Source organism: Indicator indicator, chromosome 16 (assembly GCF_027791375.1).
Source record: "Indicator indicator isolate 239-I01 chromosome 16, UM_Iind_1.1, whole genome shotgun sequence".
NCBI classification, from domain to species: domain Eukaryota; kingdom Metazoa; phylum Chordata; class Aves; order Piciformes; family Indicatoridae; genus Indicator; species Indicator indicator.
Genome location: NC_072025.1, coordinates 3,265,355 through 3,401,560, shown reverse-complemented (window position 1 = coordinate 3,401,560; position 136,206 = coordinate 3,265,355). Strand labels below are relative to the sequence as shown.

The 136,206-nt window shown below is 54.4% G+C and overlaps 9 protein-coding genes across 10 annotated transcripts; 5 read left to right on the top strand and 4 right to left on the bottom strand.

The window, feature by feature from the left end:
- Nucleotides 1-28,079: 28,079 nt before the first annotated feature.
- Nucleotides 28,080-47,770, bottom strand: PPCDC (phosphopantothenoylcysteine decarboxylase). The gene is made up of 6 exons (XM_054388064.1): nt 47,741-47,770; nt 45,528-45,694; nt 38,666-38,761; nt 35,640-35,768; nt 33,558-33,726; nt 28,080-28,218 (listed from the first exon to the last, which is right to left on the bottom strand). Exons 2-6 carry the CDS (start codon nt 45,678-45,680, stop codon nt 28,133-28,135), a joined length of 633 nt encoding a protein of 210 aa, XP_054244039.1. The 5' UTR covers nt 45,681-45,694; nt 47,741-47,770; the 3' UTR covers nt 28,080-28,132.
- Nucleotides 47,771-50,983: 3,213 nt separating this feature from the next.
- Nucleotides 50,984-58,636, bottom strand: SCAMP5 (secretory carrier membrane protein 5). The gene is made up of 7 exons (XM_054387859.1): nt 58,598-58,636; nt 56,798-56,874; nt 56,355-56,483; nt 52,745-52,901; nt 51,691-51,792; nt 51,353-51,470; nt 50,984-51,213 (listed from the first exon to the last, which is right to left on the bottom strand). Exons 2-7 carry the CDS (start codon nt 56,802-56,804, stop codon nt 51,019-51,021), a joined length of 708 nt encoding a protein of 235 aa, XP_054243834.1. The 5' UTR covers nt 56,805-56,874; nt 58,598-58,636; the 3' UTR covers nt 50,984-51,018.
- Nucleotides 58,637-65,454: 6,818 nt separating this feature from the next.
- RPP25 (ribonuclease P and MRP subunit p25) lies at nt 65,455-66,105 on the top strand. Its single transcript, XM_054388127.1, has one exon. It carries the CDS (start codon nt 65,455-65,457, stop codon nt 66,103-66,105), a length of 651 nt encoding a protein of 216 aa, XP_054244102.1.
- Nucleotides 66,106-69,167: 3,062 nt separating this feature from the next.
- On the top strand, nt 69,168-76,920 carry LOC128972186 (cytochrome c oxidase subunit 5A, mitochondrial). Its single transcript, XM_054388050.1, has 5 exons — nt 69,168-69,252; nt 73,261-73,377; nt 74,254-74,375; nt 75,679-75,801; nt 76,755-76,920. Exons 1-4 carry the CDS (start codon nt 69,168-69,170, stop codon nt 75,790-75,792), a joined length of 438 nt encoding a protein of 145 aa, XP_054244025.1. The 3' UTR covers nt 75,793-75,801; nt 76,755-76,920.
- Nucleotides 76,921-77,670: 750 nt separating this feature from the next.
- On the top strand, nt 77,671-83,631 carry FAM219B (family with sequence similarity 219 member B). The gene is made up of 6 exons (XM_054388210.1): nt 77,671-77,793; nt 80,991-81,093; nt 81,354-81,444; nt 82,662-82,739; nt 83,024-83,072; nt 83,419-83,631. Exons 1-6 carry the CDS (start codon nt 77,671-77,673, stop codon nt 83,575-83,577), a joined length of 603 nt encoding a protein of 200 aa, XP_054244185.1. The 3' UTR covers nt 83,578-83,631.
- Nucleotides 83,632-85,455: 1,824 nt separating this feature from the next.
- MPI (mannose phosphate isomerase) lies at nt 85,456-87,914 on the bottom strand. Of its 2 annotated transcripts, XM_054388039.1 has the most exons (7): nt 87,860-87,914; nt 87,379-87,579; nt 87,152-87,293; nt 86,801-86,983; nt 86,507-86,680; nt 86,154-86,362; nt 85,456-85,674 (listed from the first exon to the last, which is right to left on the bottom strand). In XM_054388039.1, the coding sequence occupies exons 2-7, from the start codon at nt 87,571-87,573 to the stop codon at nt 85,456-85,458; spliced, it is 1,122 nt and encodes a 373-aa protein (XP_054244014.1). In that variant the 5' UTR covers nt 87,574-87,579; nt 87,860-87,914. The 2 variants fall into 2 exon arrangements, with proteins under 2 accessions (XP_054244014.1, XP_054244015.1); XM_054388040.1 differs by lacking the exon at nt 86,801-86,983.
- Nucleotides 87,915-89,089: 1,175 nt separating this feature from the next.
- Nucleotides 89,090-109,118, top strand: SCAMP2 (secretory carrier membrane protein 2). The gene is made up of 9 exons (XM_054387761.1): nt 89,090-89,146; nt 96,173-96,253; nt 97,637-97,726; nt 98,601-98,718; nt 99,215-99,343; nt 100,798-100,957; nt 101,452-101,553; nt 106,171-106,288; nt 108,972-109,118. The coding sequence occupies exons 1-9, from the start codon at nt 89,090-89,092 to the stop codon at nt 109,116-109,118; spliced, it is 1,002 nt and encodes a 333-aa protein (XP_054243736.1).
- Nucleotides 109,119-110,845: 1,727 nt separating this feature from the next.
- ULK3 (unc-51 like kinase 3) lies at nt 110,846-115,073 on the top strand. Its single transcript, XM_054388052.1, has 16 exons — nt 110,846-110,947; nt 111,458-111,598; nt 111,788-111,908; nt 112,219-112,323; nt 112,415-112,558; nt 112,654-112,736; nt 112,839-112,994; nt 113,071-113,176; nt 113,308-113,348; nt 113,471-113,573; nt 113,695-113,759; nt 113,881-113,959; nt 114,045-114,085; nt 114,635-114,682; nt 114,760-114,814; nt 115,042-115,073. The coding sequence occupies exons 1-16, from the start codon at nt 110,846-110,848 to the stop codon at nt 115,056-115,058; spliced, it is 1,407 nt and encodes a 468-aa protein (XP_054244027.1). The 3' UTR covers nt 115,059-115,073.
- Nucleotides 115,074-122,143: 7,070 nt separating this feature from the next.
- Nucleotides 122,144-124,274, bottom strand: CPLX3 (complexin 3). The gene is made up of 3 exons (XM_054388193.1): nt 124,114-124,274; nt 123,722-123,809; nt 122,144-122,368 (listed from the first exon to the last, which is right to left on the bottom strand). The coding sequence occupies exons 1-3, from the start codon at nt 124,272-124,274 to the stop codon at nt 122,144-122,146; spliced, it is 474 nt and encodes a 157-aa protein (XP_054244168.1).
- Between the last annotated feature and the right edge of the window lie 11,932 nt (nt 124,275-136,206).

Here is a 136,206-nt window from a genome sequence, read left to right as displayed (position 1 = left end):
CACCACCCTTCAAAGTCACTAACTCCCTATGATCAAGTTTGTGATGTCCTTTTCCTCCTCAAAAGACTTCTCAATGCTGTGATGTGTGGCACGAAGGGTTCACAGCAGCCTCCTCTGATTTCTAGGGGATGTTTTTTGCTTTTGCCATGACTTGTTCCAAAACATTTTAGGAACATTATTATTTCCCACACATTCTCCTCTTGAAATAGCTCAGAGTCTAGAGCAGAGAGGAGGGGGAGCTTCTACCTATCCCCTTCTCAAATACCTGCTCTGTTTTCTTCTCTTTCTGCTGTGAGTTTCCTTCTCTCTGTCGACTTCCTGTGTGATTCATCTCTTCATTAGCAACTTAAATTGGCTGAACTGCAACTAACCTGCTCCTTGCTGAGCACAGTAGAGAGCAGCCTTAAATGACACCACTCTTCTGCTTGTCCTTATTATTATTATTATTATTATTATTATTATTATTATTATTATTATTATTATTATTATTGTTTTGAACTTTTTAACATTTTGTTAGACTTAAACACTTGAGGAAATGGCATCTGGGGAAAGGCAGCCCAGAAAGCCAATTGTATCCTGGGTTGCATCAAGAGAAGTGTGGCCAGCAGGGTGAGGGAGATGATTCTTCCCCTCTGCTCCACTCTGCTGAGACCCCACCTGGAGCACTGTGTCCAGTTCTGGAGCTTCTGTTACAGGAAAGATCTAGAAATGATGGAAAATGTCCAGAGAAGGGCCACAAGGATGATCAGAGGGATGGAGCTACTCTGCTATGGAGACAGACTGAGTTGGGGCTGTTCAGTCTGGAGAAGAGAAGGCTCTGAGGAGACCTTCTTGTAGCCTTCCAGAATCTGAAGAGGGCTACAAGAAAGCTGGGGAAGGACTTTTTAGGGTGCCAGGAAGTGATTGGACTCAGGAGGAATGGATCCAAGCTAGAGGAGGGGAGATTAAGATTAGAGGTTAGGAAGAAGTTCTTCCCCATGAGGGTGGTGAGAGACTGGAACAGGTTGCCCAGGGAGGTGGTGGAAGCCTCATCCCTGGAAGATTTAAGGTCAGGCTGGATGTGGCTCTGGGCAACCTACTCTAGTGTGAAGTGTCCCTGCCTATGGGAGGGGGGTTGGAACTGGCTGATCCTTGAGGTCCCTTCCAGCCCTGGAAATTCTGTGATTCCCAGCTCCGATGCACCCAGGGCATGGATGAAGCTCTTTGTCCCTCCAACCACCAGCACCCTCCATGGTGGGCGAGCATATGGTGGAAAGCCAAGGACCTGGCTGATGGGGAGCAGCACCTGCAGCCTTGTGGGGTTGATGTGAGCCCAGGGTAAGTGATGGTTTGAACCAGTCACATTTTGGCCCTGTGGTTTTCCATTTTCTAGCTGAGGCTTCTCAGCCTCGGCAGCGACGGTGTCTATCTTTGGGTTCATCGCCTGGGCGATTCGATCTGTGGTTTGCCAGGCTTGGGCTTCCTCCCAGCACTCAGGAAACCTGCTGGCTTCAGATTGCTGCTGCCTCCAGCCCAGACACGTCCCCAGATGCCTGTGGGTCTCCCACTCCTGGAGTTCATCTCTTGCAGGCACAGGGATGAGGGTGCTCAGGGTGGGAGCTTGGCCATCAGACTCTCCCCTCCAGGCAGTGTTTGGAGTTCAAGTCATTGCTGCTCCCCAGAAAAGGGTCACTTCTTGTCTCAGCCTGAGCTCCCCAATTTGTCTTGGTGCTATTTGTGCCCCTCAGGAGGAGTGAAGTCCCTTTAGGAGTGCAGGATCCAGAATGATGCAGGCCAAGTGATGGGGAAGGGTGGATGGGGGCTGGCTCTGGGGTACCCAGATCCCTAACACAGCATGGGACAGATCCTTGCCTGCCTCCTCTTCCCACGGCACAGTGGTCCAGGGGCATCCTTTTCCATCTTCTTTTTTTTTGTCTCCCAGAATGCTCTGCTCTAGCATCTGGAGAGCTCTTGGTGACAAGGAGGTGAGATTTAAAGGCCATCCACTGCCCACAAAGACCACAGCTCTCAAGTTTCTAAATCCATCATCCTTCTGACAAGGCCTCAGGCTTGCTCCTTGTACCTGGGCAGGCTTTAGAGTGGGATCAGCTGCTTATGTGGTGATGAGAAAATCCCTCCCAACCCCCAAATTCTCCAAACCAAGCTCAAGAGGAGAAGAAAAGATGCCTGCTGGATCAGATGCTTTCATGAGGGGCACGAGGAAGCTCTAAAATCCAACTGGAAGCACCAACTCCATCTCCTGGGGAAGCTCTCTGGGCAGCTGAGGTCTCAGCTTTTCCAGGGGGATGGTGAGGAGGACAAACCCCCTGCTCTGTCCCTGCTGTGTGGTGTGGAATTCTCATCCCCCTCCCCAGTGAGGTACAAAATCAGGGCACTATTTATACCTCCTTATCTCCTGCTGTGCAAAGCATGTGGTTGGGGCTGTGGTCAAGCCCTGGTTCCTTGTGGTCAAACTGTTCTTTATCACTTGCACAGAACATTCCTCAGCCTTGGTGCAGCTCCTCTGGTCAGCAGTCTTGGGGTGATAAGTGGAAGAGCAGCACCTCACGACCTCGACCCCCATTCCTCACCAGGGCCATGGCAATGCAGACCACTGGACCTCCACTCAGCCTCCGTGCCTGCTCTGGTCACCAGGTGCTTATCAGCAATCTGGAGCTCTGTGCTTTTCCACTGTTTTGTGCCTCCAACACCAGGAAGCAGCTGTGGTGGGGGCTGCAGAGGAGCTCTCCACCCTTTTAGGGCCTCAGCAGCCCTTGTCCCTGGTTTCTTCAAGAGCTGGAGGAGGTTTCCAGGAAATTTCTTTGATTTCTGCCTGGTGTCAACAGAAGCAAGCGTGAGAAGGTGGTTTGCACCCAGCTGGGGTCTCTGCCACCAGCAGCTCACCATTGCCCAGGGACAGCCTTCCTTCCTGCCAGGAGCAGAGCTGTGGCAGAGATGGTGAGATTTGGGGTCGTGCAGCTGCACAGCCTCTCCCACTTTGGAGATGGCTTTTGGCTCTTACCATGAGGGTGGTGGAGCACTGGAACAGGTTGCCCAGGGAGGTAGTTTGGGCCCAATCCCTGGGGGTATTCAAGGTGAGGCTTGCCAGGGGCAAACTGATCTAGTTGAGGATGTCTCTGCTGACTGCAGGGTGGGGTTGGCTGGATGACCTCTGGAGGTCCCTTCCAAGCCAAACCATCCTATGATTCTATACTTGGGGGAAGGGGAGGGGGGGAGTGGATGATGGGATCCTGTTCTTCATCTGCAGAACATCCTGTATGGGATGAAGGTCAATCCCCTGGGTACTGCAGGGAATCTGGGATGCTGTCACCCATCACTTTGTCCATGAGGACAAGAGGTGGCTTTAAACCCATCCCACCACACCCGGGGCTCCCAACGGGGACTTCCCAGCCTCGTTAGCAGCTCTCGCCTTGGAGACATCCTTGGAGACAGCAATGTCCTTGATGAGGCTCTAATTATTGAGATAATTGGAGTAAGAGAGCTGTACAGACCTTCTTAATTTCCACTTTGGCTGTTCCCCACGCTGGGCCCAGCTGGAGGAGAGGGGCTGAGTCTCACATCACACTGGTGAGCAACAGAAAACAGGGGTGAAGGGATAGAGGAGAGCCAGAGGAAGGAGGGTGAAGGGCCATGAGGGAGGGCCCCCAACAGCTTCCAGAGGACTTGAGATTAAAATATACTCACTGAGATGAGAGCGGTCAGGGATTCCTCCTCCTCCACATTTCTTTCAGGGCCAAGAGGAAGCTGAAGGTTTGAGAGCTGCCAGCTCCCTCCAAGCCCCTGGCAGTGCAGAAGGGAGACAGGAGCATCCTCTGAGGCACCCAGTCCCAAGTCTATCCCAGTCCTGGAAGTCAGAGGGCTGAGTTTTGTCAGGGAATATCCTGGGGTGAGGGTTAGTTGGTGGCAGGGAAGAGCTTTACAGCTTCTCCCAACTCTCCTTGCTCTTCTACTCAGGGTGAGATGACCTTTTTAGGATGAATTAGTAGAAAATAAGGCAGCAGCAGGCACGTCTGGTTGCACACCCGACATCACATCAGCTTCGTCTTTGATTCACACCACAGCAGGACCTACAGTTATTAGTAAACAAATAAAACCCCCCAACCTGCACAACTCACTGCCCCAGGAAAGCAATACAGATGAGAGATCTCATTAGCTCTAGATAATTACCTGGAGATAATGAGATACCCAACCCTCAGCACCAGCAGAGTTGCCTTCCCAAGGGAGATCAAACCTCACCTTCCCACCCCAACCATGGGCAGCACCTAGGTGAGGGCAGTGTGGAAGTGCCTTTGCTGCTCTGCTCCAGGCAGGGTGGCCAAAAGGCTTTTTCTCTGCTGAACCAACTCCTCAGGAGGCTGCTCTCAAAGGGACATTGAAAAGCAAACAGATCCTGTGGATGAATGAGCAGCACAAAGCCAACAGCCGAGGCTCAGCTAGAGTCTGGGAGCTGAAAGCTCTCCATGTTCCTGCTTGAATTATTGCTTCTGCACTCACACACTGTTCCTCCACTTAGGGAAAGGGAAGAAAAAAAGAAAAAGAAAAAGCCTTGGTGTTCCTTTTCTCTTTTGTTTCCCAGGAAGGCAGCTCCTGCAGGAGGCTTTGCCCTGCAAAACCCTGGGAGGGAGTACAGGGAGGGCAAAGCTGAGCAGCTCCCAGGGCTCCCGGTCCTGCTGCTGCCACCTTTCCCTGGGTGATGGAGTTTGCAGTGGGGTTGGTTTAGAATCCTGCAAAACACAACCCCTGCCTTTCTTTACTCCTTTCTTTGCCGAGTGCAAAACCAAAGCCACCATTTGGCAGTTGGGGAGGCTGTGAGTTAGGGCTCCTGACAGGTCCCTGCACCCTCGGTGGAGGGGAGGCTTCCTGGAGCGGGGCTGGCAGGAACCCAGCTGCATCCGTGATGGGGTGAGGGTGCCAAGTGCCCTGATTTGAGGCCGTGCTCCAAATTGTCCCACTGGGATATTCCCAGGCAAGTCCCAGGAGGTGGCTGGAGCAGCTGAGCCACCACTCAGCTCTTGGAGTGGCTCATAGGCTGATGAAACCCAACCCAAGGCAAGGAAAACTGCTCTTGCATCATGCTGTGGGCTTGAAAGGCTGTGGCTGTGGTGCTGAAATCCAGCAGCTGGACTCACACAGTCCCAGGGTGTTTGGATGCTCCCAGCACGGGAAGTCCCAGGGCTGGGGCAGCCTCAGGGATGCTCCAGACACACTCCCTGTCCTTGGGGTGGGCAGGAGATGGGCACTGGGGGGAGGGGAACTCATCCACTCCCTGCTTGTGGGAAGGAGACAACTGCTGTGGAGGATCTATGAGGTGCTGTGGGGGCTTGTGGGGGGCTGTGGAGGATCTATGGGGTGCTGTGGGATGCTGTGGGGGATCTATAGGGTGCTGTGGGATCTATGAGGTGCTGTGGAGCATCTGCGTGGTGCTGTGAAGGATCTGTGGGGTGCTGTGGAGTCTGTGGGGTGTTGTGGAGGATCTGTGGGATGCTGTGGAGTGCTGTGAAGGATCTGTGGGGTGCTGTGGGGTCTGTGAGGTGCTGTGCAGGATCTGTGGGGTGCTGTGGAGTCTGTGGGGTGCTGTGGAGGATCTGTGGGCTGCTGTGGAGTGCTGTGCAGGATCTCTGGGGTGCTATGGGGTCTGTGAGGTGCTGTGCAGGATCTGTGGGGTGCTGTGGAGTCTGTGGGATGTTGTGGAGGATCTGTGGGCTGCTGTGGAGTGCTGTGCAGGATCTCTGGGGTGCTGTGGGGACTGTGAGGTGCTATGCAGGATCTGTGGGGTGCTGTGCATACAGAGGTGCCAGGGATCAGGTGAGGAGCAGTGCCCATGGGATGCCCTGCATAAGCTGGTTGGGCTGCAGCCCCCTGGGCAGGGGCTGGGCTGGGGGGTCCCAGGAGGGTGCTTCTGGAGCCAGCTGTCTCCTGGGCTATGGGCTCCTGCTGACAGTGCCTAATGAGCACCATGATGTAACTCTGGGCAAGCCTTGCAGGAGAGCAGCCTGAGGAAGCTGCAGTTCCTTTCTTTCTCAGCTTTTGTTTATCTCTGGTTTGTTTGGTTTTGGTTTTTTGGTGTTTTTTTTTTTTTCCCCTCTCTTTTTCCACTCTGGTTGAGGTCAGTTCTGTTTGAACCTCAGCAACACGTGGACCTTCCTGCCCTTCTCCTCCCACCCATGGCTGTGGTGTGCCTGCCTGGCTCTCTCCCAGAGAGAAACTGTTGGCCTCTCAAGAGCATCTGGGGGTTGCAGTTCTTGCTAAACTTGTGGCTTGGCTTCCTGGGAAGTGCCACAGCTCAGCTGGATGCCATGACTAAGGGGACAGCTCTGCCTTGCATGGGCCTTGGGCTTTCTGGGCTGTCAAAGGAGCTGGGAGGGGATGGGTGGACCAAGGGCCTGGCCTCTCCGTGGAGCTGCTGGAGCTGAGCCTCTGCCCTTTACCTGGACCAGACCCTGAGGCAGTGGCACAAAATGTCCTCACCAGGAAGCAAGGCTCCATTGTCCCAGGAAGGACTCCTGCCTGGTGCAAGCAGAAATGAGTTCACCAAGCTCCACAACAGGCAGCTGGTTGCTCTCTCCATGGGCTCCTAAGACTCTGCACAACTGAGGTGGCCTCTACCAGCCAGCATGGAGGTTCTCCATCTCCTCAGCTGCCTTCAGGGCGCTGGGGATGGTGATAGCTCTTCTGGGAAGGCAGCACACCAAGATGGGTGAAGGTTTTCTAGAGAAAGAGCCAAGCCTGGCTGCTGTTAGCAGCACCAAGCCACAGGTCTGGAGGCATGCTGAGAGCTGCTGTAAAAGCCCTGAGGACCAGGATGGAAAGTGTCAGAGTGCCCACGGCTATGATGGTGGCCACCAGATCCCCAGAGCACAAAGGCTTTTGCTGTGCTAGCAGAAAGGTCTCTCTCTTGTGGAGATCCTCTCTTTTTCTTCCTCCTGGCTGGTGCTGAGTATCTCAGCTGGGCTCTTACCAGTTTGCTCTGTTCCCTTCCATGCCACAGAGCATTGGTGCCACGGAGTGACCAGACCTGAGTGTCACAGAGGTGATAAAGCCACCAGAAGTGGTGAGAGAAGGCTGCCTTTCTGGTGGGACACCTTCAAGGTGCTCCAGGCAGGAGGGGATATCAACGGAGACTAACTGGAGCTGCCTCTCCTGGGTGGTTTGGCTCCAGGGAGAGAGGAGAGAGCAAGACCATCCCCTTTATCTGCTGGGGTGGATTAGGGCTGCTCTCCTCCAGCCTGCAGCTCAACTGCTGAGGTGGGACCAGGAAGAGTTCTCTGTTTGCTCACATAGTTTCAAGGTGAATAACGCAGAGGCAGCCTGGCCCTGGCTTGACTTCGGTGGGGCCATCAGCAAGGGAGACCTCCCCCTCCTGGCTCACCCAGCCCTGGGGTTGACAGGATGAGCAGAAGCTCTTCACTGGAAGGATATGAGGCTTTCAACTCCCTTCTGCACCATCCCAGCTAGGGGCTGGTGGCCACAAACCCCTCCTTGCCCAGCACAGCAGCTCTTTGTCTTCCCCTCCTCCCCCTCCATTCTGGCACACATCTGAGCTGCTTTGATGCCCTCACAAGACAGATTCTCCACTGATAACTGATCCTTGGGGTTGCTCCTGTGACTGAGTCATTCCTCCACCAAGGTGAAGTCCTGGTGGTTCCAGCTCCCTCTGGCCACCTTGGGAAGGGGGAAATCCTCTTTCCCTCATCTCCATCAGCAGAAAATGACCCAGCCCTGCTCCCAGCCCTGCTCAGGGCTGCAAGACCTGACCCAGAGCTTAGCCCACTTTTGGCCAGCGTGTCCCCAGGGACTAACTGGGATCAGCATGAGTGGGCAGCTGTGCCACCCACCTCACCAGTGGCTTTTCTTGCTTCCCAACTGTCAGCTAGAGCAGATGACAAGAGAAAACCTAAGAGTTCAGCAAACAGAAGTCACAGAAGCACAGAATGTTAGGGGCTGGAAGGGACCTCAAAAGATCATCCAGGCCAACTCCCTGCCAGAGCAGGATCACCTAGAGCAGGTCACCCAGGAATGCATCCAGGTGAGTTTTGAGTATCTCTACAGAGGGAGACTCCACAGCCCCCCTGGGCAGCCTGTGCCAGTGTTCTGTCACCCTCACAGGGTATTTTTTTTTTCCTCATGTTTCCATGGATCTTTGTATGCCTCAGCTGCCCCCATTGCCCCTTGTGCTGGCATTGGGCAGAGCCTGGCTCCAGCCTCTGGGCACTCACTCTGCACATCCTTATCAACATGAATGAGGTCACCCCACAGGCTCCTCTCCAATTTAAAGAGCCCTCAGCTCCCTCATTCTCTCCTCATAAGGAAGATATCCCACCCCCCCTAATCATCTTTGTAGCTCTGTGCTGGACTCTCTCAAGCAGTTCCCTGAGGTTCTTCTTGAAATGAGGGGCTCAGAACTGGACACAATACTCCAGATGCAAATTCACACTCTGCACACATCAGAGTGAACTGGTGATGCTCCTTGTGTCATGGGTGGCTTCCTCTTCCAGGAAGTGCTTTTTGAAGCCACCCTCAGCCCTCTGTGTCATGCTGTCCTATGGCAAAGGGCTCTGCAGCTTAATCACATGGAGCAGCATCTCATCCTCAGAGTGGCTTTGACCTCTCCAGCTGCTGGGTGCATTTCTTTTGACACAAGAGGCACTGAGTAATCACCTCCTCATTTACCTTCTCTGGCCTCATTGTGATATCACAGACTCAGGTCCCATCTGCCTGTTTCCCAACCTGTTTCATCACCCCTTGCACAGGAGCCCAAAATTCCATGGAGCTGGGTAGAGGACAGCAGCTCTCCAAGGGTGTTTGCTAGGGGAAGGATGTTGAGGGGATTGGGGAAGCCTCTCTTGTTTGCCAGGACCATGCAGGGTGTGGGGAGGCTTGACTGGGAACATCTCATGATCTTCAGCTGCTGGCAAGGGGAGGTGGGGATGGCTGTGCCCTACCAGCAAGGTAAGCTGGATTAGTGTGGGGTGGTTGGGAAATGGTCTGAACCCTCTTCAGGCATGGGAACAGGTTGCCCAGGGAGGTGGTGGAGTCACCATCCCTGGAGGTGATCAAGAAAGATGAGGCCATGGCACTTTGGGACATGCTTTAATGGCCACAGTGGTGGTAGGTTGTTGGTTGGACTCAATGACCTTAAAGATCTCTTCCAACTGAAACAATTCTTTGATTCTATAATTAGTGCCCAGGCTGGGACCACATTGCAGCAGCAGCAGCAGAGCCTTGGGGGGGACAATTACCACCCTGGTGTGCTGGAGCCTCAATGGCCCTCATAAACCCCTCCTTTCACTCATGGGCCTAATGGGTTGGGGTTTTATTCAGGCTAGTGCAATTAGAGGCTCATAAAGGGACTCACCCCCTCCCTCCCACCACCACATCCCTGCTGTCCCCAGGCCCTTTGCCCTCCCCACGGCCTTGGCTGTGAGCAGAGCCATGTTTCTCCTTCTCCTCCCCAAGCCATTTGCTCTGCAGTGAGAATGAAGAACAAACCCACCCAAACTCCACCAAAAGGCCATTTTTTCCCCCCCCCTCTGCTTTTCATCTCATGAACCCATGGGCCACAGGGAGCTGTTGGAGCAGCAGCACTCGGGGGCTTGGCACCACAGCTGCTCTGCAGAGCCCAGCTGGCTCGTCCCAGATAGAGCGGAGGGGGTGCCGCAGGATCCGGCCCCAGGGAGCCCGCAGCCCACGGGGAGCCGAGGCAGCTGCCAAGCTGCTGGGGAGCTGGAGATGAACCTGAAGCTGTTCCTTCACTTGGGAGCTGGCCAAGATGTATTGGCCAAGTGTCTTCTTTATTCCCTTCCAGGCTTTTTCCGTGCCTGGGTGTTATTTCCACAGCAGGGAGTCGGGTGGAAAATTACTGCTGATGCTCCAGCGCCAGGTCCCTGCCTGCCCCCGGGGCGAGGCGAGCTGAGGCTGCGCCTTCGGCTGGGCACCTCCTCACCAGGGGATGCTGCCAGGCCTGCAAAGCCTGGAGGGAGCAGCTCAGACCATTCAGGAAAAGAAAGAGAAAGTGATTAACCCCCAGATATATCCATTTGAGGCCCAGAGTTGCTTCTCTAGAGAGATCTGTAGGGCACAGCCCATGGGAGAGGGCAGCGCAGCTGCTGCCTGGGCTTTGGTCCTCAGAAGTGTCATGAGAAACAAAACATCATAGAATCACAGAATGGGTTGGGTTGGAAGGGACCTTAAAGATCATCCAGCTCCAACCCCCTGCCATGGGCAGGGACACCTCCCACTAGAGGTCCCACCCAGCCTGGAGCACCTCCAGGGAGGGGGCATTCACAGCCTCCCTGGGCAACCTGTTCCAGTGTCTCCCCCCACTCACTGGAAAGAATTTCTTCCTAACCTCCAGTCTCAATCTGCCCTGCTCCATACATCCCAAATGCATTGCTAACACATCCCAAAGGACACAAAGAAGCAGATAACCCAAGGGAAGGATGGATGGATGGATGGATGGATGGATGGATGGATGGATGGATGGACGGATGGATGGGTGGAAGGACGGATGGGTGGAAGGACGGATGGGTGGGTGGGTGGAAGGATGGGTGGAAGGATGGGTGGAAGGATGGGTGGGTGGGTGGATGGGTGGAAGGATGGGTGGGTGGAAGGATGGGTGGGTGGAAGGATGGGTGGGTGGGTGGAAGGATGGGTGGGTGGGTGGAAGGATGGGTGGGTGGGTGGGTGGGTGGGTGGACGGGTGGACGGGTGGACGGAGGGATGGACGGAGGGATGGACGGGTGGAAGGACGGGTGGAAGGACGGGTGGGTGGGTGGATGGATGGGTGGGTGGATGGGTGGAAGGATGGGTGGAAGGATGGGTGGGTGGGTGGAAGGATGGGTGGAAGGATGGGTGGGTGGGTGGATGGGTGGGTGGATGGGTGGGTGGATGGATGGACGGGTGGGTGGGTGGATGGATGGAGGGATGGATGGAGGGATGGATGGGTGGAAGGATGGGTGGGTGGATGGATGGGTGGGTGGGTGGATGGGTGGATGGGTGGAGGGATGGGTGGAGGGATGGGTGGATGGGTGGGTGGGTGGAGGGATGGGTGGATGGGTGGGTGGGTGGGGGGATGGGTGGAGGGATGGGTGGATGGGTGGGTGGGTGGTTAGAGGAGCAGGCATCAAGCCCTGAAGATCCTTCTGGTAACCAGAATCTGGTGACTCACAGAGCACAAGGCCAGCCAGCTGAGATGCTGCTCCCCACAGAAAGGAACATTCCAATCCTCCTGTTATGGGAACCCCCTAATTTCCACATACAGATCAGGAAGCCAAGTCCTGGGTGCTGCTCTCAGCTTGGTGCAGCATCAGTGCAGCATCCCCACAACCTGGGATCACCCATCCCAGTGTGGTTCCCCACAGGACTTGTACCTGTGTCCTTTGATGCCTCCCAAAGCTTCTCTGTGGGCATTTCCTTCATTAGAGGAAGGTGGGGAACCCCCCTGGGCTCTTTGTGAGGGCTGAGAAGATGCCTCCAGGCATAGGGATGCTCGCTTGACCTGGTTCCCATGCCACAGGGTTCCAGGGTGGCTGAGCCAGGACCAGTGGGAAGGATGGAGCATGTCCTGTTAGTATGCAGGTCACTGGAAAACCCCCTTGGCTGGGGAAGGAGCTCCACACAGACATCACACACCTGGGAAGGCCAAGCTTGGCCTCTGCCCTCCACTCTCAGGGCTCTGCATCTCCAGCCTTCCTGGTTTTGTGATGAAATCACCAGTTTTGCCAGTCTGGGGGAATTTTGCTCTTCCAGGCAGGAAGGACAAGGCCAAGTGTTTGGTGCCCATAAAAAGAAAGCATCTCTTTGGCAAACCACAGCCAACCCATGCACCACCTCCAAATTCCCTTCTTCCCACACAGCAATTCTCAATGCCTGGAAAGATAAAAAAAAAAAAAAAAAAAAAATTAATAAATGAGTGAAGTTCTTTGCTGTGCCCATCATGGGCTTTCTGGAAGCAGGCCTGAAGCTGAAGCTGTGAGACCTTCTCTACCCTGCTATGGGAGAGGAGGTTCCACCAGCCAACTGTTTTGAAGTTCAAGCTCTCCTTTTGCATCCCTCTGTTACTGGGATGGGGACTTTGGGGCTCACCTCCTGGTCCCCAGGCTCTCCCAGCAGAGCTTTTGTTGAGAAGACCCTCAGTGAAGATGGCTGGAAATGAGGTATTGCTGGGATAATCCCCACTCCTGCTGCCAGGGTGGCTTTTACCACCCTAGGAAGAGAGAGATGGCTGCTCAGGGATGATATGATCCTCTGTCCTGCATCTCCCCCTCCCAGTTTCCATGTCCTCCTCATCTTACAGGTCATGGACACCTGCCACAAGGAGGCTTACTCCTGGCTGAGCCCTTCCTTGGGGATAGCTGCTACCATCTGACCCCCAGCAGCTGGATCAGCCCTTCCCACCCCATGCCTTCAGGGAATCACAGCTTGGCCCTGGCTCAGCATCTGCCCCTGGGCTGAGGGACTCCCCAGCCCTGGCTGGCAGCTGACCTCGATGCCACCAGTCCCCAGGGTCTTCCCAGGGCTAGCCTGGCTGCACCCAACCCCACCAGAGACACAGAGGCTTGGAGAAGCTGCCATGATGGCACCCAATTATCTCCTCTTCATCCTTTTGTTTCCTCATGAGCTGTTCCTGCTTTGCCTGTTCTCCTCAGCCACATCCAGCAGCATGGAGACCATCCCACAGGGGCCTCGGAGGGGCAGCTGAGTCAGCCCTGCAGCAGGGCAAGGGAGGTGATTGCACCTGTGAGAGCTGGAACCTGCTGTGGTGTTCCCACCACCAAGGGGAGCTTCACATGCCCAAAGCACTCAAGGACCCCTGATCACTTCCCCTCCCTGTTCATTGTCTCTCTGTGCCGTTGTGCATCCCCTGCAGAGACCTTTCCTTTGAGCCTCCTTGTGCTGCAAACCTACCTGCTTGAGATTTTCTTGGACAGGCACTTTGACTGCACCACCCCCAACGACTCTGGGCACAGAGAAGCTGCTGGAGAGATGTCCTGGAGAAGGCAAGCTTTGAACAACCCTAGTCTCACTCTTTATTGCTGCCATTATATTCCTGCCGTGCTGCTGGGGTGCTCAAGTGACCCTGTGGAGGCATCCACATGCTGATCACCCATCCCCATGTCCCCACCACACAAAGCAGGCAGGAGGTCTGCACTGGAATGGAGGAGCCTCGTGCAGGTATTGGCAAGATGTCACCTAAGGCCACACCACACAGGACCATGGTTGGCTGGGAGGGCCACGAGGGTCTGGGGCATGTCATGGGCACCCCAGCAAGCACCCAGGCAAAGCTGTGGGAGATGAACCAAGCTCTGGCAATCCCATGGCCAATAGACAGCAGCTATTGACACCAGGAGCTTCATCTATGTCACCCCTGGGGACTTGGTCAGCTGGCTGAGGGTTTGGAAGGTGCTGGGGCACACTGAGGTGCCTTTGCCTGAAGAAATCAGGTGAAAAGCCTTGGAGAGATGGTGAACAGCCAGGCCCTGGTCTCTGGCTGCTAGAACATAAAGCAGAAGCCCTCTCTTGACACCAGAAGGACACCAGGTCTCCCTGGGGCACTCTCGGGTGCCAGCTGGGATGGGGTCCTGCATGGAGCAGATGTTAACAAAACCCAAATGCCCAAGTTTTGTCCTCAGGCAGGCAGTGGGCTGAGCTTTGCTTATGCCACTTGGAAGAGCCTGGTGCCAGACACAGCAGGTCCTAGGTTTTCCAGACCCTTCATCAGTTGGCCACTGGCTCAGATTAATTCCAGCCCAGAGAAATGCTGGGTGAGCTCTCCCTGTTCTCCATGGCCACAAAACCCAGCACTGCCCCTTCAAAGCTCAGCACTAGCAGAAGAGCTATGGTCAGTGCACGGTCCCATCTGCTCTCCAGAAGGTGATTTCCATCTCAGGAGCCCACCTTGGGCTCCATGGGACCTTATAACTCCCCTAGGTGATTCTGCTTTGGGCAGGGGGGCTGGACTCAATGATGTCTGGAGGCCCCTTCCAACCTCTAGCATTCTGTGATCTTGTGATATTTTGGGAGAAGGTTCCACTGCCCAGCCCAGCAGTGGCCACCCCACCACCACAGAAAGTGATACACTTTTTCCACAACACCCTTCAGCATGAGGACAAAATCCCCCACAGCCTTTGGTCCTCACATCCTACCTCAGGGCAGCACAACCTCAGAGGCTTCCTGGATGGCCAGTCTGACCTCCTCATTGCTCCTCTCCACAAGCCAAGTGGGTCAGTGGGTGGCCTGGGGCTGGGTCATCATGGTCCTGCTGGCTTTGCCTCTGAGGGATTGAGAGCAGGCTGGGGAGGCAGCACAGGATGCCCCAGAGCCCATCTCCTGGACCAAAGTATGGAGACACCATCACAGCCTCCATTCTAGGCATGGGATGATCTATAAGATGGTGCCATCCCAAATATCCTCATCATCTTCCTCCCCTCAAAAAAACCCCATGGGCAGCACCTGGGGAGGTTCCTCCTCCATGTCACCTGGAAACACATTTTGGTACCAGTGGTGAGAAGCAGTTCAGAAGTCCAGGAGGAGAAAGCAATCCCAGGGGATAAAGTGCTCCCAAACACCTTGTTGAGGCAGCCTTTGCTGAGAAGAAGGTGAGAAGAAGAGCTGACCACGTGTGGTTGATGAGGCTGGAGGAGCTCTGATGGTTGAGCAATGCACGTCAGGCTCCAGTGGATTGTAGGGAGCCAAGATCGAGCAAGGGATTGATTGCACAAAGCAGACATTACAGTTGTGACCCAAACCCCATGGAAAGCCCCCCAAAGCCCCCCATTCCTGCAGTGACACCAGTCACCTCCTCCCAACCACCTGTGACACGGGTTCAGTGAACATGAGCAGCTCAAGCTAGCAGAGGGGAGGACCAGCCACCCGCGGGGAGATGGCCATCAGCCACAGGAGCTGGGAGGTTCTTTGGAGTGAACCTGCCTTGGGAACACACTCCTTGGCCTTCCTAAATTGGAGCAGCTCCTGCCAAAGCCAGCTCATCTTGGGTGTGATCCCCCCACGTTATCTGTGGCTTCCCCATCACCCCGAGGCCACTGCTTCCCAGCAGCTGGGTGGCTGCTCCTTATCGGCAGGGGCAGGGAGCATCGCTTCCCTTCTCCCCTCCAGGGAGATGGGAGATAAGGATCCCCTGGCTCCAGCAGGGGAAGAAGAGAGGCTCCTCCTGAATCATGTGAGAGCTCCTCAAGGCCGCGGTGGAGGAGAGCAGCAGCCCTGGGACGGCCGCTGTGCCAAGCAGCCCGAGGACACCTCGCAGCGCAGCCCTCCTCCTACGCGGCTGTCAGGCGCCTGCTGGCTGGGCATGCCCGTGAAGGCAGGAGCCGCGGCTCAGGGGAGGGCAAAAATTAACAGCAAGTGAGATAAAAGCAGGAGAGGAGGTGCAGGAGAAGCCCTGCACTTCACCAGCTGGTTTCAAAGCCCTTTTCTTCAGAGCTGCAAGAGAAGAAAAGTGATTTTGCTCCAAAGCTTCGTGCAGATTGAGACCAGTGGAGATCTGAGATCACACCATGCCCTTGGGAGAAACCAAACCTATACCCAGGAGCTTTTGCTCCTCCTCCTCTGCTGGGCCTGGCAGGGTGATAGGTAGAGGGGAAGCCCCAAAGCCCAGCATCCATCTCCACCACCACCCTGCTCCTGTTTTCCATCAGCCTGCTCATAAAGGAAGGGGAGATGGTTGGAGGGATGGACCTTCATCCAGACCATCCCACCTGTGAAGGAGGAAGGGGAGATGGTTGGAGGGGTGGACCTTCATCCAGACCATCCCACCTGTGAGGGAGGAAGGGGAGATGGTTGGAGGGGTGGACCTTCACCCAGATCATCCCACCTGTGAGGGAGGAAGGGGAGATGGTTGGAGGGATGGACCTTCATCCAGACCATCCCACCTGTGAGGGAGGAAGTGGAGATGGTTGGAGGGATGGACCTTCATCCAGTCCATCCCACCTGTGAGGGAGGAAGGGGAGATGGTTGGAGGGATGGACCTTCATCCAGCCCATCCCACCTGTGAGGGAGGAAGGGGAGATGGTTGGAGGGATGGACCTTCATCCAGACCATCCCACCTGTGAGGGAGGAAGGGGAGATGGTTGGAGGGATGGACCTTCATCCAGACCATCCCACCTGTGAGGGAGGAAGGGGAGATGGTTGGAGGGGTGGACCTTCACCCAGATCATTCCACCTGTGAGGGAGGAAGGGGAGATGGTTGGAGGGGTGGACCTTCATCCAGACCATCCCACCTGTGAGGGTCTGGTGGGATGCTGGCCTGGGAGGCTTTGGTGATGGCTGCAGAGCAGGGCTGGGAAGGTGTGGTGGGGAAGCAGCGGGTGAGGGCAGGAGCTGGAGCCCGGCGGCAGCTGTCCCCGGCAGGCCGGCCAGGCTGGGACGCGTCCGGCCAGGCTTGTCAGCAGCTGAGTGAGCCAGCAGGGCAAACAACAGCAAAGAGCTCCCGAGTCGTGTCAACAACCAACCAATTAAGAGATGAAATAAATCTCCCAGGTACATAAACCTCTCTGTTTAAACATTGGCCAGGCCTGGAAGAGCTCCAGAGCTGCTGACCCAGTGACACCTCCGATCTATCTGCCCAGCTCCTGCAGGGTGAAAGTGGCTGAGGTTCAGGGAGTGGCTTTAACTCTTCTGCCTTTCCCCCCACCCCTCACCCCCACCCTGCCGGTTATATTTCTCTGTTTCTTGTTGTGGTTTAACTCAGAGGGAAAGCCCCCAGCCCCTTCCCTTCTCCATCCTCTTCTCTGCAGGGAGCAGGGTCTGGCAAGTCTCTGCCTCCCTCCCTGTCTCAGATCCTCAGCCTCTGGAATAGGACTGACTGTGCTGACCTGCTAATTATGGGATCTAAGGCTGGGAAGTGGGAAGTGTAGAGGGCAAAATGAACCCAGGAGGAGCAGGAAGAGAAAAGCAAGGCTGGAAATGAGGAGCAGACATCCCTGGGGAGGTTTTGTGGGGATGAGAATGTTCCATCCATGGCAGGACAAGATCCAGGCCTTCAGAAATCCTGAAGCAAGTTAAAACCAATGGGTATGTGTGGGAAGAATGCTGCTGGTTTGTTCCCAAGCCCTGTGTTTTGGGAATGCTTATCTTTGCCTTGCAGATTCAGGGTGGTTTGGCCTTTGTGTCCTACACTAGCAAGACAGAGCAAGCAAGGAGCCCTTGTGTACCACAGGAGCCAGGAGAGACACCAAGGAAAAGGTTGGCATTTGGCAAACCTCACCTGTAGGCAGGGCAAGGTGGGCACACAGCTTCACAGCTCAGCCATCCTGGACCATCTCTCCCCATCACCATGTCTCCCACTACAAGGACAGGGCTGGTGTGAGCATCCTGCAGGCAGCTCTCATCTCATCTCATCTCATCTCATCTCATCTCATCTCATCTCATCTCTTCTCATATCTCACCATTTATCCGGCTGGTAGCCAAAGGTGATACTTGGTAGCCACATGGTGGGAGATGAGGGGTAGGGTCCAGGCTCAGGGCATCTGATCCGCTCCAGGGTGCTTGTCCTGATGCCTGTGGGAGTAATTAATCAGCAATATGCAATAATTCCCCAGCAGGCAGGAGAGCAAACAACCCCAGTCATCTGGAGAGCTGCATCCTCAGCACTGAGGACTGGGTTCAGCCCCCTGTGAGGGATGACACCACCCTGAAGATTCACCCTGCAGCTTTCCCCACAGTTTCTGTCTCTTACAGCTCAGCTGATGGACGTGGCTGGGCACTGACCCCCCCTCCCAGCTCCCTCCTTTCAGTACCCACCACTGTGCTCCCCTTGTGCTGCCAGCCCCCTTGTTCACTCTCACTCGTCCCCACGCAGCAGCTCTGCTGATTCAGGGCTCTCCTCAGCTGGCTTCAGCACAGCCTCTAATCCCAGGCTTAACTTTAAGCCCGGGTTTGGGTCCCACAGAGGACAGCAGGGCAGAAAGCAGTCAGACACCACAGATGAGGTCACGGCCGAGGCACACCAACCCTTTCCAGGGCTGGTGGAGGAGGGGAATGCAACTGTTTTAATTAGGGTTGCTAAATGGGCTTAAATCCAACCACCTGTGGGCTTTCCTTGCCCAAAACAAGGAGTGAAGGCTGCAGTGAGGAGGACAGCTAAGGGGGAGCTGGGGACATCACTGCTTGTCACGGCTGAATGCTTACTTTGCACCCCAGCATGATGCCAGAGCTTCTCCACAGCGCCAGCAGGTCAGGATCTGGCCATGCCTCACCTCCTTTTATTGTAGGAGAAAGAGAACTCTTGCTTGACACCAGGCTGGAAGCTCTCCCAACCCTCAGTGCTGGCACATCTGCATCAGTGGCAGGGAGTGGGTAACCTTTAAACCCCTCCACTGCAAGGATGTTTGGTGGTCCCTAGCTTTGGTCCACTCCGAGCCCCCACAGCAGATGGGACACCCACCCCTAGTGACACCAACCCCACCCAGTCCAGGGGAGAATGCATGAGCAGAGACAGGGGAGGAGGAGAACCAGCCCCAAGCCCAGCAAACCTGCCCAGACAGGGAAGTGAGAGCCCCCAAGTTAGAGCTCCCACTACTCCTCAGCAGGGCTCTCAGTAATCACAGCTGCTTTCACTTCTCCTTCTCCCCCCAGCCTGTTCCGCCCCTGGTGGGTTTTAGTTCCCCTTGGCTCCTTGTCCACCTTCCCCCTTTCGAGGCTGAGCCTTCAAACCACTTCAGCTTTTATTTCCAGTTTCTAAATCACAGGGGTGCTGCTGGATCCCATGTCCACGCTGCTCACTGCCCAGCTCCTGAGCCATGCTCCCCTCCAAGGAGCTGGGGTCGCAGTGGGGATGGAGGGATGATGCTGTGGGATGCTGGTGGGGAGGATGGATGCTGGGTGAGGGGAGGAAGATGGGGGTCAGAAACAAGAAGCAGAGCAGAAGGTGGAGCTTGCTTTCTCCCTGACTATTCCCAGCTCTTTGTCTTCCAACAAAGTCCCAATAAATACAACTCTTTGGTTCTGATCTGGGGTGAAGGAATGGGTGGCTGAGGCTGGTGCTGGAGGGGAGCATGGGGCTGGTTCTGCTGTCGGTGCCCTCGGTACCCTTGCATGCCAGGCTGGCCAAGGGTCAATATTGACTCTGCTGGAGCCACACTGCCAGGCTTCATTGACTGCAGACCCAAGGGAGCCCCAGCCCTGCCAGCTCCCTGAGGGCCACATCCTGCCCATGCGCCTGCCCATACCCTGTCTGTGCCCTGCCCATACCCTGTGCCCTGCCCACACTCTGCCTGTGCCCCTGCTCATACCCTGCCTGTATCTTGCCCATATCCTGCCTGTATCCTGCCCATACCCTGCCTGCTTCCTGCCCATAACCTGCCCATACCCAGCTGGCATCCTGCCCATACCCTGTCTGTACCTTGTCCATAGCCTGGCTGCAGCCTGCCTGTGACTTGCCCATACCCTGCCTGCACCCTGCCCACACCCTGCCTGCACCCTGCCCACACCCTGCCCATACTCTGCTTACACCCTGCCAGCACACTGCTCATACCCTGTGTTCTGCCCGTGCCTTGCCCACATTCTGCCTGCACTCTGCTCATCGCCTGCCCACTCCTTACTTTTCCCTGCACATATCCTGTCTGCACCCTGCCCACACCCTGCCTGCACCCTGCCCACACCCTGCCCATACTCTGCTTACACCCTGCCAGCACACTGCTCATACCCTATGTTCTGCCCGTGCCTTGCCCACACTCTGCCCACATTCTGCCTGCACTCTGCTCATCGCCTGCCCACTCCTTGCTTTTTCCTGCACATACTCTGCCTGCACCTTGCCTGTGTCCTGGCAGCACACTGCCCAAATCCTGCCTGCACCCTGCTTGTGTGCTGCCCACACAGCACAGGGTGAAAATCCTTCCAGCTGAGAGCAATTTCCTATCGCTGTAAAAATGCTGCTGTGAGTAACACCTCCCCAAGGGCACCTGGCAGCTGAACATGCCCTGGGGGTGTGCAGGACACAGGGGTTCCCCAGGGATGCTGCCAGACAGGAGCTTGAGTATTGGCAGGAGGTTATCCCTGAGTAGAGCAAGGGGCAGAGCTCTGCCTGCACCCAGCACCCCCCTCCTGGAGCCAAAGGTCACTCTGCTAGCCCAGGGTTTGCCCTCATAGCCGAATTTTGCTGCCTTTATAAAGGGGCCAGGTTTGCCAGGTCGAGCTGTGTTTGTGCAGGGGTCAATGGATGTGAGGGTAGCTGCTGGGTCAGGGCTTTCCCCACCAGCCTCAGTGCCTAATGAAGCCTTGGCACAGCATCAGCTTTCCCCATCCACACATCCAGCAGGCTCATGGCACTGCCTGGCAGAGTGAGGGGACGAAGGGATGATGCCTCCCTCACTCATCACTCATGCAAGATGTGGCAGCCATTGGGAGCTGCTCCCCCACGGGCTGGAATTGCTCTCAGACCCCATGCCACGTGGTGGTCTGGGGGGTGGCTACAGCCCCAGGAGGGTCTGGGGAGCACAGTCAGCACTGGGCAAACACAACAGTTTGGGTTGTAAACCATAGAATCACCGAAGGGGTTGGGTTGGAAGGGACCTTAAAGATCAGGCAGTTCCAACCCCCCTGCCATGGGCAGGGACACCTCCCAACAGCCCAGGTTGCTCAAGGCCTCATCCAACCTGGCCTTCAAACACCTCCAGAGAGGGGGCAGGCACAACCTCCCTGAGCTACCTGTTCCAGTGCCACACCACCCTCACTGTCAAGAATTTCTTCCTCATTTCCAGTCTCAACTTGCCTTCTTCCAGCTCAAAGCCATTGCCCCTCATCCTGGCACTCCCAGCCCTTCTCAAAATGATTTCCAGTTACAGAGCTCAGCTGACCTGGAGTGTGCCTGGAGCCATCCCATGGCTCAGGGCTTCAGATGTGGGGGAGAGCCCAGGCAAAGCTTTCCCATAGCATGGATGGCAGTTTCCAGCTGCTTTTTCAGACTTATGTTCCCATTTTGCCCCTTTTCAGGCCTGATCCACCCTCCTGAGGCTTTTGCCAGCCCCAAGCTGGGCTCTCCACCGGCCACATTCCTTCAGCTTGACGTGGCTTTGCTTTCTTCCCCCATCCTTATCACACTCCACTTCATGAATCATATTTCTCTCAAGCTATAAACCACCCAAGTGACCCACATAAATCAAGTGACACTAGGAGGCAGAGCCAGGCAGGGGGACTTGGACTGCTCCAGCCGGGTACAGCTCCCCTGGGGAAAGCCTTTCCTTGCATGGCAAAGTCAAAAAAGGAGCCAAAAAAATACCCAACCAAACCCAAACCCTTCTTTAAATCCCTTTTATGGCTGTGCTTCCCCCTCCCAAGGCCATGAATTCTGCTCTCTCTTGTTTCAGGAGGGGGAAGAAGAGGCAGGAGGCAGCCTGTCCAGGCACGCTCACCTGCTGTGCCAGCCGTGCTGGAGGGAGGGAGGGAGGAAAGGAGGGAGGATGCTGGGGGGAGGGAGAATGCTGGGGCCGGGGGGGGGGAGGATTTTCTGGCTTCCTCTGCTGTCAGCATGCCTGGTGCCAAGGAGCTGAGCAGGTCCTTGAGATGCCCATCCCTCCACAGCCAGGAGCAGGCAGCCTGGAGCTGGCACTAGCTGGGGGTACAGGTCATGGGGCTGGGGGCCAGGAGCTCCCCAGCCTTCAGACTGAGCTGGCTTTGCAACTACACTTGGTGGAGCCTGATCTTGAGTCTCCACAGCACAGCCCATCTCCCTGTGCTCCCTCCAGAGAGCCCAAGGGCCTGCAGGCAGGAGCAGATTGATTTTATCTTAGTGGTGATGACTACACACCACAAAGTCACCTTTATTCTCCATCCCCCTGGCCAGGGTGAAGGCTTCCTGCTGGTTTTGTCCCCTCGATCCCCTTTTCACCCCAGCGAGTCAGGAAAGTGAGGTACAGCACCAAAGCCAAGGGATTCCCAGAGATACAAACCTCCACCTGAAGGCCAACAGAACATCCCACGAGCAAAAACCCAACAAGGATTTGAGACCTAGCAGGGAACTGCCCTGACTGGAATACTTCCTTCCCTGCTCCAAGCATCTTCGGTTTGTGATTCCCAAACCAAGTAGAGAAAACCCCTGAGTGGCACAGCCCCAGGGAATTCAACCTTCTAATTAAGCTCAATTACTCCTGGAAACAATTTTTAACCTCCCCACCAAGGCTGCTGGCCAGGGCAAGAAGACTGCACCTGCAAGTTTTAATTGGAAGGTTGTCACACCACTGAAGCCAAGCTATCGGCCCCCTTGGTGCCAAGCAGTCTGTGCCCAGCCGTGTCGGGTCCCTTGGCACCTGCCTTATCGCAGCCTGGGCTGCTTGCTAACGTCTGCTGGGCTGGACAGGCAGAGACACTGCTGCAGGTGCAAAGCACAACCATGGTGCCCCTGTGCTCAGGGGCACTGCTGAGCACATACCTCCAGCACTCTCTCCACTTTCGGGCATCTCACTCCAAGAAGGACATTGAAGTGCTGGAGAGGGTACCAGGAAAGGGCAACAAAGCTGGAGAGGGGAGTGGAGAACAGGGCTGGTGAGGAGCAGCTCAGGGAGCTGGGAGTGTTTAGGCTGGAGAAGAGGCTGGGGGAGAGCTCATTGCTCTCTGCACCTACCTGGAAGGAGGCTGGAGTGAGGCTGGTGTTGGTCTCTTCTCCCAAGTAACTAACAACAGGACAAGAGGGAATGGCCCCAAGCTGCACCAAGGGAGGTTTAGGTTGGAGATTAGGATTAATTTCTTTCCTGCAGGAGTGGTCAGGCGTTGGGACAGGCTGCCCAGGGAGGTGGTGGAGTCACCATCCCTGGAGGTGTTCAAAACCAAGTAGATGTGGCACTTGGGGACATGGTTTAGTGGTCATGGTGGTGTTGGGTAGAAGGTTGGACTTGATGGTCTTAGAGGTCTTTTCCAGCCTTAGTGATTCTATGAAGGGCAGAGGCTGGCATCCACTCTGATCCCTTTGGATCCCTTCTTCTGGCTCTGCTTGCAGCACAAACACCAATGCCTAAGGGGCAGCAGAGCAGAAGCCTCAATGGAGCCAGCTGGAAAGAGACCAAATCTCGACATCTCAAAGCATCTCTGGGACAGAGTAAGAGCTGAGAGGACACAGAGATAGAGGAGCTCTGATCCTCAGAGATCCTTGGGGATGCTGATGGCACCTGCTGGGCTGTGGGACCTGCTGAATGTGACCAGAGACTCATAGGGAGCTGGATTTGCAGCTACCCCAGGTTTAGTCTAGGAAGAGACTCCCTGATGAGTGGGTTAAAATCAGACAGAAATGATTTTCTTTCTGGGGACCTGCCCCATGCCTGGTGCTCACCCTGCGTCTCTCTCAGCCTCCCCTGGCCCTGCCACAGGGGTAGCTTTGAGAGGACTCACCATGGATGGATAAACCCAAACCCAGCTTTCTACCACACAGTGAGTTACAAGCAGGTGGAGCAGCAGTTCCTTCTCTACCAGCAGCAGTTTGGAGCACAAGGCCCAGGAACCACCTTCCTTTCCCATCACTCAGAGGGAGGGTGGAAGTTGTTGAGGATGAGGAGTTGGGGTGGGGGCTGCAGCAGCTCACAGAATCACAGAATCAAGCAGGTTAGAAGAGACCTCCAAGATCATCAAGTCCAACTGATCACCCAACCCTAATTAATCAACCAGACCATGGCACTAAGTGCCTCATCTTAAACACCTCGAGGGATGCTGACCCCCACCACCTCCCTGGGCAGCACATTCCAAGGGCAATCTCTCTGTCTGTGGAGAACTTCTTGCTAAGATCAAGCCTAAACTTCCCCCTGCACAGCTTGAGACTGTGTCCTCTTGCTCTGTTGTTAGTTGTCTGGGAGAAGAGACCAACCCTCACCTGGGTGCAACCTCCCTTCAGGTAGCTGTAGACAGCAATGAGGTCTCCCCTGAGCCTCCTCTTCTCCAAGCTAAACACCCCCAGCTCCCCCTCCTAGGGCTGTGCTCCAGACCCCTCCCCAGCTTTGCAGGAGCACAACACTAATCCCTCACTGTGCAGGTCTCTGATCCCTCCACCATCACTGGCCAGGCTTGCAGGCACTGTCTGAGCCTTACAGGAGGAAGCTTTGGCTCTCAGGGCTCCATGGGGGTGTTTTTAACACTGCCAGAGCACGGGAAGGCCACCTGTGCAAGCACCATCACCTTCTCACCTCCCACCACCCACTCCACAGCCCCTGGGCAGCTGCCAGCCTCTCCCAGCAGCTGGCCCTGCTGCAGTGGGGAGGCACAAACCGCTTCCTGCTGCCCCAAAGCGGGCAGGGTAGGCAGGGAGGGTGGCAGCACCAAGGAGGTGCCAACCAAACACCCAGCTCACTGCAGGAGGGTGCCAAATCTGGAGCTCTGGGGTGTGAAGCCACCACAGGCAGGCTCTCCAAACCAGGTGTAGAACCAGAGAATCACAGAACGGTTGGGGTTGGGAAAGAGCTGTAAGATCACTCAGACCAACTCCAGCCCCAAGGCTAGGGCTAAACCGTGGCCCTCAGCACCACATCTCTGCAGCTTGAAACACCTCCAAGGATGGGGATTCAACCACCTCCCTAGGCAGCCTGTGCCAGAGTTTGAGAACCCTTTTGAGGAAGGTTTCTTCTAATATCCAACCTAAACCTCCTCTGGGGTAACTTGAGGCTGTTTCCTTTTGTCCCATCCCTTGTTACCCAGAAGAGGAGACCAACCCCCACCTCACTCCAACTTCCTTTCAGGGAGTTACAGAGAGCCCAAATGCCTCCTCCTTTTCTCCAGGCTAAACAACTCCAGTTCCTCAGCCGCCCCTCCCCAGCCCTGTTCTCCAGACCCTTCACCAGCTTCACTGCCCTTCTCTGGACCTGTTCCAGGGCCTCAATGTCCTTCTTGGAGTGAGAGGCAAGTCACAGACCCTGCTTAAAGGCTAAAAGTGAGGAGGTTCTACCACATATTTTTTAATTTATTTCAGTTTTTTTTTCTGTTCGTGGCTCTTGCTTCAGGCTCCCAGGACAACAGTGTGGAACAGGAGAGGCATGTGGGATGATGCATCCCAAGTGACAGCAGAGGGACTTGACACACAAGAAGCCAACTCCTTACCACGGCATGATGCTTGGAGCCAGGCTGTCTAGATGCAGAGTAGCACCATGGCATCTCCAGCCTCCTCCAGCACCCCATGGAGCCAAGCAGCAAGGGGCTCACACCTCCCCTCTGAGGACAGGCTGAGAGAGTTGGGGTTGTTCAGTCTTGGAGAAGAGAAGGCTCTGAGGAGACCTTCTTGTGGCCTTCCAACATCTGAAGGGGGCCTAAAGGAAAGCTGGGGAGGGACTTTTTAGGGTGTCAGGGAGTGACAGGACTGGGGGGAATGCATCCAAGCTAGAGGAGGGGAGATTCAGATTGGATGTTAGGAAGTTCTTCCCCATGAGGGTGGTGAGAGACTGGCAGAGGTTGCCCAGGGAGGTGGTGGAAGCCTCATGCCTGGAGGTTTTTGCAGCCAGGCTGGATGTGGCTGTGAGCAACCTGCTGTAGTGTGAGGTGTCCCTGCCCACGGCAGGGGGGTTGGGACTGGCTGAGCCTTGAGCTCCCTTCCAACCTTGACAATTCTATGATCCAGTTTGGAATGGGGGGAAAGTAGCTGGAGAAATGGATGCTCAGAGTCACGTCTGTGCCCAGGCTTGGACGGAGGGAAGGAGGAGGAGGAGGGCTGCTGCCTTTGGCTGAGCTTTTGTCCCAGCTCTTTATGGCTCCCAAGCCAGTGCTGAGAGAAACAGTTTTAAGTAGCATGAATGAAATCGCAACACAGCAGGTTTCAGGGGCTGCTGCCTCGCTCACCAGAGAGCTGCAGGGGAAAGTGAAACAAAAAGAAGAGCTGAAGGAAAAGAAAAAGCAGGCAGGGCCTCCCCTGCCAGCCTCAAGCACACACACACACAACTGCAAGGCATGGAGATGTCACTCTGTTTGTCTGCCCCCAGGAATCTGGCCCTCTACACCTCTTGGTGACCTCACTGGTTCAGGAGACCTCAGCCTTCCCAGTTTGGTGGTGGCAAAGCTGGCAGTGCCTGTTGTGCCTGAGAAGGCCACCAGCATCCTGGCCTGGATCAGCAATGGTGTGGCCAGCAGGAGTAGGGTAACGATTGACCCCCTGTAGTCAAAACACTGGTGAGGCTCCTCACTCCAAAAAGGACATTGAGGGGGTGAAGTGGGTCCAGAGAAGGACCACAAAGCTGGGGAAGGGTCTGGAGAACAGGGCTGGGGAGGAGCACCTGCTGGGTTGTTCAACCTCAAGAAGAGGAGGCTGAGGGGAGATCTTTGGGGTTGGAACTAGATAACCTCTAAGGTCCCTTCCAACCCAAACCATGCTGTGATTGCATGAACTCCGCAGCCTTAGCCATTTCCTCCTGCCTTATAGACCAGCACCCTGAGTCTGGAGTCAGCTCCACGTGCTCCCAGGCCACCTGGCAGAGGTTCTGGGTCTAAACGTGCCCTGTTCCCCCTTTCAGCTGGATAATCACAGCCTGCACTCCACAGTGCTCCCCAGGCCCCTCCTTGCCCACTCTCTGGTGCCAGGAGGAGCCAGTCAACACCTGCCAGCCTTTCTGGAGCAGCCAAAGCCAACAAAGCAGGCTTGTACCAGAGGAACACTCTTATCAAGGACATGGTGTTTTGACTCGGTATGAGGAACCTCACTGCCTGATTTTCGGGACTGGGAGGGATAAGCAGCTCCAACTGCCCAACATAGACACAACAAAGCCCCAAGGTCGAGTTACAGTTGCAACCACCAGAAGACACATTTCTCTGTGAGGAGAAGAAACAGAGGTCACCACAAAGCTCCTGGAAACCAAGCAGCATCTCTTCTGCTGCCTGCAACCAGAGGAAGAGCCTCTGCCAGGCAGAGAGCTGTCCCCACGCTCACAACAGCAGCCAAGGAGGCAGCTCACCCCACAAAGGCTGGCAGAAGGCAGAGTTCACCACCACAGCACTCCCCTGACTCTTGCTGTGAGCTCACATCAGGATTCTCCCCACCTCATCCCCAGCAGCTCTGAATCTCTGCAGCTCTGCCAGTGGCCAAGGCAAAAATGGGCAGGTTCAGAGGTTTTTATTTGCGTGGAACCCACAAGAAAGCAGAGAGATTCTGATAACCTCTTCCCTTCGTGCACAGCTCTCTGAAGGTTGCCTCCAGGGACTGGCAGGGTGCACTTTCTGTACCCATGGCCTTAAATTTGACTGGGTTACAGTTAAAAATAAACCTTCTGGGTCAGCAGTGCTCTGCTGCAGCACTGTGTTCCACAGCCCCAGTGTGCTCCCATTCCCCTCACGTTTCCAAGGAAAGGCTGGCCTGGCCCTCACAGGGTCACAGGATTTCCCAATTTCATCATGCCAGGTGGTTAATTTTCAAGCTGAAAAGGATTAGGGCAGGCAAAATCCGAGTCCAGTCCCTTTGGGAAACACCCACCCTGGCTTTTCACAAGGGCCCAGCCTGTTCATACCTTGACTGGAGCACCCAGAGGGGCAGGTTTCATTTTGGTTCACAGCTGATGATGTCTGCATCCCCCTCCAGTCAAGGTACAAAAGGCCAAAGGCTAATTTGGGGACTACAGAGCCTCTTTCAGTCATTTTTTCCCCATCCCTGATGAAAACCACATGCAGATACAAGGATTCAGTGATGATGCTAGGTGCAGGCACCCACACCCCCAAGCAGCTCCAGGAGGCAGTTCTCTGGGGGCAGAAGGAAAAGCTCTCAAGTTCCTGGAGCAGAAATGCTTTTCTGGAGAGTGACTCCTGCTGGAAAGGGGAAGCCAGCATAGCCATAGAGCAGGCTTTGGAGAGCAGGGATGGCCCTGGACCTGCTGCCAGGGGTGGGGGGCAGGGAACCACCAGAGCTGAAGTACACTGGTAAGTCTTTCTGCAGCCTCCTCAGAGAGGAGCACCTGGGAAATCCTGGGGGCTGTGCCCCAGGGGAACATTCCTCAGTCTCTGTGAGACACCCCAGAGTTTTCCCACACTAAAGCACCACCTTCTTGGCTTTGGTTTCAGAAAGTCTGCAGTGCTGGACCACATTTCAGTTTGGCACCAGCTGGAAGACAACTGTTGCATTCCTCCAGCTGAGGAGCAGGCTGTAGGTGTGCATGGTATCTCCACCCAGCTTCCTGGTGGGTTTAGCTTCAGCTCTCCAGGGAGGCACACAACCACTTCACAAGTCAGACCATCAGCCCTGGCTTGGCAAATCCCCTTCTGCAAGGATCCTCTTCACGCTCTCCACGATGGTCCACACTTCTGCCATGGCACCTTGGCCTGCAGGGCAAGAACCAAACCCCAGGGGTCAAAGCAGGTCCCACACAGACAGCACAAGGCATGTGCCTCCCCTGGCCCAACACCTCTCTTTAGATGCACCATGGAGGCACAGCAGAGCAAAGCTCTCACCAAATAGTAGTGATAGGACGAGGAGCAATGGTTTCAAACTTTTGGATGTTAGGAGCAGATTGAGATGGGATGTGAGGAACAAGTCCTGCACCATGAGGGTGGTGGAACACTGGAACAGGTTGTCCAGGGAGGTGGTTGAGGTCCCATCCCTGGAGATAGTCAAGGTGAGGCTCAACAGGGCTCTGGACAACCTGATCTAGTGGAGGATGTCCCTGCTGACTGCAGAGGGGGTTGGACTGGGTGACCTTTGGAGGTCCCTTCCAACCCAAACCATTCTAAGAAGCCCCAAAATTGTTTCCTCAGGACTCACCCCCAGAAAGCATCTGTGGAAGCCAGAGGATCTGCTTGGTCTACCTGGTTCTGCAGGGGGTTTGGGGAAGGGTTGAATGCCATCAGGGGAGGAGAGCAAGAAGAGTATTCATAGAATCATAGAATTGTCAGGGTTGGAAGGGACCCCAAGGATCATCTAAGTTCCAACCCCCTGCCAGGGGCAGGGACACCTTACACTAGATGAGGTTGCTCAGAGCCACAGCCAGCACTAACTCAGTGTGCTTCACAACTCTAAGCAGGAACACAAGCTCCTCAGTGAATGGAGAGAGGCAGGAAACCTCAGAAGGCAACAGGGAAGGCACCTCATGCTCTGAATCACCTCCAGAGGAGTCTGCATCAAACCCTTGACCACACAGGGAGTGACTGTCATAGTTCACACTGCTATCAGTCAAGCAGTGTGACTGCAGTCAGTGCACTGCTATGCAGTCAAGCATGCAGAAATACCCCCCCCAAAAGTATTTGGGTCCTAAACCAGCCAATTTCACCCCGTTTCTGCAGTGTAAGCATTGTGTGTGTGCAGCACCTCTTTGAAATGGCTTTTGCCTGTACAAGAGACCTGTCAAGTTCACACCAGTCCCCTGCCTCTGCAGCTTGACCCATATGAGAGAAAAGATTGTTCTGGACTCACAGCAGCCTCAACCTTGGGAGTAATTCTTGTGGAAGACTCAGTGCTGGGCAGAACAAAATGTGAAAGCTTTTCCTTTTGGTTAGCTGCCAGGTGAACCTCCAATCTCCACTGTGCTTGTTGCTTCCCTCTGCCAAGGCTTTGGGAATTTAGGTTCATTAAATCATCTTGTCCAACCTCACATCCTGAACTCAAGACTCACTGCTGTAACATGCTTGGGGCTGAAGAAAGAGATTTTAGAAGATGTGCCTCATGGGTCATTAGAAATTAGTTCTGGGAGGGTTTGTTTTCCTCTTTTCCCTGCTCTGCTTCCCCAGCTTGGGTTAGCAGGCACCCAGGTGAACAGCTGAAGCAGCAGCCTCCACAGAACAGGAGCAACTTGAGGGCAGGCAAGAAGCAGAGGGAGGGGGAAAGGCTCAGCAGGGAGAGCTGCTGTCTTGTGGGCAGAGCACAGCTTCAAACTGGCCTGGACCCTCAGTTTTTCAGGAGAGTTGAGCCACATGAGACTTGGCTGGGAGAGAAGCTTAACTGCATAGAAGTGAGGATCTATGATGAAGAACAATTACTTATGGAAGGTCAAGAAAACTGGGGTTTCCTGCACAGTAAGACTCCTTCTCCACTAGGCCTTTTTTTGAACTCCCAGGAAGTCTGAAGCAAGCCATGGACAAGCTGCAGGCAGATTTGGGCCCTTCTGATGTAACCTCAAGGAGAGAAGTTGTAGCTGCCAGCTCCTGCTAAACAAGACAAATTCCCTGGCTGCTTCTGCATGGTTTGGCAGAGCTACACCCTTTGTGCACATCTCTTTGTCCTCCACCACCCACGTCCTCAGCACCTTTGGCACTTCACAGCTGGATTTTCAGTTCAGCAGAGCAAGATCTTGCTGAGCAGCAGCCTGTCTAGAGCACAGCTCGTGCCTACAGGTAGAAATCTCCCAGTGTGCCAGGCTCTAGAAATCCAGCCAAGGATGATGAAGACACAAGCAGTGTGGAAATGCCTTCTGCAGAGGCAAACTGCTGCAGGCCCATGGGTGGCACAGCACCTTCCAAAGCTCCCTCTTTATACTCAGGCACATGGACAGAATGAAGGTCAACAGCTGGTTGCTTACATTTTAATTATCACAGAATGGTTTGGGTTGGAAGGGACCTTAAAGATCATCCAGTTCCAACTCCCTGCCATGGGCAGGGACACCTCCCTCCTGACCAGGCTGCTCAAGGCCTCACCCAGCTTGGTCTTGAAGACTTCCAAGGATGAGGCAGCCACAGCTTCTCTGGATAACATGTTCTAGTGCCCCACCAGCCTCATGGTAAAGAACTTCTTCCTAATGGCCAATCTAAATCTCCCCTGCTCTAGCTTCAAACCATTGCTCTTTGTCCAATCACCACAGGCCCTTATAAATAGTCCCTCTCCAACTTTCCTTCAGGTACTGGAGGGCTACTTCCAGTCAAGGACTGGAATTGTCAAGTCCATTTAACTTGTTGTTTTTAACTCTCTCTGTCTGAACCCACTGATCCATCAACTAAGTCAAAGTAATGAGGTAGAGCTTGCAATGCAGAGACTGGCTGGCAGCCAGGATGTGGCCCATCTCAGGTGAGACCAGCCAGAGGGTCTCACCTCTGATGATAAAGCTCTCTGACAGCACAGCAAACCACAATGCCAACAGACAAAACTGGTGCAAACTGAATCTCTTTCCTTCTGCACCAGATGGGTGAACTTTGCTACCCGCTCGGGCAAAAGCCCTTTGTAGACGAAACCCACAGAACTGAAATGAACTGTGGAAGAAGAGGCCTGAAAAAGAGAGGGGGAGAGAGGAAAAAGTCAGTGGTGGAGTCTATCTTGAGTCCTCAGAGGCCTGGAATCCATTACTCCTGTGCTGCTTTTGGCTGGGAGAGAGTGAATTTTCTTCCCAGTGTGGGGCCATGTTTTGGCTCTGTGCTGGAAAGAGCACTGACAGCTCAGGGATGTTTTAGCTACTGCTGTGTGCTTGGTGCTCACACAGAGTCAGGGCCTTTTCTGCTCCTCACACCAGCCCAGCAGCGAGCAGGCACGAGAAGCTGGGAGAGATGACACCAAGTGACCAAAGGGATATTCCAGACCAGATGACATCATGCTCAGCAATAAAACTAGGAGAGGGGTTGGCAGGGACTGGCTGGCCGTCGGTCACTCGGTGATGAGCAACTGTTTTCATTGGCATCACTTCTCTGTCTCGTGGCTTATTTCTCTCTCTCTTTGCTATTTGCCTTTTCCTGACCATTTATTATTATTACAATTATTCAAATGTCTTTGTCTCAGCTCAGAGCTTTGTTCACTCTTAAGCCTTCCAATTCTCTCCCCTGCCCCGCCGAGGGGGAGCGAGAGAGCAGCTCAGCTGCATGGTGCTTAGCTGCTGGCTGGGGCAAAGCCACATCTGCTTTGCCATCGTTTTCCTGCCTACTGCCAGGAAAATCCTGGTGTTTGCCAACAGGAAAAGCTTGTTGTGAACTGACTCACAAATAACAAGTGGAGTCAAGTCAGATGTGGCTGTTGCTGCCCCGTCCCTCTCCTACAAGCTCCTTCAGGAGGTTGTTCACAGTGGAGACAGCTGAAGAGAAGATGAAGCAGCTCTGCAGTGACTGCTGGTGGAATGAGGTGGCTCCTGAGCAGTGCTGGTTTGGTTACTCTGCTGTGCTGAGCTACAAACCACAGCAATTCCCAGGCTGCTGCTCCTGTGGCTCACACATCCCTGGTCACAAGGGCAGCAACCCCTAGGGAAGGGGCAGGGCAGGGCAGCAGAAGGTGGAAACCCTGCTCACCATCCAGCCCTAACCCATTTGTGCTCTGGGGAGTCAGCTCACATGGCCCTTTGTGCATCTCAGATCCCCAGGCTGTGAGACAGGGATGACAACACTCAAGGTGCATGAACCTGCAAGAGTAAGGTCCTGAGCCTTCAGGAGGCACTCAGCTGCTCAGCACCACCACAGAGATCCTACACATGTACTAGAAAAAGATAAAGGGGGAAAAACAAAGGATACAGAAGCTATGCCAGATGGCCTTCCCCCTTCTGCCAAAGTCTCTGTGCAGAATGACCTCTTCTGGGCGTCTTCCCTTAACAAGTATGTCAGAAATTGGATGCAATCAGCCTGAAAATCCCAGCAGGAATGTAATGGTCCAGGATACTTCAACTGGTGCCCAAGTTCCTTGACTACATTTGACCCAACTGTAAATATTTCTTAGCCCTCAGCTGCTGAGAAAGACTCTCTAGAAGCACTGCACCTGCCTAAGAGTTCAGAAGCTAAGCCAGCTCCACCATGTATGTAGCCATGAAGAACACTTCAGCTTCCTGCCCTGGCTACAAGCTGTTTGTGGAGCTATCTGGCAGAGCAGTTACAATCCTGCTGGTGCTGGGCTTGTTAAACAAAAGGTAGGAGTATACCACTGTGCAGGCAACAGCACAGTTGGCTGTCCTGGTGAGAACTGAGTGATGTTTCACAGGCAATTTGTCCAGTGAAAAGGTTGATAAAAAAGAGAATCCGTTCATCTCTATTGCTTGTGCAAAAACCCTCCTCAAAATCTCCCCAGGGTCAAAGTGCCTCTGTTTAAAGCAGCTCCTAAAACCACTAAATGAGGACATTTTAGTATCATTGCTTAGCACTGCAAGTTAGGTCTTTGAAACAGAGCATGACAACCTTCCCCTTCTCCCCCCACCTTTCACCTCACAGGTAAGCCTGAGGGCAAAACCCCAAATCCAAGCTCAACTGGGAAGCTGCAAAGTAACCCAGGCAACAAACAGCTACAAATATTACATGTGTGGCCAGCTACACCCTCAGCCCCTGCCTGCAAAGAGTTTATCCTCACTGCTTGCTCTTGGGGAGAAGATATTAGCCTTCTGTTAGAGATGAAGAACTGAGGCATGAGGAGAACAACCCACAGTTCACAGCAGGGGGCAAGATCAGGACACCCAAATCCCAGGCTCACAGCAAATCCTTCCTTCTCTTTGATCTCCCAGCCTCTTGGATGAGTATTTCTGTTAAATATCAGCTAACAGCTCATTCGAAGGCCTGCCTTGGATGGTCTCTTAACACTAAGGAATGAATGAACAATAATCACAGACAGCAGCTAGCACAGGCCTGAGCTTCAGTTTGTACAAAGCCTGGCAGGGAGGGCCTGCTCCCCACAGTTCCAACATCCTGAAAGCCAGCTGGCCAAAGAACATCCAGGGAGAAGGATAAAAGCAGCAGTCCTGTAAGGAAAGAGTCAGAAGACCTGCAAGAGGACTGACCTTCATCTCCACACACCAGTTTTTTCACCACGCAGGGGATCTCTGTGTAGCCAAAAGCCTTCAGCTGCTCCACCTGCTGAGCTGTGATGGGATGCTGCCACATGGCCGTGTTCATGGCTGGGCAGAAGAGCAGAGGTTTGCTCAGGTCCCAGGCACGGATGACACAAGTCTGCAAGAGAAGCCAAGAGGTTCAGCTGGGAGGATGGGCTGCCTGCCCTCACTGCTTTGCTGCACACAAGCTCCTTCCCAGCTCGGGTGTCAGCAGAGGGCCAAAAGCCCCAAGCTGGCACTGCTAACCCAGCAGGGCTGATACCATTTGCAGCACATTCCAGCAAAGCCCTTCTCTGACAGGCAAGAAAGATGAGGCAGGCTACACAGAGGATCCATCCCATCCTGCCAAGCAAGCAGCCCAGCTGCTGGAGCAAACCAAGCTGCAACAGGAGGAACACAGACTGCCAGCTCATGTGGCAGACCGAAAGGAGTGGAGAGGTGGCTCCAGAGAAACCCCCAAGGCAATGCTTCAGGTGAGCCAGCTGGAGAGATAAAGACCAAAAGCTGGCAAGGAACCTTTCTTCAGTGGCCAGACAGGCCAACTGGATCTGTAACTCCTCACAAGGGAAGCACTGCTGCTTCCAGGCTACAGGGAGAAGACAGCAAAAACATCTGGGCTGGGGCAGACAGCAAACAATCCAGCAGCTCTGCTGTGCTACAGAGAATCCTGTCTGAGCCCTCAGTGCTGCACACCTTCCAGATAACCTCATATCACCTCAGACCCTCACAAAGATAAATAACTGCTGCTTGCTCTGTCTGCAATGTCCAGCAGCTTCCCTAGGCCCAGAAGCATTGACACAAAGCAAAAGAAGCTGCCCAGGGAGCACCAGTCCCTGGTGCAGGCTCTCTGCTCAGATCAGAGTCCTCACAAGAACCCTGCCCATCCTTTTTCATGCCCTGTGATTTGAACCCTTCCCAGCACGAGGAAGTCTGATGGAATCTGTTCCAACCTGCCAGCCAAGCACCTCCAGTGCTTGCTTTCCTTTGCACAGGCTACCTCCTCCCTCCACAAAGCTCTCTGAAAAGCCTGGCAGGAGTTGGTGAAGCCACACAGCCCTTTCTGGGCTCTTTCTTCTGCTACCACCATCCCATCCACAGAGACCCAGAAGGACAAGACTTTGCTTGTCCCTCCCACAGCTCCCTGGCTTCTCTCAGATCTTCAGTGATCTGCTCAGAGAGACAGAGGCTGCTGCTCTGGCTGTACTTTGGGCATTTATAGGCATCTCCTCTTACCTGCACAGCTGAGTGGGTCAGGCAGGGCTTTCCATCCCTAGCTTTAGCCTCTCCTTGTGTTGCTGAAGGGTGATGCACCACAGCAACACCTGCAGATCTGCAGCTTCCTGGCAGAACTTCTGGGTACTTAACTCTTAATGACTTTTCCTAACCAAGACCTAACACCTGGACACAAAGCATTCAGCCCTTCTGAAGGTCTCCACTACCCAACAGAGAAGCACACTCTCTTTTAACACACTTTTGGATCAGAGTACTTTGAGCCAGAGCCCTTTGAAGGCCCCAAAAAGCAAGCTTCAACAAGCAAAATCCCTTGTAGCTGAAATGGGAAGGTAAGGAAGTGTGAGCACGTCTGAATTTCTGTGCTAAGCAGCAAGGTGAAGTAGCAGGAAGTCAACACTTTTATCTGATCTCCCAGGTGTCTTTCCAGATTGCATCTCAAAAATGCAGAGAGCAACTCAAAAGTGAGGCCAAGTGTGTATCTGCACGTGTGTGTGTGTGTGCACAGGCACAACAGGGAGAGGGTGGAGGCGGAAAGAGGGAGATACCACCTGCCAAAAAAGCAGGAAAGGCACAAAACAGGGACTGGGAGATAATGGAAGAGGCTGACAGAGCTGAGCTGTGGAAAGGGAAAAAGCTGTTTGAGAAGGAAGGGGGAAACTGTGCTGCAGGAAGAGAGAGGCAAGCAGCTGAAGCGGGAGCAGAAGATGCAAATCAGCGCTGCACAGGAGTTTCCATCAAAGACAGGTCAGTGTGAGAGGGGAGGGGAGAGAAGCCTGCAGCAGAGCCCTGCTTACTCACCAGCAGGTTGTCACAGATGCCACTGGCGAGCTTGGCCAGCGTGTTGGCATCCAGAGGCGCCACCACCATGAGGTCAGCCCATCGCCGGAGCTCGATGTGCAGCACCGGGTCTGAACGGCCTCTCCACAGCTGGGGAGCAGAGCAGATGGACATCAGCCTCCCCTCACCACCACCACCACCACCACCACCACCAAGCACTTCTGCAGTCCCACGTCACCAGCTTCAGGGCAAAGAACGACTCTGCCACCAAGCAGGACCTGCAGCTTGGCAGGGCGCTGGGCCAGCTCATTTCAACTATGTCCTTACCCTGAAAGCTTGGACTAGGTGATCCTTGAGGTCCCTTCCAACCTGGTATTCTAGGAATGATGCCCAATGCCAGCACAAGGGGCACTGGGTGGAAGCTGAGGCATAGGAAGTTCCATGGAAACAGGAGGACTTTTTTTTCCTTGTGAGGGTGACATAAGACCGGTCCAGGCTGCCCAGGGGGGTTGTGGAGTCTCCCTCTCTGGAGATATTCAAGACCTGCCTGGATATGTTCCTGTGTGATCTGCTCCAGGTGATCCTTCTCGGGCAGGGGGTTTGGACTGGATGAGCTTTGGAGGTCCCTTCCAGCCCCTAACATTCTGTGATTCTGTGAATCTATGAGCTGAAAGCATGGGGAACCAGAAATTACTTTGCTGCCCTCCTGTCCTCCACTGAAGGCTGTCTTGCAGCTACCTTTAGGAAGCACAGGATTCACAGATTCATCAGATGGTTTGGGTTGGAAGGGACCTTAAAGATCAGGCAGTTCCAACCCCCCTGCCATGGGCAGGGACACCTCCCACTAACCCAGGCTGCTCAAGGCCTCATCCAACCTGGCCTTGATAACCTCCATGGAGGGGGCATCCATGACCTCCCTAGGTAACCTGTTCCAGTGTCTCACCACCTCCCTGTAAAGAATTTCTTCCTAATCTCCAGTCTCAATCTCCCCTCCTCCAGCTTCAACCCATTCCTTCTCATCCTATCACAACAAGCCCTTGTCAAAAGTCCCTTCCTTGCTTTCAGGTACTGGAATGGCCCTGATGTGCTCAGGGCTCTACAGCTTTCCTTTCCTCACAAAGAACATTCACACACCCAAACCCCACAAATTCCAGCTCAGAGGAAAAGGTTTTCCCTACCCACATCATCCCTTGGCTTCAGAATTGTTCAGAAGATCTCCCTCAACCCTTAGTGTATCTGAGTGGAGAAAAGAGCTCCATCCTGTCAGCCAGCTGACACCAGACAGGACCAAACCAGGGGTGACCCTTCCTGAGGCACCCACATGATTTCTAAGCCTGACATTTCTTTGAAGTGACTATTTCTATTTTCACTAAAGCCCTGAGATGCTCAGGAGAGTCCTGGTCTCTTCTTCAAGAGCACAGTTAACTGGCAAAGTATCAAAAGAAGAAGCAAACAGCACCAGGTGCTTTGGTCCCCAGAGGACACACACAACCACAGAGGTGCACCAGGGCCACAAACTGCTCCTTCTCTGAGTCACTGGAAACCACAACAGAAGGACAGCATCCAGAAAGCTGCTGCTGGCTGACACCTTTCCCACCTCCTCCACTGGCTTCTGCTTCCTCTAGAAGCACCGAAATTTGGTTTGTTCTTGGAGTAAAGCATCTCACAAGCAGATGCTGAGCAGGTTTGTCTCCCACCCTTCTGTCAAAACAACCTGCTCCATGCTTGCTTTCCAGGCCTCAAAGCCTGCCCTGCACCTCTTCTATCACCCTACCATGGGTTCCTTAGAAATAACTGCTGGGAACAGCAGCACCCTGGCACCCTGCAGATCTTCACCAACCTCCCAGAGCAGCCAGAAAGCTTCCTGGCCATCTCTTCTCTCCACATGTGTGGGAATGCTTTGGCAGGAGTACTGGTAAGGAGCAGATAACCTTCTACTCAGATTGGTACTGCAAAGCAGAGAGAAAATGTCTAGAAAATTGCTGACACGATGAAGCTCTTCACAGTCAGGGACTCTCCAAGCATGGCAGCAAGACTGCAGTCAAGACAAAAAGCCATTTTACAGGGTCTACAGATCATGGAATCACAGAATGGTTTTGGTTGGAAGGCATCTTGAAGATGATCCAGTTCAAACCCCACTGCCACGGGCAGGGACACCTTCCACTAGACCAAGTTGCTCAAGGTCTCATCCAACCTGACACTGAACACCTCCAGGGAGGGGGCAGCCACAGCCTCCTGGGCAACCTGTTCCAGTGTCTCCCTATCCTCCCTGGAAAGAATTTCTTTCTAATCTCCAGTCTCAATCTGGCCTCCTTCAGCTCACATCCCTTCCCTCTCATCCTATCACAGCACTGAACACTGAGCTGTCCCTTACTGGAATTGCTCAGGTTGCACAGACGCAAGCCCCACTTCCACCAGGAACTTCCAGCTTCCTGTCACACTTGGTGGCCCCCTCAGCAGGAGGTTCCCAGGCAGCCAGCAGCAGCGTGGGTAGGTCTGTGAACGTCAGAGATGTCTGTAGAAGGGGAGGAGGCAGCATTCAGGAGAATTCATCTGCTGCCTCCGTGACGAGGGTGACTCATGACAGGCACCAAGCAGCCTCACTGCAGCTCTGCAGCAGCTTGCTTGACACTTCCTGACAGTCCTGGCAGAGCTGAGCCCAGGGTGCTGGGAGATCACCTCTAGCCTCATTGCAAGTCTGCTAAGCTGGCACAAAGCCCTCTGGTGCTTCTCTTCCTCATTTACAGCCAGGCTCAACCATGCTCTTTGAAAGCCACGTTCCAAAGCGCACCTTAGTGGAACAAAGCAGTGAGTCTTGGCCCAGGATTCCAAAACAAGTAAGTGTGGCCTCCTGCAAAGAAGCTCAGAGGAATGCTCCTGCCTGCTGTTCAGCACTTGAACAACTCTGATTCTCCCAGGGAACCTGCTTTTTCCTTCCTGAAGCACGACCCATTGGCCTTCTGGAAGCAGAAAGCACGAGTGCATGACACAACCACTTCAATTACAAACCAGGAGCCCTTGCAGCCTCCAGAGGGAGAACAACTCACCTGCCACTCATCTTCATCGCTGTAGAGGGTGACAGGAACCTCCTGGGCACTGTAGAAATGCTTTGCTCTCTCAGTAGTGACCACCTTCACTTCGAGCTAATCAGAAAAGACAAGGCCAAGAGTCAGACTTGAGGACGACCCTGCAAAGCTGAGCAGAGGAGGAAGGCTTGAGCTCCAAAGACTTTGAAAGCTACATGGATTCTGAGAACCTTCCCATGTTCCCAGCTGGAAGGTCAGGCCATGACAGGTACTCATGGGAGCTGAGGACTCACTCCATGCCACTCTACAAGAGGCAAGTGATTTGTCACCCCCTGCCAAATATCCTCAAGGGCCCAGTTCACAGCAGGGACAACAGAGAGGACAGAGAAGGTCAGAAGGAGATGCAGCTCTGCACAGAACTTCAAAGGGACAGGAAGAAGCAGCAAGCCAAAGTGCTGTGAAAGGTGCCCTTTCATCTCAAAACAGGCCTGCCAAAGGGCATAGGGAGAAGCAGCTTGCCTCAGTGGATTCCCTCAACCACAGGCCAGAGAGCTGCCAAGGGCTGGCACGGCCGCAGGGCACTTGCAGGATCACTCTTCCCACACTGCCAGCCAAGAGGAAGCTCTGGCCATGAGAAAGCACAGTGCTGAGTGATCAAAAGAACTGCTGAGGGACAAGCAGGTTTGCTGGGGCTCAGCCCCACCAGCACAAAGCAAATCCACCTTTAACGCTGGGGGAATTTTCCAACCCACCACAGCTGCACAAAGCTTCACAAGAAAGAGTGGCTTTGGACAACAGAGTGCAAGATCTTGGTCAAGTGGACCATGGTGGGCACCTCTCTCTGTCTCTTCCTGCCTCCACCTCTCCCTCTCAATGACCTCTTGATGCCAAAGGTGGGGAGGTACCTACAGACCCCTGGATGCTGCTTTTCAAAGCTGTGGTAATCAGACCTGGGATAAAAATCCCAGAAGCATGTTGGAGTTGTGTCTTCCTGCTCTCCTTCCTGTCAAGGCTGGAAGAGGAAAAGCTCTGTGTAGGCACATTCAGAGCACAGGGATTCTCTGCAGCCAAAGCAACAAACCTGTGGTTCCCAGGAAGGAAAGAGAGGCTGGGTGAAAGTAGAGGAAAGTTGTCTGGAACCTTAGCTAAACCTGCCCTGGTGAAAGCCAGGAGAGCCTCCAGTGCTCTGGGATATACTGGGAAACCCCTCCATGCTGGTGGGTATTTATTTGATGTGCACACCTAGGAGGTGCTAAGGTGCCCTGCATCATCAGATCCTTCCATTCCCTCCTGCAGAAGTCTGAACAAGTGGAAAAAGGCTGTTGGTTTTTTTTTTTCCTCCCCCTGGTTTCTACACGTGCCAAGTGTCACTAAGAGCTGTCTGCCACAGGCAGTGACTCAGAGGTACTCTGCACACCCCAGGGCTGGCTGCAAGGCAGAGCCAGCATGGGAGCAGATCTGCATGTGCTGATCACCCATGCAGGACATGCAACTGCACTGCCATCTGCAATTCCTCCCAAGGAGGTACCTTCAAACCAGGCAACAGATGGGCCAGCACATGGAGGGAGTGCTTCAAGAGGACTGGGAATGTGGAAGGGGCATCTCAGGTCACCATTGATAGGGGAAAATAATCCCTTTCCTTGTTCTGGGCCACCTTTCACCACTCTCTGTGCACAGAATCACAGAACCTTGGTGTTGGAAGGGACCTCAAAAGCTCATCCAGTCCAACCCTCCTGCCAGAGCAGGAGCACCCAGGGCAGGTCCCACAGGAACACATCCAGGTGGGTTTGGAAGGTCTCCAGAGAAGGAGACTCCACAACCTCTCTGGACAGCCTGCTCCAGGCCTCCAGCACCCTCACAGTGACAGCTTTCCCTTCTGTTCCCATGGAACCTCCTCTGCTCCAGCTTGCCCCCACTGCCCCTTGTCCTAATACTGAACATCCCTGAGCAGAGCCTGGCTCCATCCTCCTGACTCTGCCCTGCACATCTTTATCCCCAGCAATGAGGGCAGCCCTCAGGCTGCTCTGCTCCAAGCTCAAGAGCCCCAGATCCCTCAGCCTGGCCTCACAGGGAGATGTTCCACTGCCTGCAGCAGCTTTGTGGCTCTGTGCTGGACTCTTTCAAGCAGTTCCCTGAGGTCCTTCTTGAACTGAGGGCCCCAGAACTGGACACAGCATTCCAGAAGTGGCCTCACCAGGCCAGAGTAGAGGGGGAGGAGAACCTCTCTGAACCTACTAACCACAGCCCTTTTAACCCACCCCAGGATACCACTGTTGGCCTTGGCTACAAGGGCACATTGCTGGCTCACAGTCATCCAGCAGGACCCCCAGGTCACTCTCCTCTGTGCTGCTCTCCAACGAGTCAGTCCCTAACCTATCCTGGTCCACGGGGTTGTTCTTTCCCAGAACACTTGTCCCTGATGCTCCTTCAGGCAGTTCACAGTGCAACCTGCTGCATGGTTCTACCAGGCCAGCAGAGAAATGAGGAGAATCCAGTCTCAGCAGCAACTCCTTCCTGCCAGGAAATTGCAGCCTGAGGTACAAAACTCAAACAGTCTGCTGGAACCCTTCAGCCTCCTCAGTGGCAGCTGCAGTGACAAAACACGTTAAGCTATCTTCCCAAGATGATCTACTCGACTGGGAATGGAGCAGTGGTGGTGAGCTGCACCCTGCATGACTAGAATAACAGCTGGGAGCAGTGGAAAAAAAGATCCCAGTCCTAGTGGCTTGTGGTCTTTGGGAATTTCTCCTCTTTCCTGAAGAAAAAAAAGCAATGAGAAAACAGAGCTGCAGATAACAGCAGTGTTTGGTGCTCTATGTGGTTACTTCTTTGCCTCTACTCAAGTCCTGCTCTTGTTCAGGTGACCTCAGCTTGGAATCCCAGCTGTGTTTCTCATGCTTTCAGGTGTGAAGAGCACACTGACAGCAACCACCACATTAGTTTCCGTATTAACCTCTCCCCTCACCTCACAGGAAGCTGTTTGGAGCCAAGCAGTGACACCCACAAAGGTGCTGACACTGCTGGCTCTGCTCTGGCCTGGCCTTCAGGGAGGTGTTAACCTCCCAGGCTGTGAGGTGCTGTTGATTTGGTGATTTTTAAAGAGCACTGTGCAATTTAATCAGGCAGGGCTGCTCTCCAAACTGGTACCAGCAGGCCAGGTCTGCAGTGGAAGCTGTCAGCAGTAATGTTTGTCAGTGGCACTCTGCTTTTTGTGTTTGGTTGGGGCTTTTTTGCTTGCTTTTAAAAACAGTTTCCTAACCATCTCTGGTCTTAAAAAAACAAAAAAACAAGTCTTTCTGCAAAGCACAAGCCTAGGAAAAGAGCAAAGCTGGCACTCCAGGACTGCATCCAGCCATATCAGAGGGATGTTCAAGGACTCTGAGCACCAGGGACTCCACCAACCCCCTCTAGAAAGCTGCTCTGTTAGTTAAATATTCTCCCTAATTAAGGTTTTCTGCTTGGGGTGGGCTCCCTTGTTCTGAGTAAGTCCTTCAAGCCCCTGCAGCTGTGCTGGAAAGAGATCAGTGTTCTTCAGCTCACTTTAGCCCAGATAGTTTTTTATCTTTCTGTTTACCTGGCACGCCCTCTCTTTGCCCCTGGCTATATCTCTGCTTAAAGGCAGTCTGGCCATGCTCACAACCTCCTGCACTGCAGACAATTCAGACTCTTTAAGGGTTCTTTTCACTTGGACCACTTCACAGCCACCTCTCCAAAAGAAACTTCCCTGCAAAGCTGTGCTCACACAGTATTCACAGAATCACACAGTGCTTTAGGCTGGAGGGGACCTTTAAAGGTCATTGAGTCCAACCCCCCTGCAGTCAGCAGGGACATCTGCAGCTACAGCAGGTTGCTCAGAGCCCCAGCAACCTGACCTGCAATGGTTCCAGGGATGGAGCATCACTGGGAAACCCAGGACAAGGGTCTCACCAACCTTAGGGTAAAACATTGCTTCCTTCCATCTAGTCTGATTCTCCCTCTTTTGGTTCAAACCATCACCCCTTGTCCTGTCACAACCAGCCCTGCTCAAAACTCTGTCCCCAGCTTTCTGATTTGCCCCTTTAAGCACTGAAAGGCCACCAGAAGGTCTCCCTGTAGTGTTCTCCTCTCCAGGCTGAACAACCCCAACTCTCTCAGCCTGGCCTCACAGCAGAGGGCTTCCAGCCCTCCCAGCATTGCTGTGGTCTCCTCTAGCCCAACTCCAACAGGTTCCTGTCTGTGCTGTGATGAGGACTGGCCCCAGCACTGCAGGGGAGGTCCTTAGCAGAGTGGAGCAAAGGGGCAGAATCCCCTCCCTGCCCCTGCTGCTCACATTGCTGGGGATCAGCCCAGGACAGGGCTGGGACTGCACTAAGTGCCAGCACATGTCCAGCTTTTTACCCCCAGGGCCCCAAGTCCTTCTCTGCAGAGCTGCTCCCCAGCCCTTTATCACCCAAACTTTTGATAAAACTGCTGCAGAAGAGAACAAATTGAGATTGTTTAGTCTGCAGAAGAGGAGATTAAGGGAAGGGCCTTCTTGCTCTATACAGCTTCCTGAAAGGAGGATGTAGGAAGTTGGTCTTTTCTTCCAAGTAACCCGTGCCATGATGACAAGAAACTTCCTCAGGTTGCACCAGGGGAGGTTTAGGTTGGAGAGCAGGAAAAATCTCTTTGCTGCAAGAGTGGCCAGGCGTTGGAACAGGCTGCCCAGGGAGGTGGTGGAGTCACCATCCCTGGGGGTGTTCAGAGGCCATGTAGATGTGGCACTTCAGGATGTGGTTTAGTGGGCATGGTTGTATGGGCTTGACAGTTGGACTTGATGATCTTAGAGGCCTTTTCCAACCTTGATGATCCTCTGTTAAATGGCACCTACAAGCTGAGGTGGAGGCTACCTGAGAGGAGCACGATGAAAAGGCATCACCACGCCATTTACACCTCCAAGTCCAGATGACAGCCTGTGGCTTCAGGAGCCACACGTTTCACTCTCAGAAGAGCTGGCCTCTCTTTGTGACTAACCAACTATCCTGCCAGGCCACTCCAAAATTCTAGCCATCAGCCTGAGACAACCTGTGTGGGTAGCACAACCCTAGGAGTCACCCACGGTGTCCTGACCAGACGCTTTGTGCACCAGCTGCAAAGGAAATGAAAGGTGTAAGCGGATGCTGTCTAGATTTCCTAGCCCTTCAAAGGGGTTAAACAAAAGGCAGCAAGATCACATCACATCCAGTATCACCCTGGAGGAGATCTTAACCTTTAATGAGTGCCAAATCACACTGCCAAGTTGTTCACCTATGATCCTTTTAGCCAGAACACCAATTGAAAGGAACCACTCAGGTTGCAAGCCTCTGACCACATCTCTCCTGGTCTCAAAGCCTTCCTCTGTTCTTGCCCTCCTTCCCCTTGATGTCTTTGTAAAGTTCTGTTCCACCAGTGAAGAAACTGAGGCAACAGGCTCCACAGAAATGTCACACTGGCTCAGTGGGCTTTAGACCAGGCCTTGAAATCATAGAATCATAGAACTGTTTGGGCTGGAAAAGCCCTCTGAGATCCTCAGGTCCAACCCTCTAAGGTCCTCAAGTCCAAGCATCAACCTAAGACCACCATGGCCATTAAACCACATCCCCAAGTGCCACATCCTCGTGTTTCTTGAACATCTCCAATCATGTCAGAACTGAGTGAAGAAATTATTTCAGTGAGTAAGTCCCAGAAGCTCCCGGACTGGATGCTTCACTTTTGCTTTTTAAGCCACTGAAGCTTAAAACCAGTGGCCACAAAGCCTGTGACTGATGTCACAGAAGCTACAGGTCCTCAGAGAGAATTCAGGTCCAGCCATCTGTGGTTTTTAATGAAGAAGAGAAGGAACATGCTTGACCTGGATTCCTACAGGAGATCATTTGCATTTCCTCCTGTCTCCTGCAAAGAAGAATGTTCTCAGCACCAAGAGCAGAGGAAAAGAGACAACAGCAAAGCCAATTTGAGAAGCAGGGGACTAGAAGATGCAGATCCCTGGCTCTGGGCACTCCCCTTCCTTGATATCACTTCTCTTTGGTCCTCTTACTTCAGGCCAGGACCTTTGGCCTCACCAATCACCTCAGGTCAAGAAAGAAATTAACTGAGGCTCCCCTTTGCAGCCTACAAGTGGCAGAACCAGTGTCCAGCAGCTGGCCACATCTTCAGTACCTGCTCCAGCCTGGTCAACATCAACCAGACACAAAGGTACTGGGGGACTGCACTTCTTCTGCCTCTGTGTTAAAGTATCTACAAGCTAAACTCTCACAAACCATCCCAAAGAGCTTTCATTAAGCAACTCAACCAATATACCTCTGTATTTAAGTGCACCCTCTTGTTCCTGCCACTCTTTCATTTCACTGCTCCAAAAGATCAGCCCTGTTTCTCAAAACCTAAAGGTTTCCTGCCTTTACCTTCATAGCAAAAGACTCCCTCCCTGACTCTAGTCATGAGTGGCCTCTGCTGGACACCTCTGTTACTCCAGACCATAATGCACAGACATAGGACACCTTGTAATTTCTATCTCTGTTTATGTAAGACCTGGTTTCCCCTCATTTCTGACAGAGTAAAGCAAGCTGAGCTGAACAATAATAGGACTTGCCTAGTCCAGAACCTAAATGTCTGCCTATGGAAACATCCAGGAGTATTTCCTGCTCTTTAAGCCTCTACTCTTAGAAGTAGAGAAGTATGAAACAACAGGAAAGAATATTAATTGAGATTTAAAAGAAGGAGGAATCCTCCCTCAACTAAATTCCAGACTAAAGGGCTCAAAGCCAGCAGGAGTTTTCCATACCATCAGAAGCAGCTTTCCATATCAACAGAAGTCACATCACCTCTCCATAAAGGCAGAAAGGGAGTAACACCAACTTTACAATGCTCAACCAACAGATTTACTCACCCCAGTGATTTTCAGCAGCTCAGCAACAAGGAGAGGCAGCTTCAGAGCAGCCACACTTCCAGTCACACCCACCAGCACGTGGTGTTTTTTCTGTGGCACAGAGGAGCTCTCTCCTGCAGGAACTCCTGGTTCTGGTGAGGAGAAGGGCTCCATGCTCCAGTCCAACCCTACAGGTAGAGACAAACATTTGACTAACAGTGCCCCTGAGTGAGGCCAGCTCAGCAGGGCTCCAACATCAACGTGTTCCCAAAGGTAGGGATCTAATCCTGGACTACACAGAGGGATCCAGGCTGAGGATGAACTCTCACACACAATCCACAAAGCTTTCTCCCATCAGCAGACCTTTCAGCAGCTTGCTCCTGCTGTTTAATGACAATTTTCTCTCACATACTGCCAAACAGAACTCTCAAACCTGATGGGCAGGCTACCAAATTGTTCTGCTAAAGCCCAGGAGCCCCAAAACACCCTCAAAGGCATTGAACATGGTCTAGAATTGATTATAAATGGACCTTTCACACTGCCTGCCAGGAAGATATGCAACACTCAGCTGAGTCGTTTCCCTTTGCACTCTCCAGTGAGTAATAAATGCAAGAGACATTTGAATAATTAAAAATCTGGGGGCCCTGAAGCAAGGGCCTCACCTTATCATCTTACTTCCTACAGTATCACTATGTATTCACAGCAATGCTAGAAATTACTCCCTAGCAGGTGGGGGAAAAAAAACCCAAACAGTAAATAAGAGGCAGAATACAACCAGTGAGTGAAAACACCTCAGGGGCAGGGAAGTCAGAACTGCTCAGTCCCTAACTGATGCTGAGCAAAGGCAGGAAGGCTGAGGAAAGAGCATCCACCCAGGTCTCCTGCCTCCTCCAGCTTCCCCATGCCACTGCCACATCAATACATCCCAAACAACATTCCCGTGAGAAAAAGCTTCTGCAGCATCTCTTCTTAGTGAGTACTTAGCAAAGAGTAAATCTACCTCTTGAAAAAGCTGGAAAATGTTTTTAGTGAAGACATTGAACTGGGATTCAGGAAAGTTTGTTCCATTTTAGCAACATTTGTGTTCTTTAGAGGAATAATAGAACCATAGAATCATTTGGTTGGAAAAGACCTTTAAGATCATCCAGTCCAGCTGTTCTCTAACTTTGCCAAAGCTGGTGCTAAGCCATGTCCCTCAGCACTGTATCTCTGCCTCTTTCAAACACCTCCAGGGATGGGGATTCAACCACCTCCCTGGGCAGCCTGTGCCAGTCTTTGAAAACCATTTCAGGGAAGAAGTTTCTTCTAATATCCAACCTACACCTCCCCTGGTTTCATCTCATCCTACCACTTTCTATTAGGGAAAAGAGACCAATCCCCACCTCACTACAACAGAAGGAATTTATTCAGAAGCATTTCACTGCCCTTATTCTTGGAACCAACTCAGCTGCTGGAGTGAGGGGACTGGAGGACATTACCCCCAGGATGAATCCACAGCAGGTTTCGTTTAGGATCCTTCACAAGTTGATCCAGTCACACCTGTGCAGCAGTTAGATGGAAGCCTGCCACCAAGACACATGAGCACAAACACCCTTTTCTAAGCTCCCTGTGCCCCCCTGCTGCATTACAACAGCAACACGTTCTTTTTCCACCCTTCACTTGGATTCAACACCTTTAACGTAGGCACCTGAGGTTTCTTAGTGTGTGTAGAACAAAAATCCCTAGGTGAAGAGCCCAAGTTCTGCTTGAGCTTCCAGGCACTGATTAGCAAGGGCAGTAAAGAGGTAAGGAAGCTCACCACACGCATTGGCTTGGTGACATAAATGCTACTACAACACTTTATATGTTTATCTACAATTAAAATTAACACTATCCCAGGAAGGAAAACACCCACTTCCCTTATGATTACTAAACGACAATTAAATCACCCACCTTCAAGCCTCGGGAATAAGACATAGTACTTTAATAGGCAGCTACTCTTAATACTATCACTATTAACCATACCATAAAAACACCGTGTACCAGGCAGCGTTTTTCCTCAGCCCAAAGGCAGCTCTGGAGACTGAGCTAAGGAGCCATTAGAAAGCGACCAGCGGGCAGACCTGGTTCGACATTTCATGATCTTTTTAACGTCGCTATCACCCTGAAAACAGCCTCAAAAGGCCAGCACGGCCGCGAACAGCATCGAGCAAACAGGGGAACTTCCAAAGCTCAAACAAACAACGTTTATATACCGGTAGAGGCACGACGGAGCCCGGCCGGGAGAGAGACAGCTCCGCGAACTCCAGCCTCGGTGACCGCGGGGGCCGGGCTGCGGCCTAGCTCCCAGGAAGGCCTCACCGCCTCGCCTCTTCCCCTAACTTTGCCTAGCAACGGAGGACGCATTCCCCCGCCCCCCGGAAGCCGAAAGGCATACTGGGAAGCGCTGCCCGCCCCCGCCCGGCGCTGATTGGTGCAGGCTGCGCACGCGCGTCATGACGGACCGGAAGCAGGGGATCCCGAGGGCGGTGTCTTGCTGCCAGCCACAGCCACAGCCACAGCCACGTTACCGGCCCCCTTTGCCCAGCCCCTCGGGCACCGCCAGCCCCCCGGCTCCGGCGTCTCAAGCGCTCGCGGGCAGCCTGAAAGGGACTTACAGGTCTCGTCTCAGCACCCCAGGAGCAGCCGTACGCAGCACCGGCAAGCACGGCTCATGCCGGGGGTCTCTGCCAAGGGCTGAGAGTGGTTTCGAGCTCCAGCGAAGGCAGTTTAAGAGAGCTTCCTGGTTCATAACAGGGGTTTAGAGATGCCAGGGAGCAATTAAAAAAAAAAAAATCATTGCCAGGGAAAAAACACTGGTGGGGCACAGGGTCGTGGGCTGTGCCTGCGTCCCCGCAGCAGACAGCTGCCGGTGAGCACCAGGAGGTGTCAGAGACATGAATGAAGCCTTCGTGACAGGTCTGAGACAGCCGCAGAGTTCTGGCAGGGGCAAAGTGGACTAGAGCACTGCTTGTTCATGGTCTGAAGCAGAAGCGTGACAGATCTGGAGCAGTGCATGGCCAGTGGTCCCCAACCCTTCCCAGGCTGCTCTCTGGGCAGCTCCTGAATGTTGCCAAGCACAAATAAGCAGCAAGGCAGGGAATATGGGGGAGTGGGCTCTGCCTCTCCAACCCTGGGGCATAATAAACAGCACCAGAACCTTGATAAAGCAGCAGAGGAGATCAGTGAAAGTTCAAGCATGGTGGAACCTGCAGCTGCCTCACCCAGCCACAGAAACACCCAGCATCAGCTCTTCCCCCCACCTCCTGTCGGTTTCACAGCCGTGGCTGCTCCCCCCTGATTTGGTGGCAGGGCAAAACGAGCATGGGGGGATACAGTACCCAGCCTGCTGGCTGGAGCCAGAGCAGCACATCTCAGTGAGGCAACAGACTGGAGAGGAAGGTTTAGGTGCTGAAGCAACGTCTGTTAGAGCTTGTTACAGTTATTTATGCATCTTACTGTAAATGCAAAAGGTGAAGTCACTGCAATCCACCATTTCTCAGACATGAATGACACAGCACGTGGTTTGGCATAGTCAGTTTTAGGCTAGCTAGAAATGAATTGCACGATATTGAAACCTGATTAAGTACATAATAGGCTCAGCAAAGGATTACTTTCCCCCTTACATTTTATACATATAGATTCTATACACACACACACAGACAGGCATTGGATCACCAGCTGGGTTTTACTCTTGTCAAGAGAAGCCTTGCTTACTGCAGAGGGACTGCCGTGGTAATACCCTCAACAAAGGAAACTATTCTTGGTGTGCTCTGCTGGAGGAGAGAAGTAGCTCTGTGGGATTGTTCTGGTGGGTGGGAGTCACAGACAAGCATCACCAGACAGCTAAAGGGGCTGGGGGTGAGGGGCTGGCAAGGCCCTGGTTAGCTGTGGGTGTGAGTAGTGGCACACTGAGCTCGTCACCTGCAGCAGGCAGGGGAGATTTAACCCAAGGGGCTGGGTCAGCTTCTGTTTGGGCTGCTTTTCTAGGACTTGGGGGAAAAATTGGCTTATTTAAAGTGCATTTAGAGTCTGGAAAGCATCTCTGGAAAGGACCTTTCCCTATTCCTGCCCTGCAGTGCTCATCAGTTCCTAGAACTGATCTCTTCTAGGGTCTGCTACTCACCTTCCCCAGCTGCCACAGCCCAAGAGGTATTAGTCTAAGCTCAGCTGCCTTCCACTGCTTAAAGCCTGACCTTCCCTAACTAGGCAGGGATTTGGGGCTGACAGGAGCAGGGATATCTGCATGAGGCCACATCTCACTGCACTTGTTAGAAGTGGAAGTGAGCAGGAATCCTTCCCACTAGCCTGGAGGCTTCTTAAAGAGCCTTAAATCAGTGCACACCTCAAAAGCTAACAGGGACAAACCCCACTGACACAGTCAGTGAGGCTGGTTCCATGTGCTTGCCCAGGGGGTGGCAAGATGTGACCTGAAGCCTCACCCGAGAATAGGATCCTCTGCCAAACACTCTGCCAATTTTAGAGCAGCTTTTCACAACAGAAGCCTTTAAAAACCAGACTTGGGATGCAGAATCTGGAAGGAGAAGGTTGTATCCCACAGGGAAAACCTGTCCTTGCTTCCCAACACACACACAGACACACACACACACAGCACCAGGGCTCCTGCCCACTGGCACACACCACTACAGGTCCTCCACATCAAAAACGTGAACTACTCATTTACAACACCACACATGGAGAGAAGTTGTAGATCCTGAGCTGGAGTGTAGATTAGCAATCTTGGCTTCCAGCATATCAACAGCAGAATTGAGGGGTTCTTTTCTTTGATCTCCCCCCTCCCCATCCCCTCCCCAACCTCCTTTGTTTTTAATGCTAAATCAGCCAGCCACCTCCTAATTAAAAAAAAAAAGCAAAAGAAAAGGGAAAATTCCCAGGATTGCTTGCCCTTGCTGAGACAGTGGCTGGATGCTATCGACTGAAAGAGGAAATTCACACAGGTCAGAAACCCACCAGTCAGAGGTGAGGGGAGATGGGTGCTGGTTGCTGTATTTGTCTTTCCCTTCTGAGGGTGTTTGGGGGAAAGGGAGAGCTTTTGGCTGATGTAGTTCTAACGTACACCTATCACCACAGTAATGAAAACCCCACCACTGTACACTATTTCACAGGGGAAAGAAAAAAAAAAAAAAGACAAAGTGAACAGACACTTAACTACCACACACAACAAAAGCCCTGCAGGTCACCTCATGGCCTCTTCAAAATGAAAAAGAAAGGAGAAGAGATGGGGGGAGGATTAAAAAAAAAAAAAAAAAAAAAAAGAGTTTAAGACAGTAATGAGGGGAAAACAAAACAAACAACTAAACCCTAAACAAATCCCAATCTTGTTACAAAGGACAGGAAAAGAAGAACCATTATGGTACACTCAGATTCCTGGCATGGCTGCAGAGTCTCAGCTCAGCCTTCCTCCTCCTCCTCCTCCTCCTCCTCCTCCCTTCCCCCACCAAAGATCTTTCTCCTGAGGACAGAGTCCTGCTGCTCACATCTCGTTGGAGTAGGTGTAGTTCGGGGTGGCCGAGTACTGCGTCTCGTGCTGCATCATGGCTCCCTGCGCCGCCCCCATGGCTGCGTTCTGTGCTGCCTGCTGCACGTGGGGGTTCTTCCAGGCCCCCGTGGTCCACTCCTCCTGGGCTTTGCTGAAGCTCCCACCGCTCCCCCGGTAGAACTTATGCACCTGGAGCGGGTCGGGCAGAAGGAAAACCCAGAGGCACTTCAGCAGCTGCGGCTCCTGGCGACCGCCCGGGGGGCGGGGGGCAGCGAGGGCTCCCCAAAGGCAGGCAGCACCCCCCCACCCCCTTTCTCTGCTCCCATACCATGGTGAGAGCGATGAAGGAGAAGACTGCCATGCCTGTGAAGAGCACAGTGGGGATCAGCATCACCACGGCCGAGCCCACGTTGGTCCCGAAGAAAGAAATTGCTGCAATCCAGCCGCTGCAAGGAGAGCACAGCAAGCAGTCAGATCAGCAGCTCAGGGCTTTCCTGGCTGGCCCTGTACACCACAGCCTGCCACTGTCCCTCCCAGCTCCTCAAACCATCTTCCACAAGGAGAGCAGCTGCTGAAGCACTCAGGATGTTAAAAGAGCAAGAGGGCACAGCAGCAGCGTGGCAGTGACTGACCTTGCACCCACCACAAGAGCAGCAGCTTCCTTACCAGACACCCCAGCCAGGGATTCCCACTGCCTGGATAATGCTGATCACCAGCTGGGCCATGAAGGTGAAGAAGAAAGCCATGAAGCTGAAGGAACTGTCTGTCCTGCAAGAGAAGGTTCAGTCATTCCCTACATCCCTGATAACCTGTGAGGGAAGGGAGTTGCTCCCACATCTCAGACCCTTTTGGGGAAGAAGCTGCTGTGGGTTAGGCAAGAGGGTGGTAAAAAGTGGAGTTGCCTGTGGACAGCAAACTAAAGGCAAAGGAGAAATCATGAGAGGCTAAAGCCTGGGAAAGCCACAGGGCATCAGACCCTCTTCATGGCTTGGCCAGCTGAGTGCATCAAGCAGTGAGGACACCCCTGTTCAGACACAGCTCTCAGCTCACACTGCCCCTACCATCAGACTCAACCATCCCACAGGAGTTAAAAATACACCCCCAGATTTCCAGATGTGGGGATATTTCACTGGGGATTGCCCTCAGCAGCACGGATGATCAGTACAAGCAGTCTGGACTCATGGCAGGGAGAGAGAGAGGGAAGGAGGGAAGGAGAGGGGGTGAGGAGAAAGAGAGAGGGGGAAGGAGAGGGGGCGAGGAGAAAGAGAGAGGGGGAAGGAGAGGGGGCGAGGAGAAAGAGAGAGGGGGAAGGAGAGGGGGCGAGGAGAAAGAGAGAGGGGGAAGGAGAGGGGGCGAGGAGAAAGAGAGAGGGGGAAGGAGAGGGGGCGAGGAGAAAGAGAGAGGGGGAAGGAGAGGGGGCAGGAGAGGGGGCGAGGAGAAAGAGAGAGGGGGAAGGGAAACTGGTACCCCAACTGTATCTTCGCCACTCCCCCAGACCCTCTGCAGAGACACACACATTTGGTGTCTTTATATCACAGGGCCCTCAGGAAATCCCAGACAACCTTGCTAGGAAGGTTAGAAAATAAAGCTAAAGGGCTGGACAGAAAGAGCAGAAATTCCCCCCAGGTACACAGGCAACACCCAAAGCAAAACTCTGTTTAGGAAAGGAAAAAAACCAAATCCAGACTGTGAGAAGCCAGGCTGAGGTGTGAGCACTTACTTGAAAGCTTTGTAAATAGGTCTAAACCAGCAGACATAGGAGCAGGGCGTAAAGAGAATGAGCCAGAGAATTGCCAGTCCAAAATTGACGGCTCCGCCGCCTCCGATCAGCCATGCGAGGCAGCCAACCAGATTCACTGCCAAGGTGATGCTGTTCACTGCAAACACACACACAGAGGGAGCAGAGTGGGGCCTAGAGAGGACACCACTGCCACACTGCATGCCCCGACCCCAGGGAATCGTCCCAGAGTGGTCTGGGTTGGAAGGGACCTCTGAAGGTCATCCAGTCCAACCCTGACTGCAGAGGGACATCCTCCACTAGATCAGGTTGCCCACAGCCCTGGTGAGCCTCACCTTGAATACCTCCAGGGATGGGACCTCAACCACCTCCCTGGACAACCTGTTCCAGTGTTCCACCACCCTCGTGGTGCAGGACTTGTTCCTCACATCCAATCTCAATCTGCTCTGCTCTAGTTTGAAGCCATTGCCCCTGTCCCTGCAGGCCTTTGCAAACTCTCTCTCTATCCTTCTTGTAGCCCTCTTCAGGTACTGGAAGGCTGTTATTTGGTCTTCCTGGAGCCTTCTCTTCTCCAGGCTGAACACCCCCAGCTCCCTCAGCCTGTCCTCACAGCAAAGGTGTTCCAGTCCCTTGAGCATTTTCATGGCCCTCCTCTGGACCCTCTCCATCAGGTCCATGTCATTCCTGTGTTGAGGGCTCCAGAGCTGCAGACAGTACTCCAGGTGAGGTCTCAGCAGAGCAGAGCACAGTGTCAGAATCACCTCTCTGGCTCTGCTGCCAACACTGCTTTGGCTGCAGCCCAGGCTGGGATTTGCCTTCTGTGCTGCAAGCTCACACTGCCTGCTCCTGGCCAGCTCCTCAGCCACCAGCACTCCAAGTCCTCTTCCTCAGGGCTGCTTTCTATCACCTCATCCTCCAGTCTGTATTGATAGTGAGGATTGTTCTGGCCCAGGTGCAGGACCCTGCATTTGTTCTTGTTGATCCTCATGAGGTTCCCCTGGACACCACCTCTCCAGCCTGCCCAGGTCCCTCTGGATGCCATCTGTCCCTCAGCTTGGTGCCATCTGCAAGCTTGCTGACAGTGCATTCAATCTCACCATCTATAGCATTGATAACAATATTAAACAGTATAGGTCCCTGAGGGACACCACTTGTCACTGCTCTCCTTCTGGACTTCAAGCCATTGAGCTATATGCAGGAGACCACATGGGGCTGGCCTGCTGGGTCCTAAATTTAAGTGAAATGAAGCTGGCTGAGCCCAGGGAGTATCCCCAGACTGGCTCAGCCAACCTGAGCTGAGGAGAAGGAAGAAAAAAAATATAGAGAGAGAATGGTCTCTTTCTACTCAGCTCACCTTTAGTACTGGGTTCAGTTTTGAGCCTCTTGCTCCAGGAGGTGCAAGGAGTGTGTCCAAAGAAGGGCAACTAGCTGATGAAGGGCCTTGAGCACAAGTCTCGTGAGGGAAATGGAGTTACTGAGCCTTCAGAAGAGGAGGCTGAGGGGAGACCTCATTGCTCTCTACAACTCCCTCGAGGGAGGTTGGAGCCAGGTGGGGGCTGGTCTCTTCTGACATGCAACAAGTGACAGGGCAAGAGGAAGTGGCCTCAATGAACCAGGAGGTGGGTATCATGAAAAGTTTCTTCCCCAAAAAGGTTCTCAAGCCCTGGAACAGGCTGCCCAAGGAGGTGGTGGAGTCACCATCCCAGGAGGGATTTCAAAGGCACGTGGATGTGGTGCTGAGGGACATGGCTTAGCAGTAGTGGTGGGATTGCAAGCTCTAGGTGAGTGGTTGGACCACATGATCTCAAAGGTCTCTTCCAACCTCAACAGCTCTATGGTTCTATGGCCAGAGTTAGAATGTCTTAAGCAAGTCCAGGGGTCGTGGGGCTCCAGGGACGAGCCCTGTCCTCCCACTGCTGGTGAGCCAGGCCATGTTTCCACCAACAGGAGGAAAATGGAGAAATCAAAGTGAAGCTTTTTGCTTGCCTCCAGCTACAGTTTTGCCAAAGGAGCTTCCACAAGAGCTCCCCAAGCTAACCCCGCCCTGAAGCCCTGAACTCTTGCCCCCCAGCTTGCCAGTTCAGGGGGGTGGTGTGTTTGGATCTCTCTCCCCTGCTGGGGGTTAGGCTGTGACACAAGGGCCATCACTCTGAAGGCCAGCTCAGCAGACACAGGACAAAGCAGAGCAGCTCATCTGCATTCTGACGCCTCCGACTTCGGAGAATGATTCATTCTTTCGAGGAGAGCTGAAGCCCTCCCACCGCCGCCCGCAGGAGAGCTGCAGCTGGCAAGGCAGGCAGCTCACTTGGCCAGGCTTGAATGGGTGGCTTGCTGCTCCCTAAATCCCCCAAGGACACCCAGGGGACACTTCAGCCTCTCTGAGGGGGAGTTGGGGAGAAAATGATCCCGAGAGTGAAAATCCAACAAAGCTCGTTGGTGCTTTTGAGAAAGGCTGGAGTGAGAAGCCAGCTCTGTTAAATTAAGCAGAGTAAGAACAGCCAGATTGAGATGGGGAAGGGATTTAACACCCTCCAGGCAGCTTCTCCAGGGAAGCACAACTTTTTTTTCCTCCCCTTTAATGGAAAAACTACACCAACCCTGACACAATGGGGAGATTAGCCCACGGTCACCTTCCTGATGGGATATGGCCCCCAGTTGTGGAGTGAGGCACTACCCGAGGGGTGCCAGCCTGGCACCATGCCAAAAGCAGAACTTCCTGACCTCTCCAGTGCCAGCTCAGCTCTTTACAGCCTGTCTCAGAAGCAGAGGGCACTCCCTGGGCACTGCTTCCAAATTTCACAGGAAACACCTGATTAAGGAACTAAGTTCTTCTGAAGAGGAATAAACTACTGGTGCCAGCTTGCCCAAAGCTGCATGCATCCATTTCTGCCTATACTGGGGTGTGATCTCTCCCTCTGGCTCTTCTCTCCACCCAGGGATTGTAAGGAAGAGAGATCCAGGCTAGTGTGAAGAGTTAGGAGATGGTGACAGCTCTGTTAGCACAGCACGGCACACAGAGGCATGCAAGAGGAACAGGCAAGATCCAGCTTTGGGGGAAGCCCCAGGCTCCCCTCTTTCAGAAGAGTGGGCACTCTGGCCCTCCAGTCCAAGCAGCATCTCAGCCTCAGGCTGCTGCCAAAGGGCTCATGAGGAGCTTGCAGTGGCAGAGAAAGTCCTTCCCCAGCCCAGCCACCAAAGAAAGCCAGCAGAGGCTTGGCAGCTCGCTGGTAGGGCGAGGCCAGCAGCCAAGTGAGGAAGAGAGAGAAGTAAATCCTTGGGCACAAGGATGTGGAGGTGCTGAACCACGTCTTCCTCACAGCAGGCTCCAGAGGGACATCAAGATCACCAGTGGCCCTCAAAGGCAGAGCCAGCTCCAAGCCTCCATCCTCGAGGCTAGAAGGGCTGAAGCCATAGGATACTGCAGCCCCCATCCCATCCCCAGTGCCTTTTAACAGGAGACCCCAAAGCCTGAAGGGGCAGAAGGGACTTCCCCTGACCTTGCTCTGCTCTTTCAACAAGTGACTTCCAGGGGAGCAGCCTAGAGAGAGGCAAACACTATCCCACCCAAGCCCTTCCCCAGCCAGCAACTCACACATCCAGAGGTAGTAAAGCCGCTTGGCCATGGTGCGGTGCTGCGGAGGGATCTCGGCATCGAAGTCCTGGTAGAAACATGGCTTCAAGGGGATGAACTTTGGCAGGGGAGGGAAGTTGTTCACTTTTTCTGCAAGAAAAAAAAAAAAAGTTTCACCAGCCTTAGGCACTGTGCAGAGCTGGACATATAAATCGAGGAGCATCCTAATTAGTCTCGCTCCCAGCCCTGAGAATTGATGAGTTTCACACAGGAATTAAAGATTTCCCTTCACAACCACCACCCACAAGCATCAAGACAAATTTATCCCCCGCTGGCCACGTGGATACTGCAAGCGTGGACAACCCACAACCCCACTGGAGAACAAAAGAGGTGACATTATGGCCAGTGACACCCTAGATGGGCTTCAGAAGCAAGGGGCAGCCCTGCCAGAGACCTCCCCATACCTGCCATGCTGGCATACACTCAGGCTCCCCGTTCCACAGGAGAAGTAGGGGGAAAAGTCCTGGGAGCTTTGGCAAAGCTGGATGAAAACAAGAGAAAGAGTGCTGTGAAGTGGTTAGGTGCCTCCCTGAAGAGCCTTCCCCTTCTCCCTGCTCCAAAGTATCTCAAGGACAGTGTAAGCAGACAGGCTGCATTCTTCACGTGGATGCTCTGCTCACACCCTCAGCTTACTGCTGGCACCTGGGCTGGCAGCAGAATAAATCCCAGCTCCTATGGCCCAAGGCTTTATGTACCAGTTAAGAAGATCCAACCATGTGGGGCAGGACACCAGCTTAACCTCCCACTCCTGACTGACCTATATCCAGCCCTGGCAGAGGGGAAAAGGGACACAGCCCCATGAGTGACAAGACAGCAGTGGACAGTTTGAAAGCCTCAAGCTCATTACCTGACCCAAACCCTTTCATTTTTGGTATGAAATTTTCTGTTAGTGAAGCGCTCAAGCACAGGGGACTCCTGACGGCATCACAGTTCCCATTTCTGGAAGCCCAAGGCAGAAACCAGGCCAAAAGGGAACATAGAAATCAACTGAAAATACCAGCTGGGAAAATCATAAATCAGTGGTGATTGTCACTAATGAGTCACTTGAGTGCTGGCTTCACCATTACTCATGGCATTTGGCACCTTGTGCCACATCTTGCAGGTGGCAGAGGGTCCAGCTTAGCATCCCAGCATGGTCCCAGACCATGCCATGGCCCAGCAGTGAAAATTAAGCAAAACTGAGGCAAAAATCAAGAGGTGAGGTTTTAAATAGAAGCCAGAAGACAGCCACTCTGCTTGTCCCACCTGCCTGCAGGTTTTGCCCTCTGCCAGGCAATCTCGGGCAGAGGAATGGCAGCAGAAGACACATTTCTGATGGCGGGGGGTAGGGTGCCCAGTGGGCACGTTTTGGTCTTTCTGGAGGACCTGGAGCGGGGGGAGAGGTGTCTCTACATCTCCTACAACCATCACAGCGCCGAAGACAGCGGCTAGGCAAAGCAAACGCCCGCGGCTCCCCGGTGTGTGCCGTCTCCCGCCACCCGACAGCAGCCCACGGACGGCTCCATCCCCCCCGCCCCGCTGCTATAAATACGAGCCGGTGACGTCTCCCCAGGCGACACAGCCCCCACACACGTGTGCCGGGAGCAGGGACACGCAGCCAGGTGTGCCCCCAGATCCGACCCCCGCCCCGCTTTACGGAAACAAAGAGGCTTTGGCAAAATTCGGCAGGATACAATTTGGGGGGGGGGGGGGGGGGAGGCGGCTTTTGCAATACGGGGAGGACTTGCAAAATTCGGGGGGCTATGCGAAACTGCTCGGGTTTGCAGTGCAGAACAGGGGTGCTAACACTGAGGAGAGACCCCAACACCCCCTCCCGGTGCCCTCCCACCTTCCCCCCGTCACCATCCCCCCCCCCCCCATCCCCCCTCACTCGCTGCGCTGCTAACGGCCGGGCTCGGACGTGGCGGGCATGGCTGCCCGCGGGTTTTCACAGGCGACCGGTTGCATGCCCCACGCACCCCCCTCCCCACAGCCGAGCCTCCCAGGAGCTGCCTGGCGAGGGATGAGGACACACAGCGGCTTGCCCCACGCTCGGTCCCTGGTGACTCAAGACGGTAGGTGCAGCCCCACGCCGCGCACCTCCCCCCCCCCCGCTCTATGGGATGCAGAAGACGGGGGAGACTGGGGGGTGGAGGGTCACCCCACTCCGGGGTTCCCCTCCGCAAACCCAGGCAGTCCTCGCTCCCCACGGCCCCGGCACTCACGGCTGTGACCCGGTCCCGTCCCACGGCGGGAGGCGGCGGCCGCCGGCCCGCCTGGCGCTGCTCCTGCCGCAGCGGCCGCGTTCTCGCGAGACTGCGCCGCGCCGTCGCCCGGGCTATGGGGGGATGCTGAGCTCTCGCGAGAGTTACAGTCGCTGCCGCTGTCAGGGGTCCTGGTGCCGCCGGCCATGGGGAGGGGCGGGGAAAGGGGCAGCGCCCCGCAGGGCTGAGGGGTCGCTGGGGGGTGCAGTGGTCCCCACCTGGGGCAGGGCAGACCCTCCAGTGGGCATGGGCAGCTCCACAGGAGTAGAAGGAGACCTTCTGTGGGGGTCAGGCTGCTTGTACCCAGCAGGCTAGGGGGAGCCTGCAGGTCCCACCAGCAGGAGAGGGGGTGGCCTGCTGGAAAGTAGCTCTGCAAAGAAGGACCTGGGAGTGCTGGTGGACAAGTTCACCACAGGCAGCAATGTGATCTTGTAGCCAAGAAGGCAAAGGGTCTCCTGAGGTGCATTAAGAGTGTTGGCCAGCAGGTAAAGGGAGGTTCTCTTCCCCCTCGAGTCTGCCCTGCTGAGGCCACATCTACAGTCCTTGGACCAGCTCTGGGCTCCCCAGTTCAAGAGAGAGGCAATTACTGTAGAGACTCCAGAGGAGGCTACAAAGATGCTGAGGGGCCTAGAGCTTCTCTATGAGGATGAAAGGCTGAGAGCCCTAGGGCTGTTGAGCCCCAGAGGGGATCTGATCAATGCTCAGCAAGAGCTAAAGGGTGGAGGGCAAGAGGATGGGGCCTGACTCTTCTCAGTGGTGCCCAGGGACAGGACAAGAGGCAAGGGCATAAACTGCAACACAGAAAGTTCCACCTGAAACATAAGAAGAAACTTCCTTGCTGTGAAGGTGCCAGAACCCTGGAGCAGGCTGCCCAGAGAGTCTGGGGAGTCTTTCTCCAGAGAGATTCCAAACCTGCCTGAACATTGCAGGCAACCTGCTCTGGGTACTTCTGCTTTAGCAGGGGAGTTGGACTGAAAGATCTCCAGAAGTTCCTTCCAACCCTCACCATGCTGGGATGCTGTGACCAAATTTAGGGGTCCCCACTCCACGTCCTGCCTAGGTTCTCACTGTGGTCTGCCTTATGCTGCAGTAATTAACAGCTTGCATGAGGATCTGTTGATTGCTTGTCAGAAATGCCAAGATTAGGGGCAAAGAGCAGGGGAATGAATTGACTCACAGGTGAGCTAGGACAGGGACAGAAAGCTCTGAAAGGGGACATAAATCCTCAATCAGCTTGAGGACTACAAACAACATGAGGACTCTATAGGCAGTGTCCCTTGTCCTCAGTGTCAATGCAGGGAGCCCTATGCAGGCCACTTGGACCTCCTGCCTCAGGGCTTGTGAGCATGTCCATGCAGCTGGCTTTATCTGACAGCTAAATCCTCCTCCCCTTCAGGGTCCAAACTTAAGCATCCACATGCTATCATTGGGCACAGAGTGGCAGTGAGGACAGTGTCCCACCCTGGGAAGTCAGCAAAGCAGCTAAATCTCTTTACACCAGCAAGCCCTGGTCAACAAAAAGCCCAAGCAGATGAACAGCATCGCTCTGTGGTGACAGTGGGAAGGAAACCTGGCAGAAACAGGGAAAACACCTATTGCACAGATGGTAAAATAGAGGAAAGCAGGAAAATAAGTGTGCCACAGATGACCCCATATCTGAGGGCCCAGCTGTCCACTCTAAACACCTTCTAGATCTTGGACCCTGAGCTGCTGTTCCCTACAGGGATGCACCCCCGTGCAGTGCATCCAGCCCTGCCCCCTGCACAGCAGCAGGAGGAGGAACTTGAACAGCAAGGGCAGAAGGGGAGGCGGTTGTGGATCCCCGTTCCTGCTGAGCGCTGCTGCTCACCCACATGTGAGACCTCACGAGGGTGCTCTGAGACTTGGAGTGCTGCACAGGCTTTGCTTGCAGGCATCTCTTCTCCCTGCAGGCACTGAGCACCCTGGGGTTTGGGGCTGGCCACACATCCCAGCCCCACTTCCCTGAGGAGGATTTCTTGGCACTCAGCTCAGGCCCAGTTTCACTACAAATCAACTGTGAGGTCCCATCCTTGAGCCAAGGACCTTGGGAGCTACTTTGTCTCCCACGTTTCTCCTCTCCTGAGTTTTCTCTCATCTAGATTTGTTCCCCATCCACTTCTTTGCCTGCCTCAGATCCTCCAGCACCTTCCTAGCTTATCAAGACTTTGGGGGTGGCCAGCTGCAGAACTGTTCTTTGCCCTCAGCACTGCCACATTTCTGTCACAGGCTGCACAAGAAGGTGTGTTCAGGAATCAAACAGATGGCTGCTCCCCTTGCTCATGGGAGATGTCTGGAGAGCCAAGGAGATAACACAGGGATAGGGCAAGAGCCTAACTACATGGCACCCATCCCACGCTACCTGAGCAGAGCCAGCTAGAAAAGATACCCAGGTTTAAACAAGGGTCTAGACGGGTTCAAATGCAAGCCCACAAACCAACCTGCAGGTCAAGTCAAGTCCACAGGCAGCAGCAGGAACCAAGCATGAGGATAGCTGCAGCTAACCTAGAGACCAGTCACAAGAGAGCTCAGACTAGGGCCAAGGCCTCTAAGCTGAACTTAAATAGAGCAGGATTGGGTGAGAGAGGGTGGAAGGTCCCAGGTGGGGCTGGTCAGGAATATTAGGACTCATGAATGGCCTCAGAATCTTTACAATGTCCTCCTGCTCCTTCTGCTTTGTAGAGGGATTTAGCTTATAAAACTTTTTCTTTTCTTTTTTTTTTCTTCTTGTTTTATTGCCTCACTCAGGACAAGGATTATCTTGAGCTCTGCTGTTTTCTGCTTCAGGTAGGGATGAGAGGATTCTTTTGCTAATTCACCTGACTGAGAGCTGGTGGTATTCTAGCATGCTCTTAGAACATCTCTGGAACTTTGAGACAACATTTTTACCTCCAGGAGCTTGGGATCATGTCTGCTGGGGGCTGGTCCCGAGAAGCAGCAGCTCCTGGACCCTGGTTAGGATTGGGATAGGGGATCCCTGTAGCTGTGGCATGCTAACTATCCATCTGCACCTCACTTGGGACTGCAATCAGCCCTGGCATCAGCCTGCCACCAAGTGCAACGTGATGAGCACCTGAGACCTGAGCTGGGCCGATGTGACGCAGAGATGGGTGGCAGTGCCCAGACTTTCCTTGTATCGGGTGCTGCAACTTTCCGCCCCGCTCCCATGCAGGGCCACCTTGGGTGAAAGAAAATATGGAGAGGACAGGTGGAGGGCAGGAGTTCAGGTTACTGCTCCTCTCCAGCTGTCCTGCTCTCCGTTAGGAATGTGGTGGTGGAGTCTTTTCCTCCTTTTTTTTCCAGGGTTGGCCAGGCCACTTTGAGATCTGGCTCTGTGCTGTTCCTTTAAATATATAAATAGAATGGCTTGGGTTGGAAGGGACCTTAAAGGGCATCTAGTCCCAAACCCCCTGCAATGGGCAGGGACACCTTCCACTAGACCAGGTTGCTTGAAGCCTCATCCAGCCTGGTCTTAAATACATCCAAGGATGAGGTGTCCACAACTTCTCTGGGCAAACTCTTCCTGTGTTTCACCACCCTCACGGTAAAGAACTTCTTCCTAATGGCCAATCTGAATCTACCCAGCTCTAGTTTCAAACCATTGTCCCTCATCCTGTCACCACAGACCCTGATAAAAAGTCCCTCTCCAGCTTTCCTGTAGCCCCCTTCACGTACCAGAAGGCCACTATAAGGTCTCCCCAGAGCCTTTTCTTCTCCAGGCTGAACTGACCCAGCTCCCTCAGCCTGTCCTCATGGGAGAAGTAGCCTTGTAGCCCTCTCCATCCCCAAAATGCCAGCCCTCCTCTTTTGGCTCCTTTGCCAAATGGCCCTTCAAACTCACTCCTCTTGTGGGACTGGGATCATGCAAAAGGGTCCTGCAGGGATGGGGACTTCCCATCCCAGGATGGAACCCTCAGCCCTGTGGGGTGCTGCCAGCTTGTGGCAGTGGCACTTGGGATACTCAGAGAGCAATTGTAATCAGGAAAAGGAGGAAGGGACTGGTCCCTGAGTCCTGGTGTGAGGAGGGTGAATGCTCAGGTAGGACAGAGGGACAAGATGCAGGGTGTAGTTCCTTTAGTCTGGACTTTTCTCCAATCATGCCTTGACCATTTGCCTCTTCTCCATTTTAAACTGCTCCCCATTCTCTTTCACAGTGTTTTGTTGGGTGTTGGTTTTTTTTTCCCAGTCCCCCCATTCAGGGGCTGTCTGTGCCTTTGTGTGTCCCCCACATCCCCACTCTCCTCCCTCTCCCACCCTGCTGTTCGCTGCGGCTGAGCTCATTTTGGCTCTTCCATCACTCAGAATAACCAATCCACTCTGTTGTCCTCCAACAAATAAGCTGACAGGCTAATGAATGGCTTCAGATGATAATTAGCAGCAGAGCTGCTAATAATGAAATTCATTTACATTTTGAGTGCTGGAGAGGAAAAGCAACACCCTGCCATTAATGCTCCCCCTCCACCGCAGCCTTTGCTTTTGGGGGGAGTGCCTCTTCCTCAGCTCTTTGAGGGATGCAGCAAGGCCTGGCCATGACTGCACCTCATCTGCCTCCATTTCAGAGGCTGCAAGAAGCAGAGCTGGGTGAGCAGCAATTAGAGGTGCAGGGAGGGAAGCTGCTGCTGCTGCTTCCATCAGCTGGAAAGGCCATAAAATGGGCCATGGGAGGTGATTCTGGGCCAGGACTGAAGGAGCGGATGCTTCACTGAGCACTAGGGATTCATCCAGCTCCATGAGTTCCCAAGGAAGGAGTCAAGAACCTTCTGCAAGGATACCACAAGCAGAAAGGGGGAAAAAAAAGACATTTTAAGGATGCCACAAATAGCCATCAAGTGAAAGAGAGGAAAAATGATGTCATTTTGTCTTGTATGAGCAAGGGATTCATGATGGAAACACAGCAACCAGGCATGCTCACTACTGCAAGTGCCAGGTGGGACTTGGGGGTGTTCAAAGCCTGAAGCTGGTGCTGGGAGTGAGCATTGTGTGCCCTGTTTTGCTTTCCCTACTCCATGCCAAAAGGGCCTCCTGGGGTGTTCTCTGGGTCAGGAGAAGTTGTTCTCCATCCCCTTGGCTTTTCCAGCATGGTAGTGCACTGCTCTTGGGTGGAGCACCTCAGCCCTTACAGGTGGCACCCTGGTGCTGTTCTTCCATTGTGCACAGACCCCTCCTGGAACCCAGTGTGTGTGTCCTGTTCTCGTACCCCCATTTCAGGCAGTGGTACCCACAGAAAGCTGCTTTGGGGGCCAGAAGGAGGACAGGGTTCACCCTGGCTGGGAGGGGATGGTGGCATCCTGCCTGGCCACAGTCTTCACCTCCACGGGCATGGGGTTGATGGATTGATTTATTTATGTATATTCTCAAGCCCTGCTCGGAGTGAAAACAATCCAGGGGCCTCCAGAGGCCAAGAAGATTTGAGTGCAAGTCAATACTCAGCGTGTCTGTCCACTGGGCAATGATCCTCCAGGCAGCAAGTGACAGGGGCGGGCAGAGGGCCAGCCTGGGGCAGGGACATTGCCTGCGCCCTGGGAAAGGACTGGGGCAGAAAGAGAAGGTCTTCTAGCCTGCAATAGGTGTCTCCTGGAATAGGATACCAAGGGCTCAGCAAGGAAATATGCTGCTGACCCCACGGTGGGCAAAGCCATGCTGGGGACATGGAGATGAGCAAGAGACGGGGCCTGGGAGAGCAGCGGGGAGAGGGAGGGATGGGGGAGGAAGAGGAGGAGGGAGAGAAATCAGCCATGAAACCATCTCTGCCATGACATCTGCTCCTCGGGGCTTTGGGGACAGGCAGCTTCTCCTGTGGGAGAGCCAAGGCTGAGGCTGCAGGGTACTGGGGGGGTGCAGAGCCCTGGCATGCTCAGTGCCATCTGCCAGGATTTGTCCTGCCTGCGGGCTCCAGAGCTGAGATAGCTTCTCTGATGGCTAATAAGGACTGAGCTCAGGTTGCCAGCTTTCCCAAAGTCCCTCCTACACCTCTCTGCCATTCCCCGTGGGGATGCTGCTGGGCAGAGGGTGCAGGGCAGGCTGGCTGCCCAAGCTCTGCTGACATTGGCAGTTCCCAGTTGGTGTCCTTGAGCGGAGCAAGCACTGAGAGAAGGGACCAGGTTCTCTTTAAGGGGGCAGGACTCTGGGAGCATCATGAAGGCAAGAATGAGCTTCTCCCTCTGCCTTCCACCTTCCCCTCCTTCCCTTCCCTTCCCTTCCCCTCCTGCTGCTTCCCCGCCTGCATGCTCCCAGCCGGGAATCAGGGCTCCCGGCTCACCCCCTTCCCCTTCCCTGGCTCTTGCTGCTGGGCAGGGATGAAGGCAGGAGCTGGGTGCTGGGATGGGAGGCTGGGTGCTGGGATGGGAGGCTGAGCGAGGGGAGGAGGAGGAGGAGGAGGAAGGGATGAAGGGGAGGGAGAGGGGGAGGATCTGCTAATTACACAGAACAGCTCTGGGGGCTGCTGAAGTCCAGAATGAAGCAAAGAGCAGCAGAAGCAAGTGCTGCAGTGGGAGCGGAGGAGCCCAAGCATCACCAAGAGCCTGAGCCGGCTGTTGTCCCCACTGACAGCGACCAGGGACATCCAGGGGATCCTGCAGCCCTGTCCCCTACAGGGGACAGCCTCTGGCACAGCCACCTAGCCTGCTGCCAGCTCCTCCACAGCCAGCTCCAGGCAAGGAGCGTGGAAGGGGCTGGTGGTGCCAGGGACACAGGACTAAACTCAGCTCTCCTACGGGCTGGGCTGGAGGGCAGTGGAGTCAGCCCTGTCATGGTCCCAGGGGGCTAGAATCCCCAAAGAGATCCACCAGGAAGGGGTGAGGATGGCTGCTGGAGGAGAGAGAGCCAAGCCTGCTGTCCAGTCTGGGATGGAGAACTTCCGAAAGGTGCGGACGTCGGAGGAGGAGAGCCCATTGCCCTTCTCTGACCTGCCCCCAGACGTGGTGGAGATGAAAGTGAAGGAGGGCAGCAAGATCAGGAACCTGATGAACTATGCCATGGCCCAGATGGAGCTGAAGGGCAGAAGGCAAATCGTCTTCAGCGGCTGTGGCAGGGCAGTGACCAAGACCATCACCTGTGTGGAGATCATGAAGCGGAAGCTGGGGGGTCTTCACCAGGTCACCAAGGTACGTTACAAAACCCTGCTGGAGGTCTGGGAGAACCAGGACCCTCTGCCAGGTGGCCCAGCGCAGAACCTGACCGTCCATAAGAACGTCCCCTCCATCTGCATCCTGCTCTCCAGAGACCCCCTGGATCCCAACGAGACAGGCTACCAGCCCCCAGAGCCCCAGCCCGGGCTGGAGGCACAGCCTACAGAGGCAGCAGAAGACATCTCAGGGGCCTCCACCAAGGGGCTGAAGCGGCCCCTGCCACCTCCTCGTGAGGAGCTGCTAACCAAGAAGTTGCAGGTACAGGTAGCAGGCAGTCCGAGGGGCACGGGGACCACCGACCACCAGGCAGAGCACAACCAGTGACCCCAGCATCTCCTGCCCCAAGCAGCTGAGACTCTGGGTCTACAGGCAGGAGAGTGGATGTTGGAGAACCTGGGGTTTTGTTAGCTGCTTGGCTGGGGGTAAAGGCAGGGTGAAGCCTGTGTCACGCTTGCTCCAGGGTCACTGAGGTGCTGCAGGCTCCACTCAACATGTCCCTGCTCACTGCTGCTGCTCCAGCTGACCCCAGTGCGTGAGAGCTTGCTGCTGGTGGGGAGAGGGGAAAACCTTGTTCCTAGATTTAGGGTGAGCCTTAAAGGGTTAAACCTGCCAGCTCTTGGTTGTGTGTGGGGATTGAAGCAGCAGGGGTGAGGTTGTGTTGGGGGAGGGGGAAGGGGAAGGAGCTGCTCACCCCACCATCAGCCACCCAGGGACAATGCCAGCACCAGCCACCTCCCTGCAGTGACTCCCAGGAACCCAGAGCACCCATTGCCTTTCAGCACCATCACTCCCCATTGCCATGTCTCAGCCATCAGCAGAGATGGTTTTGCCTCAAGCCCTCTGGAGTAAAACCTTCATCCCCCAACCTGCTGCCATTTACACCTGGTGAGGAGTTGCTGTGTTTACTAACGCCGGGCTCAGCACCCCACAGCACCCAGACTCACCCCAAATCGAACACCCAACCAGGCAGAGTGCTGTGGGACAGCAGAAGAAAACAAAACAAGCCTTCTTCCTTCAGCAGATGGTCAGCTCTCTGCCCTCCCAGAGGTGTTTGTGGGGTCTGGAGCTGGGGTGAAGCCCTGATGCTGGGAGCTGGGAGGCAATGGGAATGGTAGGTGGGTAGCTGTCGTGGCTGGATGCGGTGCCTGGCACAGGATGGGGTATTTTTGGGGTTGTGGGCTTGGCTGCAGAGCCCTTGCTGTGGGCTGGGTCCCTGAGAAAGCCCTTTGGAACAAAATCCCTGCTTCTTCCGGGGGGGGACGGGAAATGAATGGAAAATAAAAGCTCTTTAGAAATACCTGAAGTGTGTCTTTGGGGAAAATGATGGGATTGTCCTGGTTGCAGACCATGGCATAGAGCAGCACAGGGAGGATCCAGGAATAAAGGGATCCCAGCCAATCCTTGTCCCTTGCTGGAATGGGATTGGTGCCTCCTATGTGTCCTGGCAGCAGCCTGGCCACCGTTGGCACAGCAGATCCTGGCAAAGTCCCTATGCCAGCTCCCCAAGCCTGCACAGCAGAGACTGGGGCAATGTGGAGAGAGCAGAGGATGAGTTATGGGAGGCCAGGCAAGCCCTGACCTGCCTGGTTCCCCTTGACCCAGCCCAGGCAGTCTTCAGAATGAACTAAGTTGGTATTATTGAGGGCACCCTTCCCAAAAGTCAGCCAGGAGGGATGGTTGGGCTGCAGCTGCCTTATCTCCCTGCCTTGCTCCTGCTCTATCCCCTCTTTTGTCCAGGGCTTGCTTGGCAAACGTTTTGCTTGGCTGGGAAGGGGAATGAAAGGAGAGAACGAGGAGGAGGAGGAGGCTGCAGAGGTCTGTTTTGTTTGGTGATGACCTTGTTATCTCCCTCGGCAGGCAGCTGCTCCTCTGGGCCAGAGGATTGTACTTATCTGTCCTGCTGCAGACTGATTCACTTCACTTATCTCCTGCCATGTACTTGAATATTAATTTCCAATTGTTATTTTGTTGTGATTATTCCTTTTGCAGGTTGGGGCTGGGAAAGCTTTGGGCTCCATCCCACCCAGTGCTTGCTCTTCCCAGCTTCCTCTCTCTGATACAAATGCCATCCACGTTCAACCTCTGCCCCACACATGAGCTGAAGCACTGGCTACAGGCTCCTACCCCAAAATTATTTTTTGTTGTTGTTTTTTTGCACTTAAAAGTCAAGATAATAAATAAAATCCTCCCCAAATGCTCTGATCAGAGCCTAAAGGCTGTCACAGCCACGCAGCTGAGAACTAAAAGCCCTTCACATCCCCTGCCCCACTGCTGCACACATCACTCCCCAGCAAGCAGGAGGAGGGAAAAAACCCACCCCAAACCAAACACTAATTTCTCCTGATTGTTTTGTTAACGTTGGGAATTATTTTTAATTGGTTTTGTAGGCAGGCAATTTCCAGCCTTGGAGGCAACAGAAGCCTGGGGATTTTGCACTCCTCGCTTCGCTGGCTGCAGCCCAAGGATTTCCCACATGAGGAAATGGTTAAAAGCACCAAAAGACTGGAACCCAAAACGTGGAGCATTTAAAATAACACGGTGACACCTGGCTCCACAGGGTCCTAAGGGGACATGGCCAGCAAAACGATCACAAGGATCTTTTTCTGCACTGCTGAGGCAGCACCCCAGCTGCCTGCCAACAACCGTTACTGGGGGGATTGTGACCTGGGTGAGGCCTGAGGGGTGCTGGCTGGGTCAGCCCTATCCTCCCACCAGTAACACAGGGCAATGGAGGCGGAGGGCAGCACCCTGCTTGCAGGGTCTATGAGGTTTGGGCACAAGGACACAATGGTGGATGCCTTCCTGGGTGCCAAGTCTGGCACCTGGGCAGAGCCAACCAAACGCCTTGGAAAGCTGATGGATACTGCAGCCAGATCCACGCTGGGTCCCATTTATCCCCTGTCTAGGAAGAAGTGAAGATGCTTTCCCTTGCTAGAGTTGGGACCATATCATGATCATGAGCGGGGGCAGCAAAAGCATCCTTGCTTGCCCTGTGGGAAGCCACACTGGGACCACGGCGGCCGGAGCGCCGTTAACGGCTGCGAGGCCAGGCACGGCCCGCAGCAGGAGAACAAACACCACAGACACAACCCCTCAAAGACACCACTACACCTCTTTATGGGGTGGTGGCTACCGGCAGCACCACCTCCGCCACAAAATGGCGGCCAGCAGCCCCTGGGCAGGCGATAAGCTAAGCCCCGCCCCTGCGGCCTTCCCGCCGTCCCTCCGCAGCGCGGTTTGTCCCTTCAGCGCCGCCGTAGCCGCCGCCTCCCGTTCTTCCGCGGTCCCTCCTCTCCTCTCCACGCCCGCAGCGCGCGCGGTCGGGTGCCAGGAGCGAGCGGCGCGCGCCCCCGGTGCTCCCCCGCTTCCCCGCCGCCGCCACCGCCATGCTGGCCACTGCCGCCGCGCTCCTCCGCCGCTGCGCCGTCTCCGGCCTCCGTTCCACCGTCCGCCGGCCTGCCGGCCCCGCAGGTAAGCAGACCGCCCACCAGCCCACGACCTTTTTCGCCGCGCTGCCCCCACCCTACCCCGGTACGGCTCGGCCCCAAGGGACCCGGGCGAGGCAAGGGGGCGGTGGTAGGAAGGCGGCGGCGCCCGGCCGGTGGCGCCGTGTCCTTGCAGTGACCCGCCGGCGTCACTCGAGGGCAGGCTGTGCCTGCGGCCTAGTGCGCGCCGTCCCCATCGGATCCGGCCGCCGCCCTGCTCCCGCCGCCCCCGGTGACCTCATGCTGTTACCGTCCCCGCCACCTCCTGTGAAGCGCTGGGCCCCTTTCCGGGCCTGTAGCGGGGGGGCCGGCGGCGGTCTCCCCGGCCTTCCCGTGAAGGTGACATTGACGGTGACCTCTGCAGTTGGCTGTCCAGCCTTGGCACCGGGGATCAATGAGGGACACCGGGGCCGCCCTCCGGCCCCAGGGGCGATCGGGGTGGGGCAGCCCTGCGCCATCCAGCGCCTGGCCTCCTTTTGCCCTACTCATTAACACCTCAATTAATAGGAGTAGGAAGAAAAGCGGTCACAGGCAGTGTGGGGTGAATGAGGAACCAGAGCTGGAATACGGAGACTGCGGTGAAGGCAGTGGCTGTACAGCTCAATTAATAGCTAATTGACAGACATTAAAACGCTTTGAGCCCTGCATGTGCCTCTCCTGTAGCACAGGCTTCTCCACACCTTTGCTAACCAGCAGGCTCCATGTTCTTCTTTCCCAAGGTCTTGTATTACAGACGTCCCCACTTAACACCCCTGACCCGAGTCGCCTTTGCTGGTAGCCTCGGGTGGAGTTGTGTTTCGGCCAAATGAGTGCCTTGGGTTCATCTCCTGTGCCTCTGGGTGTAGATTTACCCTTATATAATGCCGCAAAACGTTCTGCATCTAATGCACACTCAGCCCTGGGCTTCTCCTTGCCTTTCCCAGTAAATGTATGCTCCTTGTGGTGTGTAGTTGCCTTCTGTGCTCGTTGACAGGGAAAGCTGACAAACGTTGATGCTTAGGGAGGCTTTAACATGTCTTTGAACATGTTAAATGAGATGAGTTTGGGCTTCTCTGGCTCTCAAAAGCCTGTTGAGCTGTCTTGAAAACATGCCTCTGCCAACATGCTTGCCCTTTGCTTCTTTATTGTGCTGAGAATCTCCCCCTAGATAGGTTGGCATGGTTCAGCTGTCACACGGGCATTGGCTGTGTGATGGTGACCTTGATGGACCCCGCTGAAATGGGAGGCACTCAGAGTGGCTGGCAGTCTGGTCTGCACTGGAGAGGTAGAAGCCTTAGTGGGGAAGACAAAGGGTGGGAAAGAAACATCAGCAGTTGAAAAATGCATCCTGGAAATCCAGAGTTCAAATTCTTTTGGACTTCTTACTTTATTTTCAGAATTCTTTCAGTCCAACCAAGTCATTCCTTTGGTTAGGACTAAAGGGAATGGGTTTGTTGAGCACTCAGTGGTAAGAGGCTTTGATTTTTTGACTTAAGGATGGCATTTGGGAAGCAATTAGGCTTTTCTCTGACTGAGATTTGCTGTAGGGTTTGTGTTGGGGGAAAAAAATTTCTCTTCCAAATGGGCTTTTCAGCAGTGTCCACTCACTCACTGCCTGGCTGCAGGAGTGTTTACAGAGAGGTGCTCTTGCTCTGAGCTCAGCTCAGTATTGGATCAAAGGTCTGATTTGGAGCTGGGGAGAGGATGGGGAATCTCCCTACAGAACAGGAAAAGAATGTTATCATTCTGGATTGGTCTGGCATTTACTCTTGCCTTACCTCGTTATATAGAGAAAACAAACTCAAGCTATTTGCATGGTATGGGAAGCATTGCGTACACCAAAATTGCAGCTGAAATGTTGGGACCATGTTAAATGTTGCTCAAAATCTGGATTGCATTTGATTTGGGCTGTCATTGAATGAGCCTGAGGATTTCCCTTCAAATTGCTGTGCATTTGGTTCAAACGTTCCATTATATTTTATGGAGAATTAAGACACAATCTTAGATTGCAGCAGGTTGGAAGGGACCCTCAAAGGTCACCTCATCCAACCCCTCTGCAGTGAGCCAAGGACATCTTTAACTAGAGGTTAAGATTGCTTCACAGTGTGAAGCTGGTCACTGTGATCTTCAAAGTGTTTCAAGGAAAGATGCAAAAATGCATCCCAGTTTGGGGCTTCTTTTAAATAAAGCTTGGTAGTTGGTCATTGTGAGTAGTTCATAAAATCTGGGAATTGTTTTGGTTGGAAAAGCCCTTTAAGATTTTCAGGTCCAACCATTCTCTAACTCTGTCAAGGCAGGTGCTAACCCATGGCCCTCAGCACCACATCTCTGCAGCTTTGAAACACCTCCAGGGATGGGGATTCAGCCACCTCCCTGGGCAGCCTGTTCCAGGCTTTGAGAACCCTTTCAGTGAAGAAGTTTCTCCTAGTGTCCAACCTAAGCCTCCCTTGGGGCAACTTGAGGCTCTTTCTTCTTGTCCTGTCACTTGTTACTAGGGAGAAGAGACTGACCCCTACCTCACTCCAACCTCCTTTCAGGGAGTCGTAGAGAGCAAGCTCTAGTTCATGCTAGGTTAAGAAAGAAAAGTGTTTCTCTGACTTCTCTGAAGCAGAACTTCATGCTGGCAAGGTCAGAGCTGGTAGGTCACCTCCTTGTAAATATTAGTAGAGTGAAATGTGCAGTGGGGAGAGGAAGCAGTCTCTAGCCAGGCTGGTGTTCTACCCATGAAGCAGCTTGCAGAGTGCTTGAGCTTCGCAGGGAGGACCCAGCAGAGCTCCAGTGAGGCTGGAGCTGGATTTTGGTTCCTTTTTGGAAAACTCTTCCAGCCTTGGTAGGTTAAAGATAAGACTAAAAGATAAAACCAAGTTGTGATAAAGAGTGGTGCTGAGAGTCCAAACGAGTTCCTAACCATATCAGTCATGTTTGTCTGTTGGAGTGCAACCTGCTGCAGTGCTTTATTAATCATCAAATATTAATGTAATTCCAATCTTGAGATCCAGGGATTTTTCTTGGCTGGATCACAGAATGCATCGGGTTGGAAGGGAGCCTCATAGGTCATCTCGTCCATCCCCTTAGATGTGGAGGCAGCAGTGATTTTTAAAGGGTTTTGTCTCTTTCAACCCTTCAGTAGCCTGTTGGAAGAAATCTCTCTGATCCCTTTGGTTTTGGAAGCCCTTAGGGTTGGGGTCAGGTCGTCTTGCACAGATGCCTAAAACCACTTTCAAACAGGCTGCCAAATTTGTGGTAGAATCGGGGACCTGCAGCTCGTGGCTGTTGAGTCACCCATCAAAGTCAGCCTGTTGGTTGGGAAATCTACTTTGGCTGGATTAAAAAAAATCAGTTTTGGAGCAATTTTGGGAGTAGGAAGTTACTCCAGAATAAATTAAGGTGTTCATCTTAAGCAGATAAAAGCGTAACTGATAGGGTGTAAGGAATGCCTCTGGAGACTCAAGGACTGTTAGGGGTTGGAAGGGACCTCCAGAGATCGAGTCCAACCCCCTTGCTAAAGCAGGATTCATGTGGCTAAACTCATTGCATGGACAAGTCCTGTGGGTTTGAGAAGGGTTCAGTGTGCTTCATGTACATGGATGTTAACATTTCTCTGGCTTGCCTGACTCTAGGAAGAGGGAAAACTGTATCTTGGCTTACTTGACTCTAAGAAGAGGGAAAATTCCTCTGTCTTACAGAAACAGGGATCCCAGAAAGCTCTTTTCAAGGACTGCTCATACAGAACTGGTTTTCTCCTGCATGTCCTCCTCCCATTAAATACTCCTGCTCTGACCAAAGGGTCAGGAACCACTTTAGAAGTCTAATGTAGAACAGAAAATGGACACCTTGCCACAGAACACAATTTTTAGTCAGCTTTATTCATCCAGTGCTTATCCAGGCTGAGGACTAATCCAGACTGACTCCAGTGAGCAAAATAGGTGGTTTATGGCTTTTGCTGTCTTGGTCAGGATTACAGCAGTGTTATTTTTGGCTTGCTTAAGGTCTCTTCCTTTCTTTTTGGTCTCAGCTGTACTGCATGCCCGCTGCTACTCCCATGGGTCACAAGAATCAGATGAAGAATTTGATGCTCGCTGGGTGACTTATTTCAACAAGCCAGATATTGATGCCTGGGAGCTCAGGAAAGGTAAGTTGAATGAAAGAGGAAGAATTGATACTCTTGTGACCAGAAATAACTTATTTTAACTTCACTATCAGATAGCAGAAATAGTGAGAATTATGAGCTTAGTGTGGGAGAGAAATCCTGTAAATACCTAGTCAGGGTGAGGTGCTCTGTGAGCCTAATTTATTACCTCTGTGTGCCTGTGCTTGTAAGTTTTACTGCCCCAGAACAGGCATTTTAACACCTGAGTCGGGGAGAGAGAGAAATGTTTGCTCTGAGGAAAGCATATTTGAGCTCAGCTGTTGCTTAGTGTATAACCACAAACATTTTCCTTTGGACTTTGACTCAGTGGCTTGGCCCTAACTCACTGGAGACTGTGTGGTTGTCTCCTGTTGTTAATTGCTGTGAAATTGCCAGCTCCTATTAGAATTAACCCAAATTAGGGCTGTAAAATGTGTTTACATAACAGCCAGAGGGATCATGCCAGCATCACCTGGATGACAAGGTGTTGGGCTCTTCCTTTGGGAGGAAGAGGAAGGAGTAGCCAGCAGCTTGAGCTGTAGGAATGAAGCAGTTTGCATTTCTTCATGATTCCATAACTGACATGCTGTGGGCGAGACCCTGACTCCTTTTGGGAGCATGGTTGAAGCTGGCCACTGGGATTTCATGAAAACCACTTAAAATCTTAACATCTACAGTAGGGAGAGGGAGAAAAGCAACAGACAACTCTCAGCTCTCCATGCGCGTCCTCAGAATTGTACTCGGCTTCTGACGGCAACTTGATGGTGTGGTCATGCTCCATGCCTCCATGGAATGGAGCAAAATGATGCTCAGCAGGTTCCTTTTGATGGCATGATGCACTGATGCCAAGTTCCTTTTACTCTTCCTTTACATTCACAGGCATAAACACACTTGTGGGTTATGACCTGGTTCCTGAACCAAAAATCATCGACGCAGCTCTGAGGGCATGCAGACGGTTAAACGACTTTGCCAGTGCTGTCCGCATCCTAGAAGTTGTAAAGGTGAGTGGAGTGGCAGCCTGGGGTCTAAACTGCTGCCTGGGGAGTTGCTGGGAGCCCAGCAGCAGAAGAGTTTTTCTTGGCTTGCAGGTGGTGGTGTGAAGGGAAATCATCATTTCCTGCTGCCAGAGTCAATAGCTTCATTATGAGCACGTTCTCGGTGACTTGATGTAGTCATTCTGAGGCAAGAGGTCTTGACAGCACAGCTTCAAGTAAAACTCTCTTACCTGTAGTGATAGGATAAGGGACAATGGCCTCAAACTAGAGAAGAGGAGATTTAGATTAAATGTTAGGAAAAAGTTCTGCACCAGGAGGCTGGTGGAACACTGGAACAGGTTGCCCAGGGAAGTAGTTGAGGCCCCATCCCTGGAGATATTCAAGGTGAGGCTTGACAGAGCTCTGCTGACTGCAGAAGAGGTTGGACTGGATGCCCTTTGGAGGTCCCTTCCAACCCAGGCCATTCTGTGTTCACAGAAGATGCAGACTCTGGTGGGAAAGTCTTTCAGGATTTCTCTCCCTTTTTTATTTCTTTACTAAGCATTACTAGAAACACCTCGAGCAAAGGCAGCACTGAGCTGGCTGGGAGGAGTGACTGGGGGAGCTGCACAGGCTTGAGGAACAACATAAAGCAGCACCCTGAAACCTGAGCCCAGTCTTCACTGAAGAGGGAGTTGATGTAGGTGGGGATGGAGCCAGGAGTTCTGTTTCAGTCACAGAAGCCAGCAGCTCTGTTCTTCCAGCTGCAAAGGACAGGTGTGGAGGTCTTCCTGCTAGCTGTCAAATTCACTGACTTAAAACCTGACTCCACAACCAGTGGCTTCTCAGGTTTGCCATTTCTGCTTTCTGTGTACTGTAGAACTGAAACTCTTTCAGTTGTTCTAGAGATGTAAGATGGATGGAAGAAGCTTCATCTGTTTTCCTTATCTCTTTGGGGTTGTTTTCTGTCCTTTTGTCCCCACAGCTCAGCTTGTCAGAACTTAGGGGCAAGTATATACTCTTCCTGGAACTCCACCTAAATATCACTCAAGGGGTGCTGGTTTTCCCTTGATTTTCAAGTGAATTTTCTCCCAGCTCTGCCCCAGAGCTGATTTAATTAATTTGAAATCAGTAAACCCTAGTTTACTGATGAGGTACCATTTCCATACCCTTTCCTAAGGTGTAAGGACTCCTTGGGCTGGTTTGCAGAGCAGGAGATGGGTCAGGCCACAGATCCTTTTGTGAGCACCAGGACTGTAAACCTTGCTGGCATCTGGGGGACCTTGCCAACAGCTTGCTGTGGAAATAACACCATTCCTTTTTTGTTTAGGACAAGGCAGGACCTCACAAGGAAATCTATCCCTACGTTATCCAGGAACTTAGGCCAACTTTGAGTGAATTGGGAATCTCCACTCCAGAAGAACTGGGCCTGGACAAGGCATAAACCTTATTGGTAAGGGATGCTGTTGCTTCTGAGACTCATTGCCCTAAAACTCTCCTAGCAAGGACAGAGCCCTTCCTTGTCCTTGGGGGTGTGTGAAAGGCTGTGGAGCTCCAGCTTGTACTGCCATTCTCCACCTCTGTAACTACGGCTCTCCTTGAAAAAGTATCAACCCTTTTCAAAGGTGGCTTCCAAAAGGAGCAGTGCAGTTCCTTGAGAAGGGAACAGTGTGGCTGGCCACCATACCCAATCCCCCAGAAATTCCTAGATAGGAGTTGCCAAGACATTGGGTGCTGCAGCACCCAGGCAGCATGTTGGCTTCTGTATCCCATCAGCTTGTCCACCACAAGTATTCTTAGTAAATGGCTGGATCATTTCCACCAGAAATGCACAAACTTAGTCTTGGAAAGCTACTGTTTGGTTTTTTTTTTTTCAGAGATTTTCTAAATTTTTTCTAAATTTTCTAAATTTAAAACCAACTGTGATGAAGATGTTTAGATGTTTGTCATAAATCAGGCCTCTCACATGAGCCTCATATGGAGATGTTGTTATTAGACAGCCACTCCTCTGACTGAGGAGGAGCTCTGATTAAAGGCAAGACCTAACGTGCTCTCATCCCAGACTAAAATTAAACCCTAAATAAAATCCTGGTGGAAGCCAGGCTCTGTGAAAGCATTCTCTTAATGCAGCCTCTTCAGTAGATGGCCAATCTCAGACTGCAAATAGCTCTTCATTCTGGATCTCTTAGTCCCTGGCCTCCTTCTTCCTCTGGGGCACTGTGTTCTGGTGTGAGGGGACTGAGGCAGCAGTGCTGGCAGTGCAGGAACTGCATTTGTGGGCTGGGGATTAAACTGGGCTTCAAGTGTAAGAGTGAGTCATGGAAATAACTCACTTGAGATCCCGTGGAAACTCTTGTGGGGATCCTGGGCTGCTGCTGTAATTATTTTTAATCTGTCCTTTTCTAGGTGCATTGCTGAAGCATTTTCCTGATGCCACCGGATTGTACCACAGCGCCTGGAGCCACAAATGTTAAAATATTACCTTGTTTGAAGTAACTTCTTCCTTTATTGAGTCACAATGTATGTGATGGGAAGTTGGACCTAATAAAGGAAAAACTGGTTTGACTGATGTGCTGGCACTGGTTTGTGTGATTATTTCTTTTGGTTTTAGGAGGAAAAGGAACAAACATACTGGTAAATGTGCTCTCCCAAGAAGGACTAAGAGCTTAAATATAGAATAGTTTCACTTGAAAAAGACCTCTAAGATCATCAAGTTGTCAGCCCAACGCTGCCATGACTATTAAACCATGTCCCAAAGTGCCACCCATTTCTTGAACACCTCCAGGCATGGTGCTCGTGGCCTTGGCAAGCACCTGGCTTCACCCTTGGGAAGGAACAAGTAAGGACCCATCCAGGGGACATGGTGACCCTCTGGTACAGCCTGCTTTGGAGAGGAGAAGGAGGAGTTTTCAGACCCCATGCTGTCAGAGGAGGTTGAGGCTTGAAACCACGGAGGTGGTGGGAGGCTCCTAGTTGCCATGGGTGTGCTCTGGCTGTGGGGTCTGGTGGGGCTGGGATCTGCTCCCTGGGGAGCCGGCTTTTCCCCTTCTGTTCTGTCACAGACAGGAGTTTGAGCGGGAGAAGAAGAGGAAGGGAGTTTTCTCTTTTCGCCACAAGAAAGATAGAATTTTGGAGGAAAGGAGGGATTTGTGCAGGTAAGGAGCAGGACGTCCTCCACATCTGTCCCGGTGTCCCTCCGGGCTGTCGCTCTGCGCATGAGCGACGGAGGGGCGCGCCATCTCCCCGCCTTCCATTGGCTGGACCCCGCCGCTGCGCGCTGCCATTGGCTGCTACCGCGTGAGGGGCGGGGCAGCGGGCGGCCATGGCGACGGGCGGCGGCGGTGGCGGAGGGCCCGGGCCCGGGCCCGGCCCCGGGGTCAGGGCTGGGGCTGGTGCCGGTCGCGGCCCGGCTGCCAGCGGAGTCGGCGTGCGACGAGGCCCGTCGGTGCGTGCAGGGAGCGGAGGATATGGCGTGTGTATGAGAAATACGGGGCAGGACAGGCGATGTGCATGGAGGCTCTAGGGCTGGAGTGTGTGCATGGGGGCCATAGGGCTGGGGTGTGGGCATGGGGGCAGTATAGAGGATGTGCATGGGGGTATAGGGCTGGGGTGTGTGCATGGGGGCAGTATAGAGGATGTGCATGGGGGCTATAGGGCTGGGGTGTGTGCATGGGGGCAGTATAGGGGATGTGCATGGGCGTATAGGGCTGGGGTGTGAGCATGGGGGCAGTATAGGGGATGTGCATGGGCGTATAGGGATGGAGTGTGTGCATGGGGGCAGTATAGAGGATGTGCATGGGCGTATAGGGCTGGGGTGTGTGCATGGGGGCTATAGGGCTGGGGTGTGTGCATGGGGGCAGTATAGAGGATGTGCATGGGGGCTATAGGGCTGTGGTGTGTGCATGGGGGGCAGTATAGGGGATGTGCATGGGGGCTATAGGGCTGGTTTGTGGGCATGGGGGCAGTATAGAGGATGTGCATGGGCATATAGGGCTGGGGTGTGTGCATGGGGGGCAGTATAGGGGATGTGCATGGGGGCTATAGGGCTGGTGTGTGGGCATGGGGGCAGTATAGAGGATGTGCATGGGCATATAGGGCTGGGGTGTGTGCATGGGGGCAGTATAGGGGATGTGCATGGGGGCTATAGGGCTGTGGTGTGTGCATGGGGGCAGTATAGAGGATGTGCATGGGTTCTATAGGGCTGGGGTGTGGGCATGGGGGGCAGTATAGGGGATGTGCATGGGCGTATAGGGCTGGAATGTGTGCATGGGGGCAGTATAGAGGATGTGCATGGGGGCTATAGGGCTGGGGTGTGGGCATGGGGGGCAGTATAGGGGATGTGCATGGGGGCTATAGGGCTGGGGTGTGTGCATGGGGGCAGTATAGGGGATGTGCATGGGGGCTATAGGGCTGGGGTGTGGGCATGGGGGGCAGTATAGGGGATGTGCATGGGGGCTATAGGGCTGGGGTGTGTGCATGGGGGCTATAGGGCTGGGGAGTGTACATGGGGGCAGTATAGAGGATGTGCATGGGGACAGTATAGAGGATGTGCATGGGGGCTATAGGGCTGTGGTGTGTGCATGGGGACAGTATAGAGGATGTGCATGGGGGCTATAGGGCTGTGGTGTGTGCATGGGGGGCAGTATAGGGGATGTGCATGGGGGCTATAGGGCTGGGGTGTGTGCATGGGGGGCAGTGTAGGGGATGTGCATGGGTTCTATAGGGCTGGGGTGTGTGCATGGGGGCAGTATAGGGGATGTGCATGGGGGCTATAGGGCTGGGGTGTGTGCATGGGGGGCAGTGTAGGGGATGTGCATGGGTTCTATAGGGCTGGGGTGTGTGCATGGGGGCAGTATAGGGGATGTGCATGGGGGCTATAGGGCTGGGGTGTGGGCATAGGGGATGTGTACAGGTGAGGTATCCTCGAGTATCAGGACAGGGCTGATCTATGTCTGGGGTATGTGCATGGCAGTGATATAGGGCTGGAGTATGTGCACAGGGGTGGTAAATGGCCTAGATATCTGCACAGGGGTGGAACAGGGCTGGGGTATGTGCACGGGGATGGTATAGGGCTGGGGCATCTGCATAGGGGTGGAATAGCACTGGGGTACCTGCATTATGATGGTGTGGGAGTGGGTATCCGCATGGGGGTGGTATAAGGCTGGGATGTGTGCATGGGGGTGTTATAGGGCCAGGGTATCTGCGTGGGGGTGGTATGGAGCTGGGGTGTCTGCACAGGGAGGATGTAGGGCTGGGGTATGTGGGGGGGGTATCGGGCTGGGGTATTTGCATTAGGGGGCAATAGGGCTGCGTGTGTGCACAGGGTAGGTGTGTGAGGTTATAGGGCTGGAGTCTATGTGTGGGGCAGTATGGGGCTGTGCATTGATGGTGTAGGGCTGGGTGTCTGCACAGGAGGCAGTATGGAGTGTGTGTGGGGCAGCATAGAGCTGGAGTGTGTGCCCAAAGAAGTGATAAAGGGTTATAGGGCATGCAATGGGCTATGGGGGTGTACAGGTAGAGGCCCAGGACAGGGCCTTGTCTAAGAGGGGCTCTGTGGGGGGTGCAGCTGTACAGAGGGATCCAGGTGCCTGCCCAGCTAATCCCACTGCTTGGGCAGCCCCAGCTCCCTGTGCTCCAGGTTATTCCTTCCTGTAAGGCTCTGTCCTGCTAATCCCAGCTCAGGGCACTGAGCTAATCCCAGCTGTGCTCTGTGATCACCATCTCAGGGCCTCTCTGGTGTTTCTGCGTTAACTGCTTCCTCTAATTCCCTGTTCCTCCTGCACTGACTCCCCCCAACGCTCCTTCTTTCTCCTTTTATTTGGCATCACCATTCCCAAATCATCCCTTCATCAGCCAATACAGCTGCTAATCCCTCTTCCTCATGGTACAGAGCTGTCCCCTGTAGCTCTCCCCAGCTGACTTGGTGGCAGATATCCTCACTGCCCTTGAGTTCCTCAAGAACAACCAGATGCTTTGGAAATGACTCCAGTTTACTTCATCCTCCTAGAGAAAATCCTCCTGTGTCAGTGTGAGCTGAAATTCCCCCCCCCCACCGACAATAACCAGGCTAGCCCAGTCTGGAAGCAAATGAAAAGCTCTATTTACAAAGCAGAATCTACAATCTACGATGAAATGCAATGAATATGTACAAATATACAAAATTCACAACATTCACAAATATATACAGCCAACAGAAAAGCACAACAGATCTCCCTTTGCTTCCCCCCAAGGGGACCCTCCCAAAGGGGCCTCCCTCTCCCAGGAGCTTTGCCCCCCAGACCCCCCTTGGACAGAAAGCGGAGTTAGTTAAGCAGAAAGTTGTTAACTTAGCTGCCAAGGTCAGTGTGTGTTATCTTCAGCCAGAAGAGAAGAAGAAACAGCAGCCAGACAGCCCAGCAACTGCCCCCACTGCAGAATGCAGAATGTGCAGAGAGCCTGCTTTGTTTTGGGTAATAGTTCTTAAACATTTCTATCTATCCAATGGAAGTGTTTAGAACAATCAGTATTTTGCTTTCTTACACCCAATAGTGACTTATTTATACTCTTTCACTTTCTCTGTTCTGAACTTTGCAAGGAAAAATTAAAAAGACAGTTTCAAACCATCACACCTCCTAAATGTGCTGCTCCCCCTTTGTCTTTCAGCTCACTTGGGCTGAAAGCAAGAAGCCAAGCAAGGCGATGGATGTGGTGGAGAAAAGAGGACCCTACATCATGAGCAAGCCTCCCTCCCTGCACACCAAGCTCCGTAAGTGATGGGTGTTGGCATTCCCAAGATTCTCTTGGGGAGACATCCTGCACATCCCACTGAGGGCAGGACTGACCCAAAAGCCTTTTTATTCCTTGCTGGGAGAAAACCATACTAAAACCTCACTGAACCCCTGCCATGGAATGCACTGTAATGCCCCCATGGCTCTTAGGACCTTTAATACCCTGCCACCTCCCCAAAAAGCCCTTTGGGGAGTACTTTGGGGTATTTTCAGCTCTGGCCCTGTGCTTGGCTTGCAGAGAGGCAGCGGGAGCTGGCGAAGGCAGCGCTGCGGAGGCAGGGGCTGCTGGGGGGACCTGCAACACACCAGCAGAAGCCAGCAGCTAAAAGGTCTGATCCTGGTTTTCTTTTCCCTGCAATAAGTTTTCACCTTCCTTGGGAAGACTGGGGAACACAGAGGACTGAAAATCTGAGGTTAGGACCTCAGTCTTCCAGCTTTGCCGTGACCAGCAAGCAGCCAACAGCACTGTTCTGCCTTGCAGCTGCTTCTTTTTGTTGTGGAGATGATTTGCTGGTGAGGATCAACCTAGGGAGCTTAGACGAAATTTATTCTTAGGTTGTGGTAGCCCTGGTCAATACCTGGGTGGGAAGGGACATCCAGGTTGGGGTTTCCCTGCCCTAGCTCCTCAGTCCAGCAGCCTGAGGGTGACAAGTGGTGTCCCTCAGGGGTCTGGGACCAGTGCTGTTTAATGTCTTTGTTAATGATATATTCTGGGGTTGAGTGCATCCTCAGCAAGTCTGCAGATGACACCAAGCTCAGTGGTGCAGCTGACGTGCCTGAGGAATGGGATCCATCCAGAGGGACCTGGACAAGCTTAAGTGAGAACACATGAGGCTGAACAAGACCAAGTGCAACGTCCTGCACCTGGATTGGAGCAGCCCCTGGTGTTAGCATAGGCTGGGGTGCTGGGGGATGAAAAGCTGGACATGAGCTGGCACGGAGTGCTGCCAGCCCTGCCCCAGCCCTGCCCTGAGCTGATCCCCAGCACCCTGGGCAGCAGGGGCAGGGAGGGGATTCTGCCCCTCTGCTGCGCTCAGCTGAGACCCCCCTCCTGCAGTACGGGGGCAGCTCTGCAGGCCTCATCACAGCACAGACAGGGACCTGTTGGGAGCAGGGCCAGAGGAGGCCACAGCAATGCTGAGAGGGCTGGAAGCCTTCTGCTGTGAGGCCAGGCTGAGAGAGTTGGGGTTGTTCAGCCTGGAGAGGAGAACACTCCAGGGAGACCTTCTGGTGGCCTTTCAGTGCTTAAAGGGGCAAATCAGAAAGCTGGGGACAGAGTTTTGAGCAGGGCTGGTTGTGACAGGACAAGGGGTGATGGTTTGAACTAAAAGATAAAAAAGATTTATTTTTACACTGAGGGTGGTGAGACCCTGGGCCAGAGAGGTGGGAGATGTCCCATCCCAGGTCAGGTTGCAGATGTCCCCGCTGACTGCAGGGGCTTTGGAGTAGAGGACCTTGAAAGGTCCCTTCCCACCTAAACCAGTGTCTGATTCTGTGATTTCCACCCCAAAACATCTGTCACTGGCTCTCCTCTGCTTGCCAGCAGGTCGGTGAAGTTTAACAAGGGCTACACAGCGCTCAGCCAGACGGCAGATGACAGCCTGGTCTCCCTCGATTCTGACAGGTTGGGACTGGGCAAATATCCCAGGATTTTGTGGGGGGGATATGTTGCAGGCTGAGAGCTGGCTTTTTGGTGGGGATTCCTTTTCCTTTGTCACTTGTAGAGTATCCCAGATCATACTGGACACCTCTCAGCAGCAGAACGCTCCCCTTGTCCCAGATTGAACAGTTCCCTTGGGATTACACTGCCAGCTTCTTTCTTTGCCCCCTCCAAGATTCCTTTGTTCTGCATCCCAAGCAAAGATGCTGCTTCCTTGATTGGCTCTGACCATTTCCTTCTTCTCTTAGTGACGGGGAGCAGGGATCCAGATGTTCCTCAGGCTATTCCTCCGCCGAGGCAAGTCCACTTTGACCCCCACTGCTGCAGTCCCCGTGGGCTCCCTCATCCCCATTACACCTCGGGGTCTGTATGGGAGTGAAGTGAAGCATTGCCCCTGGGGTGATCAGGAAGCCCATGAGGTGGATGGGAGGTGCATGGGGGTTGGTGTTGAGGTGCTGCAGCCCAGGAGCAGCTCTTTGCTCTGTTTGCTTTTGGCTTTCCTCTGCTGCTTCTCCCTGTGCAAAGGCACTGGAGGGAGGCTGTAATGTCCTGCTGCTACCCTCTACAAGCCCTGGGACTTAAATTTTATCTAAACTAGGGCTCATTTTAACCAGCTCTGCCTTTTTTTGTCCCCTGCTCCCAGCAGGTGAACCAGGACCTGAGCCGGCAGCTGCTGCAGGATGGGTACCACCTGGACGAGGTCCCTGATGATGAAGACCTGGATCTCATCCCCCCAAAACCTGTTGCCTCCTCTTCCTGCCCCTGTTGTTTTGGAGAAAATCTCTGCTGCGTGATCCAGTAGTCACTGCTCAGCCAGAGCCGTGCAAGGACAGGTCAAAATCCAGCACTTTGTGTCCCATGGGATGGCTCTGGGTGTCCGTGTCCCATGCTGGGACAGGGACACAAGGACTGAGTGATGCTGCGGCGCCGCCGTGGTGAGCAGCAGCAACCTGCCAACCCTAAAGGACTTTTCTTTCTGCTCAGCAATACTGGGGAGAGGTGGCACAGTGACGTTTAGGTGGCCTGGCTGGGGTGGGGAGGGAGGAGAGGCAAAGCCTGTGCACCTCCCTGGGAGTGTGAAGGGAAGGAATTGGGGAGTGCTGCTCAGCTTCTTTTTCCTCCTTGAACTGGCCACATGGAGGATCAGAACCTGGTTGCCCTTCCCAGCCCTCCCTAATGAAGAAGTGGTTGATGCTGGGGTCAAACTGCCCATGGTGTGGGACTGGGCTGGGAAGCCCTGAGACCCCTTGTCTATTTATTTTCACTCGAGTGACCCTGCCTCCCTGGGAGGCTGAGGCCAAGCCAGCGAGGCTGGGTTGAGGGCTGGCTGGCAGAGAGCTGCTTCATTTATCTATCTCATGCTGCTTGCAGTTAATTGCTGCTGGGTTCCCTCCTCCCAAAGCCTGGGCTGATTTTAACCAAAGATTACAGCTCCCCTGGAGAAGGTAAGATGGGGGGGGACCCACTGGAGCAGATGGGGACCAGCTGCTGAGCTTGGAGCCTCTGCATTTGTTATATCCACCAGCAGCTACCACTCAGGCTGGCACCTCCCTGCTTTCTGCCTCTTGAGGGACCTGTTAAGTTTCTGGGTTTGGAGCTGATGGCTTGTTCCAGTTCTCCCCAAAGCTGCTTTTGAGGCAGGCAAGGGGCAGCCCAGACCCTCCATGCCAGCTCTGCACAGTTCCTTTTGGGTACAGGTTTTGGGGTGGCTGGCAAGTCTATCTGCTGTGAACCTTAAAAGCTGCCTTAAATCATGGTCCTGCTCTACCACACTGAGGACAATCAGCTTCTTGTAAAGAACCTTATTTAAATATTTCCTGTCTAGAAACCCAAAGTGTGGTGGTTTTGTTTTTTTTCGTGTTTTGTTAAAAGGAGCACTTGGTAAGCTGGATCTCACTGCTCAGAGGGAGTGTTGGTGCTGTGGCAGGGAGCTGAGCCCCACTTCCCCCAGTAGCCCCACTTGGGTGGGCTCTTCCCCTACCCCCAGTGTATTTTGGGAGTGTCTCCTCTGTCACATTTCCCCTCAGTGTCTGTTTCCCATGCCGATGGCACAGAGCTGTCCCCAGGCCCACCCCAGTGCCTGAGCCCTGCAAGCACGAGTTGCTTTTCCCCATCCTCCTCCTGCTCCTTACACCACACTGCCCTGTGCCAAGGACAAAGTCACCACTTTATTCACAGCACCAGAGGCTCTCCAGCTCCATCACCCCACCAAGCAGCCCCTTACAGCCAGGGAAGGGGTGACAGGACTGCCAGGCTTGGGAAGAGCCCAGCAAGCACCCAAGAGCAGCAGAAAGCCCCGAGGAGGGAGCAGCAGCTCCTAGAAGCTGAGTAGAGATGTATTGAGAGCTGAAGTGCAGAGTTTAGGCCTCCCTGCTGCTCCTGGGTGAGAAGGGAAGGGGGAAAAACATACTAAAAAGGAGTCACCATATGGCATTAGCAGCACCCAGAAGTGATGATGCTACAGGGATGTGGCTAACGAGCTGTGGGGGGAGATGCTCTTCCTCTGGCTGCTCCACACCACGTCCAAGGAGTTGATTAGTGGACCTGCTCTTTCTGTGGGTGTGGGCTGGGTTGGGGCTTTAAAACAGATGGAAGGGGAAACTTCCAAGCGAGATGACTTTGCTCAGGCCAGTTTCTACTGAGATGTGGAGTGGTGGAGGAGAAGGGTCCCTGGTGGCGCTCAGAGGAGGCAGCAGGCTCGGAAGAGCAGCATTCCATCAGGTGAGGAGAGGTGGAGGGAGATGCTCTCGTTGGCGGAGATGAAGAGCACGGAGCCACGGCGCAGGGTCATTTCGGAGGCTGCCGCCGTGGAGGTGCCCACAGCTGTCCCTTGGATCACCAGCAAGATGCTGGCAGAGTCCACGGCGGAGACGAGGTACAGCTTGATGGAGGCAGGGATCTGCAACGGGAAGGGTCACCACGGCTTGAATCTCCCTCAGCTGTTCTTCTCTTTGGAGAGATGGAAGTGGGGAATCCCCACTCCCACCCTGCTGCAGCCTTTGCTGCACCCAAGACACGCTGCACCTGCAGCAGCCCAAGCACAGGGACCTTAGCCTTGAGGACATGCAAGTTGTACCCCCAAAAATCTCTTCCTGGTCTTCCCCACTGCTCACAGCTGCTGGAGAAGGTAAGCAAGCTCTGTGCAGGGGGAAGAGGGGAGGGAGAGGAGACTGCTGTGCTGCCCAGGGGTGACCCAAGCATCCCCAGCAGCCCCAAGCGTCCTTCCATCCTCACTGGGGCACTAGCTACAAGGGTCATCAAACCCACACCATGAAAACTCCAGCCAACACCAAGATGTCCTCCCAAGAGCAGAACCAAGATGGGAGAAAGCTGATGTCCCCCTCCAAGCGTCCCCCAAGTGGACCTGGCACTGCTTACCTCTATCTTCATGATGGCAAAGTCTGGCACAGGTGGGTCAAAGAGGTAGACACTGGGGTCAAGCTGGCTCTGAACAGCTGGGAAGATCTTGGAGCTGCTGGGTGCTGGTGTGTAGTTGAGCATCTCACACAAGGTGAGGACATCGATGAACTTGGGGGTGAGCCCGGCGCGCACCGTGTTATCTGAGCAAGCCATGCACTCCACACAGTCTGTGGGGACAAGGAACCGCTGTCAGATCGCTCCAGCCCTCCTCCACGTCCCAGGGGCTCCCAACCTTGTGCAAGAGACCGTGATCACCCTCGGGGACAGTCCTGGTGGAGTTTTGGGTTAGGAAAGCCCAGAGCAATGCTCACCTCCGTGCAGGTAGGCATGAGGCTCATTGGCTCCCAGAAACATGGCCTCCCCTGGCTCCAGCCTCACCAGGTTGAGGAAATAAATGGTGAAGCAGCCGATGTCCCCTGGGTACTGGGAGTGCAGCCGCAGCAGCAGGTCCCCATTGCTCCCCGAGATGTCCTTCCCTTCTGCCGCTACATGGGAAGAGAGCAGGGAGGGAGCTCGGGGTGTGCCCGGTCCTGTCCCTTCCCCTAAACACAGCCCACCCTACCCAAACCATTCCAGGGGGCTGCGGTGGGCAGAGAGGATCTAACCTTCCTGAGTGATCCTCTTCACCAGCATGTTCAGCTGGTCCACGAAGAACTTCTTCTCGCTCTTCATCAGGCGGGTGAAGCAGACGCGGAGGGCAGCCGAGACGCCGCGGGGGTCGTCGCTGCCGCTGCGCTCCAGCTGCTCCGCTGCCACCTCCCCGATCAGCGCCCGCAGCTCAGGGACGCCTGCCAGGGCGGCCAGCCCCAAGTCACCCCTGGGTGACCATCACAGGGGAACCCAGCACCCTCCATCCCAAGGTGGCAGAGCCATCGTCCTCACCCCAAACCCACAGCAGGGAGGGAAGGTGGCACTGGGGTCTGACCCCACCAGCCGCCCTCCCTTGCCCTCCTTACTCTGGAGGAAGGAGACGATCTCCTCCACCGGCCGAAAGCCACACAAGCCCTCGAAGGGGGTGAGAGCGATGGCCATTTCAGGCTTGTGGTTGGCATCAGGGTAGTGCTCTGGGAACTGGGCATGAAGCTTCGCTGCCAGCTCCTGGAGAGGGGGGGCAGAAGAGCTGGGTGACCTCCTCAGGGACAGGGGGTCCAGCTGGGGCTGTCCCCACAGGGGTTCTCCCTACCTTGTTGGGGTGTGCCTGGATGGAGAGGGCAGTGTTGATTGAGAGCACCTTGAAGAGGAAGGGCAAGGTACCCTGGAAGGCATCCTTCACCTTCGCCCCCAGGCAGGCAGGGTTGTCGGTGATCCACTGGCCCAAGGTCTTCTGGGGGATACGGTTGTCCCGGATGATGGCATCACCCCGAGGGTGTGTGCCCATCCAGAGCTGTGGGAGACAGATGGATGGATGGACCCCTGAGCTGGGCAGCCAACAGGGATGACTTGGGCTTTTTCTTGAGACTTCTTGGCCCTGGAGGTGATCAATGTGGCCAAGGCAGCTCCCTTGGGGGCTGAGTCACACCGGGAAGCTTCTTTCCTCCTCCCTGGGGACCAGGCACAGGGAGAGGATCCCCAGCCCTTCCCAAGCTGGACAGATCTAGGATGGCAGAGTTGTAGCCAGCTGGGATGGACACAGGGATGGGATGGACACACAGCCAGGCACTCACCTCTGCATAGGGCTGGTCGGGCTGAATCTGGACCAGGGGGTCATTGCTGGCCAGCAGCTTGGCCACCTCACTCTCCAGGCCTAGCTTCCCCCAGGAGTAGTTCTGCACGGTGCAGGAGAGGGGGAACACTGCAGGAGGCAGCCAGACATTAGAGGGGGGCGGGGAAGGCAGAAATAACCCTCTGTGTGTCCCGTGGCCCCCCCTGCCCCAACCCTCCCGGGCATCCAGAGAGTCCTGAGCCCTTCAGTGCGGGCTGGGAGGGGGCCAGGGCACGGGGGGACCGAGGGCTTTAGCAGCGAGGGGGCATTGAGAAGGCAATTTTAAGTCATCATGCAGGGGGCCTGGGGGCTGTGGTGCCTCTGCCCCACCGTCCTGGGGGTCCTGGGGTGTGTGGGGTGTCTATCCCCATGGGGGGGTGACCTGCCCACCCAAAGGTCCTCATCCCACGTGGGATCGCACCCACCTAGGGACAGCCTCGGGAGGTGCCCTGGGAACAGCCTCTCCTCCAAGTCCCGGGAGGTGCTCCCCGCCCCGCCGCCCCCTCCCCGGCTCCCGCTCACCGCGGATCTCCGCCATGGCTCGACCGGCACACGAGAGGGCACAGGAGGGCAGGGCAGGCCGGGAGCCGTAGTCCCACGGCGGCGGCTCCGGTCGGCGGCACCGCCTCCCCCCGGCTCGGACTGGGCTGGGCCGGGCTGGGCGGGATGAGGCGAGGCGAGGCGAGGCGGGGCAGGGCAGGGCCCTATGCACACCCTATAGCGCCCACCCCGGGGTGGGCTATGGGGCTGCACGGCCGGCAGGGCGCTGCCCGGGCGCGGGAACCTCCGCAAGGGCTGCGGGGGCCTATAGGGGATGGGCTATGGGGGGTGAACTGTACGGGGGTGTTCTATAGGGGGTGTTTACAGGGGCTGAGCTATAGGGACTATTACTATAGGGAATATTCTACAGGGGACGAACTGCGGGTCCTACAGGAAGACCCCCTGAGAGCCTGCCCCCGATGGGTCCCTTAATAGGTACCCCACTATAGAGCGGTCTCCCATAGGGTTAACACTACAACCCCCACCTCCCCCGCACGCTATGGGATTGGTGACGTCACGGCGCCGGGGCGCGCGGTGGGCGGAGCCTCAAGTCATGTGAGTGGCGGCGCAAGCGCCCCCTGCTGCCCCGGAAGTGCCTGGTCCGGTGGCGGCCGCGGCGGGAGCGCGGAGCGGAGTAGCGGGGACCGCGCCCATGTCGGGCTTCGACACCAATCCGTTCGCCGACCCGGTGGACATCAATCCTTTCCAGGTTAGGCGGCGGGGCCCGGGTGGTTCTTTCCATCGTCCTGCCCGGCCTTCCCTTCCCTTCCCTTCCCTTCCCCTGCGCTCCCGGGGCCGCGGCGGGACGTGGCACTGAGTGAAGCGTCGTCGCCCAATCGTGGCGCCGCTTTTCCGTGCCACGGCCAATCAGGGAGAGGGGGTGGGATTATGCTGCGGCCGGGACACCCCTCACCGGGACCTGCACCCTACCCCGGGGCCGTGCTGCCCCCCTCTCGCTTACCCCCGTCTGACCGCGTGTACCCCGGCCCCGTTGTGACCCAGCCGCGACATCCTCCGACCAGACCCTTCCCGCCGTCCCTCTCCGCAGCCTCCTTTTCCCCTCCGTTCGAGGACGGGGCTCGCTGCGGAGAAGGGGCTCAGCGCCAACGGGCCGCCCCTACCTCCGGGGGTGCCGATGTGGTGAGGTTGTAACCACCCCGGCCAGGAGACTGCTCTGGGCCGGGTTCTCGGCGGTTGGACCGGCTGCTGGGCCCGGTGGGGCCTGATTCTAACGCCGCGGAGCGTCGGTTCTTAAACCCGAGCCTGAAAGGCCAAACGCAGCCTTTGGCAGTGGCTTTCAGGAGCCTTCGAGGAACTTTGTCCACTTTTCCTGCGGGATTAACCTCCATGCTGGAAGCGTGGGGTCATTACATAGGGAGTTGGCCAGGAATAGTCTCTTGCACCTGGTGGTAGGGGTGTGAAAAGAAGTGTCCAGGCTTTGACTTCTATCAGTGGGCTGCTGTAGGTGCTGCTGGACCCTTGTTGCTTGGCTGGCATGTGATCTGCAGGAAAGGGCTGTGTCCTGATCTCTGATTCCATGGCCAAGCCAAAATGGAACTGTTTGTTGAAAACTGAGTCTTTTCATGGAACCCTATGGAAAAGACCTCTAAGATCGAGTCCAACCTTCTACCCCACACCTCCATGACCACTAGACCATGTCCCAAAGTGCCACATCTACGATTTTGAGGAATAAAAGGGAATTCAGAAGGAAAAGTATCCTTTCTCCCCCTCACCTTCGTTTTCATACCCTCTCCTGCATCCCAGGAAGGCTTTGGATGTCGGTATTCCTGAAGTATTCCAGCAGCGAGGGGGAATGGAGGGTGGGTCAGGCGTACAGATCAGCATTTACTGCTTCAGCGCTGAGGAAGTAAATATTCTTCTGCTTCGTGCCCATTAAAGCTGTCCTGGTATCTGCCTGAGCGGGGCTGTGCTCGCTCTTTACTCACTGTTCAAACAAGAAAGCTTGGACACAGATTACAACAGGTAGCTCTGATGTCAGCCTGGCTCCTGCCTGTGGGGACAAACGTACCCTGCACCACGGAGTGTCCCTGCGGGCGGCTGAAGGCTCTTTGCAGCTGGGCTTTGTGGCAGGTTTTATACCCTCCTTGTGGCAGTGGGAGGTTTTGTGTCCACCTTTGTCGAAAGAAAACTTCCCCCAGTCATCGCCAGCTGGACAGGAGGAATCTCTGAGTGCTGCTGCCCGCAGCTTTGAAGTCTCTCTGGTTAGAAAATGGCACTTCCCTGCTCCTGTAAAGCTGGTGAAACAAGCCCCTTTCCTGCCAGGGTTTGGATCCACGTGCTGGCTCGCTGCTCTGCAGGGCTGGGGGGACCAGTTTGGCTGCCCCACAGGCACTGACATCCCCTTCCACACGCTCTAGAGATGTCTAGAAGTGTCTTCACCCTCCCAGCCTTGTCACACTGAAGAGTATCTCTTGGGCAGAGCACCAGGGCTGTCTTTCCTTGTTGAGGTTCCCAGCACTTTGAACTCCACAAATCCTGACAGATCTTTGCCTTTTTAGGAGACACTGTTTGTGGTATTCAATAAGCTGGATATAAAGGAAGCTGTTGTGGTCCTGTTAAAAATATCTTTGGCTTTTCTTCCTGTTACTTATTGTAACCAGTTAATGAGAGATGATTAACTGCCTTCGTTTATTCAGTAACCTTCTATAAGTGGCAGCTACCTCCAGAACTTTGATGCAAGCTTCAGACAGGGCTGGAAATCTCCATCCTCTAGAGAGATCAAGAACAAAACCCTTGGGGTTTCTCTCAGTGCATCTTCCAGGCAGTGATGCTGCCCTGAGGTCTGGCTAACTTCAGGGCTGGTGATACTTGGGGCAGTTACTGTGATATTTGGACACCTGTGTTAAGATCTAGGTGATTCTCATTCCATTTCTCTTGCCTTGATGCCATCTAGAGAGGCATCTCATCTTGTTTTGCTTGCTTGACCTGTGGGAACAGAAGGGAATGGCAGAATGGGATTTCTGGCACAAACTCTGTCAGCTGGCACGGTTGCAACTCGGTGTTTGCTTTAAATGCTGCGTCTGGAAGCGGTTTTAATCTTAAATCTTTAATCCCATGGCAGTACAGTTTGGTCCAAACACAAAATTATCTTGCACTGGGGAATTGGAGATGATGAAAAATGACCTCATGAATCCCTGCTGCATGAGGAAGGGCAGCAAATGGGGATCTGGTCGCTGCTGTTCTGCAGATCACTCTAAAAATTGACCTGTGAGCACAAAGTTTGTGGTTGGACCTGCTTGGTAAATCAGATGGGGTAACTGGAGAAGTCAGAGAGCCTTCAGGTGCTCAGGCTCCTCCTAAGTGACTTGAATTTAGCTGAGGATCCCAACAACTAACCCCTCTCTGAAAGGAAAGGTGCATGGGGACTTGAGAGCTGTTACCTCCTCCTTGGAGGAACAGCCAGGTAGTGTGGCTTCAAGGGGTTCAGCAGCTGAGTTAACTCTCTGCTTCCATGTTTCACAGCAACAAAGCTGCTGAAGGGTCTGGAGAACAGGTCTGCTGAGGAGCAGCTGAGGGAATTGGGAGTGCTCAGTCTGGAGAAGACTAAGGGGGAACCTCATTGCTCTCTACAGCTCCCTGAAGGGAGGTTGGAGTGAGGTGGGAGTTGGTCTCTTCTCCCATGCAACAAGTGATAGGACAAGAGGAAATGGCCTCAAGTTGCACCAGCAGGGTTTAGGTTAGAGATTAGGACAAGGTTCTTTGCTGCAAGAGTGGTCAGGCATTGGAACAGGCTGCCCAGGGAGGTGGTGGAGTCACCATTCTTGGAAGTATTCAAGAAACACGGGGCCATGGTTTTGTGGCCATGGTGGTGCTAGGTTGATAGTTGGACTTGATGATCTTAGAGGTCTTTTCTGACCCAAACAATTCCATGATAAAGGATCAGGCCACTGCTCATTTAAAGAGGGCCAACAGCCTTTTGCTTCATAGCTTGCAGAAAACAACTGTGAGATCTGAAGTTTGTGGGCACATGGGATCACAGGTTGTTAGGGGTTGGATCTGACCTCTGAAGATCTTCAAGTCTGACAGCCCTGCCAGAGCAGGACCATAGAATCCAGCACAGGTCACACAGGAACACATCCAGATGGGTCCTGAAAGTCTCCAGACAAGGAGATTCCACAACCTCTCTGGGCAGCCTGCTCCAGTGCTCTGGGACCCTTACAGTGAAGAAGTTCTTCCTCATGCTGAGGTGGAACCTCCTGTGCTGCAGTTTTCATCCGTTGCCCCTTGTCCTATCACAGAGTGCAAGTGAGCAGAGGCTGTCCCTGTCCCTTCTTTCCTGACACCCAGCCCCAGGATATTTATGTACATTTATTAGATCCCCTCTCAGCCTTCTCCTCTCCAGCCTAACCAGCCCCAGGGCTCTCAGCCTCTCCTCCCCAGGCACTGCTCCAGTCCCTTCAGCATCCTTGTAGCCCTCCCTTGGACTCTCTCCAGCAGATCCCTGTCCCTCTTGAACTGGGGAGCCCAGAACTGGATGCAGTATTCCAGGTATGGCCTCACCAGGGCAGAGTAGAGGGGGAGGAGAACCTGTCTTGATCTGCTGGCCACACTCTTCTTAATGCACCCCAGGGTCCTGTTGGCCTTCTCCATTCACCTCCTCTGCCTCTCTGGTGCTTACTCATCCTTCACGCACCCTAGCCCAGCCGTGCGGAAGCTGCTGCCTTTCTGCCACCCTCTCTTTCACAGCTGCTCTTTTCCTTCCTGCCCTCCCCAGGCCACAGAGGCACATGTCATGACCAGACACACTGGAGCTTGGCTGCAGAGCCTCTCTGCTCTCTGTGTGACTGTTTCAGCCACGCTTGCACAACACAGCAGGTTGCACTGAGCTTGCCTTGCCTCGGCTGGGCCACCTTCTGAAGTGACTGATTGGTTTGGAAGCTACACCAGAAGATAAGAGGTTGTCTTCCTTGGAGATCAAACCATTCTGCAGCTGGAAGCAGTGGTTGCTGCTCCCACTGCCCTGCTCAGCCCACTGGCAGCCTGCCCTTTCCTTAGCAGTGCTGCACTGGAGATCCTCCAGTTAATTCAGGACATTTCTGAGTGGAGGTCAGCGATGGAGAGTGGAGAGGGTGCAGAAGAGGGCTACAAAGATGCTGAAGGCCCTGGAGCATCTCTCTGATGAGGAAAGAGTGAGTTGGAGCTTTGTAGCCTGGAGAAGACTGAGAAGGGGGATCTCATGAATGCTTATAAAAACTTCAGGGGTGGGTGTCAGGAGGATGGGGCCAGGCTTTATTGCAGTGGTGCCTGGGGACAGGCCAAGGGGCAGTGGGCACAAACTTGAGCATAAAAAGTTCCACCTAAACATGAGGAGGAACTTCTTTACTTGGAGGGTGGTGGAGCGCTGGCACAGGCTGCCCAGAGAGGTGGTGGAGTGCCCATCTCTGGAGACATTCAAAACCCATCTGGATGTGTTCCTGTGTGACCTTCTCTAGGTGACCCTGCCTTGGCAGAGGGGGTTGGACTCTGACCTCCAGAGGTCCTTTCCAACCCCTGATGGGAAGAAAAAAAAAATGAGTGTTTAGCCTGGGTAGTGTTTCTCCTTGTTTGTGAGTTCTTTCCTGCCAGCTTGACCATTCAGGCTCTTAAAGTGGTTGTGCAGCCTTCGCTTTCCCCTTCCCATGCCTTGAAGGGAGTTTCTCTTCCTTGTGCAGTTGTTTCTGCTGGACTTTAGTCAGGCTGGGACCTCGCCTGGTCTGGATTAAAGGCTGTCAGGGCTAGCTCTCATGCTGTAACTGCCCTATAAACTTGTGTCCAACAGCCTAGGCACCTGCAAAACTGGTTAGGTTAAAGCCTCCAGAGGAGCAAGCAGTGAGATAAAACCTGTGCCTGGACTCCTCCGAGCCCTCATCTCCGGCGTGCTTGTTCTGCTGGGGCTGCTTCCTGGCCAGCATCTGAAACCTCCCTGTCTGAGATGCCTGAGCCTGGGGTGATTCACAAACTAGTGCAACCTGTTGCGTGGGGAGTGCCTTGCTATGGGAGGAGGGGGCTGAAGTTACTCATTAACTGTTCTGTAGGCATCTGGCTCGGCAGAAGGCTGCGCTCCAAGCCCAGGGAATGGCTCCGGCAGCTTCCCAAGCAAGTGACTTCCCTGCAGCCCCTGCACGCCTCGCTTGCTCTCCTCACAGCCTCCCTTGCTTCTCACCTCATTAACCACCAAATTAAAATGAATGATCTTGAGGCACAGGTTACTGAGGGAAGCAAGGATAAAAAGCCACATTTTTTGGTTGGTTTGTTAGGGGTTCTTGTTGTTGTTGTTGTTGTTATTGTTTTGCCCCTGGCCAGCTCTCAGGTTGCCAGGCTGTTCACACAGGAGGATTTCCAAGTACCTTGTTGCTCTGCTAAGTGGGGAGAGGAGCACTCCAGAGGTCCAAGTGTGCCTATGAAAGGAGGGATCTTTGGTGGGAAGCAGTGTGGAGAGAGGAAGGAATAAAACTACCTGGGTGCAGCTGTTGTGCCAGCAGAATTGAAACCTCCAAAAGTAGCTGGAGTCACACCTCTGGCTTACCTTCCTTGGGAGTTTGCACAGAATCCCAGCGTGGTGGGGGTTGGAAAAGACCTCTGTGGATCATCCAGTCCAACCCCACTGCTAGAATGGGGGTCACCCACAGCAGCTTGCCCAGCAGCACAATGTGCAGGTGGGTTTGGAATCTCTCCAGAGAAGGAGACTCCACCACCTCTCTGGGCAGCCTGCTCCAGGCCTCCGTCACCCTCACACCTAAGAAATTTCTCCTGTTCAGATGGAACCTTCTGGCTTCCAGTCTGTGCCCATTTCCTCTTGTCTTGTCACTGGGCACCACTGAGAAGAGCCCAGCCCCATCCTTTTCCCCCCCACCCCTTTACCTCTTGCTGAGCATTGCTCAGCTCCCCTCTGGGGCTGCTCTTCTCCAGGCTCTCAGCTCCAAGGCTCTCAGCCTGTCCTCCTCACAGAGCTGCTCCAGGCCCCTCTGCATCTCTGTAGCCTGGACTCTCTCCAGTAGTTCCCTGTCTCTCTTGAACTGGGGAGCCCAGAACTGGACCCAGGAGTCCAGCTGTGGCCTCAGCAGGGCAGTGAGGTAGGAGAACCTCCCTTGAGCTGCTGTTTTTTCCTTTTTGGAGCAGTCGTTGGTGTTTCAGCTTGCTGGTCTGAATGCCCCACAGGGCAGCTGACACCCCAGCCAGGACCAGTTGGACCTGGAAACTCATTCTGTGTGGCTCTGCTGTGCTTTGGAGATCCTTGCCCACGAGGGAGGTTTGGGAGGTGGTCCTGGATGTCCAGCAGCGTTCTGACTGTGGATGAATGAATCCCTGTCCCACTTTGAGTCCCTAGAAGTTGGGAATAACTCACTGTAGGCAAGCAGTAACTGAGTGTAGCAGCATCCCAGCTGGTAGCTGGGCAGAGAGACTTAAAAGGAGGTTGGAGTGAGGTGGGGGTTGGTCTCTTCTCCCTGGTATCAAGTGATAGAACAAAAGGAAATGGCCTGAAATTGTGCCAAGGGAGGGTTAGCTTGGAGATTAGGAACAGGTTCTTCACTGAGTGGTGAGGGATTGGAACAGGCTGCCCAGGGTGTTGAAAAACTGTGTAGACATGGCACTTTGGGCCATGTTTTCATGGCCATGGTGGTGCTGGGTTGATGGTTGGACTCAGTGACCTTAGAGGTCTGTTCCAACCAAAGCAGTTGTGTGGTTGCATGCCCCGTGTCTGATGCTGGTTTGGTTTGGCTCTCTCTCCTTGCAGGACCCCTCGGTGACCCAGCTCACAAACACCAGCCAAAGTGGCTTGGATGAGTTCAACCCCTTCTCTGAGAGCTCCCAGCTGGTAAGTGCCACATCCCCTTGCACTGAGTATCCTGGTGGTGAGAGCCCTTTGTAGGTGCAGCTTCAGAGAGGGAGGCTTTGGCAGCTGATTTTCCCACAGACCTTGTCGCTGGTTGTGTGTGTGGCAAGCTGCAAGCAACTGCTCCTGCACACTGGAGCACTGATGAACTCCCAGCAGGAGCTCTCTGCTCACATGGAACAGCTTCTCTCAGAGGTGCTGCTGCCTGGTGGGGAAGCTTTCTGAAGTGTGAAGGGGCAGATGTTTGGTGGCAGGGCACATCAATAGTGATTTGCTCCCCGGGTCGGGAGCTGCACTGCTGTGGTGATGCCACTGATGTGCCAGCTGTGAGAGCTTTGTTCTGCTTTCCTGGCTGCTGCCATGGGTGAGGTGGGAAATGGAGAACAGCAGAGCAATGCTTGTGGTTTAAACAACAGACAAATCAGAGAAGCAGGCTGGTTTGGGTTGGAAAGGACCTTAGAGATCATTTAGTTCCAACCCCCCCTGCCATGGGCAGGGACACCTTCCACTGGAGCAGGTTGCTCAAGGCCCCATCCAACCTGGCTTTCAACACCTCCAGTCTTGGAGCCTCCATAGCTTCTCTGGACAGCCTCTTCCAGTGCCTCACCAGCCTCATGGGGAAGAGTTTCTTCCTAATGACCAATCTAAATGGAGCTCCTTCCAGTTTGAAGCTATCACCCTTGGCCCTGTCACTCCATGCCTTAGTAAAAAGTCCCTCTCCAGCTCTCCTGTAACCCCCTGCAAATATGGGAAAGCCTCTAAGGTCTCCCCAGAGCCTTCTCTTCCCCAGCTTGAACAACCCCAACTCTCTCAAGCCTGGCCTCCCAGCAGAGGGCTTCCAGCCCTCCCAGCACTGCTATGGCCTCCTCTGGCCCCACTCCAACAGGTCCCTGTCTGTGCTGTGCTGAGGACTGCAGGGCTGGCCCCAGCACTGCAGGGGGGTCTCAGCAGATTGGCAGAATCCTCTCCCTTCCCCTGCTGCCCACGCTGCTGGGGATCAGCCCAGGGTAGGGCTGGGTCTGGGCTTAGGAGCACACAGTGCCAGCTCATGCCCAGCTTTTCACCTTCCACCACCCCAAGTCCTTTTCCACAGGGCTGCTCTCCAGCCCTTCATCCCCAGCCTGTGCTGATACCAGGGCTTTCCCCAGCCCAGGTGCAGGGCCTTGCACTTGGATCCCTTTTTCTTCCTCCTTTGCCTATTAGCCCTGATCCTGAGGTGCAGGTCCCTCAGCACCATTGAGCACCTAATGGACACCTGAAGACACAGAGCTGCTTTCATGTTTGGCAGTGCTACAGGCTGAGCTGCCCTGTGCTGCAGGGAGCAGGCTGTGATGCCTCTGCCCTCTGCTTGTGCTCTCTGTGCAGACAAATGCAGCGAGGACGACGCCAGCCACGCAGCCCTCCGGCCACTCCCAGCCTGCTGTCCTGCAGACCTCCGTGGAGCCCACTCCCCAGGTACTGCTGCCTTCCCCAGGGCTGGGCTGGAGGGCAGGAACAAGCTCCAGTGGGCCTTGGGAGGCGTGTGGAGGATAGGAGAGGAAGGGGATTCTCTGGGGTTGGGTGTGGGAGGCTGCATGTGGTCTCTTCAACTGGCCTTGGGGAGCAGTACCTGTCAGACCTCCTGGTCTGGTGGCAGAGCTCTCCCTGCCTTGTGTCCTGTTTGCTCTGGCTTCCCTCTGCAAACACGGAAATATCCTGGGAATGCTTTGAGCTTAGTTCTGGGGGCTGGCAGGCAGGCTCCTTCCAGGAGCTGTACATAGCAGAGCTGGCAGGGACCCTCTCACCCACACAGCAGAGAAGCCAAGGCTGCTAGGAGAAAGGGCCAGCTCTCAGAGCAGCCAACAGGTAGAAGAGATGCTGAAGAGGTGTGGTAGGCAGCTGCCTTGCTTTCCTTTCGAGCCCTCTCCTAGCTGGGGAGGGAGTTGTCCTGGTAAACTCCACAGCCCTGCTCACTGCCCTGCTGTAAGAGCACTTAGAGCAGTGAGGGGAACTGGGAGGGTGAAGAAGCTGCAGGGAAAGCATAGCTTTGGTGAAGGGAAGGGCACAGAGGTTGGGCAGCAGGCAGGATAGCCTCCTGAAGGTTCTTCCAGCCCTGTCTTCCCATGGGATAAGAGATGAACATATGGGGAGATTTCTGCCTTGGTCTCAATTCTGTCCTCCAGCAGGTAAGGCAGAAAGCCTCAAGATGTTTCAGACCAGCCAGGGTGTTCAGCTTTCAAGTTCTTTTTGCCTTTGCTTCTGCTCCAGGCTGCCACCTGATGTGTCTGCTGGTGGCTCTGCCACTGCTGTGCTTAGGGAAGGACTTAACCTTTTCCTCCCCCTGCTTTAGGCCGTGGCTGCAGCAGCACAAGCTGGGCTCCTGCAGCAGCAGGAAGAGTTAGAGAGGAAGGCAGCAGAGCTGGAGAAGAAGGAAAGGGAACTGCAGAGCCATGCAGCCAGCATTAACCGTGAGTACTGCCCCCTGGGTGCCCTGCCCACAGCCACTCTGCTGCTCTGGCTCTCCTGCTTGGCCAGGGTTTGATGGGGGGCTCAGCCAGCCCAAGGGTATGCAGCCTTTGTAGAAGCCCTGGGTCCCTTCCTCTAGCCTTTCACAGCTGTGGCAGCCCTCCTGGGCCTGCACCTGCCATGCCACAGCTGGCACAGTGGGCAACAAGCTCAGAGCTGCTGGAGACCAGCTCGGGGTGGTGGGGGTCCTCTCCCCTCGGGTGTGCCAGCAGCACCTGCCTCTGACCACCTGCAGTTCTTCAGACCCCAGGTTTGTGCCCGGGGCTGAGCTGCTGTGTGGTGCTGCCAGGTTAGGGCTTGCTCAAAGCTCACACCTGGCCTCTTCCAAGGCTGCCATGTCAGTGTGTCTGAAGGGCTGCTTGCAAATCCTGGCCTGTGAACGGGTCCCTCCAGGAGGGAAGAGCAAAGTGAAGAGCTGTTCCTTCCTCCTGTCTGCAGCGAGGCAAAACAATTGGCCACCTCTGCCCAAGAAGTGTCCCATCAAGCCCTGTTTCTATCAGGATTTCTCTGCAGACATCCCAGCTGACTACCAGAGGACATGCAAGATGCTCTATTACTTGTGGATGTGTGAGTACCAGCTTGGAACTGCAGGCAAAGCTCCTCCTAAGAGGATTCTTTAGGGGTCGGTACTGGGACCAGTGCTGTTGAGCATCTTGGGCAGTGGGGTTGAGGCACCCTCAGCAAGTCTGCCAGCAACAGCAAGCTGGGTGGTGTGGTTGGACAGGCTGGAGGGGAAGGGATGGCATCCAGAGGGACCTGGACAGGCTGGAGAGGAAGGGCCAATGCCACCTTCCTGAAGTTCCACAAAGCAAAGTGCAAGGTGCTGCACCTGGGTCAAGGCAATCCCAAACACCAGTTCAGGCTGGGTGGAGAATGGATAAGAGAGCAGCCCTGTGAAGAAGGACTTAGGGGTGCTGGGGGGTGAAAAACTGGACATGAGCTGGCACCATGGGCCTGGGCAAACCCTGTCCTGGGCTGATCCCCAGCAGCAAGGGCAGGGAGGGGATTCTGCCCCTCTGCTGAGCTCTGCTGAGACCCCCCCCCCTTCAGTGCTGGGGCCAGCCCTGCAGCCCTAAGCACAGACAGGGACCTGTTGGAGTGGGGCCAGAAGAGGCCACAGCAATGCTGGGAGGGCTGGAAGCCCTCTGCTGTCAGGCCAAGCTTGAGAGAGTTGGGGTTGTTCAGCCTGGAGAGGAGAAGGGTCCAGGGAGACTTTAGAGGCCTTCCCATATTTGCAGTGGGCTACAGGAGAGCTGGAGAGGGACTTTTCACAAAGGCATGGAGTGACAGGGCCAAGGGTGATAGCTTCAAACTGGAAGGAGCTCCATTTAGATTGGTCATTAGGAAGAAACTCTTCCCCATGAGGCTGGTGAGGCACTGGAAGAGGCTGTCCAGAGAAGCTATGGAGGCTCCAAGACTGGAGGTGTTGAAAGCCAGGTTGGATGGGGCCTTGAGCAACCTGCTCCAGTGGAAGGTGTCCCTGCCCATGGCAGGGGGGGTTGGAACTAAATGATCTCTAAGGTCCTTTCCAACCCAAACCAGCCTGCTTCTGTGGTTCTGCATCAAATGCTGAGCTTGAACCTGCAGTGAATTCTGCAGGTGCTGTCTGTGAGGGTAAAATGATGACTCCTTTATGAAGGCAAATGGGAAAAGCTCCAAGCTGATCTGTTGGGAATAGATCACTCATCAGAGAGTTTTCATTGTGTTTTAGTAGAGACTTTAACGACTCTCCTGAGCCCCCAAAAGGCAGCAGATAGCACAGTCCAGAGATGGGCTGCAGCTCTGTTTGTCACTTCTGATGCTCTGCAAAGATTTGGTTGTAAGCAGCAGGATCAGACTGAGGGTCTTTAGGTTAAGCTCAGTTTTCCTTTCAAGGGAGGGGAGGAAATCAGGTGGCCCAAAGGCTCCTTAATTGCTGCAGAGCTCCATGTGTTCAGTGAGAGATTAAGGATGCTTGGAGAGACTTTTGGAGCTTCCCAAGTACTTACTGATGTGTTTCCTTTGTCTCCCACCCCGAGCAGTGCATTCCATCACCCTGCTCCTAAACCTGCTTGCTTGCCTGGCTTGGTTCACAGCCAGCAAGGAGAGAGGAGTGGACTTCGGTCTCTCGATCCTGTGGTTGATTTTGTTCACCCCCTGTGCCTTCCTCTGTTGGTACCGACCAATTTACAAGGCTTTCAGGCAAGTCCTCTTGGTTTCTGTCGTGGGGAATCTGTCATCTGGTGGGAGGAGCTTTGCCTTTTTTCTCTTCCCATCCTCTCTTGCCCACAGGCTGTTTCCAGCTCTCCGCCCAGCTGCACAGATCAAAGCCACTTGTGCCTAAACGTGTTACAAGTGTCTGGCAGAACTTGATTATGGAGAGCTTCTTTCACCTTCCACTGCAAGCCCAACCACTCCTAGGGCCCAGCCTTTTATTGATTTCTCTGGCCTGTGAATGCCCAGGAAGGGAAGGAAGCTGCCTTCACCCCACCTTGCGCTGGGCAGCCTGGTGGGTGGGTTTGTGGTGCACAGTGGACATGTTTTGAGTCGTCTTGCTGCCTCAATTCCCTCTGAAATCACCTCCCCTCAGCAGTTTTTCCCTGCAGGAAGGGCTTTGCTGAATTTGTTGCCTTCCTCTTCGAGGAGGGGAGATCACACCCCCAGGTTTGACTCCTGCTGCCATCTCTCTCCTGCAGGTCTGACAGCTCCTTCAGCTTCTTCGTCTTCTTTTTCATCTTCTTCTGCCAAATAGCAATCTACATCATCCAGGCTGTTGGCATTCCTGGCTGGGGAGACAGGTAAGCTGGGTGTCCCAGGCTGCCACCTCACAGCCCTGCCTGGCTGCTCTTCCTCACCAGAGCTTTCAGCAGTGCAGAGAGGAGTGTGAGAAATCTTCCACACCTCCCCTGCTGTCTTCCCCCTCACTTAAGACATGGCAGATTTACCCCTTCTCAGCACTGGTGAGGCTACAACTCAAGTACTGGGGTTCAGTTTTGGGCTCCTCACTCCAAGAAAGACATTGATGGTCTGGAGTGGGTGCAGAGAAGGGCAACAAAGCTGGGGAAGGGTCTGGAGAACAGGGCTGGTTAGGAGCAGCTGAGGGAACTGGGGGTGTTTAGCCTGGTGGAAAGGAGGCTGAGGGGAGACCTCATTGCTCCCTACAGCTCCCTGCAAGGAGGCTGGAGCCAGGTGGGGGTTGGTCTCTTCTCCGTAGTAACAAGTGACAGGACAAGAGGGACCAGCCTCAAGTTGCACCAGGGGAGGTTTAGGTTGGACATTAGAAGAAACTTCTTCTCTGAAAGGGTTCTCAAAGACTGGATCAGGCTGCTCAGGGAAGTGGTGAATCCCCATCCCTGGAGGTGTTTCAAAACCACACAGATGTGGTGCTGAGGGACATGGTTTAGCACCTGCCTTGGCAGCATTAGAGAACAGTTGGACTCCATGATCTCCATGGTCTTTTCCAACCAAAGCAATTTGGTGATAGAATCATTCAGGTTGGAAAAAACCTCCAGCATCACATCCAAGCATTAAGGCAGCACTGCCAAGGTCACCACTAAACCATGTCCCTCAGCACCACAGTTACACATTTATTGAGCACCTCCAGGGATGGTGACTCCCCCAGCTCCCTGGGCAGCCTGTTCTGGGCCTTAACCACTCCTTCAGTGAAAAGAATTTGCCTAATAGCCAGCCTAAACCTCCCCTGGCACAACGTGAAGCTGAATCCTCTCATGCTGAGCCTCAAGTGTTGATTCTTTCTGTGTGATGTCAAAACTGAGGCTGTAGCTTGGGGTGAAGGATCTCTGACCCAGAGGCTGGGTATGGCTTAGCTCTGTACTGCTGTTCCCAGCCTGATTCCCAAACCCCAGCTGGCTTTCCCTCCAGGTGTTGTCAGTAGGGCTGTGCAGGGAGGGTTTTATCCTCACCCTCTCTTGATGGCATTGTACAGAAGGGTGAGTCTGGGCTTCTGGAGCAGCTCCAACTTGAGCCCTGTGTTAGAAGCAGAGGCTTTGGCCACAGATCAGATCCCCAAGCTGCTGTGGACACTGAAAAGGTTAGCAGGCAGTGGTTCTCCTCCTGGGGGCCAGCCTGGGCTGAGGAGCAGGGTGAAACCTCCATCTATTTTTGCTGGCTGCCTGCAGAATGACTCCTGGGCAAAGCTGTCCCTGTGCTGCCTGAGTCATGGGGGACTGGGAGGGAGGGGGGCACTCTGTGTGTGGAGGCTGACTCCAGAGAGCCTGCCTCCAGCTTGCTGCTGTGTTTCCTGCAGCCAGGCCCTGTGTTTATTCTTGGCTGGAGTCTGTGATGTGCCTTCCGCGTCCTCCCAGCCGGCGCGGCAAGCGGGAGGCACCTCGGCTCCCTCCACTCCCCTTCTCCTGGTGGCACAGGGCTGGCTGCCTTGCTTCAGCACGTGGAAAGATTCCTTTCTCCAGCACCCAGGAGGGTGTTGAACATCCAGGGGACTGGAGCCATCTTTCTCTCATGAGGAAAGACTGAGAGAATCGGGGCTTTTTAGTCTGGAGAAGCGAATGGGGAACTCATCAGTGCTGATCAATACTTCACAGAATTGTCGGGGTTGGAAGGGACCTCAAGGATCATCCAGTTCCAACCAGGGGCAGGGACACCTCACACTAGAGCAGGTTACCCAGAGCCACATCCATCCTGGCCTTAAAGACCTCCAAGGATGAGGCTTCCACCACCTCCCTGGGCAAACCTGTTCCAGTGTCTCACCGCCCTCATGGGGAAGAACTTCTTCCTAACATCCAATCTGAATCTCCTCTCCTCTAGCTTGGATCCATTCCCTCCAGTTCTATCACTACCTGACACCCTAAGAAGTCCCTCACCCTCAAGGGTGGGTGGCAGGAGGCCAGGGCCAGGCTTTTTTTGGTAGTGCAGTGCCCAGTGACAGGACAAGGGGCAGTGGGTACAAACTCCAACATAAAAGTTCCATCTCAACATGAGGAGGAATTTCACTTTGAGGGTGATGGAGCACTGGAACAAGCTGCCCAGAGAGGTGGTGGAGCCTCCATCTGGAGGCTGGACACAGCCTGGGCATGTTCCTGTGTGACCTCCTCTAGGTGGACTTGCTCTGGCAGTGGGGATGGGCTCAATGATCTCCAGAGGTCCTTTCCAACCCCTGCCATTCTGTGATTGTGATTTTGAGTGAGGCCCACTGTGAACTGCCAGTGTCCTCCCTGCCCCTTCCCTTCAACAACTGCCACTTTCCTCCTTTCTGTAGCTCTCACCTCATCACTTCCTTCCTCTTTCTCCCCCTTCCAACACTTCCATCCCTAGGCTGCAGAGCTGCCAGCTGATCTGTGCCATGTGAGGTGTCCCAGCCCTATCTTTACACTCCTTGGCTGATGGAAGTGGCAGCAAGGGTAGTGATTTGATAGAACCACAGATTGGTTTGGGTTGGAAAAAGCCTCCAAGATCCAAGAGTGCAACCATTAACCCTGCCAGGTCACCACTAAACCATGTCCCTCAGCATCACATCTGCATAGATTTCAACCCCTCCAGGGATGGTGTCTCCACCACTGCCCTGAGCAGCCTGTCCCAGGGCTTGAGAACCCTTGCAGGGAAGAAATTCTTCCTGATATCCAACCTAAACATCCCCTGGTGTAACTTGAGGCCATTTCCTCTTGTTCTATCACCTGAGAACAGACCAACCCCCACCTGGCTCCAACATCCTTTCAGGGAGTTGTAGAGAGCAGTGGGGTCTCCTCTCAGCCTCCTTTTCTCCATGCTGAACAACCCCAGTTCCCTCAGTCACTTTTCACCAGCCCTGTTCTCCAGACCCTTCACCAGTCTAAATCTTCCCTCCTCTGGCTTGGATCCATTCCCTCTAGTCCTATCACTACCTGGCACCCTAAAAAGTCCCTCACCCTCAAGGGTCTGTGTCAGAAGGACAGGGCCAGGCTTTTTTCAGACCCTTGCCCAGCTTTGTTGCCTTTCTCTTGACCTGCTTTAGGCCCTCAATGTCCTTCTTGGAGTGAGGGCCCCAAAACTGAACCCAGTGTGGCCTCCCCAGTGCTGAGTCCAGGAGGCAATCACTTCCCTGCTCCTGCTGGTCCCACTTCTGCTGATTTTACTGCTGAAGAAGGGGGAGTGGTGCAGTGGCCAGGGTGAGCTCAGTTCTCTTGTGGAGAAGTGGATTGCTTCTCAAAACAATAAAGGGCACTCCAGCCCCAACAGAAGCACCTGGATGAGCTCTGGCTCCCTCTCTCCACAGCCATTATTAACATTGTGGGGTTGCACTTCCCTGTAAGCTTCCTGCCAAGGCTCCTGTGCAGCCCTTGGGGGTGGTGCTTCTCCCTCTGCTCCATCTGCTTACACATCTGAGTGTCAGGTTCTACACATTGGCCACAACCCTTTGCAACACTGCAGGCTGGGGACAGAGTGGCTGAGAGCAGCCAGGCAGAAAGGGACCTGGGGGTGCTGGTTGACAGTAGGCTGAACATGAGCCAGCAGTGTGCCCAGGTGGCCAAGAAGGCCAATGGCATCCTGGCCTGGATCAGGAAGAGTGTGACCAGCAGGAGCAGGGAACTCATCCTGCCCTGTGCTCAGCACTGCTTAGACCACACCTTGAGTGCTGTCTCCAGTTCAAGAAAGGTGTTGAGATGCTGGAATGTGTCCAGAGAAGGGCAACAAGGCTGGGGAGGGGTCTGGAGCACAGCTCTGTGAGGAGAGGCTGAGGTAGGTGTCAAGTGGAAGGGGCCAGGCTCTTTTGGGTGGTTCACAGTGACAAGGAACAATGAGTTCAAACTTGAACACAGAAGATTTCACCACAACATGAGGAGAAACTTCTTTACAGTGAGGGTGACAGAGCCCTGGAACAGGCTCCCCAGGGGGGTTGTGGAGTCTCCTTCTCTGGAGACTTTCAAAACCCACCTGGATGCATTCTTGTGCAGACTGCCCTAAGTGATCCTGCTCTGGCAGGGGAGTTGGACCCGATGATCTCTTGAGGTCCCTTCCAACCTCTGATATACTGTGAGCCAGGGGTGTTTAGCCTGGAGAAGAGGAGGTTCAGGGGAGACCTTCTCACTCTCTACGACTACCTGAAGGGAGGTTGTAGCCAGGTGGGGGTTGGTCTCTTCTCCCAGACAGCCAGTGACAGAAGGAGAGGACGCAGCCTCAAGCTGCACCAGGGGAGGTTTGGGCTGGATGTGAGGAAGAAATTCTTCCCAGAAAGAGAGATTGGCCCTGGGGATGTGCTGCCCAGGTGGTGGAGTCACCATCCCTGGAAGTGTTGAAAACCAGCCTGGGCGAGGCACTCAGTGCCGTGGCTTAGCTGATTGGAAGGTGCTGGGTGAGAGGTTGGCCTGGCCGACCTGGAAGGTCTTTCCCAGCCTGGTTCCTTGGTTCTGCGGTCCCCTGCCACGCCGGCGGTGCTCAGCCTGCTCTCCCCTCTCTTGCAGCGGGTGGATCGCGGCGCTCTCCATGGTGGGGGACAACCTGGCGGTGGCCATCATCATGATGGTGGTGGCAGGCTTCTTCACGCTCTGCGCCGTCCTCTCCCTCTTCCTCCTCAAGCAGGTGAGTGCCTCGCAGCTCTCAGCTCAGCCCCCACCCGGGGCAGGCTGCTCCCAGGGCATTTTGGGCTTGGCCACCCCCTGTCATCCAGCTGGGGGTTAGCTTTGTGAAGATGGAAGGAGGCCTGCAAGAAGGATGGAGAAAGGCTGTTTGCAAAGGCCTGCAGGGACAGGACCAGGGGCAATGGCTTCAAACTGGAGAAGAGCAGATTGAGATTGGATGTGAGGAACAAGTTCTGCACCATGAGGGTGGTGGAACACTGGAACAGGTTGCCCAGGGAGGTGGTTGAGGCTCCATCCCTGGAGATATTCAAGGTGAGGCTGGACAGAGCTCTGGACAACCTGATCTGGTGGAGGACGTCCCTGCTGACTGCAAGGGGGTTTGGACTGGATGGTTTTTGGAGGTCCCTTCCAACCCTGACCATTCTGTGATTTCCTGAACTGGGGCATTTTCAATGAAGGTAGTTTGCTTGTGCTTCCTGGCTCCATGACAATTGGCTTGAAGGGGACCTGCAGGTGGGAAAGTGGCCTTTGAGGAAGAAGTAAGAGGCAGAGGTGCCATTAACCATTAGAATGAAGGAGAACCTCCTGCTGCCTTGGTTGTTGTCCAAAGAATGTGGCCACTGAGGTCCCAAATGTCACCCTCAGCAGACATGGAGATGTTTGCACCTCCTTTTAGCTTGTGTGTGTCCAGAGCTGCTTGAGCAGAGAAGAGCATTGCTGTGTTCAGGCAGCCAGGGCTTTACAGTCCCTACTGCCACCATGCTGTGGGACTTCTCAAAGCCTGGTGGGATCCAGCTGTCTCCCAGACAGTCACAAAACTTCCCTTCCTCCTTCTGATGGAGCACACCAGGGTTGCATTTCTGCAATGAACAGCAGAATGTGGCTTCGGGGAAGGCAAGGACAGGCTGGGCTGATCCTATTTCTGTTGCTTCCTCTTCCTTTCCCCCTAAACTCTGTCTTGGAAGGAGATATCTGCTGCTTGTTGTTGCAGAAACCTTCAGGTCCTGTCCGTAAATGCAGAGTTTAAGTGTCCACATCATCATAGTGCAGGGAGAGGAATTTTTGGTGTGATACTCACTGTTTGCTATCCCCATTTTCCAACATGTGAGGGTCTCCTGAAGTCCACAGCATGCTGTGGAGGAGGAACTTCTTTAATTTAAGGGTGGTGGAGCACTGGAGCAAGCTGTCCAGAGAGGTGGTGGAGTCTCCATCTCTGGAGACATTCAAAACATCTGGATGTGTTTCTTGGTGACCTTCTCTAGGTGAACCTGCCTTGGCAAGGGGGGGTTAGACTCAATCTCCAGAGGTCCTTTACAATCCCATTCTGTATTTTGAGTGAGGCATGTTGGTATTTTTTTGCCCACTGTGAACTGCCAGTGTCCCTCCTGCCCCTTCCCTTCAACAACTGCCACCTTCCTCCTTTCTGTAGCTCTCACTTCATCCCTTCCTTCCTCTTCCTCCCCCTTCCAACGCTTCCATCCCTAGGCTGCAGAGCTGCCAGCTGATCCCTGCCATGTGAGGTGTCCCAGCCCTATCTTTACACTCCTTGGCTGGGGTTTGTGAAGGTGCTGATGGAAATGGCAGCAAGGGTAGTGATTTGATAGAACCACAGATTGGTTTGGGTTGGAAAAGGCCTCCAGGGAGGTGGAGCTGGCTCTAGCTCCCAAGGGCTGGTTAGGCACAGGGAGATGGAGCTGGCTCTAGCTCCCAAGGGCTGGTTAGGCACAGGGAGATGGAGCTGGCTCTAGCTCCCAAGGGCTGGTTAGGCACAGGGAGATGGAGCTGGCTCTAGCTCCCAAGGGCTGGTTAGGCACAGGGAGATGGAGCTGGCTCTAGCTCCCAAGGGCTGGTTAGGCACAGGGAGATGGAGCTGGCTCTAGCTCCCAAGGGCTGGTTAGGCACAGGGAGATGGAGCTGGCTCTAGCTCCCAAGGGCTGGTTAGGCACAGGGAGATGGAGCTGGCTCTAGCTCCCAAGGGCTGGTTAGGCACAGGGAGATGGAGCTGGCTCTGGCTCCCAAGGGCTGGTTAGGCACAGGGAGATGGAGCTGGCTCTAGCTCCCAAGGGCTGGTTAGGCACAGGGAGATGGAGCTGGCTCTAGCTCCCAAGGGCTGGTTAGGCACAGGGAGATGGAGCTGGCTCTAGCTCCCAAGGGCTGGTTAGGCACAGGGAGATGGAGCTGGCTCTAGCTCCCAAGGGCTGGTTAGGCACAGGGAGATGGAGCTGGCTCTAGCTCCCAAGGGCTGGTTAGGCACAGGGAGATGGAGCTGGCTCTGGCTCCCAAGGGCTGGTTAGGCACAGGGAGATGGAGCTGGCTCTGGCTCCCAAGGGCTGGTTAGGCACAGGGAGATGGAGCTGGCTCTGGCTCCCAAGGGCTGGTTAGGCACAGGGAGATGGAGCTGGCTCTAGCTCCCAAGGGCTGGTTAGGCACAGGGAGATGGAGCTGGCTCTGGCTGCCAAGGGCTGGTTCGGCACAGGGAGATGGAGCTGGCTCTAGCTCCCAAGGGCTGGTTAGGCACAGGGAGATGGAGCTGGCTCTGGCTCCCAAGGGCTGGTTAGGCACAGGGAGATGGAGCTGGCTCTGGCTGCTATGAGAGCTGGTTCGGCGCAGGGAGGAGGCAGAGGAAGCTGGGGAGCCAGCCCACAGCTGCACCCTGATTTTTCTCACCCCTTCTGATTTCCCAGGTGCATTCCCTGTACCGGCGCACGGGAGCCAGTTTCCAGAGGGCCCAGGAAGAATTTTCCCAAGGCATCCTCACCAACAGGAGCTTCCAGAGCGCCGCCGCCGGGGCCGCCTCAGCCGCCGCACAGAACGCGTTCCGGGGCAACTAGGGCCCTGCCTGGGGAGGGGTCTGCCTCCTCCCCTCCTCCCTTCCTCTCCTCCAACCTCTCGTCTGTTTTGGTTTGTTTTGTTTTCTAAAGATGCACTTTTTTTTGGGGGGGTGGGGTGGGTTTTACCATGGTTAAGCTCTGTGATGCCTGTTCCAGATGAGAAGAGGGTTGTGGTTTTAGCTTCAGCCAGGCCCCCTCCCCCCACCCCCACGGTTCTGATGATGACCTTTTAGTTTTCCCCTGTCTTGTTGTAGGGTGTGGGGGAGACAGAGGAGACATCCTCTGAAGCAAATATATTTCTCTATCCAGGACATGCTGGAGTGTTTGTCTCTCTTCCTCCTCCTCCTCTTCCTCTTCCCCTTTCTGGAGGTTTTTGGGGAGGGGGGCTTGGGGGGGTTTATTCTCTTTTCTTCTGTTGGCCTTTGCTATGAAGAATTTGAATTATCTGCTGTTTTGGGGAGGGTTTTGTAACTTGCATGTAGTTTGTGGTCATTAATTTTAAGAGCAGAAAAATGTACTTTTGGTTTATTACACTTAAACAACGCTGAGTTCTGGCCTCTTTTAACTGCTCTGCTTCCTCAGAGGCAAGGTAATGGGGCACAAAGGGAAAAGCTGGGAGCAAGAGGGTTGGGGAGGAGGGAAAACTTTATTTCCCTTTGTGTCCCCCCACCCCGTGGCTCATCCCACCTTTGTTTCCATGAGGATCCTGCAGATGAACGCCCTTGGGGCTCCTGTGCCCATTCACAGCCCTGAGATCAGCAAGGGGCTGAGTCTTCACATAGCCTTAAAGCAGGAGAATTAGGGGAATAAAGGGGGTTTTGACTCTTCCAGGTCTGCTGTTCCTAAGCAGTGGCACTGAAGACATCAGCTGGACCACCACCTGGTGCCTGCTGTGTCCTTCTCCAGCTAACCTTGAGAGCAGCTCCTCCCTCTCTTCCTCCTCCCACGTCTTTCAGCCAGTTTGATTTCTCTGTGGTGTGGAAATCTCTGTCCCAGCTGAGATCTCCCTTTGGAGAAGAGTTGAGGTGCAGGGCAGCATAGGGACAGCCCCCCCAAGCTGCTGTGTGGCTTGGGGTGCTGGAGGGACTTTTCCTTGGGGCCTTGACTTTGCTTCTGTCCCATTCTGTCCTGTCCTGGGCTGACGGGGGGGGGGAAAAACGGGGGGTGAAGAACCCCTGGAACGGGGGTGGTGAGGTCAGAGGCTTGGGACAGCAGGTCCCACAGAGGGGCTATGAGGATGGTCCTTTTTATGGGGGGCTGTGCAAGGAGGGGGGGCTCTCACGGGGGGGCTCGGGGCACAGATTAAGGGAGGTCCCAGGGGAGGAGGGCACGGATTATGGAGGGGGAAGGGGAGCCACGGTAGGAAGGTGCAGATTAGGGGGGAGGCACGGATTATTTGGGGGGGGTTCCACGGACGGAGGGCTGCATTTTGTGCCCCAGCTGTCAGCGGTGGGGGTGGAGGGTCGGTTGCCTGGCGCCTTCCCAAGCTCTTCAGCCAGAAGTGGCTGCGTTGCCCTCCGGCGGCAGCTGCTCTCCGACCTTTTAATGTGGAAAAAAAAAAAACCAGCCCAGCCACCTAATTAATGGTAAGATGTAAATGAGCCCAAACACGCCCCCCTCGCCCTCCTCCTCCTGCCTGCGGGGGCGGGGCTGGGGCGGGGCCGGGGCCGGGGAGCGCTGGGAAGGCGGAAGCGTAACCGGCACCGGGACCGGCAGCGGGACCGGGGATGGCGGGGGCCGGCTGGGCCCCGCCGCGCCTCGATGGGTTCATCCTCACCGAGCGTCTCGGCTCCGGTACTTACGCCACCGTCTATAAGGCCTACAGGAAGGTAGGGCCTTGGGGTCCTTCTCCCGTGGGAGCCTCCCCCCGAGTCCGTGCCCTCGTTCCGTGGGACGCTTCCCACGCACACGCTCTCATCCGTGCCCTCTCCCGTGGGACACCCCTTCTCTCTAACCTGTGCCCTGATCCCATGGGACCCCCCCAGTCCGTGCCCTTCTCCTGTGGAGCTCCTGCACTGTCTGTGCCCTCGTCCCATGGGACACCCCCTGCTCTTTTCACAGCCAGTTCCTATAGCCACGATATGGGGCCTCCTGCCCCCAGCCTGCGACCTGACATCCCCTTTCTAGGGGTTCTTCACCTCCTAGTATCCCCCCAGCAGGCTGGGAAAGGACTCCCCAGGGTGGCTGGTTGGGTGGGGAGGGTTTGTGGGGGCTCTAGATTTGGCTTCTCATGGGATATTGGGTGGCTCTAGGCTTGGATTCCCATGGGATACTGGGGGGCTCTAGGCTTGGCTCCCCATGGGGTATGGGGGTGCTCTAGGGCTGGCTCCCCTTGGCAGAGGGACACCCGTGAGGTGGTGGCCATCAAGTGTGTGAGCAAGAGGAGCCTCAACCGAGCATCAGTGGAGAACCTGCTGACAGAGATTGAGATCCTGAAGACCATCCGCCACCCACACATCGTGGAGCTCAAGGATTTCCAGGTGGGGCTGGGGCTTCTGGGGGGCCACTGAGCCAACACCAGCCTGGTTTGGGTCCTGGGGTCCATCCTGGCTCGCCAAGGGTGTACCCGTGGGGCTGTGTGCCAGCAACTTAGCAAACCAGTCCAGGCAGTCTCTAGTGGGTGGTGTACGCACTGGGATGGGCATGACTGGGTCCTCTTCCCATCACAGTGGGACAGTGACCACATCTACCTGATCATGGAGTTCTGTGCTGGGGGGGACCTGTCCCGCTTCATCCGCATGCGCAGGATCCTGCCCGAGAAGGTGGCACGCATCTTCCTGCAGCAGCTTGGTGAGGCCACCCTGCCCTGTCCCCCCTTGCCACATAAAATCATAGATCTGGTGAAGGCTTTGAGATCACCAAGTCCACCCCCCAGCTCACAATCTCACTGCCACTGCTAAGCCACTGCCACTAAACCATGTCCCTCAGCACCCTATCCATGCCTCTTTTAAACACTTCCAGGGATGGTGACTCCACCACCTCCTGGGCCGCCTGTTCCAGTGCCTGAGAACTCTTTCAATGAAGAAATTTTTCCTAACACCCAACTTGAACCTTCCCTGGCACAACTTGAGGCCATTTCCTCTTCTTTTTGCTTGCCCAGCCTGCGCCCTCAAGTTCCTTCACGACCACAACATCTCCCACCTGGACCTCAAGCCGCAGAACATCCTGCTGAGCGCCCCGGAGAACCCCCAGCTGAAGCTGGCAGGTCAGGGCGGGCCTCCACAGAGGGGCTGAGGGTGGCCATTCCTTCTCCCCCAGCCCGTCCCATGAGCTCTGCTCACCCTCTGCCCCCCCAGATTTTGGGTTTGCCCAGCACATGTCTCCATGGGACGAGAAGCATGTCCTGCGGGGCTCCCCGCTCTACATGGCCCCCGAGATGGTGTGCAGCCAGCAGTACGACGCCCGGGTGGACCTCTGGTCGGTGGGAGTCATCCTTTACGGTGGGCTTTGGCTTTTAACCCCCACCCCAGGGCTTGGCCAGGGGCTGGTCTCCCTGTCTCGATCTCCCCTTGCTGCTCCCTTTCCCTCCCTGCAGAAGCGCTGTTTGGGAAGCCTCCCTTTGCCTCCCGCTCCTTCGCCGAGCTGGAGGAGAAGATCCGCAGTGACCGGGCTGTGGAGGTAAGGTGGGGTGGAGGGGGATGGAGCTGGGTGGCTTCTCAAAGCCTGCCCCCATGCTGGGGCTGCAGGGGGGCCAGTGGGCTCATCCCCATCCTTCCCCAGCTGCCCAGCCGGCCGCAGCTCTCCGCGGAGTGCCGAGATCTCCTAGGACAGCTCCTGGAGAGGGACCCTGTGAAACGCATCTCCTTTGAGGCCTTCTTTGCCCACCCTTTTGTGGATATGGAGCATGTCCCCAGCCCCGACAGCCTCCGCAAGGCGGTGAGTAGGGTGCTGGGGTGTTGGACCTTGGGGAAATTGTGGGGCCCAGCCTTGAGCCCCTCTTCATCTCCCCCAGACCGACCTGGTGGTGGAGGCAGTGAAGAAGGATCAGGAGGGGGATGCTTCAGCTGCCCTCTCCCTCTACTGTAAAGCCCTGGAGCATTTTGTGCCAGCTCTGCACTGTGAGTCCACCCCAGGGGGCTGTGGGCACCCCAGATGGTGCTGCCTTACTATGTAGAGGAATGGGCAGCCCCCCAGGGGAGGCCACTTTGCAGCCCACCCCCACCAATGTCATGTTGTTCTCCCCTCGCAGATGAAAGTGATGCTCGCCGTAAAGAAGCCATCCGGGCCAAGGTGAGCCCCAGATGCCTGGGGAGGTGGGCAACAGCATCCCCCTGGCTGGGCTTGGCAAGATGCACCCCCATCCTCTGTCCCCCATGGCGAGGGTCCCCTCACCCACCCTGTGCTGTGGGCAGGTGGGGCAATACATCTCCCGAGCAGAGGAGCTGAAGGTGTTGGTCACCTCCAGCAGCAAGAACCTCCTGCATCAAGGGAACCCAGCCAGAGAGCTCCTGAAAGGTACTGAGATTTGGGGACATCTCCACTGGTGTTGGTGGAATGGGAAAAGAGGACCTGGTGGGGTTTTGGGCTGAAGGGATCCCCTGTTCAGGGTGCTCCTCAGTTCAATGTCCCCTTGCAGAGATGGCCAAGGACAAACCTCGACTATGTGCTGCACTGGAAATGGCTTCTGCTGCTATTGCTAAGGTGAGCCATGGATTTGGGGGTCCCCTCTCCCCTCAAGAAGAAGGGGAAAGAGCAAACCCTGCTGGGGAGGGAGCCAGAGTACATCCCCCAGCTGCAGCCCAGCCCTTGTGCTCTCTTGCAGGAAGAAGACGGCAAAGACGATGGTGACACCCTGGAGCTCTACCAGCAGAGCCTGGGGGAGCTGCTGCTACTCCTGGCTGGTGGGTTGGGACCATGGTGGGTGCTGAGCAGCAGGGGTAGATCCTGCACACAGTGCTGATCCCCTCTTCCCTCTTTCGTCTGCAGCGGAGCCTGTGGGGAGGCGACGGGAGCTGCTCCACGCCGAGGTGAGTGCCAGCCCTGGGGCAGCAGCGTGTCCCCCTGGGCATGGCTGGAACGTGCTGGAAGGTGTCCAGAGAAGGGCCATGAGGATGAGCAGAGGGCTGGAGCTCCTCTCCTGTGAAGACAGACAGAGAGTTGGGGCTGTTCAGTCTGGAGAAGAGAAGGCTTCAAGGGGACCACCTTGTGGCCTTCCAGTATCTGAAGGGGGCTCCAAGAAAGCTGGGGAGGGACTTTGGAGGGTGTCAGGGAGTGATAGGACTAAGGGGAAATGGAGCAAAACTAGAAATGGGGAGATTCAGGTTGGATGCTAGGAAGAAATTCTTCCCCATAAGGGTAGTGAGACACTTGAAGAGGTTGTCCAGGGAGGTGGTGGAAGCCTCATCCCTGGAGGTGTTTGCAGCCAGGCTGGATGTGGCTCTGAGCCACCTGCTCTAGTGTGAGGTGTCTCTGCCCATGTCAGGGGGGTTGGAACTGGCTGATCCTTGAGGCCCCTTCCAACCCTAACAATTCTATGATTCTATGGCTTTGAGGAGACTTTCTACTCTCTCCACCAGATCCAGACCTTGATGGCCCGAGCAGAGTACCTGAAAGATCAGATCAAGGTATGGCTGCTTGGAGGGGGCTCTGGAGCATGCCAGGTGGGGTTTGCAGGCTGGAAAACAATCCTCTTCCCTGGCAGATGCGGGAAGCACAGTCCATGGGCAAGGAGGCACTGGCAGAGCCTGTCCGGAGCAGTGAGTCTCCATCTCTGTTCTGCTTTTCCCCATCAAAGGGCCAGGGGAATTGTGTCCCCTCATGGCTGTGCTCCTGCGGTGGGGAATATCCCTGCCTGTGGGTAATGCTGACCCCCCATGCTCTCCTCTGCCTCCAGCATGGGGTTGTCTGTGCCCAGGAGCATACTCAGGCAGGGTGGCAGTGGAGTGTGCAACCAAGTAACAGCACTGTGTGCCCTCTGGCACAGCCTGTACCTTGCAGTGATGCCCAGGAGCTGGCTGGCGGCATGCTGCTCACCGCCATGTGAAGAGATGCCCTGGGCAGGCTGGAGGAAGGACGAGGCTCTCATCCCGACCCTCTCAGAGTAACTGCCTCAGGGGGGCCTCACCTGTGGGCTCCCACCCCACAGGGTCCCAGGGAGGGGCCTCACCCTTGGGCTCCCACCCCGCAGGGTCCCAGGGGTGGGTCCACAGGGCCATCTGCCCCTCTCCCTGGGCGCTGGCATCAACTCCTTTGCCGGCCGTCTGCAGCCCTCGCTGCCGGCGCCGGGCAGGTTATTCCACTCTAATTCCCTGCGCTGGCTGTGCCAGCCTGGGTATTTTTATCCTGGCACCAGGCGCCGGCAGAATGTGCCCCCTGCCAGCCTCCTACGTCTCTTGCCTTTTCAACTGGACGTTTCTGCCACCTCCCAGACTCTGGGGGAGCCTTTGCACAGACCCATGGAACCGCCCCACAGCAGCTGCAGGCTCTTGGTGACAGCAGCAGGCAGGGGGTCAGGGATGCTGCCTGCGCCTGCCCTCGCTGTGCCTTTCTCACCCAGCAACTACCTCTGGGTACCCACCACTGCTGGGCAAGCCTCCAGCACCCACTTGCACTGGCCCAGCCCAGCTGTACCCTTCCCTCTTGCTGCTGTGGACCATCAGGGGTGAGGCTTCCTAACCCTGCCTGCTCTGGAGCCCGGTGGGTGGTGCCCACGATCCTCATGTGTGTCAGGAGCTGTTCCCAGTGCTCAGCGGGGACGAGTGGGTTGTGTGTCCTCCTCCATGGGTCATCAAATGAAATAGAGGAGCAGGAATCAATCACCTTCAGGGACAGCCACGGGGCTGCAAAGGACAATACCTCCCCGAAGGCAGAGCCCTGGCGGCCTGCCTGCTCTGCTCCTCAGGGCTTTGACAACCCGGACAGCCCCGCTGGGTTCCCAGGGGCACCCCAGCCCTGCAGCACTCCCTGAGGCAGGCTGGGGAGGGCCACCTGTCCTGCAAAGCATGGGGCTTATCTCAATCTCTACTGGATAGCAAGGGAATGTAATTTATTGTCTTTAATAAACACTTTGGTTTCTGCAGTCACTCCAGTCTTGGCTTGGTGGTTTAAGACCCAAGAAGGGTCTCCAGCCAAGCTCAGCACCAAGAGCCAGCCTGGGGTGCCTGGAGTCGTCAAGGAGGACTGGAGACCTCTCCTCTCTGTCCTCCTGCCTAAGATGGGAACTGAGGGGGTTCCCTCTCCTCCTGCCAGTGCTGGTTGGGAGTGCCCTACCTCCCAGTATGCCCTGGGGACACAAGGCAGCCAGAGCAAGCTTTGACCTTGTTTTCCCTTCAGATCTGTTTTTTTGTTTTGTTGGTTTTTTTTTTCTTCTCTTCTCTCTGTCTCTGTGTAAAACATAAAGCAGAACAACACAAAACATTATGTAAAATCCCATTTTCTCCACTGGATTTTTGTGTCAGGTGAGGAATGGGCAGGCAGGGAGGTGTGGGGGCAGCTGGTGCTTGGACTCGAATCCAGCCAAAGACTTTAAAGGTCTTCTCCAGCCCAAACCATTCAGTGATTCTGTGACGTGATTTTGAGGGGGCTCCGGGGTCAGTCTGAGCTGTGACCCCAGCAATGCTCCTCCTGAGGCTGCCTTCACCCCAAGCAATTTCTTTCCCCCACTCCCCTGACCCCCACCTTGGGCAACTCCAACCTTCAGCCCTTTGCCAGCTGCTTCTTGCCAGAGCCATCGGGGAGCTGTTTGGGCAGATTTTTCTGTCTTTTGTTATTATTCTGAGCAGAGATTATACCCGGAGGCTTTAAAGAGCTTTGGGAGCCGCTGCCCTCCCCCGGCCCGTGGCTAGCGCAGAGCCGGCGGGGCCCGCGGGGCCGCCCGGCCGCGGCAGCCGGCGCGGATAATCGCATCTTACCTTCACGCTCTGCCGAAGCCGCGGCCAGAGCCGCAGCCTTTTGAAGCTGGGAGATGCTCTGGCTGCATCCCCCGGGGGGGAGTGGGTAGGTGATGGAGCTCGGGGTGCCCCTGCTTTGTGTCGGATGTGAGGTCGCCTTCTGCGTCAGGGCTCGCAGCCCGAATGTCACCGCGCGGGCTGAAGGAAGCACAAAGAGAGCAGCCCCCGGCCTGGCAGCGTGGGGGTGGCCTCAGTCACTCGGCGTGGCTTTGGCTGCCGTGATCTGGTCACCCTTTCCCACTGGTGTCACGCAGAGCCTTGTGGGGACGTGTAACAGAGTCACAGAAAGCCATGGTGGAAGGGACCTCAAGGATCATCTGGTCCAACATTTCAGGGTAATTGTAGAGCTGAAATCATAGAATAGTAGGGGCTGGAAGGGACCTCTGAAGATCATTAAGCCCAAGTGACACAGGAACACACCCAGATGACTCTTGAAAGTCTCTAGAGAAAGAGTGTCCACAGCCTCTCTGGGCAGCCTGCTCCATCGTCCTTATAGTAAAGAAGTTTCTCCTCATGTTCAGGTGGAACCTTGTGTGTTCCACTTTGTAACCATTGCCCCTTGTCCTAAACAGGACACCACTGAAAAGAGCCTGGTCCCTTCTGCTTGCCCCCCACTCCTCGATATTTATAAGCATCAAAAAGACCCTCTCTCAGGCTGCTCTTCTCCAGGCTAAACAGCCCCATGTCTCTCAACCTTTCCTCATCACACAGATGTTCCAGTCCCTTCATCATCCTCATAGCCTCTGTTGGACACTCTCTTAGTATATCCCTCTCCTTCTTAAACTGGGGAACCCAGAACTGGACGCAGTGGTCCAGATGTGGCCTCACCAAGGCAGAGCAGAGGGGGAGGAGAACCTGCCTTGACCTGCTGGCTGCACTCTTCATAATGCACCCCACAAATGAGCTGGCCCAGTGCCCTCTCAAGCTGTCCAGTGTAGGGGAACCCATTGCTTCCCGTGGGAGATGATTCCAATGCCCAACTGTTCTCATGGAGAAAAATTGTCTTCTGGAGTCCAGTTGGAATCTCCCCAGTGTCCTGCCTCCTCCTCACACTGTCCAGCATTGCTCAGGAGATGGCTTTTGGGTGAGGACTGTCACCTGGAGAGGGACACAGGGCTAGCAGGTGGATTTGTCACCCTACTTGTGTCAGCCTGTGAGTTACTCAGTGATGTGAGTTCAACCACTCAATGGGCTTCACAGCAACAGAGGGCTGGGAGAAGCTGGGTCAGTGTGTGCAGCCAATCCTGGGCTCTCCCCCAAGATCTTTAATCTGGATTAAAGCTGCTCTCTGGACCAGTGATGCTGGGGCAGGAGGGATGGGGCCATCCCTTCCCTCAGGAGCTCCCAGGGAGGTTTAATTGCCTGCAAAAACAAACCCAAAGCATTTAGTGGAGTCAGCAGAGATTTCCTGCCCCCTCTGCCTCACCCCCCTTTGGTATCTCGGTGCTTTGGCAATTACTCATTCAGGGCTTTGTCCTTTAGGGAAACCACTGGCATCATCCCATACCCACCAGTGGAAAGGGGGTCTGATCCTGCTCCTGGGTACTGAGGGGTTGCTCCATGGCTGGTGCAGGAAGGCAGGAGCTCTGTCCACCCACAGGGCATTTATTTCTAAGCTCCAACACCCAGCCAGGTCTTGCTTGGACAAACCTCTCCCTGCAGGTGAGGGGATGAGAGCAGTGTAAAAGGGGGGTGGGGATGGAAAGATCACAACAATGTTTTGGTTTAATTCACTCAGCTTCTTTATTTTAAATTGTTTTAGGCCCTGTGTTGATGCCTGGAGCAGTTGTGTGGCACGCAGGCAGCTGGGATGTTTGGCTGCAGGCATGCTAACTGCAGGGATGCTCTGATGCAGGGGTGCTCAGATTCAGGGATGCTTGGCTGCAGGCATGCTCGGGTGCATGGATGCTTGGATGCAGGGATGTTTGGGTACAGGGATGCTTAACTGCAGGCATGCTCGGGTACATGGATGCCTGGATGCATGAATGCTTGGATGCAGGGATACTCAGATCAGGGATGTTTGGATGCAGGGATGCTTGGATACAGGGATGCTTAGCTGCAGGGATGCTCTGATGCAGGGATACTCAGATCAGGGATGCTTGGATGCAGGGATGCTTGGATGCAGGGATGCTTGGGTACAGGGATGCTTAGCTGCAGGGATACTCAGATGCAGGGATGCTTGGATGCAGGGATACTCAGATGCAGGGATGCTTGGGTACAGGGATGCTTAGCTGCAGGGATACTCAGATGCATGGATGTTTTGGATGCAGGGATACTCAGATGCAGGGATGCTTGGATGCAGGGATGCTTAGCTGCAGGGATACTCAGATGCAGGGATGCTTGGGTACAGGGATGCTTGGATGCAGGGATACTCAGATGCAGGGATACTCAGATGCATGGATGTTTTGGATGCAGGGATACTCAGATGCAGGGATGCTTGGATGCAGGGATGCTTAGCTGCAGGGATACTCAGATGCATGGATGCTTGGATGCAGGGATACTCAGATGCAGGGATGCCCAGGGATGCTGGCAAACAGGCTGCCTACCCCTTACTCCCCCCATCCCAATCTTTCCTCCCAGTGTGGGGCTCTGTGCCAGCGATGGGAGCAGGACCACAGGCTTGGATCTTCCTTGGAGCTCCTGCCACTTTTCCAGGAAGGCTTTGCTGGGAATGAAGGCTTTGCTGAGGCTCACCACGTCGCTGGGCTGGGCGGGGGGAGCACGTGCTGCTTGCTTTTCACATGCCTGGGGGTCATGGAGCCTCCTAAAATAAACCTGCCGAGCTTCACGCGGCCTTTGCGTGGGGGCACGTGGGCTGGGGAGGAGGCTGAAGGTCTGTGGATGGGGGAGCAGGGGTGAGGATGAAGCAGGGAGAGGGGGTCCAGGCTGTGTGCTGGCTGGGCTACACTGGTTAAGGGTGAGGATGATCCAAAGGCCTGCATCCTCCAGCCCCATATCCCATCTCCCTCCCTCTGCTCCGGCCGGGATCCTGCTCGCCTGCAGGGTGTCTTATTGATCACGCCTTGCCCTCAGCTGGGGATTGAAAAGCCAGCCCAGACTGGAGGGCTGAGCTTGGCCAGTGCCTGCTCTCTGCTATCCCTTTCCTGGTCACGGATTAGATGGGCTCGGGCTGATCCTCATCAGGTATGATCTCCTTCCAGAGCTAAAGCTGCTTCTGCCAATCTTCCCTTGCCTTCCTCACCAGCCCCCAGCACCGTGTGGGGCTGGGTTAGGGCTCTGCCTGAGGCAGATTCCCCCAGAACTGCTGGGGAGGCTCTGTGGAGCCAGAGAGCAGCTTGGTCCCTGGGGCTGGAGGGTTGCAATGATTTGTGTCACTGTGGGTAGAGCATCCTGCTGTGGTTTCTTAGGACTACCTGGCCCCAGCATGGTATCACTATCCATGAAAGCAATCCCCTTGCTGTAGCAGTCTCACTGTGGCCTCATCCAGCATCCTCACTGTAGTAGTAGTAGAAGTAGTAATAATAATGATTATAATTATAATGATGATAATAATGATGATGATAATAATAATAAAAATAACAAAGAAGCAGCTTCCTTGCCCCTGCATTTTCCTGGCTGACCCAGCTCCCTGACAAAAGCCAATCTCACTTGATCTGCTCCACTGGGATCTGAAGCAGTACATTCCCAGCCTGTGCCAAGTTTTCCCAGGAAGCCTCACCACGGGAGCCCACCAGGATGCCGACAGGCTGGAGCAGCTCCGTCTTGAGGTCCCATCTGTCCTTAGCATGGTCTTGTCCCCACAGAGCCTTGTCCTTGCTCAGAGCAGGGCTGTGGACACCCTGCAGTGCCCATGAGACTGAGGCGAGGAGCTGATAAGGGAGCTGAAGGCTTTGGACTAAAATAGCCCAAAAATCTGTGAAGTCTGGGGAGGGGGGGGTTGTTCACTTTTAAGCCCAGCTGGTGACAAAGAGCAGCTCGTCGTGTCCCTTCGGTCCCAGGCACGGCAAAACACCTGACCACAGCTGGCCCTGCCGCCACCTTCTGGGTGATGCTGCAGGAGGTCCGTCCCGTGAGCTCCCATCGCTGCTCCCACACTGTCCCCCTCACTGTGAAGGGGGTGTGCTCGACCTGCCTGCACCCCAACACCTTTCTCAGGCAAGGACTGCTCGAGGAGAGAAAGAAATGCATAGACATCTCCTGGTATTTATTCCACCGGTTAAAACAGTACCATGGCACGGGGATGGCATGGGAGGTGGAGAGGAGACACTCAGCTGAGCACAGCACACAACCACAGCACGACAGACGAGGAGGAGGAGGAGGAGGAGGAAGATGAGGAAGAGATTTTTTTGTTGTTGTTTTTCCCTTATCACTTTGTTCTTCTCCCAGAACAAACAAGGACACAAGTGGATCCCACCACAGGAGAGGGCGAGTGGTGCCACCACTGCTCTGGGGAAGGGCTGGGGGAGGTCAGATCAGCATCTAGGAGGGGTTTTACTCCTCTCAGGCTTCACCAGGTGCTCTGGTCCTCAGCACACCCCCTTCCCGCTGGGCTAAATGGGATCATGTAGCAGGTCCTTCCTGGCTGGCTCCTTGGAGTGGGGACCTCAAGGGCGAAGGGGATGGTGTTCCTTGCAGGGACAGGATGTTATTTCTCATGTGATGGGTATGGGATGCAGGGGGGAGGACATGGGGAGGGAGCATTTCGGGTCGTGCCTCGTCCTTGCAAAGCAAACTGGAGCCTCCCTGTCGCTCTCAGGAGGCAGAGACACGGTGTATGGCTGTTGCCTTCTCACGCTGACACGGTTCAAGAACGCTCCAAGGTCACCCAGGGCTTTCCTTCCCTGCAACCCACCCCCTTCCAGCTCTTGCTAAAGACACCCACTGTCCCGGGCACAGGAGGAGGCGTTGGGGTATGGTAGCGGGGGATGGGGGGGACATGCTGGCTCTCTGCTCTAACCTCACCCCGGAGAACAAAACAAAAACCACACATCAGGGACATCTGGGTCAGGGACTTGAGGCTTCACACGGCTCAGAAGGAGGACCCGACTCAGACGAGGCAAGGGTGACAACATCAGTGGGGTCCCCGCTGCAGGCAACAGCCACCGCCAGACCCTTGGCTGCATCCCCTCCCTGCTCCCCCCCCGTCACGCCGGCGGCAGGGGGGGTTCTGCCGGCTCACATCACGGCGCATTTCTCGGCCGATTGCTTCAGGTCCTCTAGCGTGGCTGAAGCTTTGTCTTTCAAGGAATCAAGGTCCAGGTTCTGGATGTTGCTGAGCTGGCCGATCACGGAGTTCTTCTCTTCCTCCTCCTCGTTATCCTGCTCAATCATCTTGGCCAGCTCTTTGGGCAGCTCCACATCACCTCCCACCAGCTGGATCTGGTTGTCGTCTGTTTCATTCTGAAAGGGGCCAGGAGAAGATCAAGCAGGGAGAGGGATGGGGGGGATGCTGCAGGTGGGAAAGGGGGTTTGTGGAGACACTAAAGGCATGTGCAATCTTCACACGGTATGGCCTTGTGCCTGTCTTCTCATGTTAAGGTCTGTGAGGTTCAGTCCCTGAGGCTCAGAGCCAAGCTCATGCTGTGGGTAGGAGGCTGGGCCAGAGGGGACATGGCTCAGCAGAGTCTGGGCACATGCCAACAGACCCTCAAGAGCTGAGATGAAAACCTGAGTGTGCCAACATGGGTACAAATAGGCTTTCAGCTCACATTGGAGTGGCTGGAGAGCAGGGGGGGTTAGGTACCAAATGAAGCTCCTCATCTGCCTAACAACTGTGCCCACCAGAGCTGGGGGTCAGCTCTGAGCTGGAGAGCCACAGGCAGACTTTGCTGCCAAGCAGGATAAGTAATGAGCAGAAGAAACTTGTCGAGAGATAAGAAGGGACAACTCAAGCATGAGAAAGCAGCAAAAGGATTGAGGGGGTTGGATCTGAAGAAATCCCCTTTTCCCCTGGAGAAAAAAAAAATAATAATAATTCTCCATCTCTTCTCTTTTCTGCCTTTTTGTGCTTTTGGCAAAAAAAAATAAATTCTCCAGCTGTTCATTCCCTGGCAAGAAAAAGAGGAGGTGGGGAGCAGTGGGGTGTGCATCCAGGCTGGCTGAACAATATCAAACAGCTTGAAGAACATGGCTTGGCTTTAGCTGACCTTTCCCAACTAATATTAGCCCTGCTCCAATTTAGACCATTCAGTGCAGAAAGAGCTGCTGAATGAAGGGTGGGCTCAGGGGGAGAAGAGCTTGTGGTGACTCCAAGAAATTACTGAATTGCCCCTTGATTAAATTGTTTCTCCTGAATCACTCATCAGGAGGAAATTCCAAAATTGGAGGTTCGGTAGGAAGTGTTTACCAAATAATCCAGGGAAGAGGAGCTGGCTAATCCAAGAGGAGAGCTCCGTCTCCACTCTCAACTATGGGGCTGAGAGTCTGGGATGAAGGTGGCTTTCCCTCCTCCAGCTGTATTCAGGGGGCAAAGGAGAGGAACAGTGGGATCTAGCAAGGCAGAGAAGGGGTGTTGGGGGCTCCCATTGTTTGGGGCTGGTGGTGCTCAGGGGTCAAGATCTGGGTGTGAGGATGTTTTTAAGGGAACTAATTTGCACTTTGTAGCTCAAAACCGCACCCAGCCCAGAGGGTCCGGTGCAGGTCCCTCTCCCTGCAAAGCAGGGGTGTTGATTGTCCCCCCACCATGGTCCTACCCACCAAGCCCCCCATGAGGGCAGCCCTGTGTGCCCCCCAGCAAGCCCAGCATGGCAGTACCTTGGGGAGTCTGTACTTGTCTCGGAAGTGGGACCTGACCGTGGCCCTCTCCGCCTTGCGCTGGGCAAACTGGGCATCTCTCTCCATCCTGTGAACCACATCGGGCAGTTACCAGCAGCCGCTGCCCACCCCCATCCCGGGCTTTGAGCATCTCTCCCAGCCCTCTTCCCCAACCCAGGGACCCCCCATCTCCTCTATTTACCCACATTTTGCTCCCCTAGGGCAGCCTGAGAGGAGAAAACAATCCTGTCTCCCTGGCGAGGAAGCGGATTAAGGGATTAAAGGGTTCGTTAAACTCCCTCATGGCTCCCAGGGCTTGTTCTCCTCCAGCATCCCATGCATGGAGTGGGGGATCCCGGGATCCAGTCTGTCCCAGTACCCAGTACACTCACTTCTCCTCCACCAGCTGCCGCTGATACTCTTCATACTCCTCACGGGTCATGCCCTGCGCCTCGGCTGGAGACTTCTCACCCTCGCTCTTCTCCTCACCGCCCAGGCCACCTGTCAGGTTCTTCAGCTGTCCCCCCACCATGCTCTTCACCATGAACGCCATGGCTGTGGTTCTGAGGGGCCAGGAAGCCCAGGTGCTGTGGCAGCTGGGGTGCGGAGCTGCTGCTGAGCTGGGGTGCTGGGAGAACCAGGGTTAATGGGGTGCTGGGAGAACTGGAGTTAATTGGGAGCTGGGAGAACTGGAGGAATGGGGAGCTGGGAGAACTGAGGTTAATGGGGAGCTGGGAAAACTGGGGTTAATGGGGAGCTGGGAGAACTGAGGTTAATGGGGAGCTGGGAAAACTGGGGTTAATGGGGAGCTGGGAGAACTGAGGTTAATGGGGAGCTGGGAAAACTGGGGTTAATGGGAAGCTGGGAAAACTGGGGGAATGGGGAGCTGGGAGAACTGGGGGAATGGGGAGCTGGGAGAACTGAGGGAGTGGAGAGTGGGGTTCTGAGAGAACTGGAGGAAATGAGATGCTGGGAGAACCGGGGTTTTAACGGGGAGCTGGGAGAACTGGGATTAATGGGAAATTGGGTTCTGAAAGAATTGGGGTTATGGGGAATGTGTTCTAGGAGAACCAGGGTTAAAGGAGAGTTAGGATTCTTGGAGAGCTGGAGTTAATGGGGAATGGTGCTCAGGGGTACCAAGGAGCAGGGAAACAGGGAGGCTGAGTTACTGGGGAGCCGGGGAAATCAGTCTGAGAGAGCTGAAGTGCCGGGGAGCAGAGGCATACTCGGTGTCGGGGTGCTGGGAGCAGGGAGTTACCGGGAATCTGGGATGCTGCGGGTGTGAGCTCCTGGAGAGCCGGAGCACCACGTTATTGAGGAGCCGACGTCAGCGGAGCTGAGTTCCCGGGATGCCGGAGTGCCGAGTTTCCAGGGAGTCAAGATGCTGAGAGGTGAATTCCCGGGATGCCCGGCTACCGAGCTTCTGGGGAGCTGGGATGCAGAGGAGCCGAATTCCAGCGGAGAGGAGGACAGCGAAGACGAGTTCTCAGGGAGCCGAGATGCTGTGGAGGTGAGTTCCTGGAATGCCTGAGCACTGAGTTCCCGGGATGCTGAAGTACCGCGTTACCGAGGAGCCGGGATGCTGCTGACCAGAGCTCCCGGGCACCAGGCTGGCCGGGCTGCCGGGGGCTCAGCGGGGCCGCGCCGCCCCGTTGCCCATGGCGGGAGCGGAGCAGAGCGGAGCAGAGCGGAGCGGAGCGGCGGGGTCTCTGCAGCACCGGGGCACGGACAGCTCCGGTGGTGAGCGGCGGGAACCGGCACCGCCTCCCGCCCGGCCCCACCACCTCCCGCCCGGCAGAGAGGCGGAGCCGCCGCTGCCGCCCCGAGCCACACCCGGGGGCACAGAGGGTCCCTCGGCTCCAGTTCCCCGGGTGAAAGGAACCCCCAGAGCACCCCCGGAGCCCCCTCGCCCGGAGCACGCCTGGAGTCCCCTGGCCCTGCAGGGAGCAGCTGTAGGCGGCACCCCACACTTTCAGCCCCGGGACACCAGGGATGGATGGATGGATGGATGGATGGATGGATGGATGGATGGATGGATGGATGGATGGATGGATGGGTGGGTGGATGAATGGATGGATGGATGGGAACAGATGAATGGGGCCATGATGGGGGCTGCTGTGAGCATGGACACCACCATGCTGTGCCTTCTACTTGTTGGAGGACAGCTAGTGATGACCCAGGGAGCTGGGCAAGATGACCTCTGAGGGTCCTTTCCAACTCAATGCAATCTGTGAATCTTGTGACCTCATCTGGTTTATCCCATGGAGAGGCCGTGCTGGAGACAACCCCCAGCACCCTCTTTTTTCCACCCCCTCCTGTGGGTCTGGCAGGAGGGAAAGCCGGGATTTAGCCATATGGACTCCACACGGCTCGCAACTGTTGTTTGCTCATTGATCTCAGGGCTTGCTCCTCTCTTTCCTAGTGACATTAATGATATTAATTAATATCTAAGCTGCTCTCAGCCCTCACTGATGTGCCAGAGCTGGCCCAGTGACCCACGCCTTCATCCGTCACCTAAATCAGGAGGCTGAGGAGGGAGCAGGCACTGAGTCCGTTGCATAATTCCCGCTCTCCTGGCTCCCACCCTACCCCTGCTCCTGCCATTTCCTCTGACTGCAGCCGTGAGAGAGGGCCTTGGGGAGGGAGCAATTAATGGCATCAGGAATGCACCTCCCTTCCAGATGGCCAGCCTGGCTTTCACAGTCATTTCTCCCTTTCTCTGCTTGGTGAAAACCCAGCGTGGATGCAACCCCCAATCCCAGGATTGAGGGAAATAATTTCATTTCCGAAATATAGAAACAATCTCTGCAGATTAAAAATGATGGAACAGCTGTGAAGAGATAGCAGAAAGTGAAAAGAGGGTGGAGGGATCAGCCTGTCTTTTCCACTTCCCCCTGCTCCCCACCTCACCCAAGGTATCATCAGACAAAATAGTTGTCATTGTAAGAACATAAAAAATTAAATCCTTTGGGTTTTTTGTTAACCATCTAGTCAGCAGTCAGGCAGTGATCCTTGATGTCAGGGATGAGAGCCTGCTTTTGGAAGTCCCTCACCTTTTTTTGAAGCCACTCACTCCAAGAAGGACATTGAGGTGCTGGAATGTGTCCAGAGAAGGGCAATGAAGCTGTTGAAGGGTCTGGAGAAGGGTCTGGTGAGGAGCAGCTGAGGGAACTAGGGTTGTTCAACCCACAGAAAAGTAAGCTGAGAGGAGACCTTCTGGCCCTCTACAACCTCCAAAAGGAGGTTGGAGCCAGGCAGGGGTTGATCTCTTCTTCCTAGAAACAAGTGACAGGACAAGGGGAAATGGTCTCAAGTAGCGCCAGGGGAGGTTTAGGTTGAACATTAAGAACAATTTCTTTCCCAAAAGGGTTGTCAAGCCCTGAAACAGGCTGTCCGGGCAGGTGGTTGCATCACCTTCCTGGAGGGGTTTAAAAGACATGTAACGTGGTCCTGAGGGACATGGCTTAGCAGTGGACTTGGTAGTGTGGGGGTCATGGTTGGACTCAATGGTATTGGAGATCTTTTCCAGCCTAAACAATTCTATGACTCTATGAAGGAAGATCTGTCCCAGTGAAGGCTCTCTGGTGCTCCAGCTAAACCCTGGAGGATCAAAGCCCCTCAAACAATGCCAACAGCTCCCCTGAGTTCATCTGAACATACAAATTGTCCTTCCATACAGCCACAGGGCTGAGAGAGAGACTCTGTGCCTGCGCAGACAGCACAACTCCAGCCTCATCCGCAGCATCTCCCTACTGCTCAGATATCTCTGAGGCTGCTGCCTGCCCTGAGCTGGCTGCTCAGGAGCCATACCAACTGTTAGAAGCAGTGACTTTTTCTTTTCACACCCATCTGCAGCCCCCTTAAGCGTTTTCCTATGGCCAGCCCATGGAAAATGAATTTTAACCCAGAGGGAGTTTCCACAGCCTGCTTAGAAACAGGCTGAGAGCCTCAGGCACTCTGCAGATGTCCTGCTGCCAACAGCATGTTCAGGTTCTGGCTGTCAGTCAGACAAGGGCTGGATGAAAAGAGGGGCAGAGGGAAGGAAAACCATCCCTGATGGAGCAGCTTTCCTTTGGATGCTGGGCAGGTTGGAGCCTCGGGTGGGTTCAGAGCTGACTTTTGACACGGCTGGTCCTGGGAGCTTTGCTCAGTCTGGATTTCTGGCTGAGCATTCACTAACAGTAAGAGACTCGAAGTCAGGACCAATTTTTTCCAGCTGGGTTAGATGGGTCAGCTACCATGTAGCCTCCCTGTCTGAGAAACAAGAGAAAACAGCTCCTGATGAGCAGAAATGCTTGGCCAAAGCAGCCGAGGTGAAAACAAGCAGGCGGTTACCAGCAGCCACTGGCACCCAGTCACTCGTGGCAGGGATGCTCACTCACCAGCAGACAGGCGTGCCCCACAGAGGAGGACTATGAAGGTGACCTTTGCAGCCTCTTGCAGCCCTAGGTGCTTGGGGAACTGTTTTTTTAGGAACAGGGCAAAAGGCAAAGGCCCTCAGGGGAGGCCTGGCAGCTGCTGGCAGCTCCTCCCCATCCCTTTGGGACCTCAGGCTCTTCCCACAGAGAGTGGAGTCCCATCTGGAAGCAGACAATCAGAGGATGCAGAATGCTGCCGATGGAGCCCACCGCTCTGCTTCAAGGTGGTTGATTCCCCATTTGCTTTCCTTTGGACAGCAGAACTGCTCCTTATCCCTGAAATATATTCAAGTAAGAATGACTCATCCTCCCTCCCAGGACTCTAACCTGCAGTAATGAGATGGAAATCCTTGCATGACCTATTATATTAGCTTATGCTATATCACACATCTCTGTGGATTAGACAGGAGGGAGATGAAACGTTCCCCCAGTAGCAGGCAGCCTCGGTGGAAGTTAAGCAGATCCTCTCTCAGCACTGACACCTGATTTGAATAGGACACGAGCGATTCGCTTCCTTCTGCCACGGTGAGAGGGAACCACTTCAGCTCTTCTTTCCAGCTGATGGGAGAACTGCCTCCAAAGCCACAGCTGGAAGCTTTCCCCTCCACCAGCGTTTCATCTCATGCTCCAGAGAGCCCTTCAGGGGGGCCAGAAGTGGCCAGGATTTCCTGGAGTTGTCCCCACAGGCTGCACAGGGAGAGGGAAGGGGCTGTGACCTTGAGTTGCAATGTGACAGCTTGAAGGCCATCAAAGGGCAGAGACCTGATCCTTGTCAGCCTGAAATCCAGGGGGACACAGAGGTTTAAATCTCTGAAGAGCCTGAGGAGCTGAGTTAATCCTGGAAAGACATCTGTGTGTGTGCTGGAGCCACGATGGGGGAGGACAGGAGAAGGCATTTCTGAAGAGAGCAGCAGCCTCTCTGCCTGCACTTGGCAGCTGATTGTCACTTCTTGTGATGGGGACAGGCACTGCAAACACAGGGACCTCCACACTCAGCTCTCACCCCGGGCACAGAGGAGCAAAGTCATCTTAGCTCTTCCCACTTGCTCCTGAGAATGCTCCAGTAGGATGGGGTCAGGGGTACCAGGCTGTCCCCATTGCTGCCACTGCTCCAGGCACATGGATAAGGCAGGGTGACACCTGTCCCCTGGTCTGAACACCCTCTGGGCAGGGAGCTGCAGCCAGCTGTGGTGGGGCTTTTGCCTTGGGGATGGTGAGGGATACCTGCCTCCTTTCTTTGAGGTCTCCACCAGCAAAAAAAAACAAGAGAGCAGCTGTTGATTAAACCTCTGAGTTGATGATGAAACTTCTTTTTTTTCCCCCTCCTAGAGCAGCTGATGAAAGTCTGTTGTGTATCCTCACAGCTTCCTCTTGGCTGGAGGAAGGTAACTGTGATGGCTCATGAGAAGTTAAAAAAATGATGAAGTACTGGGACCTGGAAGGGGAAATGCAGAGAGACCTTGCTGGGTCACAGCCTGGCTGGAGGGTCCCAGTGCTGTTCTGGACCACCACAAGATTCAGCTGCCAAAAGTTCAAGTTCAAATATAGAATCATAGATTCGGTTTGGGTGGAAGAGACCTTTCAGATCATCAATGTTAGCTGTCAGGTCAGCACTAAACCATGTTCCTCAGCATCATATCTACACGGCTTTGAAACCTCTTCAGGGATGGTGACTCCACTGTTGCCCTGGGCAGCCTGTTCCAGGGCTTGACAGCCCTTTCAGTGAAGAAATTGTTCCTCATGTTCAACCTAAATCTCCCCTGGTGTAACTTGAGGCCATTCCCCCTTGTCCTGAGGTACTGAAAACAGCAAAGGGCAGTGGCTTCTCTTCTGCCCAGCACTCCTTGGGGTAAAAGTGCCACCGTGTCATTAACAGAGGGAATAAAGTAAGTTTTGGGTAAGTGTGCTGTAAAACATCCAATAAAATAATTTTATTTCCTGTGACTTGAGTGTCATTAAAGCTAATCATGCCTGGAGTTGCTCTTGCCCAAGGAAAATGAAGTTCAGTGCAACACTACCCAGCTTTGCATGGCAATGACCTCAAAGCTGCCTTTTTGTGACCCAGGGAGGCCACTTCACTGGAAAGCCTTCCTGCTCCTATAGGAGCTGGCCTCTGAGGTCCCAACGTCTCTCACCATCGCCTGAGGACAAAGAAATCCTCAAGGAGGGCTTGTTAGTGCTGTGCTTGTTTGACTTGGAGCCTTAATGATACTCAGAGAGATTGATACATCCCATTGGCTGATTGGCTGTGTGTGGCATGGTTATATGGTACATAGGCTATAAGGCACATAGGTTGTATGGCACATAGGTTATGTGGCACATGGGTTAGGTGGCACATAGGTTAGATGGCACATAGGTTGTATGGCACATAGGTTATATGGTACATAGGTTAGATGGCACATAGGTTATGTGGTACATAGGTTAGATGGCACATAGGTTGTATGGCACATAGGTTATATGGTACATAGGTTGTATGGCACATAGGTTATGTGGTACATAGGTTAGATGGCACATAGGTTGTATGGCACATCATAGGTTGTATGGCACATAGGTTGTATGGCACATAGGTTGTATGGCACATAGGTTATATGGTACATAGGTTGTATGGCACATAGGTTATATGGTACATAGGTTGTATGGCACATAGGTTATGTGGTACATAGGTTAGATGGCACATAGGTTGTATGGCACATCATAGGTTGTATGGCACATAAGTTGTATGGCACATAGGTTATATGGTACATAGGTTGTATGGCACATAGGTTATGTGGTACATAGGTTAGATGGCACATAGGTTGTATGGCACATAGGTTATATGGTACATAGGTTGTATGGCACATAGGTTATATGGTACATAGGTTGTATGGCACATAGGTTATGTGGTACATAGGTTAGATGGCACATAGGTTGTATGGCACATCATAGGTTGTATGGCACATAGGTTGTATGGCACATAGGTTATATGGTACATAGGTTGTATGGCACATAGGTTATGTGGTACATAGGTTAGATGGCACATAGGTTGTATGGCACATCATAGGTTGTATGGCACATAGGTTGTATGGCACATAGGTTGTATGGCACATAGGTTATATGGCACATAGGTTATGTGGTACATAGGTTAGATGGCACATAGGTTATATGGCACATCATAGGTTGTATGGCACATAAGTTGTATGGCACATAGGTTGTATGGCACATAGGTTATATGGTACATAGGTTAGATGGCACATAGGTTAGATGGCACATAGGTTCTATGGTACATAGGTTGTATTGCACATAGGTTGTATGGCACATAGGTTCTATGGTACATAGGTTATATATTGCATAGGTTCTATGGCACATAAGTTGTATGGCACATAGGTTATATGGCACATAGGTTGTATGGCACATAAGTTATATGGCACATAGGTTATATATCACATAGGTTGTATGGCACATAGGTTGTATGGCACATAGGTTATATGGCACATAGGTTATATATCACATAGGTTGTATGGCACATAGGTTATATATCACATAGGTTGTATGGCACATAGGTTATATGGCACATAGGTTATATATCACATAGGTTGTATGGCACATAGGTTATATATCACATAGGTTGTATGGCACATAGGTTGTATGGCACATAGGTTATATGGCACATAGGTTATATATCACATAGGTTATATGGCACATAGGTTGTATGGCACATAGGTTATATATCACATAGGTTGTATGGCACATAGGTTGTATGGCACATAGGTTATATGGCACATAGGTTATATATCACATAGGTTATATGGCACATAGGTTGTATGGCACATAGGTTATATATCACATAGGTTATATGGCACATAGGTTGTATGGCACATAGGTTATATATCACATAGGTTATATGGCACATAGGTTGTATGGCACATAGGTTATATATCACATAGGTTATATATCACATAGGTATTATGGCACATAGGTTATATATCACATAGGTTATATGGCATACACGTATATCACATAGGTTGTATATCACATAGGTTATATATCTCATAGGCTATGTGGCACATAGGCTCTATATGTCACATAGGCTCTATATATCACATCTGTTATATATCACATAGCTCTCTACCAGGTGATACATCACACAAGCTGTATGGCACATGCCAAGTCACACAATGAGTCTTCAATTTAATCAACAACTGCTGCTCAATTGCACCCCGAGCTCTGGTGTGTCCCTGTGCCTGCAGAACAGCCCTCAGCAGGGATGTTGCTGCCTCTGCTTGTGGTGGGGCAAGGTGGGGATGGAAGGGAGAAGTTGCCAGGTGCTTCACAGGGCCGTGCTCACCTCGTCTTTCCCAGTAGGCACCAGCTGCATGGGTTGCTGTTGCTAGCATTAACTTGCTAACGAATGCCCTACACAGTTCTGGGTGATGTGTCCCCCTCCAATCTCCGTTCTGGATGTGCACACAGGGATCTACAGCCCCCACACACCCTGGGCACAACAAATCACTCTCTTCAGACCCACACAAGCTGAATACCCCCAGAGCCCTCTGTGCCCAGGCAGGCGTAATGCCAGCCCATGGAAAGGGTCAAGCCCTCCCCATTTATTTCTGGGCAGGGGAAGATGGGACAGCCAGGTAGCCTGACAAGCCCAGCACATCTGGCTGGTTGTCCTCTTCCTCAGCCTGAGGTGACCTGGAGAGCATCCCTTGGGAGACCCTAGTGAAGGGAAACGAGGACTGGGGGCACTTCTGAGATGCCCCCTCAATTCTCTCTGAAGCTGCTTGTCCCATCATGGTGTCTGGCTGAGCAGGGGGATGGAATTAGGGTTTTTGGGATGGCTGGGTTGAAGGGGATGGGCACGGTCCTGCTGGAGCTGTGTGCAGCCTCTTTCCCAGGGGATGGGGGAATTTGGGAGTGCTGTGTGTGCATGAGCAGAAGAGGAGGGTAACAAGACAGAGGAGCAGGTCAAGGCACGGATCAGGGTGGTTCTCCCCACACGTGCTGGGCAGAGATTTGCCGTTGGAGTGGTGAGGAAGGTGAGGGACAGGGTTGGGGTTGCAAGGGGGCTCCCAGGGCAGAGCCTGCACTCGAGCAGTGACACAAATACAGCCGGGCAGACACACAGAGCATGTAAACAGGCACATGGGGAGCCCATGTGCCTCTCCGCTGCCGGTGGTGGAGAGCAAGCCCGGAGCAAAGGCACACGCCGGCCCCGCCGCACTCACACGGCCACACGCACGGGTTTGTCCCACGGGGGATCTTTCCAGCCTTGCCTTCATTTCCTGGAGTGCTCCGAAGGAAGAAAAAAAAAAAGGAAAAGAGCCAGAGAGCGGAGCTGGAGAGGTGAACGGCACCGAGGGGTGACGGGAATGGCTTTGTACATCACGCTAGAAATAGTCCTGGTGATAAAGTCACTGGTGGAGGGGGAGGAGGTGCAGGCAGAGCACAGATGCTGGGGAGGTCTGCTGGGGCTTCGGGAGCCCGCGCAGCGAGGATGGAGCAGAAGGAGCCTTGCTGGGCCCTAATTAGAGCTGGTAATTGCTGCAAGCAGCACTGAGGGAATTAAACAGCGGGCAGCTTGGGGAGGGGGTGGGGGGAGCTCTTCCGGGCACATTACACCCCCTCCTTTTGGGATGGATGCTTTGCAAGCCTGGGAAACGGGAAGCGGCCAGCAGATTGCTGCAGCTGGAATTGCGCTGGGAGCAGATGGGAGCTCTGGTTTCCTTTGATGAGAGCCTGGGTTTGTTGTTTGTTTTGGGAGGGGAAGGGTCTTCCACATGGCTGGGGATGCATGGAAGAAGGCAGGGCTGTGGGGAGGGTGCTCAGGAAGAGTCAAAGACAAAGGGAAGATCCCCACCGGCCAGGTGATGGCTGAGGAACGACAAAGCACTTGTGACTTCAGGGATTGCCCTTTCACCTCCTGCACACCAGGTCAGCACTGCTTCCAAAGCATTCTCCAGCCCAGCTGGTCCCTGCACTAACCAGGGATCACAGAATCATGGAATGGTTTGGGCTTGAAGGAAGCTTAAAGGTCATCCAGTTCCAACTTCTCTGCCCTGGGCAGGGACACCTCCCACCAGCCCAGGTTGCTCAAGGCCTTGTCCAACCTGGTTTTGAACACCTACAGGGAGGGGGCATCCACAGCCTTCCTGGGCAGCCTGTTCCAGTGTCTCATCACCCTCCTAACATCCAGTCTAAATCTCCCCTCTTCCACCTCAACTCCGTTCCCCCTCATCACTACAAGGAGGTTGCTGAGCTCCAGTCTGAACTGGGCTCTTGCTCAGTGGTGCAGAGGCACTGCCAGAATTGGAGGCTGATTTTTGGGGGAGATCTTACAGCCTTGTTCCCTGGTCCTCCTTCCACACCATGTGTCCAAAGCAGAGGGACAGGCAGGATCCAGGAACACCCCGGCAGCAGGAATCGCTCCCTGCCTGCTGCTCCCCATGATGATTCACACCATGAACTGGAGGCAGGATGGGAGCTGACACAACTGGGCCCAGTGCCTATCTCCTTGTCGCTGATGGGAGGAGGAGGAGGAGGAGAAGGAGGAGAAGGACACGTTGTGAGCCAGCCCCTGAAAGCCACAGTAGCCCTTGGGTGTCATGCAGGAGCCAGCAGCTTGTTCCCTCTGCCCACGCTGGTGCACCAAGTGCTGAGGGTTTGGAAGCAGCCCTCAAATCCCTGGGGAGAAATATCCTTGTGGGATACAGGCTGTCCTTGGCTCTGCACCACTGGGCAGCAGCCCAAGGTGGGGGTGGACCCAAAAACAAGAATCAGGAGCAAGCAGCCCGTGTGTGGGAAACTGAGGCACTGGGGGCAGGAGGGGCTCAGCAGGGTTAAGCTCCTTGCCTCCCAGTGAAGAAAGGGATTTCTTCCTGCAGTCCTCTCTCAGCAGCTTCCAAGTGCATCCTGGAGGCTGCTGAGGATGTTGGTGTGATGCCAAACATCCCCCAATCCCTGCCTTGCTGTCCATGAGGCCTGGGCACAGACCCAGAGATGAACAGCACAGTGTTATTGTGAGGCAAAGCAGAGGTCTCCATCAGTTTTGGCCAAAGGGACTGGAGGGGAAGCTCTGGTGGACCAGACCAAACCTCCTCCCTGCTTGCTGCTGTCTAACATCATGTAAAAGGTGCTGGGTCCCTCTCTCCATCTCCAAAGCCACGTTTCTTGCTGGCTTTGCCTCTAAATGACTTTAATCTTCATAAGCCCCAAAAGTAAAGCTGCTTATATGGCTGGGGCTTGCTGGAGCACTAGGAGGAATGGGAAGGGGGGGGATGTGGAAAAGAGGAGAGTGATGCATCCCAGGGGAAATACAGCCCTACAGTGGGTCAGGCTCCATCACATCCCTGTCCTGTCCCGCAGACACCCTGAGCTCTCGGTGCGAGGTGACCAGGAGCAGTGTAGCTGCTGCCACCTCCCCTCTGCACCAGGGGGCTGTGTCTCTCCATCCTCCTTGCCACCCATCCCACCTGGACCTGAGCTGTGCCTGCTCTCCCAGCACTCTATCCCTGTTTTTTCCATCTCCTCCCAGGAGGAGCCTCGGCCCCAAAGCAGACAGAGAGCTCCTGACTGCGGCTCGCACCCCAGGCAGCCGGCGAAGCTGAAGCCCTGCGCATCGCTTAGCGCTGAATAATTCCCCACGGATGAAGGGAACTATTTTAAACCTGCTGAGCCCTGCCTGCCAGACACCACCTGCATCCAGCACCCTTCCAGACAGCTGGGACTCCAGGAAGATACTTCCTTTAGAGTGGGGGAGTCCAGGACATGGTCGTGCTGCACAGCTCTTTGGCCAAGGCAAGCAGGGCGAGGAATAAGGTCCACAAAGTCCATGGAGCAGTCCCAAAATGCATCATTAGATCTTCTCCTACCCAGTCCAAGCAGTGCCAAGAGTGGAAGACGAAGCCTGGTTTAAAGGGGAGCTTGGCTATCACTTGGCAGGTTCACCACTGTCACAGCCTTGCCAGTTCTCATGAGTGGGGTGGAGCCAAGCCATGCCCAGGCTGCTCACCCTGGCTGTGTGGGGACCCTGGGCAGACATGTGGGGGATTGTCCTTACCTCATATACTGACAAGGAAACCCAGGACC

Bases quoted from the DNA above. Each gene is read 5' to 3' on its own strand.
- PPCDC (XM_054388064.1), bottom strand. From the start codon at position 45,680: ATGGAGCCCTTCTCCTCACCAGAACCAGGAGTTCCTGCAGGAGAGAGC. The intron at 38,762-45,527 runs GTGAGTAAATCT...TTTTCTGATTAG, and splicing joins AGCTGCTGAAAATCACTGGG to CTCGAAGTGAAGGTGGTCAC. The intron at 33,727-35,639 runs GTGAGTAAGCAG...CTTCTCTTGCAG, and splicing joins GCATCTGTGACAACCTGCTG to ACTTGTGTCATCCGTGCCTG.
- SCAMP5 (XM_054387859.1), bottom strand. The intron at 51,793-52,744 runs GTAAGTGCTCAC...CTTCTCTTGCAG, and splicing joins CCTATTTACAAAGCTTTCAA to GACAGACAGTTCCTTCAGCT. The intron at 51,214-51,352 runs GTATGGGAGCAG...GACCCGCTCCAG, and splicing joins CCTTCATCGCTCTCACCATG to GTGCATAAGTTCTACCGGGG.
- RPP25 (XM_054388127.1), top strand. From the start codon at position 65,455: ATGGCTGCTGGAGGAGAGAGAGCCAAGCCTGCTGTCCAGTCTGGGATG.
- LOC128972186 (XM_054388050.1), top strand. From the start codon at position 69,168: ATGCTGGCCACTGCCGCCGCGCTCCTCCGCCGCTGCGCCGTCTCCGGC. The intron at 69,253-73,260 runs GTAAGCAGACCG...TTTTGGTCTCAG, and splicing joins CCGGCCTGCCGGCCCCGCAG to CTGTACTGCATGCCCGCTGC. The intron at 74,376-75,678 runs GTGAGTGGAGTG...TTTTTTGTTTAG, and splicing joins GCATCCTAGAAGTTGTAAAG to GACAAGGCAGGACCTCACAA.
- FAM219B (XM_054388210.1), top strand. From the start codon at position 77,671: ATGGCGACGGGCGGCGGCGGTGGCGGAGGGCCCGGGCCCGGGCCCGGC. The intron at 77,794-80,990 runs GTGCGTGCAGGG...TTTGTCTTTCAG, and splicing joins GCGTGCGACGAGGCCCGTCG to CTCACTTGGGCTGAAAGCAA. The intron at 83,073-83,418 runs GCAAGTCCACTT...CCCTGCTCCCAG, and splicing joins CAGGCTATTCCTCCGCCGAG to CAGGTGAACCAGGACCTGAG.
- MPI (XM_054388039.1), bottom strand. From the start codon at position 87,573: ATGGGCACACACCCTCGGGGTGATGCCATCATCCGGGACAACCGTATC. The intron at 87,294-87,378 runs GTAGGGAGAACC...CCCCCTCTCCAG, and splicing joins TCCAGGCACACCCCAACAAG to GAGCTGGCAGCGAAGCTTCA. The intron at 85,675-86,153 runs GTAAGCAGTGCC...TTCCCGTTGCAG, and splicing joins TTGCCATCATGAAGATAGAG to ATCCCTGCCTCCATCAAGCT.
- SCAMP2 (XM_054387761.1), top strand. From the start codon at position 89,090: ATGTCGGGCTTCGACACCAATCCGTTCGCCGACCCGGTGGACATCAAT. The intron at 96,254-97,636 runs GTAAGTGCCACA...CTCTCTGTGCAG, and splicing joins TCTCTGAGAGCTCCCAGCTG to ACAAATGCAGCGAGGACGAC. The intron at 101,554-106,170 runs GTAAGCTGGGTG...CCTCTCTTGCAG, and splicing joins ATTCCTGGCTGGGGAGACAG to CGGGTGGATCGCGGCGCTCT.
- ULK3 (XM_054388052.1), top strand. From the start codon at position 110,846: ATGGCGGGGGCCGGCTGGGCCCCGCCGCGCCTCGATGGGTTCATCCTC. The intron at 112,737-112,838 runs GTAAGGTGGGGT...ATCCTTCCCCAG, and splicing joins GCAGTGACCGGGCTGTGGAG to CTGCCCAGCCGGCCGCAGCT. The intron at 113,760-113,880 runs GTGAGCCATGGA...GCTCTCTTGCAG, and splicing joins CTTCTGCTGCTATTGCTAAG to GAAGAAGACGGCAAAGACGA.
- CPLX3 (XM_054388193.1), bottom strand. From the start codon at position 124,274: ATGGCGTTCATGGTGAAGAGCATGGTGGGGGGACAGCTGAAGAACCTG. The intron at 123,810-124,113 runs GTGAGTGTACTG...TGTGGTTCACAG, and splicing joins CGGCAGCTGGTGGAGGAGAA to GATGGAGAGAGATGCCCAGT. The intron at 122,369-123,721 runs GTACTGCCATGC...GGCCCCTTTCAG, and splicing joins ACAAGTACAGACTCCCCAAG to AATGAAACAGACGACAACCA.